At 40.9% G+C, this 144,179-nt stretch overlaps 1 protein-coding gene across 2 annotated transcripts; it reads left to right on the top strand.

The window, feature by feature from the left end:
* Positions 1 to 57,614: 57,614 nt before the first annotated feature.
* LHFPL1 (LHFPL tetraspan subfamily member 1) lies at positions 57,615 to 118,049 on the top strand. Of its 2 annotated transcripts, XM_019956477.2 has the most exons (4): positions 57,615 to 57,738; positions 66,511 to 67,149; positions 79,057 to 79,155; positions 116,856 to 118,049. In XM_019956477.2, the coding sequence occupies exons 2-4, from the start codon at positions 66,699 to 66,701 to the stop codon at positions 117,035 to 117,037; spliced, it is 732 nt and encodes a 243-aa protein (XP_019812036.2). In that variant the 5' UTR covers positions 57,615 to 57,738; positions 66,511 to 66,698; the 3' UTR covers positions 117,038 to 118,049. The 2 variants fall into 2 exon arrangements, with proteins under 2 accessions (XP_019812036.2, XP_070639552.1); XM_070783451.1 differs by lacking the exon at positions 79,057 to 79,155.
* The last annotated feature ends 26,130 nt before the right edge of the window (positions 118,050 to 144,179 follow it).

Genomic DNA, 144,179 nt, shown 5'->3' with positions numbered 1-144,179 from the left:
GGACTGTGATGTTTGTAGAATTTAGCTAGTGTGTATAGGTCCCGGATTGTGGCCCGGACCTATCAATCAGGATAACAACCTCTGTGGTGCACTTGCAGTTCTGTTTGTAATAATTGTAAAACTATACGCCATAAAACAGTTAACAACCATTGACTGAAATCGTTATTCAGTGTAGAACCCCATTCTATTCACCTGAAGTGCACACAGGGCTTCTCAGGTGGATCTGGAATGCATTAAAGGCTTGGAGGCAACCTGAAGGGGCAAAAAGGCAGCTGGAGACAGGCTTAGAAATGTAAAGCACGTTGTTGTTTAAGGTCAACATGGTGGCTGAATAGCAGGCGGCTGCTGATGGAGGCAAGGTAAACTGCTGGTTGCTTAAGCAGAGTTGAGGGCCTGAAACTGTGTCCCTCTCTCTCTGGAGTAGAACTAAGAAAGTTAGAAATTGTGAGTCTGTTTTTAGTTCCTGTCTTAAAGAGTTTATGTTTAGGGATGGGAAAAGTGTGCACAGGTGTATTGGGTTGGCCAAAACCTTCCTTCAGATTTTTCCATAACCTGTTACAGAAAAACCTAGTAACTTTTTGGCCAACCCAACATAATGGTGAAGAGGGGCTTCCCTGGTCGCTCAGTGGTAAAGAACCCGTCTGTCAGTGCTGGAGATGCAAGTGACTCTGGTCGATCCCTGGGTCAGGAAGATCTCCTGGAGGAAGAAATGGCAACCTCCTCCAGTATTCTTGTCTGGAGAATCCCATGGACAAAGGAAACTGGAGGGCCACAGTCCATGGGATCACAAAGGGTTGGACATGACTTAGTGACTAAACAACAACAATATAATGATTAAGAACATGGCTCTGGTGCCAGGTCATGTGAATTCAACAAGATCTTCCACTAATCACCTTGAGCCAGTCATTGTCTCCTCTGACTATTGTATCCTCATTTAGAATGTGGAGGCAATAGTTGTTATCTACCTCATGAGGACAGTGAGATGAGCCCATGCCTGTAAAGTACCTAGCACACAGTGAGAACTCTACTGATGGCATGTGTGTGCTCAGTCATGTCTGACTCTTTGCAACCCTATGGATTGTACCCCACCAGGCTTCTCTGTTCATGGGATTCTCCAGGCAAGAATAATGGAATGTGTTGTCATCTTCCACTCTAGGGGATCTTCCTGACCCAGGGATTGACCAGCATCTCTTGCATTTACTACCTTGACAGGTGGATGCTTTACCACTGCGCCACCTGATGGCAGCTACTATTTATTCAGTGCTTACTAAGTGCTACACTCTGCACTACATGCTTTCCTTGCATTGTCTCCTTTTAATTCTTATAACTATCCTATAATGCAGAAGTCATTATTATTCCCCAATGCCCAGATGAGGAAACTGAGGCTGAGAGAAGAGGATGATGGTAATTGAGTGTAGCAGGTGCTATAATATGCTATGCTCAGTTGCTCAGTTGTGTCCAACACTTTGCAACCCACCAGGGTGTAATCTGCCAGGCTCCTCTGTCCTTAGGATTTCCCAGGCAAGAATACTGGAGTGGGTTGCCATTTCCCTCTCCAAGGGATCTTCCCAACCCAGGGATTGAAATTGTGTTTCCTGCATTGGCAGGCAAATTCTTTCCCACTAAGCCACCTGGGAAGCAATAGGTAAGTGCGATAGGAATACAAAAATGGACCTGTCTAATCCCTCCTGGGCAAATCTGGGGAAAGCGTCACAGAAGAGTGCTTACATAAGATGGGCTCTGAAGACTAAACAAGGATTCACCCAGAGGCGCAGAGAGTATGCAAAGGCAAATGCACAGTAATTGAGCATAGTAGAAGTGCAGATGTGGGCAAGGTGGGTATCATCAGGAAACAGTCCTGAAGGTTGACTGAGGACCTTTTATGTCTGCCATGCTGAGGAATTTAGACCTCATCCTTGAGAGAATCATCAAAGACGTGGAAAGGCTGCATACAGGGAAGGAATCCAAGTTAGCGATAATGAGGGTCCGTACTGACATAGTAGCAGTGCAAACAGAGATAAACCCAAGTGCTATGAAGCCTCTATTTTCATCTCAAGGGCCTCACAATATAGTGCAGAAGACAGTTCTCAAATCAAAAGCAAATCAACCATTCCAATACAATGCAGTATGCTCAGCGGGAGCACCCCGCACGCAGGGCGCTGGGGAAGCACAGAGAAAGAACATTCTTCAGGTGTGGGGGGAGGTCAGAAAAAGCTACTCATAAAAGGAACCTCTGGAACTAAGTTTTGAAGGGTAGAAAGAATTATCCAAGCAAAGAAAAGATAAGAGGATTGTCATTCCAGTCATAGGAATAACACAGCAAAGGCACAGAGGGTTGTCATTCCAATCATAGGAATAACACAATAAAAGTACAAAGGATCATCATTCCAGTCATAGAAACAACACAGCAAAGGTGCAACAGCATGGAATGTGAGGGCCTGCATGAATTTCAGTATAGATGGAGCAGAAAGTGCATGAAGGCTAAGGGGCAAGAGGGGTAGGATATGGGATTAGGAAGACAGCAGAGGCCAAGTTTAGAAGACTTTATCTGTGCCATGTCAAGAAGTTTCAACTTAATCTAGTAGGTGAATGGGGAGTCATTAAAGTAATTGAAGTAATTTATTTTATTTATTCTTTTAAAATTTATTTTATTTAAGTATAGCTGATTTACAATGTTGTGTTAATTTCTGCTGAACAGCAAAGTGATTCAGTTATACATACATATATATATATATATTATTTTTCATATCTCTTTCCATTATGGTTTATTATAGGATATTGAATATAGTTCCCTGTGCTATACAGTAGGAGTTTGTTGTTTATCCATTGTATATATAATAGTGTGCATCTGCTAACCCCAAACTCTCAATTCATATCTCTTCCTCCCCTCTCCCTCTTGGCAACAAGTCTGTTCTCTATGTCTGTTAGTCTGTTTCTCTTTCACAGATAAGTTCATTTGTGTCATATTTTAGATTTCACATGTAAGTGATATCATATTGTTGAGGTCCTTTAATGGACTGGAACTTGGTGGTCTGGAGTCAATGATAAGAAAGTAAAGGAGAGGAAGAGGCTGATATTCCTTGGTTTACACAGAAAGCCAATAAAGTCCCTGCATGGGGCTTGCTCTGTTCACGAAGGCCTCAGGTGCCCTCTTGATGGGGTGAAGGCGCAGAGTACCTACTTGAGAGGGTCTTAGAAGCCCGGGCAAGAAAGTGAACTCAGAGAGCCTCTGCGCTCCAGGGCATCAGCCTGAAAAAGAGAGGGAGGGAGGGAGCGAGTGAGCAAGCAAGCAAGAGAGAGAGAGAGAGAGAGAAAGAAAGAAAGACACGGGGACCAGAGCTCTGATGGAGCAAAGGTGTTTTAATCAACATGGTGTGAGCATATATACTGTCTTACAAGGTAGTTATTCTTAGCAAAGATAAAGATTAAAATTCCAGACTTACTAAACATAGGGGATCCATATTAAAGAGAGAGAGAGTTGTAAACAATCACTTTTACTGTATGGTTCACAAGAAGGAAGAGGGTACTTATCACCATATAGAAACACTAATGAAGGATATGCCTGGATTCCTCAGCCCCCGGGAAAGTCTTGCCTCTCCTCTTAATTCCAGAATATTCAGGAATTAATAAGGAACAGAGAATTCCGGACAGATCCAAAACAGCACACAGGAAGCCAGCCTCCTGTTAAATGCTTCCTGACATCATATGGTATTTGTCTTTCTGACTTGTTCCACTTAAGTATGATAATCTCTAGGTCCATCCATGGTGTTGTAAATGACATTATTTCTTCCTTTATTATGACTGAGTAGTATTTCATTGCACATTTATACTACATATTTATCCATTCATTTGTTGATGGATATTTAGGTTGTTTCCATGTCTTGGCTATTGTAAATAGTGCTGCTATGAACATAGGGATGCATATATCTTTTCAAAGTTAAGAGTTTTGACCAGACATATACCTAGGAATGGGATTGCTGGATCATATGGTAGTTCTATTTTTAGTTTTTAAAGGACCATCCATACTGTTCTCCATAGTGGCTGTACCAATTTACATTCCCATCAACCGTATAGGAGTGTTCCATTTCACTGAATTCATTTAATTCAGGGCCAACCCGATGTACCGATACACCTATTAGACTAGTAGTAGTGTAGAGCGTGGGATTTGAGGTGGTGAAATTAGAAGAGGCAAGACCAGAAGCAGGAAAACCTGGTAGGAAATTACTGTAACAGTTCATGCTAGAGATGATGAATGGCTTAACAAAACCGAGGTAGGTGTGATAGGAGGGGAGTGATGGGGGAATTAAAAGTGGCAGGACTTGGTGACTGATTTGATATGGTGGTTGATAGAAAAGGAATTAAGGAGGACTCGGGTTTGGGACCTTAATGATGAATAAATTTTGGTTTTACCAACCAAGAAGAATAGAGAACAGAATCTGGAAAAAAATGATGAGTTCAGTTTTGGACATATTGAGTTCCAGATGGTTGTAGGGTATCCAAGTGGAGAGGAGATGTCCACTGGAAATGTTTTGATATATGAGTATAGAGCTCCAGGGACATGTCCCTGACAGAGATTTAGATTTGGAAAAACATCAGAATATGGATGATGGTAAAAATCATCGGAGGAGATGAGATCCCTAGAGAGAGGATGTATAGTGAGTATAGAGGAGGGCCAAAGAAAAAAACCTTTTGGACTATCAATATTCAGTAGGCAGACAGAGCAGAGGGTTCAGGAAGGTTGGTGCTTAGCCTGTACTCTATATTTTAGGAATTGTGGGGTTGAATGAGAAACCCTGACACAGTAACCCCAATCTTTCCTTCTTAGAACTTCTAAAACTTTTTGTGGCCTATATAATTGAGGATTTTAAATTTTAGGGCAGCATATTTTTCAATGTCTAATTTAGTAACTTTTTCTGAATATTGTTGAAAATTGCTTTGCAAAAAAACTTTCATTACAAAGTTTTCCAAGTTAACTAAAAATATCTCTAGGCAGAAAAATTGCATTTATTTTCTTTGTCTCATTTACCTAAAAGCTTTGAAGTATCACATCCCTTTGCCTCAGGAAGAGTTGCTTCCTCTCAGTTTAACCTAGGTCAAGCACCAAGCATTGTGCTTAGGAAAATTGTAGGTGGCCAAAACGGTTCAAGTGGCATTATCTGTTATTTTTACCTAAATATGCCTACACTATCCTGTAACTATACACAGACACACACACATAAGTTAGGTCTTTGTGAAATAGTGGTGGTTCAATTTCAATCTTGCCTTTCAGGTTTTTGTTTTATTTTTTTTTTTTTTGTACTGAAGGGCAAATCAGAAAAAAAAAAGAAGTATGTGGCTTCCAGGGGCTGTTTCCCTTTAGATTACTACAGCATGTTAAAAACTGATCACAGTTGATATACATCAGCTTGCCTGAGTTTCTGCAACATGCCTCAAATGCAAAAATCCTTCGTGATGGACGATTGTGGGTAAAAACATACATGAATCAGATTTCTCCTCTGATAGCTTCCAGACCTCATTTTAGTGGGTTTGGCTCTTAAGGCAAACTCCACTGGACAGCACAGGAGTAGCACTCAGTCATTTCTCCCACACTTGGCCTCCATTCAGTGGGCGGACCTGACTAGCTGCTTACATCCTCTCCCTCCTAAGGGAGAAGGGAAGTTAGAGATCTCCCTGGTGAGTGCTGAGTTGCCATCTGCGCATAAGGTTTTATAGTGGAGAAACAAACACTCTGCTTTCTCTCAACTTCATTGTAATAAATCTTGGCAGAGACTCTCTCAGAGAGAGAAGAGGAAAGAGGGAGTAGAGAGATAAAGAGACAGAAGAAAAAGAAAACAGAGGAAAAGGAAGAGAGGAAGAGAAAGGGAAGAGAAGGGATACATTGCCATTGCTATGCACTACTTTCCCCTGTGTGCTTTGTACTTGTAATACATGGATCCTAAATGCCACAAAGCTATTTCCTTCCCAGTGACTAGTAGTAACAATTTAATCCAAATGCAACCCTTGGTTTGTTTATGAGGGGAGAATAGGGTCTTTTGTTTCCTACCTACCTGGTTATATTTTTAAGTGAATTCTTGAGTTAAAAAAAAAAAAAAAAAACAGCAACCAAACTCTAGTCAATGTTCCAATAACCTACTCCTTTTTGCCACCCCCTGCCTTTTGCTGCTCCACAGGTAAGCTGTGCTCTCATCCACAGCAGGGGCTTCCCAAGGCAGGGTCTTCCCTGATGGCTCCAAGGTAAAGAATCCGTCTGCAATGCAGGAAACATGAATTCGACCCTTGGGTTGGGAAGATCCCCTGGACAAGTGAATGGCTACCCACTCCAGTATTCTTTCTGGAAAATTCCAAGGACAGAGGAGCCTCACAGGCTAAGTCCAAGGGATCGCATAGAGTCAGACACTACCGAGCACACACACGTACATGCACACATCCAAGGCAGAGCCTTCGTCATCATCTGAGGGTTGTTGTGCCCTGGCCAGGCTATAGCGACCACACAAACACGTCAGCCTTCACCACCAAGTCTCTCTTGCTATTGCCACTTTCTTGACCTCTGTCTCCAGCAGATGAAGGTAAGGGAATTTTTGTTTTTCAGCCTTTGGTACAGAAAAGGAAATATAAGTTAAAGAAAGAAAAGAACAGGAAAAGAGAAAAGGAATATGAAAGAAAAAATAAGAAAACCCCTGTAACAGTTGTCCCCAGGCTCCATTCCTAGCTCATGTGACCTTCTCTGCTTCTCTGCTCAGAAATTCATTAAACAAATGATGTTCTGGAGGGAAGATGGGGGTTGACATGTATATACTGCATCACTAAATGTGCACTAAGTCATTACAGACTTGTCCAACTCTGTGCAACCCTATGAACTGTAACCTGCCAGGCTCCTCTGTCCATGGCATTCTCCAGGCAAGAATACTGGAGTGGGTTGCCGTGCCCTCCTTCAGGGGATCTTCCCCACCCAAGGATCGAACCCACATCTCTTACATCTCCTGCATTGGCAGGCAGGTTCTTTACCACTAGCGCTACATGGGAAGCTCATGTATACACTACTATGTACAAAATTGATAACTAGTAAGAACCTGCTGTATACCACAGGGAACTTTCCTCAGTACTCTGGTGACCTAAATGGTAAGGAAATCCAAAAACGAGGAGATATATGGGCTTCCCAAGTGGTGCCAGTGGTAAAGAATCTGCCCGCAATGCAGGAGATGCAAGAGACACAGGTTTGTTCCCTGGGTTGGGAAGATCCCCTAGGAGGAAGGCATGGCAACCCATTCCAGTATTCTTGCCTGGAGAATCCCATGGACAGAGGAGCCTGGTGGGCTACAGTCCATGCAGTCACAAAGAGTCTGACACAACTGAGCATGAATGCATGTACATATATATGCATATAACTGATTCACTTTGTTGTAGAGGAGAAACTAACACAACATTGTAAAGCAACTGTACTTCAATTTTATATTATTATTTGTTCAGATGGTAATACTCTGGATACATTTGATTAAATATTAAATTTCAAAAAAATTAACTTTAAAAATGATGATTTTTGTTTTGAGGCATAGCCTTTTCATTCCCTACTGCGGGGTCAGGAAAGTATTGATATATGATATGATGTAGATTAGACAGGCAGTGGAATTCTCTGCCTGGGTTCTCATTCCAGGACCTAGCCCAGTGCCTGGCCCATAGTGCCAAATCACCTCCCTTTCTTAAAAAGTTTGAGTACCCTGTAGCAATGCCACCATTCCTGGACTGTTCAGAGTGTTCTAGCACTATGTGATATGCCAATAACATCTCATTGGGAATCCACTTTTCTCAAAGGTGTTTGGTTACGAGGGAAATAGATTCCTATTAACAGGCAAAATATGTTGCTTCACACACACATATGGACACACTTGTACACATTCATTGGGGTAAACAATCCACACCTAACGAAAGGTATTCTACTCCCTATTCTACAAGAAGCCTCAGTTCCTTGTCCAAAGGTAACTGCAGAGCCACTGTTAAGTGATCCTTGTCTCACAGGCAAGCTTTAGTGTGGAAAGGAGGTGGGCTTAAGTTGCTCCTGGTTTGCACAGGGTGCTGAGGTAGAGGGTTCCCAGTACTTCAGGGTGGGAGGCATCAGGCCTTGGGCTCTCATGGGGATGATAGTTCTGAAAACAGGTACGAGGAGAAGATGGGAAGCATCACCTGCTTTATTATAGTCTTAACTCCTTTGGGGTGTGACTCGGATCCTGGAATGGAATTGTCCAATGAAAGGAAAATTTGAGGTCCAGAAAGGAAGGGCTTTGTCTGAGGTCACACCCACCCCCCCCCACAACCACAGCACACACACACACACACACACACACACACACACACACACATATATCTTTAGAGGCAGAGCTGGAATGCTAGCCCCTAGGTCTCCAGCTTCCCAGGACAGTGTTCTGAATTCCCTAGCATCTCCACCAGTCAAATGAGCCAGGCTAGGACCTCTGCTCTTGGTACCTTCCACTACTACTCTATTCCCTGTGTCTGGACTATGAGCCTTATAAATGTCAAGGGTCCCTCAAAGAGAGGATTTTTCCTCTCCGTTTAGTCAAAAGATGATAGAGTTTGGGGGCCTGGAGAGAGAGTTTTCAAACTGTCAACTGCTCTGAAACACCTGAGGTGATAATCACATCAGTCTTTCCCAGCTGTTTGTTATTGACAAAGTCTACCCTTTTGTGAAAGGTCTACAACTCAGCAGAATTTTTTGTGTTTACATGATGGCTTTCCTTCCAATGCAGCCCTAAATCTGGATGGAAAGCACTCTCTTGTTTTTTTTTTTTTTATTATTATTATAATGTTTCTGTTTGATTATAACGTTCATATACATTCCCTGGCAAAAGTGAATATTGTGGAAGAATATTAGGGAAAATATAAGTAAACAGATGCTGTGCTTAAAATAAATATGTACATGTAACCGAATCACTTTGCTGCACACCTGACACTAACAGAACCTTGTAAGTTGACTATCCTTCAATTAAAGTGTTAGTCGCTCAATTGTGTGACTCTCTGCGACCCCATGGACTGTAGCCCGCCAGGCTGTTCTGTTCATGGGATTCTCCAGGCAAGATTTAGGTTGCCATTCCCATCTCCAGGGGATCTTCCCCAATCCAGGGATCGAACCCAGGTCTCCTGCATTGCAGGCAGACTCTTTACTGCCACCAGGGAGCCATACTTCATTTAAATAAAAAGTTAAAACAACAACAACAACAACAAACTTTTGCCAACTGTTAAGAAATCCCTTTTCTAGACACAAGAGGGAGCTTTTACCTAAAATGAAAATAAAGGCAGTTTAATGCACATTCTACCATCTTTATTTTCTTTTCATTGAAAAAATTAAATTTGTGATCTTTGAAAACACATTTGTTAAATGATTGTGAATACATATAACCCTAGAGATGACAGGCTCCTGAACTACTGTGACCTCTCGTCAGCAATTCATATGGTTGTCTATTCCTCTCCTTAAAGGTGTTCCTTCCTTGGCTCCTGAGACACAACTCTGGCCCTGGGTCTACTCATAACTTTTTTGATCATTTCTCTCTCTTCAGTGTGGGTGCTTTCCCGATTCCCCCAGCTCTCTTCCTTCTCATTCTGCAACATCTACACACTTTCCTTGACTGACCTCATGCATGCCTCGTGGTTTCAATCCCCATTATGTACTGACGAATAAGTCACCACATGTACCTCCTGCTATTAAGTCCATGCTGAGGTCAAGACATGCATATTCACTTACCTACTGAACATGTCCAAGAGCGCAGAAGCTGCCAGAGGAAAATAAATCGGTTGGCCTGATCCAAGACTACAGAACAGCTTGGTTAGGGAGTCTCTGAGTTTTCAATGTCCTGTATGAACAGTGATATTTTTGAAATGGAATAAACAGCAAAACAGCAGCAACAACAGCAACAACAAAAATCCTTTAAATACTAGAACACAACAAAAATGATGGTAGACAGCAAAAAGGATGATGTTTCCCATCTTATTTTTTACAAATACAAAATGTATCACTTAGAGCTGAGTTGTCCAACTTAGTAGTCACTAGTTCACAGGTGGCTATTGTGCACCCAAAATGTGGCTGGTTTGAATTGAGATGTAGAGTATATGTAAAATACATATAACATTTAAAAGAAAGCAGAGTATCTCGTTAATCTTTTTATTTTAATGTTGATTCTAGAACAGCTCCCGGCTCATATGAAGTGCTCAATAAATGTTAGCTGCTACTATTACTAGACATTAATTCTAATCATTCCAAATTTCTTGTTGTAACCAAAACCAACCAGGCACTTTGATGCTTCTCTGCCTTTGTGACTGCTGTTTCACCTGCCTGGAATCCCCTATCTTAAGTCTTTCCCTATTAAACTCTTACTCATCTTTCAAGACTTGGCTTCAATGTCTTCCACCCAGTGTTTGAAGCCTTCCTCATTACCAGGGGTCATTTTCTCCTCTGTGGCATAATTTACATGTTGCTATTATTGCACAGATTATTATAGTACAGTTACATTTGTAGTATAATTGTGTGTCTGTTTCCTCCATTAGACTCTTAAACTCAATAAGCACTGGGGCTTGTTTGCTTTCTCTTGATATCACCAGAGTCTAGGACATTTGCCACGTAATACGTGCTCAATGGGCTTCCCTGGTAGCTCAGCTGGTAAAGAATCTTCCAGCAATGCAGGAGACCCCAGTTCGATTCTTAGGTTGGGAAGATCCCTTGGAGAAGGGATAGGCTACCCACTCCAGTATTCTTGGGCTTCCCTGGTGGCTCAGATAGTAAAGAATCTGCCTCAGATGGTAAAGAATCGAGACCTGGGTTTGATCCCTGTGTTGGGAAGATACCCTGGAGGAGGGCATGGTAACCCACTCCAGTATTCTTGTCTGGAGAATCCCCATGGACAGAGGAGCCTGGTGGGCTACAATGCATGGGGTCTCAAAGGGTAGGACATGACTGAGTGACTAAGCATAGCACAGATACTCAATAAATGTTTTCCAAATTGAAAATTAAATTAGCTGATCAAACCATCTGTCTTTACACATGAAGAAACTGAAGTTCAAGGAGGTAATGCAACATTTTAGGTGGGGACGCTTTGGATTCCAATGGACCAGGGGACCTTTCCTCTTGCCTCTGAAAAGAATAGGCAAAAAGTGATCTCAGAATACAAGTGCAGCAAGTAGAACTTTAGATTAACCTAGATCCTTAAGTTTCTCTACTTTGTAAGAAAATATCATGAAAGAGAGAATCCAAAACCCTGATACTGAATTGAGCATTTTGTGCTAAGTCTCTTCAGTCACGTCCGACTCTGTGTGACCCTATGGACTATAGCAACCCCAGGCTCCTCTGTCCAAGGGGATTCTCCAGGCAACAATACTGGAGTGGTTGCCATGCCCTTTTCCAGGGAATCTTCCTGACCCAAGGATCGAACCCTCGTCTCTTATGTCTCCTGTGTTGGCAGGCAGTTCTTTACCACTAGTGCCACCTGGGAAGCCCCTGTATCAAAACTCCCACTAGTTTCAGATCTTAGAATATTGGTTAAGAATGTCATTTTCACTTATTACCCCAGTTTAGCTGGCTAGTCAGTGAGATATGCAAGTGACTGAAGAATGCAGGGTTCAATATTGCTGTACCCTTGATGGCAAGGATACCATAACCCAAATGGCCTGGATGCTAATTCTTACTGTGCTGCTAAACTACTTAAACTTTCAGTAACGTTTTTCACATCCATATAAGAGGGTGTTGGATCGGATGATCTCTAAAGTCTAACAAACTCCCCTGTGACTGTGACTATGACACGATCTTTCATAGACAATGAGACTTATTTTTAGAGCTTCCTAGAAAAAAAATGCATTTCCCTTAGGGATACCTTTAGTTTTCTTACATCTCTGAGGTTAGCAAATAATTATGGAAATACCTGATTGAAATGGCATTTGTAGATTTACTTTCACATGCAACATTTCAGTCTGTAAAACCCCTGTGAGGAAAATAAACTGGTTGTTATACCAATTCTGCAGATAGTGGTGGTGATGATGGTGAGGATGATGATGATAAGAGCTAATATTTTTTATTGAGTGTGCTTGTTGCTAAGTCACTTCAGTCGTGTCCGACTCTGTGTGACCACATAGACGGCAGCCCATGAGGCTCCCCTGTCCCTGGGATTCTCCAAGCAAGAACACTGGAGTGGGTTGCCATTTCCTTCTCCAATGCATGAAAGTGAAAAGTGAAAGTGAAGTCACTCAGGTTGTCTACTTGAAAGTCATGGATGGATATGGTGCCCTAGAAAGGCAGTGTGCTTAGTTGCTCAGTTGTGCCCAACTCTTAGCGACCCCATGGACTGCAGCCCACCAGGCTCATCCATCCATGGGATTTTCCAGGCAAGAGTACTGGAGTAGGGTGCCATTGCCTTCTCCTATTGAGTGTGCTAGTTGTTTTTAGAATTCAGCATGTATCAATGGTACCATCTTGTTACTCTAGATGAGGATTCTAAAGGGCCATAAGATTAAGTGATTAAAGTTGGTAGTGACAGAACCAGTACTTGAATCCAAATCAACTGTCATTTCTATATTCTTATATCAATTACTCATTTTCCTGCAGTATACAATTTCAATTTTTTTTGTATCATTGAAATTATCACTTTTCATGTTAGCCCTTCACAACCGGAGGCTACTGCTCTTTATCCTTTTAACTTTCTCTTCTTTCCTAAATGAATTACATTTCTGGTCACAGAGCTGGAGCTGGCTCACCTCGTCTCATGAAAGTTAATTCTGTGGACCTCTTTCTGACTCCCCATTCAGTGATATCACTTTGGTGGCTTGAAATAGCCCATAGTGGGAGATTTTAATGCCATGGAAATATACAGATGTTACAAATAGAAACCACTTCCCCCCCTGGAGAGCCAATTGTTAAAATTTACCAGCACATGCCTGGTTCTAAATGAAAGAGAGAAATGCTTCAACCTTGTTCTAGGTTCCACTGGACAAAGTGGTCATCTGTATTTGAATAAAGATAGCAGTGTAGTGCACAGCATCTGTCTTAGTCTGGAGAAAGAGAGGAGTTATTCTTCCTTTGAGATGCCTTTGCTATATTTCCAGATATATCTAGACTTGAAGAGAGCTAGTAGAGCTCGAGAAACAATTTACTGCTCTAAATTGTTACTATTCTCCTTTCTGTTGACTCCTAGAAACTGCCAAGGTGGAGGCTCTGATCCATTATTGTATTGGCAAAGATTTTTGGATAATCTGCTTTAAGCTACTTATATCAATTAGGGTGACATGGTCAGTAGATGGTAATGCCTGGGTTTCTTAATGGCCAGTGTACTTGTACAAGACATGATTTGAAAATATTTGCAATATGTATTGATAGTCAGTGGTATACGAATGAACAAAACTTACTTTGTATAAACAGTCACTCTAAAGATGTTTACTTAGTGTTCAGTCATCAGAGTCCCAGCATGTCCAACTGTTATACATACTCACATTTAAGGAGAAATCTATGCCCCTTGTCATATTTTGGAGATAGAACAATCTCTGTAATTCTCTTGAAGATAGGAGTAATGGAAGGTTTGATTTGATAGTGCACAGTACTGACCACAGAAGTACCTCATAACGTACAGCTGAATGAATTATGTTCACTTTCATAAACTGGACTTCAGATTCCTCCCCCAAACTAGTCTAGACCTACTCCCTGGAAAGCAAAAGCCCTGGATCCCCCGAGATAGCCTCAATTCAAAAATTTCTGTCTGGCTCTAAGTCCTTACACCAGAAAATAGGCCCTACTTTTTGGTTCATGCAAATACCATCATTGTATGCACTGGGAATGGGACTGTTTGGCTGGAAGAGGAGAAAATTGTTCATCATTATTCATATATTTAATTTGGGCATTATTTAGGGGAGTTGGTCTGGATGAGTAGGCAGAGCTCATGAGCTGGAGAGATAGAGACATGAGGGAAACCAGAAGAAAGTCACTTGAGCTCATGCCTTACGCAGGCCTCTTCTCGGCAACTCCTCCTCAGGAACTGGTCTGTGGCCTCCTCCCCAGGACCTGCATGTCTGGCCACATGTGTGCCCAAGGGGAGGTCCGCCTGTTAGACACAATGCAGGCAGTATCCATGAGGCCCCTCAATCCAAACCCAACTCTGTTGCTGTAGCCCCTTAGCCGGTTTCCCTTGGGGCCTCATCTGGGCCCAAGGCTCTGAAGAAGAAGCCAGATGACTTAACCTCTGGAACCATGAGAAGCTTAATCAGGAGTGCTTATGAAGACTTTGTTGTTTAATCACTCAGTTGTATTCAACTCTTTTGCGACCCCATGGACTGTAGCCTACCAGGCTCCTCTGTCCATGGGATTTTGTAGGCAAGAATACTGGAGTGGGTTGCCATTTCCTCCTCCAGGGAATATTTCTGATCCAGGGATCAAACCGGGGGTCTCCCACATTGCAGGAAGATTCTTTACCATCTGAGCCATCGAGGAAGCCCTTGTGAAGCCTAGTTACAGAAAATATCAGGGGAAGGCTCAGAATGTGATTGATGGAATGAGAACTGAGTAGAATTCCCCTCTCTGGGAATTTTTACAAGGCAGGGGCATGAAGACATTTAGGAAGAAGCAAACAGTGAGGTGGAAGGTCAGATGTGTTTGGATGAAGAATAGCTAAACCAAACCCCTTCTCCCTTGAGTGTTTCTCTGAAGGTGGAGGGATGAGGACAGAACTTTCTGGAAAAGAGATGTGTGATAAAAGGCAGAGCCTATCAGAGGGTTTCCTGATAGAGAGACTGATTATCAAATATGCTCATGACTCTCAAGATTATAAATAGAGAGTGGACGAAGTCCTTTTTTATTGAATTTTCTTTTCTACATCAAAGCTGGCATTCTTCAGCTCTTTCTAATTGTAAGCCACATTATAGGACCAGCTCATTTGTAACTCTCTTGATCTCCTACAGCTTGTCCTTTCTCTGTCTTCATATTTTTAAATATGGGCTTTATATATCCAATCCCAAGGCTCAAATGTGTCAGCCTCAAACAGTCCTTAAGCCAAGCAGTCAGGTGATTTATAGATGCCAAGTTGAAGAATGTTATATTCTTATGAGGTGGAGAGGTGTGACATAAAGTGCTAACTAGAGTGAAAAGAGCAAAAACAGCACAAGAAAAAGGCAAGGCTTGAGGTTGGGAATAGGCAAAGAAACAGACAAAACCCCAAAGCCCAGGGGAAAGCTTAGGCTGTAGGCAAACACTGAAATTAATTCCAGTGATATTTGAGGATGGATGAGATAGCTGTGGGGTCTGGTGAATATACTTAAATGCTTACCTAAAGGAACAGAGAATTAGGAAGCTGTTGCCAAAATTACACGCAGCAATGTTTGTTTCTCTACTTGTTTTCTGATTCATAGAAGTAAATGCTTGTTTGAAGGAGGAGGGGGGAAACCATCATCACCAGAATTAATCCAAGTGATACTGGATTCTGAATGAATTATAGACATGCTTTGTTTTATTGTGTTTCACAGATGCTGTACTTTTCACAATCTGAAGGTTCGTGGGAACCCTACATCAAATAAGTCTATAGGCACCATTTTTCCAATAGCATTTTCTCATTTTGTATCTCTATGTCACATTTTGGTAATTCTCAAATTTTGTTTCAATTTTTCATCATTATTATACTTGTTATGTTGACCTGTAATCAGTGATCTTTTATGTTACTATTGTAATCATTTTGGGGTGCCACAAACTACAGTCATATAAAATAGCAAACTTAATAAATATTGTGTGTGTTCTATTATCTGAGACTCTGAGTCTGAGACAAAACAATATTGAAAATTAGGCCAATTAATAACTCTAAGTGTTCAAATGAAAGGAAGAGTCACCTGTCTCAAACTTTAAACCACAAGCTAGAAAATTTGATTAAGCTTAGTGAGGAAGGCACATCAAAAGCCAAGATAGACCAAAAACTAGGGCTCTTGCACCAAACACTTAGCAAATTACTAATAACAAAGGAAAAATTCTTGAAGGAAATGGAAAGTGCTACACCAGTAAACACTTGAATGTTAAGAAAGAGAAATAACCTTCATTGCTGATATAGAGAAAGTTTTAGTGATCTGGGTGGAAGATCAAACCAGTCAGAATATTCCCTTAAGCCAAAGCCTAATCAAGAGCAAGGCCCTAACTCTCTTATTTCTGTGAAGGCTGAGAGAGGTAAGGAAGCTGCAGAATAAAAGTTTGTAGCTAGCAGAGGTTGGTTCATGATGTTTGAGAAAAGAAAGTGTTTCTCTAACATCAAAGTGCAAGGGAAAGCAGCAAGTGCTGATGTAGAAGCTGCAGCAAGTTATCCAGAAAACCTAACTAAGATAATTCATGAGGGTAGCTATGCTAAAAACCAGATTTTCAATGTAGATGAAATAGCCTTCTGTTGGAAGAAGATACCATCTAGGACTTAGAGCTAGAGAGGAGAAGTCAGTGCCTGATTTCAAAGGACAGGTTGACTCTCTTTTCTGGGGCCAGTGCAGCTGGGTACTTTAAATTGAAAAGCCAATGTTCATTTACCATTCTACAAATCCTATGCCTTCAGAATTATGCTAAATTGATTCTACCTGGAACCTATAAATGGAACAAAAAAGCCATAATGACAGCACATGTTCAGAGTATGGTTTCAGTTCAGTTCAGTTCAGTTCAGTTGCTCAGTCATGTCCAACTCTTTATGACCCCATGAATTGCAGCACGCCAGGCCTCCCTGTCCATCACCAACTCCCAGAGTTCACTCAAACTCACATCCATGGAGTAGGTGATGCCATCCAGCCATCTCATCCTCTGTTGTCCCCTTCTCCTCCTGCCCCCAATCCCTCCCAGCATCAGGGTCTATTCCAATGAGTCAACTCTGCATGAGGTGGCCAAAGTATTGGAGTTTCAGCTTCAGCATCAGTCCTTCCAATGAACACCCAGGACTGATCTCCTTTAGGATGGACTGGTTGGAGCTCCTTGCAGTGCAAGGGACTCTCAAGAGTCTTCTCCAACACCACAGTTCAAAAGCATCAATTCCTCAGCACTCAGCTTTCTTCCCAGTACAACTCTCACATCCATACATGACTACTGGAAAAACCGTAGCCTTGACTAGACAGACCTTTGGAGAAGAGCTAATGCCTATCCTAAAGCTCTTTCAAAAAAATTGAAGAGGAAGGAACACTTACAAATTCATTCTATGAGGCCACCATCACCCTGATACCAAAACCAAAGACAACACAAAGAAAGAAAACTACAGGCCAATATCACTGATGAACATAGATGCAAAGGTCCTCAACAAAATTTTAGCAAACAGAATTCAGCAACACATCAAAAAGCTCATATACCATGATCAAATTGGGTTTATTCCAGAGATGCAACAACTCTTCAATATTCACAAATGAATCAATGTGATACACCATATTAACAAATTGAAAGATAAAAACCATATGATAGTCTCAATAGATGCAGAAAAGCTTTTAACAAAATTAAGCACCTATTTATGGTTAAAACTCTTTAAAAATGGGCTTAGAAGGAATCTAGCTCAACACAGTAAAGGCCATATATGATAAGCTTACAGTAAACATTATTCTCAATGGTAAAAAACTGAAAGCATTCCCCATTAGATCAGGAACACGACAAGGGTGTCCACTTTTGCCATTATTATTCAATATAGTTCTGGAAGTCCTAGCTACAGCAATCAGAGAAGAAAAAGAAATAAAAGGAATCCAGACTGGAAAAGAAGTAAAGCTCTCACTGTTTGCAGATGACATGATACTGTACATAGAAAACCCTAAAGATAGTATCAGAAAATTACTAGAGCTAATCAGTGAATTCAGTAAAGTTGCAGGATACAAAATCAGTATAGAAATCACTTGCATTTCTATATACTAACAATGAAAAAAAGAGCAATTAAGAAAACAATCCCATTCACCATTGCAACAAAAAGAATAAAATATCTAGGAATAAACCTACCTAAGGAGACAAAAGAACTGTATATGGAAAATTATAAACACTCATGAAAGAAATCAAAGATGACATAAACAGATGGAGAGATATTCCATATTCCTGGGTAGGAAGAATGAATATTGTGAAAATGACTATCCTACAAAATGCAATCTACAGATTCAATGCAATCCCTATCAAATTACCAATGGCATTTTTCACAGAACCAGAACAAAAATTTTCACAATTCATATGGAAACACAGAAGAGCCCGAATAGCCAAAGCAGTCTTGAGAAAGAAGAATGGAGCTGAAGAAATCAAGCTTCCTGACTTCATGTTGTATTACAAAGCTATAGTCATCAAGACAGTATGGTACTGGCACAAAAACAGAAATACAGACCAATGAAACAATACAGCCTAGAAATAAACACATGCACCTATGGGTACATTATTTTTTAAAAAGGAGGCAAGAATATACAATGGGGCAAAATAGCCTCTTCAATAAATGGTGCTGGGAGAACTGAACAGCTCCATGTAAAAGAATGAAATTAGAAGACTTCCTAACACCATACACAAAGATAAACTCAAAATGGACTAAAGACCTAAATGTAAGACCAGAAACTATAAAACCCTTAGAGAAAAATATAGGCAGAACATTCGATGAGATAAATCAAAGCAAGATTCTCTATGGCCCACCTTCTAGAGTAACAGAAATAAAAACAAAATAAATAACTGGAACCTAATTAAACTTAAAAGCTTTTGCACAGCAAAGGAAACTATAAGCAAGGTGAAAAGAAAACCCTCAGAATGGGAGAAAATAATACAAATGAAACAACTGACAAAGGATTAATTTCTAAAATATACAAGCAGCTCATACAACAACAATACCAGAAAAACAAACAACCCAACCAAAAAGTGGGAAGAAGACCTAAACAGACATTTCTCCAAAGAAGACATACAGATGGCTAACTAACACATGAAAAGATGCTCAATATTGCTCATTATTAGAGAAATGCAAATCAAAACTTCAATGAGATATCACCTCACACCGGTCAGAAAGGCCTTCATCAAAAAGTCTACAAACAATAAATGCTGGAGAAGGTGTGGAGAAAAGGGAACACTCTTGCACTGTTGGTGGAAATTTAAATTGATATAGCCACTATGGAAGACGGTGGAGATTCGTTTAAAAACTATGATTAAAACCACCATATGACCCAGCGATCCCACTCCTAGGCATATACCCAGAGGAAACCAAAATTGAAAGAGACACATGTATCCCATTGTTCATTGCAGCACTATTTACAATAGCTAGAACATGGAAGCAACCTAGATGTCCATTGACAGGTGAATGGATAAAGAAGTTGTGGTACATATACCCAATGAAATATTACTCAGCCATAAAAAGGAACACATTTGTGTCAGTTCTGATGAGGTGGATGAACCTAGAACCTATTTTACAGAGTGAAATGAGTCAGAAAGAGAAAGATAAATACTGTATTCTAACACATATATATGGAATCTAGAAAAATGGTTATGAAGAATTTATTTACAGGGTAACAGTGGAGAAACAGACATAGAGAATAGACTTATGGACATGGGGAGAGGTGAGGAGAGGGTGAGATGTATGGAAAGAGTAACATGGAAACTTACATTACCATATGTAAAATAGATAGCCAAAGGGAATTCGCTGTATGGCTCAGGAAACTCAAAGAGCGGCTCTGTATCAACCTAGAGGGGTGGGGTGGGGAGGGAGATGGGAGGGAGTTTCAAAATGGAGGGGATATACGTATACCTATGGCTGATTTATGTTGAGGTTTGACAGAAAGCAGCAAAATTCTGTAAAGCAATTATCCTTCAATAAAAATAAATTAATTAAAAAATTTATTTAAAAAATGCTAAATTTTAAAAATAAAGTGTAGTTGGGCTACTCCGAATCTTGCTTCCAGGTAAATTCTCCTTCTATTATTCATATGAATATTAAAATACAGTTATAGCATTGTAGGGTGACTGCAGCCATGAAATTAAAAGACGCTTACTCCTTGGAAGGAAAGTTATGACCAACCTAGATAGCATATTCAAAAGCAGAGACATTACTTTGCCAACAAAGGTTCGTCTAGTCAAGGCTATGGTTTTTCCTGTGGTCATGTATGGATGTGAGAGTTGGACTGTGAAGAAGGCTGAGCGCCGAAGAATTGATGCTATTGAACTATGGTGTTGGAGAAGACACTTGAGAGTCCCTTGGACTGCAAGGAGATCCAACCAGTCCATTCTGAAGGAGATCAGCCCTGGGATTTCTTTCGAAGGAATGATGTTAAAGCTGAAACTCCAGTACTTTGGCCACCTCATGTGAAGAGTTGACTCATTGGAAAAGACTCTGATGCTGGGAGGGATTAGGGGCAGGAGGAGAAGGGGACGACAGAGGATGAGATGGCTGGATGGCATCACTGACTCGATGGACGTGAGTCTGAGTGAACTCCAGGAGTTGGTGATGGACAGGGAGGCCTGGCGTGCTGTGATTCATGGGGTGGCAAAGAGTCGGACATGACTAAGCGACTGAACTGAACTGATAGCACTGTAAACATAAAATTTCATAAGATATAACTTCCAGACACAGTTGTTGGTTTTGTTAGCTTTGGTCTTCTATAGGCAACTGTGTTAAGTAGCAGTATTTGCCTAAGTCTTTGTGCACACTGATTTCTTAAACAGTTCTCTGTTGCTTATTTGTTGTAAATATGAAGAAACTCCACTTACAACAGAAATAATGGAAGTGATGAGACTTCTTATAGATAAGAGCAGGAGAATGTGTTTTATGGTGTCCTTTTCCCTTTCCCTATCTCTCCTCCTCTCCTTTTGCCTTTCCCTACTTCCCTCCCTCCCCTCTCCCCTCCCTACCATCCCCTCCTCTTGTTCCTCTTTCTCTTTTTTTGCTGCAGGAGTCCTCATAAACCCTAAGTTGTTCATTATCTTCTAAACAACTAGACCTTTCTAAACCTGCCCTGCTGTGTAAAATTCTGTGTATTTGTACTGGCTATTAATGCATCAATGCTCTAACATAAAAGTATAATCTATATGAAGGAATATATAGTTATTTTTAAAATAGATTTTTGAGTATAATATCTAACAGATATAAGAAATTCCATAGAACAAATGTATAAGTCAACCAGTTTTTATGAGGCAGACAACTTTAAAACCACCACCTAGGTTAAAAAATAGAATTTTGCCATGTATCTACCCTACCCACAACCCCTTTCCTCTTCTCAAAAGTAATCACAATTCTGACCGTCATAGCATTACTTCTTTCTTTATAAGTTTATCACCCAAATGTTATTCCTGGATTGCGAAGATCCCCTGGAGGAGGAAATGGCAACCCACTCCAGTAATCTTGCTGGGAAATACCATGGACAGAGGAGCCTGGCAGACTACAGTCCTTGGGGTCGCGGAGTCGGACACACAACTAAGTGACAAAGACTTAACTTAAGCACTAGTCTAGTTATACTTCCCTCTCTGCCAGAAGTCTCTCTCTCTGTCTTTTAAAATCTTTATTGAATTTCTTACAATATTGCTGCTGTTTTATGTTTTGGTTTTTTGGCCATGAGGCATATGGAATCTTAGCTCCTCAGAACAGATCAGATGAGATCAGTCGCTCAGTTGTGTCCGACTCTTTGCGACCCCATGAATCACAGCACGCCAGGCCTCCCTGTCCATCACCAACTCCCGGAGTTCACTCAGACTCACGTCCATCGAGTCAGTGATGCCATCCAGCCATCTCATCCTCTGTCGTTCTCTTCTCCTCTTGCCCCCAATCCCTCCCAGCATCAGAGTCTTTTCCAATGAGTCAACTCTTCACATGAGGTGGCCAAAGTACTGGAGTTTCAGCTTTAGCATCATTCCTTCGAAAGAAATCCCAGGGCTGATCTACTTCAGAATGGACTGGTTGGATCTCCTTGCAGTCCAAGGGACTCTCAAGAGTCTTCTCCAACACCACAGTTCAAAAGCATCAATTCTTCGGCGCTCAGCCTTCTTCACAGTCCAACTCTCACATCCATACATGACCACAGGAAAAACCATAGCCTTGACCAGACGAACCTTTGTTGGCAGAGTAATGTCTCTGCTTTTAAATATGCTATCTAGGTTGGTCATAACTTCCCTCCAAGGAGTAAGAGTCTTTTAATTTGATGGCTGCAGCCACAATCTGCAGTGATTTTGGAGCCCAGAAAAATAAAGTCTGACACTGTTTCCCCATCTATTTCCCATGAAGGGATGGGACTGGATGCCATGATCTTCGTTTTCTGAATGTTGAGCTTTAAGCCAACTTTTTCACTCTCCACTTTCACTTTCATCAAGAGGCTTTTTAGTTCCTCTTCATTTTCTGCCATAAGGGTGGTGTCATCCGCATAACTGAGGTTATTGATATTTTTCCCGGCAATCTTGATTCCAGCTTGTGTTTCTTCCAGTCCAGCGTTTCTCATGATGTACTCTGCATATAAGTTAAATAAACAGGGTGACAATATACAGCCTTGATGAACTCCTTTTCCTATTTGGAACCAGTCTGTTGTTCCATGTCCAGTTCTAACTCTTGCTTCCTGACCTGCATACAAATTTCTCAAGAGGCAGATCAGGTGGTCTGGTATTCCCATCTCTTTCAGAATTTTCCACAGTTTATTGGGATCCACACAGTCAAAGGCTTTGGCATAGTCAATAAAGCAGAAATAGATGTTTTTCTGGAACTCTCTTGCTTTTTCCATGATCCAGCGGATGTTGGCAATTTGATCTCTGGTTCCTCTGCCTTTTCTAAAACCAGCTTGAACATCAGGAAATTCACGGTTCACACATTGCTGAAGCCTGGCTTGGAGAATTTTGAGCATTACTTTACTAGCGTGTGAGATGAGTGCAATTGTGCGGTAGTTTGAGCATTCTTTGGCATTGCCTTTCTTTGGGATTGGAATGAAAACTGACCTTTTCCAGTTCTGTGGCTACTGCTGAGTTTTCCAAATTTGCTGGCATATTGAGTGCAGCACTTTCACAGCATCATCTTTCAGGATTTGGAATAGCTCAACTGGAATTCTATCACCTCCACTAGCTTTGTTCGTAGTGATGCTTTCTAAGGCCCACTTGACTTCACATTCCAGGATGTCTGGCTCTAGGTGAGTGAGTACATGCTTGTGATTATCTGGGTCGTGAAGATCTTTTTTGTACAGTTCTTCTGATTATTCTTGCCAGCTCCCCAACCAGTGATCAAACCCAGGCCTCCTGCAGTGGAAGGCTAAATCTTAAACATTGGACCACCAGGAAATTCACGATATGCCTCTTTTTATTTCAGGGACTATCCTTCTATTATTGCAATTTATTTGTTGAATAAATGGTGTCCTTTGTCTCTAGAGTTTCCCACAGTCTTGATTTCACTTGATAACATTCTCTGTTGCAGTTTAATATGCTTCTCAGTCCTGAGTTTCCTGTAGATTAGTAGTTAGGTCTACAGGATTAATCAGATTTGGGTTTATTTTTGTTTGTCTTTTGGCTTCTTAGGCAGTGGTGTGTTCTATTTGGAGGTACACAATGTGGGTTTCCTCTCTTTTCTGTCATTTTAGCTGCCATTAATGATCAATGTCATCAGGCTTTAGGTTGATAATATTTCTGGATGTTTTGATTGTTAGAAGATAGTTCTCTAAAATAAGGAGAGAACTGTGGGAACAAGATTCCCTGATTTCTCACATGTTGGTAAATTTGTTGCCTTTCTATTTGAAAATCAGACTGGGTATAAAATCTTTGGCTCAGCTTTTCTTTCCTTGAGTATATTAAACATGCTATTCCATTTCCTGCTGGCATAATGATTGTTGTCAAAGTCTGACAACAATCTGGCTTTCTCTCCTTTATGAGCAATTTTGTCCTTTCACTGACTTTTTTCCCCTTAGACTCTAGTAGTTTTACTTGAATATGTCTCATTGCTTTGACTGGGTCAATTTCCTTTTATAATATGCAGTCTCAAATTCTATTTCAGATATATTTTCATGAACTATACTTTTTTGAAATTGTTCTGTTTCCTTCCTTTGATTGTCTTCTTTGAAGATTGAGAGCCTATGAAGAGTGAAACAATTTTGAACAGCTGCTTGAGGGACATCAACATAGGGGTGAAGAAATAAAGAATTGCCAATCAGTATTTAAAGCTGAACTGAGATTAAATGGCATTCACTTGTAGTGGAGCCAAGTTTGTATTGCAGAACTCAGCAGATATAAATAAAACAGATGTTTGGGTATGGTGACAAAGCAGATAGCATGGAACAGTAAGGGATTGAGGGATTCTAGGATGCTACTTATGGAGAAGGCAATGGCACCCCACTCCAGTACTCTTGCCTAGAAAATCCCATGGACGGAGGAGCCTGGTGGGCTGCACTCCATGGGGTCGCTAAGAGTCGGACACGACTGAACGACTTCACTCTCACTTTTCACTTTCCTGCATTGGAGAAGGAAATGGCAACCCATTCCAGTGTTCTTTCCTGGAGAATCCCAGGGATGGGGGAGCCTGGTGGGCTGCCGTCTATGGGGTTGCACAGAGTTGGACACGACTGAAGCAACTTAGCAGCAGCAGCAGCAGCAGGATTCTACTTAAAGTATAGCTGGAATAATTATCAACATATTCATTGCACAAATAAATGAAAAAAAATACATCTAGGTATTTCTGGGAGAGTTTCAATTTATTACTATTTTACTTAATTTTTTGTTTTCTTGAAATGATTTTCTATGTATTATGATTCTGAAGTATTTACTTATTTATGGCTACACTGGGTCTTGATTGCGCTGTGTGGGCTTTTCTCTTGTTGTGGAGAGTAGGGGCTACTCTCTAGCTGTGGTGTGCAGGCTTCTCATTGGGGTGGCTCCTCTTGTTGTGGAGCACAGGCTCTAGGCATGCAGACTTCAGTAGTTGTTGTGCATGGGCATTGTTGCCCAGCAGCATGTGGGATCTTCCTAGACCAGGGATCAAATCCTGTGTCCCCTGCATTGGCAGGTGGATTCTTTACCACTGGACCACCAGGGAAGTCCACTGCTTTATTTCAACTGAAGGGAACATAAATGTGTAAGTCAGTGGGGGTTAATTCTTATTCATTTGTAAGAATGTTCATAATATATCAACAAATCAGAAAAGATAACCTTGATAAACAATCTGTCTGGATTTTTTGTTTCAAACAAAAATATTCTGTGTGTGTATGTTATATCAGCTAGGTCACAAAAATAGTCACACATGGATTTTTGTTACACAGTAATAATGGCAATGAAAACAGTGCCTAGGAGTCAGGACTTTTTAGTTGGAAATTAGTTCTTATAAGTCACATTGGCAGATGTCTCAACAACATTATTTCTACTAAATTTTAGGTCTGTGGCACTGAAACTATCACTCAGAAAGTGAGCAAAGTTGATCTTTGTTCATAGGCTCTATTTCTGAAGTAGGAATTCTTCAGTTTCTGGTTATTTTCTACATTTACACTTACCTTGAAGTAATACTAGACATAATTGTAATGTTAGAAAAGTGTATTACTTTTTGGCCTCTTTTCCTCATAGTAGTGGTAAAAGGGCTCCTTGGTCAAATACTTTTTCACTCTCCTGTAAGATTCCCCGTGTTCCTCTTGTCATATCTGTACCTCTTGTCACATCTGCACAATAAGCACCATTGATGTTTATTGGTTGGTTTTCTTTGCCACTTTCCCCTAGGTGTCTGTTAAACAAGAGTTAAGATACTGATGTCATCTCAGATAAAAATGTTTATGTCCACATGGTCTTGCCCTGCATGGCAGAGGAGGGAGGAGCAAGCTAGATATACATCAAATATATATCCAAAGGAATTCTGCAAGCAACTTTAGAATCTCACATGAAGTTTTATTATTTCCAACCACAAACTCTTGTTCTTTCCATACCTACAAAGTCCATTCTTTCTTGATGCCCTCCCTTGTAGTTGTCCAGGCAGTAGCCATTTCTTGCTTGCTTTGACAAGAATGGTGAAATGCAGTTGGGATGCTTCACAGTGAGCTGAATAGGATCTTAAAGTGAGCTTCTTGACTAATTTGTTCAGCCTGCAACAATCTCCTTCTAAAGGATCTCAACCCATTTCTGTCCCTATCTATTGTTAAGATGCATTTTGGGGCTACTCTCCACAGATGGCTCCAGGATGCTGATGCTTTCACCAGGAACACCAGTGCCTAAACTCTTTGTTGGACCAAGGTGACATTGTAGATGCTGAATTCTTTGTTGTAACAACACTGCAGGTACTTGCACTTAGAGTACTGACACTGTATTAGAGGCCGTGCATCATGTTGCTGCCAAAGCTGTTGGCACCCATGCTACTGATTCTTTTGTTTTCAATGTCCTATGGAGATTTACTGCAGTAAAGCAGCCTCTTTGCTAAAGGGTTCAGACTCCAGTCTCCAAGGCCTGGCCTAAAATACAATCTGATATACACCATGCTATTGTTAAAGTCTACCTCTCCTCATCCTCAGATACTAATTTATTTCTGTTGAATCAGATTTGTTTACTTTCCCATACAACTGTTTCCCAGAAGAATCCTTAGGTCCTAGAACAATATCTTTTCTAGCCTCACCAATGATCCTGATAACGCTCAGATTGTATCTGGAGCCCCTGTTAACATTCTTCCCCTTCCCATTAACCCTAGTAAAAAGTTTGCTGTCTTTATTTAGAGTCTAACCCCACCCAATAACCAGCCTGAGCAACTGACAGTCCTTCCAGTGAGAGCTTACGCAACACTAAGTCATTGAGAAGAGACAAAAGTGGAGCCATCTGGTCTTGTTTATTAGCTCACACAAGTTGCCACAGCCCTGTTGATACTGACCCTGTCTGATGACTCATGGGACCCAGCAGGAAGCTGCTATTCAGTGCCTGCTTGGGACATGGTAATCTTTCTGTTGGGACATTGGTATATTTTATGAGATGTCTAATGGTCCTATCTTAGACGCACATCCCATAGCCATTTCCTTTTCAGAATCAGGAGACCTCACTATCCACACTGCCAAGAATCGGGATGCAGGCCTTTGTTTTTGTTATCCACATACCTCTTGCTTTCTATTTCCATTGTCTCGTAGCTCAAGGAACTATCCAGACTATAGGAAAAACCCCAGTGGCCCCACCATTCACAACCCTTACAAATTAATTTAACATACTTCTCCCATGTAGTTTAGCCAGAGTCAGGGTAGGGTGAGGTTCACAGGAACATTTTAAATATCTGTTAGAAAGAACTAAAGAGCCTCTTGATGAAAGTGAAAGAGGAGAGTGAAAAAGTTGGTTTAAAACTCAACATTTAGAAAACTAAGATCATGGCATCTAATCCCATCACTTCATGGCAAATAGATGGGGAAACAGTGGAAACAATGACAGGGCTTTATTTTGGGGGGCTCCAAAATCACTGCAGATGGTGACTGCAGCTATGAAATTAAAAGACACTTGCTCCTTGGAAGATAAGTTATGACCAACCTGCTACTGCTGCTAAGTCGCTTCAGTAATGTCTGACTCTGTGTGACCCCATAGACAGCAGCCCACCAAGCTCCCCCATCCCTGGGATTCTCCAGGCCAGAACACTGGAGTGGGTTGCCATTTCCTTCTCCAATATATGAAAGTGAAAAGTGAAAGTGAAGTCGCTTAGTCGTGTCTGACCCTCAGTGACCCCATGGACTGCAGCCTTCCAGGCTCCTCCATCCATGGGATTTTCCAGGCAGGGGTACTGCAGAGGGGTGCCATTGCCTTCTCCAATGACCAACCTGCTAAGTCGATTCAGTCATGTCTGACTCTGTGTGACCCCAGAGACGGCAGCCCACCAGGCTCCGCCATCCCTGGGATTCTCCAGGCAAGAACACTGGAGTGGGTTGCCATTTCCTTCTCTGGTGCATGAAAGTGAAAAGTGAAAGTGAAGTCGCTCAGTCGTCTCCAACTCTTCTCGACCCCATGGACTGCAGCCTACCAGGCTCTTCCGTCCATGGGATTTTCCAGGCAAGAGTACTGGAGTGGGGTGCCATTGCCTTCTTCATGACCAACCTAGACAGCATATTAAAAAGCACAGACATTACTTTGCCAACAAAGGTCCATCTAGTCAAAGTTATGGTTTTTCCAGTAGTCATGTATGGATGTGAGAATTGGACTATAAAGAAAGCTGAGTGGCAAAGAATTGATGCTTTTGAACTGTGGTGTTGGAGAAGACTCTTGAGAGTCCCTTGGACAGCAAGGAAATCCAACTAGTCCATCCTAAAGGAAATCAGTCCTGAGTGTTCATTGGAAGGACTGATGCTGAAGCAGAAACTCCAATACTTTGGCCACCTGATTCGAAGAACTGACTCATCTGAAAAGACCCTGATGCTGGGAAAGACTGAAGGTGGGAGAAGAAGGGGACTACAGAAGATGAGATGGTTAGATGGCATCACTGACTCAATGGACATGGGATTGAATAAGATCCAGAAGTTGGTGATGGACAGGAAGCCTGGCATGCTGCAGTCCATGGGGTCGCAAAGAGTTGGACATGACTGAGTGACTGAACTGAACTGAGAAAGCCTTGGAATAGGTATCTAGCATCTGCTTGAAACTTTTTTTTTCTTTTCCTTTTTGTAGATAGGTAGCTCCCCTGGTGGCTCAGACTGTAGAGTCTGCCTGCAATGCAGGAGGACCCATGGTCGACCCCTGGGTTGCAAAGATCTCCTGAAGAAGGAAATGGCTACCCACTCCAGTGTTCTTGCTGGAGAATTCCATGGACAGAGGAGCCTGGTGGGCTACGGGGCCGCAAATAGTTGGACATGACTGCGCGACTAACACTTTCACTTTCAGTTCACTCTTACTATCTTCAGCTTTGAGATTTTTAATTGAAATTGTGACCAAAAAGTCCCATTTGTAAGTCTGTAAATTTTCCCTCAATAAATGTCAATCTTCCCCCTGAGTATAGCAAAGTGCATGTACTTCCCTAACTCTTACCTGTTCTCTTAGTAATAGTTCTCTTCCAAGGCTGGAGAGGGCCCTTTCTAGCATCCTGAAATGCAGGCACACTTAGTGTGCTGGGGATGGATAGCATTGTGGGACTACCTCAAGGGGAGTGCTGGTCAGAGATAATGAGAAAAATAAAATAAGGAAGCATTTTATTTATTGTATTGTAGGGCAAACCAAGGAGAAGGCAATGGCAACCCACTCCAGTACTCTTGCCTGGAATAATCCCATGGGCAGAGGACCCTGGTAGGCTGCAGTCCATGGGGTCACTAGTAGTTGGACACGACCGAGCAACTTCACTTTCACTTTTCACTTTCATGCCTTGGAGAAGGAAATGGCAACCTACTCCAGTGTTCTTGCCCGGAGAATCCCAGGGATGGGGGAGCCTGGTGGGCTGCCATCTCTGGGGTCGCACAGAGTCAGACACGACTGAAGTGACTTAGCAGCAGTAGCAGCAGCAGCAGCAGCAGCAGCACAAACCAAGGATATGTACTTTAATTGCTTTCATTTACATAGTCACTAGTTAGTATAAATAAGTCAATTGTTAACATAGAATTCCAGGGCAGATAGTAAGCTCCTATATCCCAGGGATGCAAACACCTTATTTAATATATTGTGAGGGATAGGTAAAGAAGGGCATGAGACTGGCACTATGGAAAATACAGGTTATAGAGTGCTTTGTAAATAGCAAGTTACTGCAGCAGGCTACCTTGCTCATTAGGGGACTATATTACTAGATATAGACCATGCTCAGTTCAACTTTGGGATGCTATCAAGCACAAAGTTCATAGAAATTATGGGAATTAAAAGATTTGAAATGTGTATAACAGACCTTATGGGTAAGATCCAATGACTGGGGTGTACATGTGTATGTGGCAGTATTGCAAATTTTTGAAATTTTACAAGAAGACAAGGGTGTCTGATAAACACTCAGAGGAGATAGTGTGAAGAAGTGTACTTTCTCAAATATAAGGTGACCATCTTATTATCGATTGATTGATCAATTGGCAGACTTTCCTTTTATCCAGCATCACCTAATAATGTGTGGTAACCCAGGGTGGAGACTCCCTGACTGATATCTAACTGTGCTGCAATCTTTTAGTGACAGTGCCCTGCAGCCCTTCAGCCCAGATGACTGTCTCCTTTGAACAGTCTCCTCAGTTTTTGGAACAAAGCCAAAGGAAGCAAACCCCAGGGTTTTCAGGGAACTCTTTGGTTCATTCAACCAGGAAGCCCCACACCAGGACAGTCTCCAGGTGTCACACATGTGGTATGGTCACAGCATTCAGGGCAAAGCCAAGAACACATTTAATCGAAGGACAAATGAAACATGGGTTCAGTGGAAGGAGTAAGCCAAGACATTGAAACAAGGCTGCAGGGTGCACATCTATCAGTGAGGAAACCTTTAAACCTTCCAATGATGCATGATGGGAGTTTGGTCTAATGAACTATGAGACATTATTCTCTGTTAAATAGTAGGAATTCTTTCCACTTATAAATAAAAAGAGGAAAATAAAAACAAGTTTCCACATGGATCACTCCCAGCTGTATATGGTGCCTTGTAAATGTCTAGTTAGGTAGTTTCCTGAGGATTCATGGGGATTTTTCCTCTCAAGGTGAGATCTTCTTAATTAGGTGGCCTAAGAGTGTGAAGGCTGCCAGGAGGAGAGTCAGTCGTCTTGACCGAGGGAGTAATAAGACAGATAATGGAAAAGAAGTTTCTGACTTTTCAGGATCCACAGGGGATTGATCACCTTGGCTGAACTCATGATGTGCTGTTGTCCAAACTGAAGGAACAACAAAGCAAAAAATAACTGTGAAAACTAACTAACAGGCTAATGGTGTCAAAAATGGCAAAAGACATTTGAAAATTCTCTCCTCCACAAAAGCAATGAAAAAACAGGTAAAATGTGTCAGAATCAACTTTTTCAGAGCTCTGGAAATTAACAAAAAGTTTATGGCAACTTTGGAAATGTTTATTTAAGAAAAGTGGCTAAATCTGGAAACAGTGAACTTGTGGTTTTAACACCTCTTATTTACACTGCATTCTTTCCAGCTCAGTGGTAGTCTTGAAAACCAGTAGTTCATAATCACAATAAAAACCAACATAATGGGAGCACTAGAGGGAGCAGGACAGTTTTGGAGCTCCTTCAAAGTCTCACTCCAAGAGAACTGCTATTATTTGACTGATCCTGGAATGCTCCTACTTGCAAGGATATAGTCAGAGCTTACATAGTCCTAAAAGCCTTTTTTTGAGGGTATTTGTCAAAAATATATACAGGCATTATTTAACTTCAGTATTGCCTTAAGTGGTGGATAATAGGGCAAAAAACAAAAAACAGGCTAACCGAAATCTTAAAATGAAAAGCTGGAGAATGAGAAGTCCAATGGACTTTCATGTTGATATATGGCAAAACCAATACAATATTGTAAAGTTAAAAAAAAAAAAAGAAACAGTTGATCAGCAACATAAAGTTTAAAAAAAAAAGTTCTTATGTATTCCTGAAAATCTAGATGGCCAAACACATTCCTAGACTGTGAGCAGCTCATCAAAAGACTGAGAAAGCCCTAAGTACTGAAAAAGGTAACTATATAGGTAAATATAACAGATAATTAAATATATTTTTGTTTATAATTTTTCTATATAATTTGAGACATTTATCAATCAGTTATTATAAATCTGTGTTGATGGGCATACCATCAGTTCAGTTCAATTGCTCAGTTGTGTCCAACTCTTTGCGACCCCATGGACTGCAGCACACCAGGCTTCCCTGTCCATCACCAACTCCCCAGGCTTGCTCAAACTTATGTCCATCAAATTGGTGATGCCATCCAACTATCTCATCCTCTGTCATCCTCTTTTCTTCCTTCAATCTTTCCTGGCATCAGGGTTTTTTCCAATAAGTCAGTTCTTCACATCAGGTGGCCAAAGTATTGGAGTTTCAGCTTCAGCATCAGTCCTTCCAATGAATATTCAGGACTGATCTCCTTTAGGATGGGCTGGTTGGATCTCCTTGGAGTCCAAGGGACTCTCAAGAATCTTCTCCAATACCACAGTTCAAAAGCATCAGTTCTTCAGTGCTCAGCTTTCTTTATGGTCCAACTCTCACATCCATACATGACTACTGGAAAAACCATAGCTTTGACTAGATGGACCTTTGTTGGCAAAGTAATGTCTGTGCTTTTTAATATGCTGTCTAGGTTTGTCATAGATACCCAGGACAAATGAGAACATATGTCCATACAAGAACGTGTACACGAATGTTCATTACAGCATTATTCAATAGCCAAAGAATGGAAGCAACTCAAAAGTCTATTAGCTAATATATGGATACAACAAAATGTGATATATCCATACAATGGAATATTTTTCATCCACAAAAAGGAATGAGTTTCTGAGACAAGCTAAAATATGGATAAACATTGAAAACATTATGCTAAATGACAGAAGCCAGACAATTGTATTGCATTTACCTGAAATGTCCAGAATGCAAATCCATAGAGAGACAAAGTAGATTAGTGGTAGCCAGGGGCTTGGACAGGACAGAGAAGTGTGCATGCTAATGGGTGAAAGATTTTTTTTTTTTGCATAAATGAAAATGCTCTGATATTAGTCACTCTTTCATAACTGTAAATGGAATATAACCTTAAAAATTGTGAATCATTGTATTGTATACCTTTAAATTATATAATGTGGTGGTGGTTTAGTCGCTAAGTCGGGTCCAACTCTTGCAATACCATGGACTATAGCTTTCCAGGCTCTTCTGTCCATGGGATTCTCCAGGTAAGAGTACTGGAGTGGGTTGCCATTTCCTTCTCCAGGGGATCTTCCCAACCCAGGAATCAAACTTGGTCTCCTGCATTGCAGGCAAATTCTTTACTGACAGAGCTATGAGGGAAGCCCAAATTATATAATATTGTACATCAACTATATATCACTTTAAAAAATAAAAACAAATCAAACAAAAGTAAAGGTGATAGAATAGGTAGGTAGACATTGATGAGGATGCATCTTTTAGGACAAATGATTTCACCTTGGCCAACCACATGACTGAGGTTCTGATATTTAAAAAGTATAACATTTGAAAAATATAGTAACTATTAGTATCCTTTCGTGGGATAACACCTGAAGGGCACCATTCCTGTGTGGTGCCAGTACACTTAGAATAAGATTTTATGGCTTAAGTGAATATGGAGTGATAATCTTGATTTTTGTGGGGGTACAAGGAAGAGGTTTACCAAAATTCTGGCTTCCAGTCAAAAAAAAAAAGCCAGAATGCAGAGAGCCTCCTGGAAAGGCAAACTCCTTGTTTAGAGGTACCATTGGCTAGACTTGAAGTTAGGGTTCAAGAGGAAGCAGAATGCTCAGATTTTGGGACTCCAGAGTATATAATCATATGAGGAAATCTCTATGTCTTCATGAGAAAATCTCTCTAATGCATAGTGCAAATTTCCTTTAGCTAACTACGTGGTACTATTCTCTGTCTTAAAGATAAGAAAATTCATCCATTTGCCAAAAGGGGGAAGAATTAAGACAGAGGAATCTACCACATTGAGGTCCCCAGTTGTTCATAATCTAAATTGCGAAGCCCAAATGCCAAGGCTGCTCCTAAGGGAATCACTTGGTCTGACCTAGAGGGTACAGTATGCTATTGAGTGATAGTTGCTCAGTCATGCCTGACTCTTTGCAACCCCATGGACTGTAGCCTGCCAGGCTCCTCTGTCCATGGAATTCTCCAGGCAGGATTACTGGAGTGGGTTGCCATTTCCTTCTCCAGGGGATCTTCCTGACCCAGGGATTCTGCATTTCTTAAACATTAAAGAATAGGTAGACACTGGTGAGAAAGTCTTTTAAGTTTTTAGGACCCACGTTGGCTGATGAAACAAATAATTTTTTGAAATAAAAGAAAACAAACATTTCAAAACTGAAAAATAGCAACAAAAGTATTGATTGCAGGGAACACAAGAGAAGGCCACCACTCCTTTGTGTGATGCCAGGACCTATTAGAGAAAACTTTATGGTTTGCATGTTTTACATAGTGAGGTCTGAGGAGTATTGATTTTTGTGTGTATGCAGGAGGGAAGGGGGTTGATGAAATGAAAATTAGCTAAGAAGCTAGCAAAACTCAAGACACAGAAGGCCTCCTTCTGGGAAGGCCAACTCCCTATTAGAGGATCCATTGGCTAGACCCAAGGACAAGGTGAGCAGAGGGCCTGGAATAGGTAGTCACTAGTGAGAAAGTTTTTTCATCTTTCTGATCTGTCCTGAATATTTGCTTTAGCAAAGCTGAAGTGGTCATCTTTTATTAAAAGATAATAATATCTTCCTCTCACTAAAAAAGAAAAATAAAAATGTAATTGAGCAACAAAACAAAAAATACATGCACAAACACTGCAAACTACTATAACTCACTAAAATGGGGGCTTCCACATTGAAACCTACCAAAGATGTTTTTATCTCCTTAAGATGTGGTTTGTTTGTTTGTCTCCTGTGGAAAGCCTACCAAAACTTAGTTTTCAGTGATAGTGTTTTTATTGAAGGCTCCCTTTATTCCCAAGGGGAAACATTGGGAAACATTCCTTACCCCTGCCTCCCTGGTGGTCCAGAGGCTAAAGCGCCATGCTCCCAATGCAGGGGGCCCAGGTTCAATTCCTGGTCAGGGAACTAGATCCCATAAACTGAAACTAAGAGTTTGCATGCTAAACTAAAAATATCCTGTGTGCTGCAACTAAGACCCAGCATAGCCAAATAAATAAATAAATAATAAATATAAAAAGTAAAAGACAGTAAGAAGAGCTAGGGGGAAAACCAGGAGCTTATACACAAATGGCTCAATAAACTATAATTTGTATGTACTCTACACTTTTTATACCTTCATGTATATATTGAAAAGTCAATTTTTATAGAAATTACATATAATAAGACAAAAAACACCTGGAACCTCCATATATGGTAATTTCACAAAAGGAAAATCATGTTAAATGCATCAAATATCAGTTGCCTTCTTAGGAATAATGAAGAAAAACTGATGCAAGCTTCAGTTAAAGGTACAATCTATGTGTGATTCAAAAATTTGATTGTCATCTCTTATTCTGGGCTAAAATGGAAGCTCTGAAGAGGCAGCTGTTGCTTTGTGTAACAATCCACATTTTAATAATTTCTAGCCAAGCTTGGACCAGATGACCTTCAGGACAATTGGCCCATTAATCAGCAGGATGCCTCATGATTATTTGATGTCATTCAGCTCTCTATTTTCACACAAAACTCTATTATTAGCCTAATTTCTATCAAAGAGCCACAGGCACAAAGCCAGCCATGGTCAACCTGAATATTTGCATTTACAGGAAGATGTTGTTCTGCAAAGGATGGAAGTCATTGAGAACTGAAGCTGGCTGTGGTATGAGAGATAAAAGTGGAAGTGCATGTCATTGGTAGACTTATTGCTGCAATATCTAGTTTTCTTGCCATTGCATTAGCTTATAAGTGGTCTTCCCTTTAGGTAGCCCTCTCAGAGATTACTTTGAAGGGTTCCACTCAATAAAAGGGTTCAGGAGTAGTCTTAAAAACTAAGTACTCAGATGTGGACAACAATATTCACTCTGAAAGCAGAGTTATGTTAGTTCAGAGGGCCTGACTTCCAAAAAAGTTAATTGCAGACATAACAAGAATTCTCATTTTTGTACTTTTCATTTTCCCTCACAGAAAAGACTTTGAAGACCTCCATAAGCCTTGAAAACAGCCAACTCTGGATTTTAAGGTCACAGAACACTCTTGGCAAAAATGAGATGAAGGAGGCTCAAAGGGTTGAAGTTCCTTTATGCTCCATTCTATTTCAATGGTAAGCAATATCACAGAGACTCCCCTGTTCCAAGTCTGCATAGACCCCTAGATCGATTTCAGAAATGGAGAGAAACCCTGAGGTTTCTCTTACAAAAGGACTTAAGTTGTTGAAGTATCATCTCATTGGTCAGAGGTGATTACATAGGAGCAGTGGGAGATTTTAGAGAAATGGCCTCATGAATGTATAGGCAAGACTCTCTGGTACTCTACCAACCTCCTCTGAGGGGGGCTAGTCAGACCCATGGGCGATTATAGAACTTGCTCTTTAGTCCACTCATTTATGGGAAAAATAACAGAATAGCTTAGTAGCACACACCTAACTTCTAGAAGGAACTCAGGTCATCCTCTCTCACTCTACAAGAGGATACCTGAAGGGAGACAATGGATTGCAGGGTAGGGTGGATTGGAGTGTGGCCAAAAGAAAGGGCTATGATGCAAATGGTAAGCTAAAGACAGCAGGGATGGCAATACTAATATCAGACAAAATAGACTTTAAGTCAAAAGCTGTTACAAGAGACAAAGAAGGACATTTATAATGATAAATGGGTCAATTCACCAAGAAGATATAGAAATTATAAATATTTATGCACCAACCTCAAAGCTTCTAAATATATGAAGTAAATTTTGACAGAATTGAAGATAGAAATAGATAATATGACAAGAATAGATTTGAATACCCCACTTTCAATAACGTAAAGTACAATCAGGAGATGAGTAAGGAAACAGAGGACTTGACTAACACCGAAGACCAACTAATTGATCTAACAGAAATGAACAGAACATTTCATCCAACTTAGCAGAATATACATTCTTTTCAAGTACAGAGGAACATACTCTGTGATAAATCATAACTTAGGCCACAAAACAAGTCTTAACAATCAGAAAGATTGAAATCATACGAAGTATCTTTTCTGATCATGATGAAATGAAAATAGAAGCCAAGAGCGTAAGGAGAACTGGGAAATCCACAAATATGTGGACATTAAGCAGCACATTCTTAAACAACCAATAGGTCAAAGAAGGAGTCACAAGGGAAGTTAGAAAATACCTTGAGACAAATGAAATGAAAACACAACATACCAAAATTCATATGACACACCAAAAGTAATAACAGAAGTTTTATAGTTGTAATGTGTACATGAAAAAGAAAGAACTCAAAATAACAATCTAACTTTACATATTGAGAAATTAGAAAAACAAGAGCAAACTAAACCCAAAGCTAGCAGAAGGAAGAAAATAATAAAGATTAGAGACAAAATAGAGAACAAAACATAATAGAAAAAACAATGAAATGAAGTTTGTTTTTTGAAAAGATCAACAAAATTGACTAACCCTTACCTGATTTAACTTAGAAACAAAGAGAGACGATTCAACTAAAATCAGAAATGAGAGAGGAGATATTAGAGATGATGGCAGAGACATAAAGAAAAGGTTATAAAAGGATACTCTGAAAATTATGTACCAAAAGGTTGGATAACTTAGAAAAAAATGAATAAATTCCTAGAAGCACTCAACCTACCAAGACTGAATCATTAAAAAATAGCAAATCTGAACTCACTGACAACAAGTTAGAATATAGAATCACTAATCAAAACTTCCTAACCAAAAAAGTCCAAGACCAGATGGCTTCACTGCAAATTTTTACTGAATATTTAAAGAAGAATTAATACCAATCTTCCTAAAACTATTCTGAAAAACAGAAGCAAAGGGAACACTTCTAAGCTCATTCTATGAGGTCAGCATTACCTTTATACCAAAGCCAAAGACAATACAAGAAAGAAAACAGATCAACATTTCTGATGAATTTTGATGCAAGAATTCTCAACAAAATACTAGCAAACCAAATTCCACAGCACATTAAAACAATTATACATCATAATAAGGTGAAATTTATTCTTTGAATACAAGGATGGCTCAACATACAAAAATCAATAAATGTAATAAAACACGTTAGCGTTATGAGTGACAACTACATGATCATCTGAATTAAGGCAGAAAAAAAACACTAGACAAGAACCAGCATCCTTTTATGATAAAAGAAAACACTCAGCAAACCAGGAATAGAAGTAAATTACCTCAGCATAATAAAGACTATATATGAAAAACTCTTAGCTAACATTATACTTAATTGTGAAAAACAGAAAGGTTTCCCTCTAAGATCAGGAACAAGGCACAAATGTTCACTCTCACCACTTCTATCCAACATAGTACTGGAAGTTATAGCCAGAGCAATTAAGCAATAAAAATAAATAAAATTCATCCAAATTAGAAGAGAGAAGTAAAATAATCCCTGTTTGTAGATGACATTTTAAATGTAGAAAATCCTAAAGATTATACACAAAGACACACACACACAAACTGTTAGAGCTAAAAAACTATTTCAGCAAAGTCGTTGGATACAAACTCAACATTCAAAAATATGTTTCATTTCTGTACATTAACAAACAATCCAAAAAGGTAATTAAGGAAACAATTCCATTTAGAAATAGTAAAAAATTTAAGAATAAACCTAACCATGGAGTTGAAAGACTTATATACTGGAAACTACAAAACCATGATGAAAGAAATTTTAAAAGGCACAAATAAATGGAAAGTCAGCCATGTTCATGGATTATAAGACTTAATGTTGTTAAGATGTCCATACTACCCAAAGCAATCTACAGATTCAATGCAATTGTTATCAAAATCCCCATAGCAAATTTCCATAAAAGGAGTCAAAGAAGTTCATTACATATTATAGTTATTAACTGTTTATCACATATATGATTTGCAAATATTTCTCCATTCTAGAGGCTGCCTTTTCACCCTGTTGTTTTACAAAAGTTGCTAAGTTTGATGTCCCATTTGTCTATTTTTGTAGAAAAAGTTATCCTAAAATTCATGTGGAATTTCAAGGGATCCCAAACAGCAAAACAATTTGAAAAGAAGAAAGTTGGAGACCTCACACTTTCTGATTTTAAAACACATTACAAAACCACAACAATCAAAAGTGTTACTGACATAAAGATAAGCATATAGATAAATGGAATAAAATATAGAGTCTAGAAATAAATTCTCATGTATATGGTGAAATAACCTTTGACAAGGGTGCCAAGACCATTCAATGGGGAAAGGATAGTCTCCAAAATGCATTTGGAAAACTGAGTATCCACATGAAAAAGAAGGAGGTTGTACACTTATCTTACACTATATACAAAAATTAATTCAAAAATGGATTAAAGATGTAAACATAAAATCCAAAACTATAAAACTTCTAGAATAAAACATAGGGGGAAATCTTCATGACATTGGATTTGGCAATGATTTATTATATAGGATACTAACATCAAAATAGTCAAATAGGACTATACCAAACTTAACGTTTATACATCAAAGCACACAATCAAAACAGAGTGAAAAATCAACCTATGGAATGGCAGAAAATATTTGAAAATTATATGTCTGCTAAGGGGTTAATATCTGTAATATATAATTAACTACTGCAATTCAAAAATATCAAATAACCTAATTTTAAAAATGGGCAAAGTACTTGAATAGACATTCTTCCAGTGATGATGCACAAATATCCAACAAGCATACAAAAAGATGGTCAACATTTCTAATTATCAGAGAAATGCAATGCAAATCAAAACCACAATGACATTGCAATCATTAGGATGGTCACTATTAAGAAAACAAAACCACTTTTCCAAAGAAAAATACAGATAGCCAATAAACACATGAAAAGATGCTTCGTATCACTAATTAGTAGAGAAATGCAAATCAAAACTACATTGAGCACCAAGCATCCTGTATCCTGCATCGAACCTGGACTGGCAATTCATTTCTTATATGATATTATACATGGTTTCAATGCCATTCTCCCAAATCATCCCACCCTCTCCCTCTCCCACAGAGTCCAAAAGACTGTTCTATATATCTGTGTCTCTTTTGCTGTCTTGCATACAGGGTGGGATGATCCAGAGGGATGGTATGGGGAGGGAGGTGGGAGAGGGGTTCAGAATGGGGAACATGTGTACACTCGTGGTGGATTCATGTTGATGCATGGCAAAACCAATACAATATTGTAAAGTAATTAGCCTTCAATTAAAATAAATAAATTTAAATTAAAAAAAAAAAACTACATTGAGGTATCACCTCACACCAGTCGGTATGGCCATCATCAAAAAATCTACAAACAATGAATGCTGGAGAGAATGTGGAGAAAAGGGACCCCTCTTGCAGTGTTGGTGGGAATTTATTTTTATTTGTGCATCATTTATTTTTTTAATTAATCTATTTTTTATTGAAGGATAATTACTTTACAGAATTTTGATGTTTTCTGATATAGCCACTATGGAGAACACTATGGAGATTCCTTAACAAAAAAACTAGGAATAAAACTACCATATGACTCAACAATCTCACTACTGGGTATATATACCCTGAGAAAACCATAACTGAAAAGACACATGTATGTACCCGAGTTTTCCTGGCAGCACTATTTACAATAACTAGGACATGGAAGCAACCTAGACATCCATCAACAGATGAATAGATAAAGAAGATGTGGTACATATATACAATGGAATATTACTCAGCCATAAAAAGAATGAATTTGAATCAGTTCTAGTGAGGTAGATGAACCTGTTATTCAGAGTGAAGTAAGTCAGAGAAAAACAAATATATTAATACATATAAAATATGGAATCTAGAAATATGGTATTGATGAAACTATTTGCAGGGAAGAAATAGAGACTCAGATACAGAGAATGGATTTGTGGACACAATGGGGTAAGGAAAGAGTGGGATGAACAGAGAAAGTAGCATTGACATATATATGCTATGTGTAAAATAGATAGCTGGTGATAGGTTGCTATATAACACAGGAAGCCCTGTGTAGTGCTCTATGATGACCTAGAGGAGTGGGATGTGGAGAAATCTGGACCTTTGTGCACTGTTGTTGGGACTGTATAATGTTGAAACCATTATGAAAAAACATTATGGAGTTATAGAATTTCAATTCTGCAAAATGAAAATGTTCTGGAGATCTTTTGTACAGCAATGTGAAAATATTTAACACTGTTAGTATGAGTCACACATTCATGTCTTTTTGTGATGCCGTGGACTGTAGCCTGCCAGACTCCTCTGTCCATGGAATTTTCCAGGCAAGAATAGTGGAGTGGGTTACCATTTCCTTCTCCAGGGGATCTTCCCAACCCAGGGATCAAACCCAGTCTCCCTCATTGCAGGCATATTCTTTACCATATGAGCCACCAGGGAAGCCCCTTTTAACACTGTTAAGAAGTGAAGTCGCTCAGTTGTGTCTGACTCTTTGCGACCCCATGAACTGTAGCCTGCCAGGCTCCTCTGTCCATTGAATTCTCCAGGCAAGAATACAGGAATGGGTTGCCATTTCCCTCTCCAAACACTGTTAAGATGTAAACTTAAAAATGGTTAAGATGGAAAATTTTATTTACGTGTTTCTTACCAAAATTTCTTTAAAAAATCAAGGGCTCTGAGATCTGACTGACTGAAAACTGGTCATTGGTTTGAGTATGTTCATGAGCTGAGAGATCTATGACAAGTATGTTATAGTGGTGTTTCAGTATTTCCAATTATTAAAAAAGAAAATAACATAGTACCTCTCACACAAGTTTGCTGTCAGAAGCAAATGAGATAAACTATGTCAAAGCACTTAACCACAGTACTTACTAGATAGTATTTGTTAGCAATGATTGCTAGTTCAGGACACCTTTAGGCTACAGTTCCAGAGTAAGGGTTTTTATGTGATGAGGAAAGCAAAGCCTGAACTCTGATGACCAACATACTCTTTTCTCACAGGCCTTAGGTGAGTCAGAGAAGCAGGGTCATGAAGGTGTACAGATAGGATATTTCTGATACTCTGCCTATCTCCTTTAAGGCAGCCAGCTACATCTCTGGTTGGCCAAAACTTTATCTATTTAATCCTCTGAATTTACCAGAGAAAGAATTAAAGGTGTTAGGAGCATACCCCTAACTTTTAGAAGGATCACAATGCTCCCTCTTCTACCTGCAATGAGGGAGACCCAGGTTCTATTCCTGGGTCAGGAAGATCCCCTGGAGAAGGAAAGAGCAACTCACTCCAGTATTTTAGCCTGGAGAATCCCATGGACAAAGGAGCCTGGTGGGCTACAGTCCATGGGGTTGCAAAGAGTCAGACATGACTGAGCAGCTTTCACTTCACTTCTAACTCCACAAAGAGGAGCATTCCTGAGGGTCAGAGGAGACAGGGTAGTATGGTGTGGAGCTTAAGAACAAGTTTAGATTGACAGAACTTGGGAACTGCCCCTTATCTATGAGATCTTAGGCAAGATTTTAACCCAGCTATGGCTCAATTTCCTCACTTGTTGAACTCGTGTTACAAATGTGTAAAATCCTCACTAGATTGTTGTGTGGCTCAAATGAGATAACCTATGCAACACCTAGCATGCCTGGCACAGATAAGCATTCAATAAAATGTAGCTGTTAATGTTAGCAAGGTGATCCTTGGGCCACAGTTCTGGATAGTAGAGCTTTTGATGTTATGCACTTGGAACCATTGAACTTTCATATCCTTGGAACAAGCATATCATATCCTCACTCCATTGCGTCCTTGGTTGTATTCATGTCTCTGGAGCATTTAGTGAGAATTGGATGGAAGCTCATACCCTGAACAGGACTAGAGAGGATAGTTGGACTACCTCTGCTCTAGATGCAAAGAAAAGTACTCTCTTTCCCTGAGTTAGAGGGTTCCCTGATCTTTGATTTTAGAGGCCCTGGGCCTAGCACAATGAGGCCAAGAAAGCTGCTTAGCATATGTTTAGCATTATAAGCCTTAGACCTACGAGGAGCCTTAGGAAGATGGTATCCTTAGGTAATTTCCATCTTTGCCCCTTCTATCACTATTTTCCTATAACATTAGTCTGCTTTTTTTGTGATTATAACTTTGGTTGGTTGGTTGGCTGCTAAGTCGTGTCTGACTCTGCAACCCCCATGAACTGTAGCCCACCAGGTTTCTCTGTCCATGGGATTTCCCAGGCAAGAATACCGGAGTAGGTTGACATTTCCTTCTCCCAGGGGACCTTCCCGAACTAGGTTTTGAACCCAGGTCTCCTGTATTGGCAGGTGGATTCTTTACCACTGAGCCTTATTGACAAATAATTCACATATCATTCAGTTTACCCATTTATTTTTTTTTCAATCAGTAGAATCCTTCCCCTCTCAGCTTTATTGAGATATATAAATTCACCCATTGAAAATGGTTTTCAGTATAATCACAAAGTTGTGAAACATCACCATCATCTAGTTTTGTAATATTTTCATCATTCCTAAAGAAAACACTGCACCTATTGAGCAACCCTCTGTCCCTTCCCCCAGCCCCTAGCGAACAATAATCTTTCTGTCTCTGTAAATTTGCCTATTCTAGATATTTCATGTAAATTAAATTATATGATATATGGCCTTTTGTGTCTGGCTTATTTTATTTACCATGTTTTCAAGGTTCATCCATGTATCAGAATTTCATTCCTTTTATATGGCTATACTATAATTTGTTTATCTGTTCATCAATTGATGGATATTTGGGTTGTTTAAACCTTTTGGCAATTATGAAAAGTGCTTCTGTGAATTTTCATGCACAATTCTTTAATACTTGTTTTTATTTTTGGGGGGAGGGCGTATGGGTAGGAGTAGACTTGCTGGATCATATGGTAACTATATGTTTAACTTTTGGGGGGAATTGCCAAGCTGTTTCCCACAGTAGCTGTATGATTTTATATTCACACCAGCTTATTGATCATTTACATATCTTCTTTGGAGAAATATTCACTTAAATCCTTTGCCCATTTTAAAACTGGGTCATGTGTCTTTTTTGCCCTTGAGTTGTAAATGTTCTTTATATAGTCTGGATATTAGGCCCTTACCAGATATATAATCTGTAAACGTTTCCTTCCATTCTATGGGTTGTCTTCTCACTAACTTGATAGTATCTTTTGATGCACACAAGGTTTTAATTATGAAGTCCAGTTTGTATATTTTTTCTTTTGTTGCTTGCTTGTGCTTTTGTTGTCATGTCTAAAACACACTGCATAATCCAAGGTCATGAAGATGTATCTTTAAGTATTCTTCTATGAACTTTATGTTCTTTAGCTCTTATATTTAGATATTTAATGCATTTTGGGTTCATTTTTGAACATGGTATGGAGTGAAGTAGGGGTTCAACTTCTCTCTTCTACACGTGGACATTCAGTTGTTCTTAACCCACATTTAATTCCTTAAACATTCTGAACATTTTTATGCCTCTTAATTTTCTATGTCTTCTGCCTCTGCTTTCCCTCTGGGGAAGTTTCTTACCTTGGCTCTTTGCATGCCTTGCTCCTTCTGATCTTTTAGGTCTCATGTCAAATATCACCTCAGAGCCTTTCTGAACTACTTCACCTAAAGTTGTCCTTATTCATACCTCAACACCTTATCTTATGATCAAATTTTATTTTTGTTTTAGACATTATCATTTTATTTTATTAGCTCACTTGTTTGTTTGTTTTCTAAATTTCTTCTTCACTAGAATGTGAGCTTGGTGAGAGCAAGGATCTTGTATTTCTGATACACAACACATGGTCAACACTTCATTGTAGAATGAACAGAGTGGTCCCATCAGTAGTATAATACTGACAACTATGTCCTCTAAGTCATTTTGGAACTTAATAAATGATCTGTTCCCGCTGTGCATGAGGCTGGTTTTTAATTTTCTAAAATCTTTCCCTAGATAGGAAAATTAAATTCTGGGAAGGATATAAGTGACTCCCCAAGGTCAAACAGAGAATCTTTCACTTGTGGAGTGATTCCCACAGCATTAATTTAGCTTGTGGTATCCCACAAGAGTAGAGGAGGAAGGCACAGGAGAGACTGTTCAAGGCCAAATCCAAGGTGCTTGAGCCTGCTTTTAGCCTCCCTGCTGTTTCTCGATATGTCTCTAAACTCAAGGAAGAAAACTGGGTGGTACTGGAGTTGATGGCTCTTTGCCAAGCACAGCAAGCATCAGTTACTGAGTGGCTCATTAAAACTCATTAAAAATAAAAGAGACTTGTTAAACAACCTGGAAATACTGTAGTGAGATTGGTTTCTCACAGCTCATCCCTGGTTACCCTAGGACAGAGGTTGATCAATAAAGCACTTAACACTGAAAGATTTTTAACCACTCTGCTGCCTCAGCCTCCATATCCCCACATCCTTCCTGAGCCTGTTCTTCCTGAGCCAGCTCTGTTCTTGAGAGGTTGTGGTGTGTGGGAAGCAGGATGATAAGGGGAGGACTGAGCAATTTGTGTCTCCTTCATAGGTCCTTGTCTCTTTGCGTGAGTTCTCAGTCACTCAGTCCTGTTTGACTCTTGTGACCCCATGGACTGTAACCTGCCAGGCTTCTTTGTCTATGGATTTCTCCTGGCAAGAATACTGGGGTGGATTGCCATGTGCTTCTCCATGGGATCATTCCTGACTGAGGGATCAAACCTGTGTCTCCTGCATTGCAGGCAGATTCTTCTTTACCACTGAGCTACCTGGGAAGCGCTCCCCGCCATCTTGTCTCTTTGTGAAAGTTTCTCAGTTGTGTCCAAATGTTTACAACCCCATGGACTGTATTGTTTCTTTACCCATCCTGTTAATGTGGAGATAAACTTTATCAGGGTTATTCATGTCCTCAGCCCTCCTATTTGACAAACACCTTGGTCTTATAATCTACTCTTGAGGCTTCTGTCTTCCACATCTGAACTTTCAGTATAGACTTCCCTCTGAGCTTCAGGCTCATATAAACTATCTATTTACTATGTACTAGTATATTCCAGAGATGCTTCTAACAGCCAAGATGAACTCAGTTATTTCCAGTTCTTCGCTATCCATCACCAAAGAGAAAGGATGTAGGGAGGTCACAGTGCAATCTGCCTTTATTCTTATTTTAATGAAGGATGTCTCCATGCACCTGGTTTCTCAAAGCAGAAATGTAGGGTTCATGCCATGTTTCTCCCTTTCTCTCATACTCCTTTTGACCCATCCCCTCTGTTCCCAGGCAACCTGTCTTCTGTCTCCAAGTCTTTTTCTGAATATATTACTTAAGAGCTCCCTGGCTTTAGGAAAGTCATTTAACTTTTATTTATTTATTTTTAATATTTCATTTATATCTTTGGCTGGGCTGGGTCTTAGTTGCAGCACATGGAATCTTTGATCCTCATTGTGGGATCTTTAGTTGCCGCATGTGAAATCGTTTTAGTTGTGGCATGTAAACTCTCAATTGCGGCCTGTGGGATCTAGCTGCCTGACAAGGGATCAAACCCAGGCCCCCTGCATTGGGAGCATGGAGCCTTAGACACTGTATCACCAGGAAAATCTCCCCATTTAACTTTTCTAAGCTCCAGTTTTCTGCCCTGAAAATGGAGGTAATGTCTACTTTATAAGGCTGCTGTGAGGAACAACTTTACTATTCAAATTTAAGGGTCAATTAGTAAGTAAAAGGCAAGTTCTGCTTGTGAAGATGAGGCAATGTCTGCCCCTAATTCCCAGCAAATATCCATGATGACAGCCTTGGAGGCAGGTCTTCTAGATAGAAGGCATTTTACTTTTAATTAATTAATTTTTTTGGTAGTTCTTCTTTACCTGGTGGCTCAGTGTAAAGAATCTACCTGCGATGCAGAAGATGCAGGAGACCCAGATTCGATCTCTGGGTGGGAAAGATCCCCTGGAGAAAAGCATGGCAACCCACTCCAGTATTCTTGCCTGGAGAATCCCATGAACAGAGGAGCCTGGCAATCTATAGTCCATGCGGTTGCAAAGAGTCAGACATGACTGAAGTGATTGAGTACCCACATGTGGATAAAATTTTATTTTCATCTTTAAAATATATTATTTTATCCTTAATAATAATGCTCTTTTTTCTGATTTTATTTATTTTTTTTAATTGAAGGATAATTGCTTTACAGAATTTTGTTGTTTTCTGCCAAATAGATGAGCTTATGATGTCCCCAGAAAGCAGGTACATTCCAGGAAGAGAATGAGCAAAGTTTTTTGGCTGCCAATTGTGTTTTACCCACAACTGCCAGGAAAACATGGTATATGCTGCAAGTCTCTAGGCAAATGCCCTCGGGTGGTCTTACCCCAGCACCCAAACACTCACCCAGAGAACAAAGCCAAGGTTCATAAAGCAGGGCCTTTCTTATTGTGTGGTCCTTCCTTCCTGCAGCTGTTGCTTCATGGGATTTTGTGGGCAAGTAGACTGGCTCATAGTACTGTCTCTGCTGGCCAGCCACTAGCCCTATCAGATAACCTCTATGGAAAATGCTGTCATATATTTCCTGAGCTCTACATCTCATTTCCTGAGCATTTGGGGGTTATCCTGTAACCCTCACTTTCCCTGCAGCCTTTAAGACTGTACTGAACTGGCAGGAGGCACATTCATCGTTTCAGTTCTTTTCATGTCCTTCTGGAGTATGATAGCCCAGGCGTTTTGGAGTAGCCCAGCTGGCTACACCAGTCAGCAAAGCCAGGGAAATGTAGTAATGCTGCAATAACCAATGGGATGTCCAGAAACCAATCTTTGGGAGTGAGGTCCCCAAATTGCCAAAGCTCCATGACTTGCTTCAGGGATCAAAGACAAGGATAATAAGGATTTCTTGGTTCTGGAATGCTGCTTCTCTTGTTTCATCAAAACTCTTATACCTCAGATTATCCCCTGGGAAATGAATCAGGGTGGTTTAGAAAATCAGTTATCCTATCAGAAGACACTCCCCACATGGTTTGGCTGGCTGTGAAGACAGGGGTTTACGCTGATGGCTTTGCAGTGAGAGGTGAGATAGAGAAGGACAGAGGAAATACTGTTGACAGACTTGGGAGAAGACTGTTTTTTTTTTTTTTTTTTTTTTTTTTAACTATGTGGACCATCATTTAGAACACTGGCCTAGGAATAGAATTCTAGTCACTTTTTTATTGACTGATGCATGAGAGTAGACCTTCTGTTCCTAGGCAAGACAATTTCATATTTAGTCAGCATTGGGATACCTTGAATGCAGAGGCTCAAAGGAAAAGAAAAGTGAAGTTTGGTGATTGTAAATGTAAGATGATTACCTAGAACAGATGAAAGCTTTGAGGAAGACCTGGACTGCAAGGAGATCCAACCAGTCCATCCTAAAGGAAATCAGTCCTGAATGTTCATTGGAAGGACTGATGTTGAAGCTGAAACTCCAATACTTTGGCCACCTGATGCGAAGAGCCGACTCATTTGAAAAGACTGATGTTGGGAAAGATTGAAGGCAAGAGAAGGGGACGACAGAGGATGAGATGGTTGGATGGCATCACCGACTCAATGGACATGAGTTTGAGTAAACTCCAGGAGCTGGTGATAGACAGGGAAGCCTGGCATGCTGCAGTCCTTGGGGTCGCAAAGAGTAGGACACGACTGAGTGACTGAACTCAACTGGAAATGCTAATATTGCATTTTTTTAAAGAGAAGACCATTTTCAAATATAAATCAGATAATACCAATGTATTCTCATTGGTCTGATCTGGCCAGACCAGAAAATCAGGTCAAAGGTCAAAGACTGGTGAAGATAATGACTTAGATTAGGTCAAGGCAGACTAAGTGATAAAGTACTAAACCTCAGTTTACTGCTAATAATCTGTGAATAGTAGTACCTCAGAAGCCCTGAGATAAAAATAAAATGATGGTTACTGTTTCCTTGTAGCTGCTCCTGTTTTCACAGCAGTACATATGAAGTTGTGTGGTCTTAGAGACCTAGTGGGCTTCCCTGGTGGCTCAGCTGGTAAAGAATCCGCCTGTGATGCGGGAGACCTGGGTTTGATCTCTGGGTTGGAAAGATCCCCTGGAGAAGGGAATGGCTACCCACTCCATTATTCTGGCCTGGAGAATTCCATGGACTGTAAAGTCCATGTGGTCACAAAGAGTCAGACACTACTGAGAAACTTTCACCTTCACTTTAGGCTTCCTTGGTGGCTCAGATGGTAAAGAAACTGCTTGCAATGTAGGAGACCTGAGTTTGATCCCTGAGTCAGGAAGATCCTCTGGAGTAGGAAATGACAACCCACTCCGTTATTCTTGCCTGGAGAATTCCATGGACAGAGGAGCCTGGTGGGCTACAGCTCATGGGATAGCAAAGAGTCAGACACAATTGAGTGACTAACACTTTCACACTTTCATTAAAGTCCTTGCAGCATCTGCCGTCTGCTCACCTCTCTACCCTTACCTGATACCACTCCTGCTGGGTTCACTATGTTCCAGTGCCATTGGCCTTTCTGTTCCTTAGCATCCCAAGATCCTTCTGCAGAGCCTTTCCATTTACAATCTTCACTCAATTTCTTCCACCTCTTCTCTTACTTTTCATTCTTAAGCTTGTACACTCCAAGCCACATGAGAGAAGCTTTCCATGATTCCTCTATTTAAAGTAGGTCTCTCTCATTTATTCTTTGTCAATTTTTTGATGATGGCCATTCTGACCTGTCTGAGATGATATCTCATTGTAGTTTTGATTTGCATCTCTCTAATAATTAGGGATGTTGAGCATCTTTTCATGTGTCTCTTGGTTATCTATATGTCTTCTATGGAGAAATGTCTATTTAGGTCTTCTGATCATTTTTTGGATTGGTTTGTTTGCTTTGGTGATGTTAAGCCTCATGAGCTGTTTGTAGATTTTGGAGACTAATCCCTTGTCAGTCACATCATTTGCATATATTTTCTCCCAATGGTTGAGTCCCTTTGCTGTCTACCTGAAACTATCACAACATTGTTAATCAGCTATTCTGCAATTCAAAAAGTTTTAAAAAAAGTAGATCTCCCTCAACCTCATTACTCTTTCAGTATAACTATTTTTTAAATTAGTCAGTATTCATCACTGTTTATTATTATCATGTTTTTTTCCACTTGAAACTATCACAACATTGTTAGTCAGCTATACTCCAAAACAAAATAAAAAGTTAAAAACCAAAAATAAAGTAGGTCTTCCTCAACCTCACTCTATCAGTATCACTATTTTTAAATTACTCAGTATTCAGCACTGTCCATTATTATCATGTTTGTTTGCTTGTTTAATCTTTTGCATCTCTTTGAGTCGAATGTAAACATCACAAGGGACCCTGTCTATCTTTAACTCTTGTGTTTCCAGCACCTAACACAGAGTCTGGCACACATTAGTGATTAGGAAGTAATTGTCAGGTAGCCTTTCTCCAAGAGGGAAACAACAGCATGAGTGATGGATCTCCCCACCTAATATATAGGACTTTTTAAGAATCTTGTTTGCTGACAAACTTTTTCCATATTTTTTTCTTTTTAAAAGTTAATTTCCATATAAACATGCTTAAAGAAAGATACTCATAGTAGTTAATATAATACAATTTAGTTTAGTTTATACTGCACAAGATGGACTAAAAACATTGTACATTATTTAAGTTTTTTTAAAAAAGGATTGCAATCTGTTTTTTTAAAATTTATTATAAATATAATAAAGATTCTCTCTCAGAAGTTGTTAAAGCAGTCAGTAATATCCATAAACAATTTATCTTTGGTTTACTTCTTAATAATACACCCATTGGACTCTAAAGACTCTAAGTTGGTGCAGTAAAAATTTTTGATATGTTTCAGTGTTGGCTGAATAGTGTGTTGAGAGTGGGGAGACGTCTGTGTGCAACACATAAGCAACTATGGTAGCTATTGTATTTTGGTTAATATCGTATACAACTTATAAATCTACACAAACCAAGACTGAAGTAATTCCCTGAATCTGAGTTCCAGTAATGTGTGGGAATTGGATTGTACCAGCTCGTGAGAGTAGACTGTGTATGTATCTTTCCAACTCCACTTTCATTGACTTTAAGTTGGTAGCTTGAAATTGGCCATGATGAGAGTATTTACACCATGGAGATCAGCAAATGTCACCAATCAGGGCTCTCTTGCTCCCATGATGCCAAAAACCAGTTATTAAATAAAGTATTTGCCTGCCCAACACACCACTAGTTAACACTAATAAGGTCATCGTCTGAGGGTAATAAGAAAACTCAACAAAGAGTTGTTAGTTCTAATTTTTATACAAAAAAAGAAATGTAAGTTTCATCCACACTGTGAAAACTCCATTAATAGCTGAGTGGATAAAGAAGATGTACGTATCTATATACAAAGGAATATTATTCAGCCATTTAAAAAATGAAAGCTTGCCATTTGGGACATCTTGAACAGATCAAAACAGTGTTATGCTAAGTGAAATAAGTCATATAGAGACAGACTAATACTATATGATTTTAAGTGTGGAATCTAAAAACTAAATCAAATAAGCATACAAAACAAAACAGAAACATACTCATAGAGAACAAGCTGGTGGTTGCTAGGAGGGTGGGAGAAGGGGCAAGTGTTGGATGAAATAGGTGAAGAGAATTAAGTGTACAAGGGTAGGTAATATGCAACATAAGGAACATATAAATAATACTATAACAACTTTGTATAGTGATAAATGTTTGCAAGATTTATGGTGATCATTTTGTATTAGATTTAATACACCTGAACCTAATATAACACTGTATATAAACTATACTTCAATAAATTTTTAATCTCTTGGTAATGTAAAAAAAAAAGAAATATAAATTTCATTTCTAGGTTTTCAGTCTGGAACTGAAAATATAGTATAAGCAAAGTGGAGCTACTGTATCCAACCTGCATGAGTGACAGGTCATAGGGTCTACGTGCTTTTAAATTTGTATGCAAAGACCATCCCCATGGAAAAGAAATGCAAAAAAGCAAAATGGCTGTCTGGGGAGGTCTTACAAATAGCTGTGAAAAGAAGAGAAGCGAAAAGCAAAGGAGAAAAGGAAAGATATAAGCATCTAAATGCAGAGTTCCAAAGAATAGCAAGAAGAGATAAGAGAGCCTTCCTCAGCGATCAATGCAAAGAAATAGAGGAAAACAACAGAATGGGAAAGACTAGAGATCTCTTTAAGAAAATTAGAGATACCAAGGGAACATTTCATGCAAAGATGGGCTCGATAAAGGACAGAAATGGTATGGACCTAATAGAAGCAGAAGATATTAAGAAGAGATGGCAAGAATACACAGAAGAACTGTACAAAAAAGATCTTCACGACCCAGATAATCACGATGGTGTGATCACTGACCTAGAGTCCACATCCTGGAATGTGAAGTCAAGTGGGCCTTGGAAAGCATCACTACGAACAAATCTAGTGGAGGTGATGGAATTCTAGTTGAGCTATTTCAAATCCTGAAAGATGATGCTGTGAAAGTGCTGCACTCAATATGCCAGCAAATTTGGAAAACTCAGCAGTGGCCACAGGACTAGAAAAGGTCAGTTTTCATTCCAATCCCAAAGAAAGGCAATGCCAAAGAATGCTCAACCTACCGCACAATTGCACTCATCTCACACGCTAGTAAAGTAATGCTCAAAATTCGCCAAGCCAGGCTTCAGCAATATGTGAACTGTGAACTTCCAGATGTTCAAGCTGTCTTTAGAAAAGGCAGAGGAAAGTGAAAGTGAAAGTGAAGTAGCTCAGTTGTGTCCGACTTTTTGCGACCCCGTTGACTGTATAGCCCACCAGGCTCCTCCATCCATGGGATTCTCCAGGCAAGAGTACTGGAGTGGGTTGCCATTTCCTTCTCCAGAGTATCTTCCCGACCCAGGGATTGAACCCAGGTCTCCCACATTGCAGGCAAACACTTTAACCTCTGACCCACCAGGGAAGCCCAAAAACCAGAGATTAAATTGCCAACATCTGCTGGATCATCGAAAAATCAAGAGAGTTCCAGAAAAACATCTATTTCTGCTTTATTGACTATGCCAAAGCCTTTGACTGTGTGGATCACAATAATTTAAGCTATATGCTAGTAATTATATGGTTTGTTTTTGGGGTGGTTAAAATGTTCTGGAATTATATTACAGTGATGGAGTGTACAACTTTGTGAATATACTAAGAAAACCATGTTGATGTATGGCAAAACCAATATAATATTGTAAAGTAATTAGCCTCTAATTAAAATACATAAATTTAAATTAAAAAAATAAACATACCACATTTTCTGTTAAAAAAAAAAAGAAAACTATATTCTATACTTTTAAAGGGTGAACCTCATGGTATGTGACATAGGTCTATAAAATTGTCAGTTAAAAACTTAAGGCATATTGGAGACGCACATAAACGCAGGTTCAAAGAATAGCCAGTTAACAGAGAAACACATTTTTGTAGACCTAGTGAAAATTTGGCTTATACTGATCTCTAGTGCATTCTTAACTTCACAGATTGATTCTAAAGAACTGGCAAGGGTTGACTGGCACCTTCACAAAGCTGAAAGCAAGCAGCACTTCTCTTTATTTCACTTTCCCTCCCTCTTTTTTCAACACCTTTCTTATAACAATTAACATAATGTCTCTGCTGTGGTGTGGATCTAAACCAGTAGTCAGAATTTTTTTTAAATAGCCAGAGTGTAAATATTTTAGGCTTTGTGGACCATGAAATCTTTGTCACAACTACGCAACTCTTCAGCTGTAACATGAAAACAGCCATAGATGATACATACATGAATAAGTTATGTCTGTGTGTCAATAAAACTACAAAAACAGGCAGCCTATTGAATTTGGTGCATGGCACAGGCTCCAGCTTGCTGACCCCTTGTCTAGACTGCAAATGTTGTTGGAGTGTTGATTCTGCTTGGGAAATTCTATTGTACAGAGCAGTGTTTCGCAAACTAAGAATGAGGATGAGGTGGGGCAATGTATCAGAATCACCTGTCACCATATCTTATCTTCACAGGATCTCTTGTTTCATACTGATCAAAGGCAAAATGTAGGTATTCCCCAGGTCCCTGACCAATACCCATTTTAGTATTATTAAAATATTATATATCACCCTGTCCCTTAAATGACTAATAAGATGTGTTCCCTTCTCAATCCTTCCCATATGATATTATGGAAGCAGGGTTGAAAAGCCTTTTCAGATGTAAATTTACCAAGAGCTGCAAGATGCCAGCAAATTTTTTTCCCCAAGGTCACTATCAGTTGTTAAATTAAGAACAGGAAACAAAACTTTACCCAATAAATTTGATTGTTATTTAGCATACATTTAAGTTTACATGGTATTCCACTCAAAGGAACTGGAGGCACAGGAAAAAGAGGATAAAAAAGGTAAGTAAAAATTAGCTCTTCTTAGAATTGCAGATAGTGATGTTACCCAAATGTCAGGTGTAGCCACTAAGCAAAAGGCAATCTTTATCAATGCATAGCACAGAATCACTATCTTTCTGATGTCAAAATTTTTAGCCATATCTCACACACAGTGTCTGTTAATATTGACTTATTTTTAATGAGAAAGGGTCAGCATTTCTCTTTATATAGTAACCAGTCCGTTCTGAAGGAGATCAGCCCTGGGATTTCTTTGGAAGGAATGATGCTAAAGCTGAAACTCCGGTACTTTGGCCACCTCATGCGAAGAGTTGACTCATTGGAAAAGACTCTGATGCTGGGAGGGATTGGGGGCAGGAGGAGAAGGGGACAACAGAGGATGAGATGGCTGGATGGCATCACTGACTCGATGGACGTAAGTCTGAGTGAACTCTGGGAGTTGGTGATGGACAGGGAGGCCTGGCTTGCTGCAATTCATGGGATTGCAAAGAGTCGGACGCGACTGAGCGACTGATCTGATGTGATCTGATATCTGAAGCAGTACTACTCAAGAGGACATGAACAGGAAGATTATAAAACTTATCTTGGGAGTTTATACTACTGAAAGTTTGACATTCAACCTATGGGGTCACCTCTTCCTCCCCCAGAAACTGCCTTAGTAAGCCATCATTACAGATGGAAATGTGGTTTATCAGTGTGCTGGAGCAGGAAAAAAATGGTTAGAAAGTGCTGGTGGAAAGTAGCAAGACAGACAAATGCATACATTCATGAATATAAGGCTATATCACTGATGAAAGACAGAAATGCCCGTGGGAAAATTTTCAACAACTTCATTAAATACTCAGGCTACAATGAATGTGCTAAACTGCTAGTTCATTTGCTCTCATATTCTGAATTATAACAGGTCTGATAACCTCCATAGCATTCTGAGAAGGTAAGTGGGCCATTATGGAAGGAAAGTTTCTTTGGATCAGTCTAGTATGCTCTATTGGGTACTCTTTCTGCCCCCTTCTGATGCCTATGTCAGAAGCTTTCTCTGTCTCCTTTATACTTTGATAAAACTTTATTACACAAAAGCTCTGAGTGATCAAGCCTTGTCTCTGGCCCTGGATTGAATTCTTCTCCTCCGGGGGCCAAGAATCCTGGTGTCTTCGCGTGATTCAACAACAACCTTTCATCTTGGGGGCTCGTCCGGGATCCTTCAGGATAAGGTAAGGATGTTTGGAGCTCTAGTTCTTTGTTCTCTTAGCAAACACATTTTCTGCTATGCTTTACTAACTCTACGGTGTGCTTGTGTAAATGAATGACATGCCCTGCATGAAGCAAGTAAGGAGCCCTGCTCTGCGGTTCCACAGTGATCTCATACGGCTTATGGCAGAAACCTTTCTGGGGGTTATACCGACCTGCCAATGCCAAGAGGCACCCAATGTCTCCTTTGGGAACCGACCAGAAATGGGCAAAGCATGTGGACCGAACTCTCCTTTCTCGGTCAAACTTTTTGGTCTCTTTGACCATTTCATAACTCCTTGGGAATTAGAAGTACTAACCTAATCTATTGGATCATAGACTTTCAAGGGACTTGTGATCTATACTGTTACTGTGTACTGTGGTTTAGGTCCCCAACTTGGATTGGTAGTCAAGAAAGCGCCTAGCCTCGCTAGGAATTGAAAATTCGGAAGCTAGATGGAGCTCTAGCTCCAAGAACATCTCTGAGGTTAAAGGTTACTCAGATTGGGACTGCAATGGGTTTACAGGCACTCAGGTGACAAATGTTTTCCCCAGTGGTCTTAGCTTGGGAGGCATTCCAGAAGTTTACTCTGATTGCACCCTGGGTGGCTTCAGAGGCAAGCAAAGTTAAGGGTGAAGAGCTGGACGTCAAGTAGGGATGCTATCAAGTCTACCCCTGGTACATCCCCACCCCATCTTGGTGGTAGAACTGAGAGGGACTCGGACGGTGCCTGCGTGGGTAAGGGACAGACTAAATCCGACCGGGAAGGAAAATCTTTTGGTGTAACGTCTGTCTACACCCCCATCTAGAGCAGGGAGGGATGCCTCCGCTAGAAAAATGGCGCTGGTCACTTTTTTTCTCTCTTACAGATGGGAGCTAACAATTCCAGCCTCACTCCTTTGAACTGTATCCTGAAAAACAGATAGATTTGATCCCCAGGGCTTAGAGGAGACACACCTGGTCTTCCTATGTGATGCTGCATGGCCACAGTATCCATTGGAGGACGGCGAACAGTGGCCAAAGGGTCTCTTAAGTATAATACTGTTCTACAATTAGACCAGTTCTGTAAGGAACAAGGGAAATGGGTAGAAGCAATGGCACCCCACTCCAGTACTCTTGCCTGGAAAATCCCATGGACTGAGGAGCCTGGTAGGCTGCAGTCCATGGGGTCGTTAAGAGTCAGACACGACTGAGCGACTTCACTTTCACTTTTCACTTTCATGCACTGGAGAGGGAAATGGCAACTCACTCCGTAATTCTTGCCTGGAGAATCCCAGGGACAGAGGAGCCTACTGGGCTGCTGTCTATGGGGTCGCACAGAGTCGGACGCGACTGAAGCGACTTAGCAGCAGCAGCAGTATGCTCTATTAGGGCTTCCCTGGTAGCTCAGATGGTAAAGAACCCACCTTCAATGCAGGAAACCCCAGTTTGACCCCTTGTTCAAGAAGATCCCCTGGAGAAGTGAATGGCTACCCACTCCAATATTCTTGCCTGGAAAATTCCTTGGACAGAGGAGCCTGGTGGGCTACAGTCTATGGGTTCGCAAAGAGTCAGATACGACCGGGCAACTAACACACAACAACACAACAGTATGCTCTATTAAGTTTAGCTAGTTACCATTCCTTCTTCTAACTCATTTTGTTCAGCCAAGTTCCCTGTTCACAAGGCAACTCAGAGGTGAAAGGATACATACATGCAAAAAGTTGATACAAGGTAGAAGGTAATAAATTTCCTGAAATAAATATATAGTGCCAGGGACATTAGAGGTGGGAGAAATGACATCAGCTTGGAGCAGAGTGTCAGGCAAAGCTTCATGAATCTCCAGACTTCTCAATTCTTCTCTCAAATATAAAAACAGTTATTGGTGCTTTGGGATATTAAACATTGACTTTTGGTAGTGCTGCTATTATTTTTTGATAGTACTGTTATTTTTTTTTAAAAAGTATTATTTAGCCTTTTCAATGTGTGATTTTAACTTTTTCAGTGTAAACTTGGGAGACCTTAGAGTCATGGATGGCCCTGTTGGAGCACCTTCCCCGTCATATAGTGGAAATTAGTTTGGGGAAAAGAGTTTATTCTGTCCTACTCCCTTCATGCATGTGTCTACTGAGTCATTTCCAGCCATGTAAATCTGCTATGTAATATACATGGTGAGATTATTTAGGGTTTGGGAAGTTAGGGAGAACCTCTATTCCTCAGCAGGCATTTGGGCAGCAGATGAGGAAGTGAGACAGCTATGCAGTTCAAGTGTGGACATGCCTGCACACACTCATACACACACACATATACACACGCATGCACACTCTCACTTACTCACGCACAGCTGACTTGGCATCTGTGAGGATGGAGGTGGGGGACGCTGTGCCTGCTGAGCTACAAGTGCCTGCATGTCTGAGGCTGACTTTGAAGACTCCAGCATGTTTGGAGTTAATTCCCATTAGGTTAGACTCCGCCTCTCTCTCCCAAAGGTAAAGCAAGTTTTTTTTCAGGCATCACTGCAAAGAGCAGCTGGAATTCCCATCCCCTCTGACAAGCTGTGAGGAGAAGTTGTTTCTCAGATGTGAGTCCGAAGACAGGGAATAAGTCAATCAGCCTTCGTGGTCAGAAGGTAAATTTGCAACTTGGGCCAAATACAATTGAAACAGCTGGATAAGAAACTGTTTGCTCTCCCCTTGCTCAGCCCCCCTTCTCCCCTTCCTTTCTCAGGCTTCCTGCCCTTTCATCTGACAGCTCAGAGAAGCTGTTTTCTTCCCAAAGGCAAACTGGTTCATTTTTACTTCCTCAAGTCTGTTGTTTGCACAGAGGCTAAGAGGAATCGGGGCTGGATTCCCGTTTCGTGTTGACACGGTGTGAAGACCTAAGAGTTAAATGCTGGTTGGTTTCCCCAGGAGAGTTGGTAACTTGAGGAGAGGAAGTCCGTGTCTCTGGGAGTGGAGAGAAGGATTTTGTTCTGACCTGTCTATAGAAATAAAAGTGGATCGGGTTTGCTGATGTGCTGGGTTGACTTCTTAGACTTGCCAAAATTGGGGTTACAGTACTGAAATGGGGTGCTTGGGTTAAACTGAAATGCAGATGTTGAAGTGAGTTGGACTGGAAGTAAAAGATTGCATTTGCTCAGTAAATATTTGAGTTCCTACTGTGTGCCAAAGCATGATGATTTCCAGAAAAACCTGAAATAGTTTAGCTATAAATCCATTCTTGAAAGGAACACTGGGCCAAATAATTCTGTTTCGTGGTAGGAAACAAAGCAGAAATAAGTCTCATGGTGAGGAGACATCACTGAGATACTGGTTAGGGGAGAAAGGGAAGAGGAATAATGTTCTCCTTCTTGAGTGACTCTGAGTCTTCTCTATTACTTAATGGGACGATATTGTCTTCTCTAGTAGATGGGAGAATTACCTATCCTGGTGTTAGGATAACAGCACAGATGATACTTCACTTGAACTCGGTGTTCCATCATCTTCATTTTATAGAGGAAACTCGAACTCATAGGTTTTAAGTGAGCCTTTCAAGTTCATCTAACTTGTAAGGGGCAGACCCTATCCCAGATCTGGATTCCAAAATCTGGACTCTTGTCCATGAAGATGCTATTTCTCAATCATTAGTTTCCATCAGAATCAACTGAGGATTTTTGAAAAATGCAAATTCCATAGATTCTAATTCAGTGAATCCTAAAAGGAGGTTGTAGTCTACATTTTGGACAAGTACTGATGGTGATTCTGATGCAGAGGTGTTAGGGGACCCCATTTGAAAAACACTCTTCACATGCCAGGCTGCCTCTCATGTCTGCCGAAGTAGGAGAAGCATTCAGTGCACCTTCTTCCTACACTGGCTAGATTCATTGAATGGAGGAGGTCAGCTGTGGTGGCATTTTATTCATTACTGGAGGTCATGGGTAGAGGGAGTACTGGGCAACAATAGTAGGGCTGGGGCTGTTAACTTAAGGTTGTAGGGAAATGCTTTACCAGCTAATCCATTGATAGAACTTAACGGTGTCTTGCCAGAGCAGGCTGGTTGGAGTAGTTCCTAACCCATGGAGGGTGAGAGATAGGTCTCCTAGCCGACCAATTGAACACTAAATGTGGTGGCACTGGTCCAGGCAAAATAAGACCTGGGGTGAAGATCTCTGATTGATACCCCACTTTCCAAAGCAAAAGAGACAGGGAGCTCAATGAGCAGTATTTTATTTTATTTTTACAAAGAAGGGAGAAGCTCATATAAAATTTAGGGAAATCATTCCAATTTCCACCTTTCTAATCTCAGACTCAGGAGAAAGGGAATAGCCCAGGACATAACATGGAGGTTCTTTTTATGGGCTTTCCCTGTCTCTCCATGGCCAACGTGATTATTTAGAATTGACCTTCTAGGTTATTGATGACTCGGTTGGTCCTCTCTTGGCACTAACTCCCTGGCTTCCTGCCTCCCAATATCTTACCTCCTGGTGAACATCTTCACCTCAGGATGGAGAAATGCAAATAAATGAACAAACAAACCCAACACAGCTACTTTTGCTAGTCTTTCTACCCCAGATTAAAAGAGGATGGGAGGAGGGAGAAGACTTAGAAAGACAATCCACAAGCAAGAAATCTGAGGATTTGAAAGACAAGATTTAGACCTAAAGTGAGGTCTTTATAAGCATAGAGTAGAATGGTGGTTGCCAGGGGCTGGAGGAAGGGGGAATGTGGAGCTGTTTCTCAGTAGGCATAAAGTTTCAGTTACACAAGGTGAAAAACTTCTAGAGATATTCTGTACAGCTTTGTGCCTGTGGTTAACAGTATGGTGTTGTGCACTTCAAAAATACATTGCAAGGACAGACCTTAGGTTAAGTTTTCTTCACACACACAAACTCACAAAACAATACAAGGAACTTGTTTTTTCAATTCGTTTCTTTATTTTTAATTGGAGGATAATTGCTTTACAATGTTGTGTTGGTTTCTGCTGTACAACAACATGAATCAGCTATAAGTATACATGTCTCCTCCCTCTCCAGACTCCCTCCTACCGCCACCCCATACCACCCCTTTATGTTGTCACAGAGCACTGGGTTGAGCTCCCTGTGTTATACAGCAGCTTCCCATTAGCTATCTGTTTTACATATGGTAGTTTATATGTTTCAGTGCTACTCTCTCAATTCGTTCCACCCTCTCCTTACCCTCTATGTCCACAAGTCCATTCTCTAGGTCTGCATCTCTACTCCTGCCCTGCAAATAGGTTCATCAGTACAGTTTTTCTATATTTCATATATATGGGTTAATACATGATATTTTTCTCTTTCTGACTTACTTCACCCTGTATAACAGGCTCTAGGTTCATCCACCTCACTAGAACTGACCCACATTCATTACAAGGAACTTTTTGAAGATTATGAATATATTCAGTGCCTTGGCTGTGGTGATGGTGTTACAGATGTAGGCATGTGTCCAAACTCATCGAGATATATACATTGAATATGCGCAGATTTTCATATATCAAGTGTACCTCAATAAACCTTACAAAAAGTGAGGTCTTCTTCAAGTCACCACAATACAAATGGGAAACAAACACAATTCTGCAGGTAGATAAGTCATGAGATGATTTCAGGCATAGGAGAATCTGGAGAGATGCCCATTGGGGAGATGTATAGAGGAGAAAATTCTGGGTGAACTCAGGTGGCAGAAAATAAGGCAAGAAATACTTGGAAAGTGGTTATAGATTCTTTTTGAGGCTGTGTCTGAAGCAGGTCGCACTTGTGGTAAAGAATCCATCTGCAGTGCAGGAGACCAAGGTTCCATCCCGGGTCGGGAAGATCCCTTGGAAAAGGAAATGGCTACCTATTCCAGTATTCTAGCTTGGAGAATCCCATGGACAGAGGAGCCTGGCAGGCTATAGTCCATAGGGTCACACAGAGTTGGACACAACTGAAGTGACTTAGCACGCACTGAAGCAGAAAGATCTAGAATGGTCATGTTGCTTATATACCCAATTCGATACAAGAGCAAGAAACTCTTCTGGAGTAGGACTCTATTTACCTACTGAAACCATATGCCTATGCTTATTAATTATTTCTTAAAGTCTCAACACTGAGTATGATGAATAGGGTTGGCCAAAAAGTTCTTTCAGGTTTTTCTGTAAGCTGTTATGGAAAAACTTTTTGGCAAACCCACTATTTGTTAAAGGGTTGGCTAGTAGGCGATGCACATTGTTTGGGGGTGTGAGGAGAAATGCCCATTCATATTCCCTTGCCAATAACAGTGCCAACAAAGCTGCTTCTCACAAACCAGTCCAAAACAGGTAGTGTTTTGAGTCCTTTTCCATGGAGACTGGGGAGGAGATAAGGTGTTGGAAGAATTTGCTTTATTTTTCTCCACCAAGAAAAATACAAGAGCAATGTTTTCAGTTTCATTGATACTAAGTAAGTGCACACATATAAGTAGGAATACACAGGAGTGAAAAGTTGAGAAATGATGACAGGCTTGGGAAGGAGACACCACAGGGAGAGGTAGAGTGCTCATTTGGGGAGGAAAAGCCCAAAGGTAAGGTACCAGCAGGGCTTCCCTTGTGGTTCAGATGGTAAAGAATCCTCCTGCCAATGCAGGAGATGCAAGAGACACAGGCTCAATCCCTGGGTTGGGAAGATTCCCTGGAGGAGGGCATGGCAACCCACTCTGGTATTCTTGCCTGGAGAATCCCATGCACAGCAAAGCCTGGTGGGCTATGATCCATGGGGTCGCAAGAGTTTGACACAACCGAGCAACTGAGCACAAGATACCAGCAATCTGAGTTAATCTGTGTTGATGAAGGGCTCTTCTCTGGATGACAGTGGCCAATCTGTCCTCCATTTCCTCTGAGGACCTGACCAAAGGAATTGGTCTTAAGTTGGGAGTTGGTGATGGACAGGGAGGCCTGGAGTGCTGAGGTTCATGGAGTTGTAAAGAGTCAGACACGACTGAGCAACTGAACTGAACTGAACTGAACTGTATCAGAAAAAGGTTTAAAATGAGACATAAATTATTTATTGACAGTGAGAGTCATCAAGCTACTGAGAAAAACTGTTGAGTCCTCTTTTCTCTAGAGTTCTTTAAAAGCAGTATAGATAATCATTTGGTATGTATGGCTTAGGAGTGTTTCCTACATCTTATAGGTTGAAATGACCTCTATGCATGAGTCTATTTTAAAATGACCACTGTATCCTTACTACTAGTCTCTAATAAGGACAATAAATTTAGAACAGCCTTCATGCTTCCACCCTGGTCATTATAACTTTCTAGCCACACTCATTGCATCTCATACAGCCACTCTCAGAAACAGGCATGTGATCCATTGAGGAGCTAGAGCAACCAAGGCGGAGAGACCGTGTGATAAACAAAGAGAGAGGGACAGTAGCCAACTTAGCAATACCTGGTTACTGGACCATTTAGCAGGAGCACCAGGCTGAGTTCTTGGTTTCTGAAATCCAGTGTGGCTGGGTGGTGAGGCCTTCCAGGACAGGGAAACAAAGTGATTGCTACATGAAATACACAAGAGAAGTAAAGTGAAGTATAGCACTGTGTGTGACTTTTATTTATGTGAATGTAAAAGAGACTTGTCTAGCTCCTGGGAATGAACTTGATTGCTTTGGAGGGCTGTCATGAAGGGAGGTTACTCCATGACAGGTGGTGCAGTAACTCAAAGCATTTGGTTGAATGCATTTCTCTGTGTGAACATATAACAGTGTACATGCAGACCCCACGTGGCCCATTGCCGTAGGAGAAGCTGGGCTGGGACTTATTTTGTGCTCAGAAAATATTGAGCAATGGGATCTCTGACCTCCCTTTCTTTACTGCATGAGGTCAAGCCTATGATTCAGAAAGATTTTACCTTCAGGATATAAAGATTTCATCTCTCCATTATTTAATTCCATGGTAACTTTTCACTTTATATTGTTTGAGTCCTGGAGAGAGAGCAAGAGAAAATTATCTGTGGCAGTGATTCTCAACCTGCTGTCCATGGATTATGCTGGCTCACCACACTTCTAGTCCTAGATAGAATGACTAACTCATCCATTTGGGGACTTTCCTATTAATAGTTTCATCCCTGACAATCCCACATCCCTTAGTCCCAAGTTAACTAGCATGGTTGGACATCCTAGTTCTAAATGAGATAAGGAGAATGAGTTTTTCCTGAAGTTGAAAGTATTTAATTTAAATTCTGAAAGCCAATGAGTTTTTCTAAAGCTAAACATATTTAATTTAAACTGAATTTTGTAATTCCACCTTCCTATCTCTTGGCTTCAAAATGGCATATTTAAAATGAAATGATGGCAACAGTGGTTGGTAGTCTTATAGGTTTTTAAACAGCCTGTCTTGGCACAGATGGTGATTACCTTATATCAGAAGCCCTCCTCCTATTTTAGTATAGCCTAGGTACCACTCACCGATTTAGTCCCTTTCTCCGCCTTATACTCTCTTCCCTTCTATTGGCTTTTGTCCTGGGACTTGATCTCAAGATGATAAACATTCATGGTGGACATACGGGGTTAGTTCTGACTACAAACTTGAAATATCTAATGCCCTGGTCCTGGTGGTGACATGCTGGGTACAGAAAGTCGCCTTCCTCCTGCCTTGCCTGTCCTTCCTGTCTGATTTTTTTCATCATCCTTAAACAGATTTGCCATTGTGGGTGGGAAACCATGGAGGCTTTTCGTTGAAACACTTTTGGGGTGATGAGGAAGAATATGGGGAGGGTGAAGTGAGAGGTGAGAAATGATGGTGTTGCCATTTGAGTCACTGTGTAAATTTGGGCAAGTTCCTTAGCTTTATTTTTTAAATTTATTTTTAATTGGAGAAAAATTGCTTTACAATGTTGGTTTCTGCCATACAAAATGCAAAACAGCAGGAATTATACATATATCCCCTCCCTCTGGAGCCTCCCTCCCCTCCCCACATCCCACCCTTCTGGGTAATCACAGAGGACCAGGCTGGGCTACAATAGCTTCCCACTAGTTATCTACTTTACACATGATAGTGTATATATGTCAGTGCTACTTTCTCCATTCATCCTGCTCTCCTTCCCCCGCTGTGTCCACAAGTCCACTCTCTACGTCTGCATCTCCATTCTTTCCCTGCAAATAGGTTCATCAGTACCATTTTTTTAGATTCCATATTTGCTCATTTGTAAACCAGGGGTACTACCTTTCTTACCAGCCTGAGGAGATTGTTTGCCAGAGCACATGAAACAATGGTCTTGGAAGGGAATATGATGGTGCACCCAGCAGCTGTTTATCAGCTTGTTTCCTCTCATCCTCTGGCCTGGGCTTCTTCACCAGGAAGTGAGCTCATAAAAGAGAGCTGCTTGCATTTTCCATAATCTTACATGCTCTAATATAGCAAGCAGAGGCATTACCTCATTGCGGCCAAGCATACCTGCTTTCTAACAGCAATTACTCAAGACTAGTTTCACTTCTCCTGTTGGCTTTCAACCCTGCATCACATCTTTCTTTCATTCCCCCAACTCTCAGGCACAAAGCCTCATTCCCTGGGGCCCAGCTCAGGGCACTTTCTTCCCAAGCCCTAACATTCCAAAGTAAACACCTGCAATTTATAGTCTCTGCTCCCTTCCTGTGCAAAACACACAGCACACAATATATCTGTATTGGGAGGGGAATTGTGGTGAAGCAAGAAAAGAGCATTATACTAAGAATCGAATAACTGGACTCTGATCCAGCCAGGGTACTCCACTAATTCTTTACCCTTGAGGAAATCATTTCCTCTCTGTATTTCTATATGTAAAGTGATAGAGGAGGAAGGTGGTTTGCACTGTGGAGTACAACAGTACTGGCCTAGGCATCTGTAGATTGGGTTTCTTATTCCAGTCTGGCTGCTTGCTAAATTCTCTGTGATTTGGGGGAAATCACTACCCACTTACAAGGCCACACCTCCCCATATGTAAAAAAAAAAAAGGTTGAATTAGGTGATTCATCAAGATTTCTGCCAGCCTAGAAATTGGATACTTCTCTAGAATGGGTTTCATTAAATATACATGGATGGCAGTGCCTGCTTCATGCCAGACATTGTTTGATGATAGTTGTGACATGGCTGGGAAAGGTCCCTGAGACTCTGAATACAACTGCTACTTGTTTCTGGCCATGTCTCAACTGGCAAGGTGGTGACCCCATGGACAGTTCCTATAATTCCCCTGCCTTTAGTCCCCTACCCCTTCTCCCCTTTCCCACCACCTGTAACTTTAAGCAGTGGTGATGAATCATGAAGTTTCTGAAACAGATTCCACCACCTGTTTGCTGGAGATGTTCACAGTGCTGTCAGCAGGCTGCAGTGTGGTCTCTGGCTGCCTTCATTGAGAAACAGGCCAGAATGCAATGGCAGATTAATGTAGTTGGGAAGGAAGCAGTTGATTTTTGACAGTGGGGTCTGTGAAAGCCATTTGTGAGCTGGGCTGAGGAGATTAAATCTAAAAAGGCACTCAGCGTCTTGAATCTGAGATGACTTGTTCCAAAAGGCATCTTGAAAGGCCCTTACAGCTCGAGATCTATGTTCCTGCAGCCAGGCAGGGGGAACCAGATCTGTTTCAGAGAGAGAAGTTTTGATGATTATATTCAGCAAAGGACTGGGCAGCTTTTCTTAGTAGACAGTTTAGTGTTAAACAACTCTCATTGTTTGGGATGGTGCCTCCTTTTTTGTTCTTGGGGAAAAGTGACTAAACAGAGCTCGCTCAGTGATGAACATAAGGATTGAGACTAGGTGCCCCTTATTTTATTTACCCATTTAAACCTAACTGATGCAATATTGGGAAAGCCCAAGTTAATGCTCTCTTGGATATCCTACTAAGGTCAAATGGGCACATCCTTTAACTCCATGGTGAGCGCTCCTTCCCTCTTCTCCCTTGGAGTATGGGCAGGCCCTGTGAGTGATCTTCCTTTTTCCTTCATTCTCTGAAAGCACCTTGGTTCCTGGCCCTCTTGAGGCAGTACCTCCTTCCAGGCCTCAGGTAAACAAGGTCATTCCATCAGAAATTGGGGGCTCTTTGGAGAGCCTAGGTTTGATTCAGGCCTCCCTCTTACCCCTTGTTCCAAATTAGATGTCAAGAACTGAAAGCTCTCTGTTTGGGTTGCACTGGGCTTCCCAGGTGATGCTAGTGGTAAAGAACCTGCTTGCCAATGCAGGAGATGTAAGAGATGTGGGTTAGGTCCCTGGATTGGGAAGATCCCCCGGAGGAGGGCATGGCAACCCACTCCAGTATTCTTGCCTGGAGAATCACATGGACAGAGGAGCCTGGCGGGCTATAATCCATAGTGTCACAAAGGGTTGGTCACAACTGAAATGACTTAGCATTCACACACTCAGGCAGGCTGCATTGGAGTAGACGAAACAGTCACTAATTCACTTCTGTGGTTCTTCCATTGCAGCCTAGAGATCATAGAAGTCTGAACCAGGTGGAAGGAAGGGAAGATGAGAAAAGTGGTGGAGAGCAGAATCCCATAGGGACCCAAATGGTCCTCAAGACAATAACCTTATCCAGAAGTAAGGGCCAAGAAGCACATGACTGAGCCCTGGGGCTGGCCAGGCAGATGAAAACTAGGCTGGTGGAGCCTACATGACAACTTTCTGCATTTGGCGCTGTGAACCGACTCATCTCCCCATCCCCACCGAGAAACCTGGGACTATGAGGAGCAGCCTGACCCTGGTGGGGACCCTCTGGGCCTTCCTGTCCCTTGTTACCGCCGTGGCCAGTTCTACCAGTTACTTCCTGCCTTATTGGCTCTTTGGATCTCAGCTGGGGAAGCCAGTGTCATTCAGCACATTCCGGAGGTGCAATTACCCTGTGAGGGGAGAGGGGCAGAGTCTGATCATGGTTGAAGAGTGTGGGCGCTATGCCAGCTTCAGTGCCATCCCCAGCCTGGCCTGGCAGATGTGCACAGTGGTGACAGGTGCTGGCTGTGCTCTGCTGCTCCTGGTGGCACTGGCTGCTGTCCTGGGCTGCTGCATGGAAGAACTCATCTCCAGAATGATGGGACGTTGCATGGGAGCTGCACAGTTCGTGGGAGGTAAGACTGTGTGGCTGAGATTGGAGAGGTTGGGGAGCTTTGCAGGGGTGGGCATAGTGGGCGTGTTGCCTTACAGGGAAATCCACTTTCAGCTTCTCCTCTTTGTCCAACTCTAAGGCTGTGAATGGACTAAGGCTGTGAATGGGCTAAGGCTGTGAATGGGCTTCCCTCGTGACTCAGATGGTAAAGAATCTGCCTACCAATGCAGGAGACACAGGTTCAATCCCTGAGTTGGAAAGATCCCCTGGGGAAGGAAATGGCAGTCCACTCCAGTATTCTTGCCTGGGGAATCCCATGGACAGAGGAGCCTGGGGTGCTATAGTACGGGGGGTTCACAAAGAATCAGACATGACTTGGCAACTGGATAACAACAACAAGACTCTGAATGGGGGCTCCTTTGAAATACCTGGTCTGGGACTCCCCAAAGCGCAATCTACATCAGGGTTTTATTCACAGCAAGATTGTCTAGTAGGCAGAATTGATATCTGTTTTTTTGGCCCTGATTTTCATCACATTCTTTTGCCTGCAGAGTGCCCATTTAACAATATTATCCAGGTCTGATTTGCAGAGGACGCAACTCTAGTATACTACTAGTATGGTATACAACTATATACTCTAGTATTACAGTTCCCAAATAAACTTGACCTCTAAGATCCCTGGTCGCTGGTAGTTATCTGAGGACCATGATCTCATTAACACGTACACAAAGGTGCTAATTACTGAATGAGTTCAATATGCAGTCCTCACCAAAAAAATATATCTCTAATAGTGAAATGCTAGCTACCAGGCAGACTGCAGTTGACCGCTTATCTGGCAATATCTAAGGCTAGCCCTGAATGGTAGCCATCAACAGTCTATCCAGGTTTCCTCTGGCCCCGACTCACTCTACTTATCTTTTCCCTCATTCAGTCTGCCTCTAAATTTAGTGCGGGAGACCTGGGATGCTGCAGTGTGTGGATGGGCTAAGAAAGAACAAAATGCAAAAATGGCAGACAGTAGGAAAGCAATGGGAGTGGTTTCATTTGAACTGAGAAGAAAAAGGCAAGTTTAGACACACAGGCAAATACGTGTGTGAATATATGAGCTATTTTTCACACCTGGATGGGGAAATGGAAAAAAGTGCTGGTAGAATCTATGGCTGAAGATTGTTGTTGTTCCTGAAGTTTTAGAATTCCTATTCATTATAACTGTCATCTCCATTAGCAGCACAGTGTGGGTGACTGGAGCCAGGAAACTTCGATCCCACTTCTGGCTCTTTCACTAAGTTGCCCTGTGGTTGTAAGCAAATGACTGACCTCTCTCATGTTCACTTCCCTTCTTTCCTTGAATTGGTTCATTGGCAAGATAGCCCAGATCCTAATTTTCTTCTTCTCTCCGATGACTGCATTCAAGTAGCCTTGAGGTGCAATGGCAGTGATGAGCTAAGACAGTGCTTCTCATCAGGGACTGACTTTTTACACCCTTCACCCCCCCCCACCCCAACCAGAAGACATTTAGTAATGTCTTTGAGACATTTATGGTTATCACATATTCGGGAGAGTGTTACTGACAATCAGTGGATAAAGGTGAGGGATGCTGTTAAATATACCACAATGCATAAGAATAAAACAGTTGCCTACTCCCCAAAACAAAGAAATATCTGGTCCCAAATGTCAATAGTGCCAAGGTTGAGAAACCCTAAGCTAACGTATTATGATTTCCTTGCCTTCTTATGAAAAGTACCGGATTCTCTTTTGTGCCAGTTAAGATGATGTTTTCTGTTTCCCTCTTTCCTCTAAGGAAAAGGGACCAGATATTTCTTTGTTTTGGGACCAGATATTTCTTTCTTTTGGGGAGTAGGCAATTATTTTATTCTTATGCATTGTGGTATATTTAACTGCATCCCTCACCTTTATCCACTGATTGTCAGTAACACCCTCCCGAATATGTGATAACCATAAATGTCTCAAAGACATTATTAAATGTCTTCTGTTTGGGGTGTGGGGGGGTGAAGGGTGTAAAAAGTCAGTCCCTGATGAGAAGCACTGTCTTAGCTCATCACTGCCATTGCACCTCAAGGCTACTTGAATGCAGTCATCAGAGAGCTCATTGTAAAAAAAAATGGAGCCTGTAAAAAAAAAGCTCATTGTAAAAATTTTAAATTTGAATTAACATTCTAATCTAATGAACTAATCCATGAACTGAGTGGCAGATGTCATGCAGAGGCAACAGAAACATCAGTATCATTTTCATCTCATATGATTCTGCCATTTTATATTCCCCATTGGCTATTGCTCATAGGAACATAGTCACAGTATTTATGCTTAGATGAAGGTCTTTAAAACTCAAGAATAAAATGCCACTTGACAGTAGTCATGGAAAGAGTTAAGACCCAAGGTGTGCTACAAGGTTTCTCTCTGGACAAGGGAATAATATTGGACAGATGGCTGAATTTCCACAACTTCCCCATCTGTAATACCAGCCAACTAAGAGTCATTTTCATTTCCGTTTTAGAAGCTGGAGCCTGTCAAGGTTATATCAGATGTGAAGGAATGGTAAAGCCTGGTTGAATGTATCATATTTTCTAGGCACTCCTTGGCATACAAACATTATCCAAGGTTCTGCAGGATCTTGTGCCTCACTCCTCAGAGATGGGCACTGTTAGTGGCAGAAAGCCAAACCTGAAGAGTGTTTTGAGCTACACGGATAAAAGACATAAGAGAAAGAGCTGTGGGGGTTAAGTTGAAGCCTGTTGTTCAACCGAGGGAAATTGATTTCATTGCTCCAGGCCGGACTGCTTCTCAGCAGCTGGTGCATTAACCAAAATATATCAGGGGGAGGAGCCCATTTGTTTCAGGTTTGGTTTATCTCTGCCAGACCCCAAACCACTGAAGAGATGGAGTATCCATTAAGAACTACTCCCTCCCCTCTGCCTGATTTTTGTTCCCCAGTTTGGCGGCTGTCCACAGAGATGAGCGGTGGGAAGTGGGAGAGACAGGAAGAAATAAAGTACTGCTGGCCTGAGTCAGATTCAGCAAGGTGACCTGATGGGGCCCTTGGGTCCTATTTGCTCCACCTGCAGCCAATCCAGCTGGACAAGTGTAGGATCCAGAGAGCCTTCCACTGGGACCTTCATGCCCTCCTCTAACCAGGGAAGGAAACATCTGGTCAGGAGATTATTTCAACCCCTGGGATGCTGAGGTTTCCAACCAGCTGGCCCCTGATCCCAGAGAATAAGGTCATTATTTACATTCCCCTGTGTATACACATGCAAGATGCTTGTGAATTATCCTCTAACTTCAGTGAGAGCTAACTGAAGAAGAAATAGGTGAGAAGTAAATATAAAGAACTCTTGGCAGGAAAAAGTGTAAGATCTTGGATCAGGTTACTTGAGGGAGGCCAAGAATCTTTCTAGAGCAGGGAATGTATCAGAATCACCTGGAGGGCTTAAAAAAATGGTCTCTCTCACTCTTTCCCATACTGATATACATAGCAACAGGTGGAAGGCTACATGTTTTTAAAAATCTCCCCAGTGACTCTGATGTGTATTCTGTGTTCCCTTTCCCCAACCCAAGTGAGAACTACCACTCTGGACTTTTTTATTTTGGTTTAGTTAAGCAGATAGAATTCAACAAACCCAGACAGGCACTAATGTTTTGCTTCATATAAGGTCCTAATACTACATGCTTCAAGCTGAATGAAATTGCCATTGGAGACAGATCACTGAGAATGTAATTCAAGGAAAGGGTGGTGTTTTCTAAAAACCATTATCTTCTCTGCAAACCAAGCATTTCCTGAAAAGTCTTGCAAACTGTCATCAGTCATCATTTAACTTAAATGTACCATGTTGAGCAAGGATTATAAAAGTGGCTTTCTGTTTGGGAAATGGTATTTAAAGGAGTTAATCTATTAACAAAGACTCATGTAGAAGATTTGAAGCAGAGCAGAGAATGTGGTCCAGGCCTTCTGACTCTCAGCCCTGGGCTTTATGCATTGGTGTCATTGATTTTTCTTTATCTCTTTAGAGAGGAAGTTCTATCACAGTGTTTTTCAGAGTGGTCCTTGAAGCACTTGTATAAGAATTTCCTGGTGTGCTTATTAAATGCAGATTCCTTAGGGCCTTCCTAAACTTCTGAAAGAGATGGGAATACCAGACCACCTGACCTGCCTCTTGAGAAACCTGTATGCAGGTCAGGAAGCAACAGTTAGAACTGGACATGGAACAACAGACTGGTTCCAAATAAGAAAAGGAGTACGTCAAGCTGTATATTGTCATCCTGCTTATTTAACTTATATGCAGAGTACATCATGAGAAACGCTGGGCTGGAAGAAGCCACAAGCTGGAATCAAGATTGTTGGGAGAAATATCAATAACCTCAGATATGCAGATGACACTACCCTTATGGCAGAAAGTGAAGAGGAACTAAAAAGCCTATTGATGAAAGTGAAAGAGGAGAATGAAAAAGTTGGCTTTAAGCTCAACATTCAGAAAACAAAGATCATGGCATCTGGTCCCTTCACTTCATGGGAAATAGATGGGGAAACAGTGGAAACTGTCAGACTATTTTTTTGGGCTCCAAAATCACTGCAGATGGTGATTGCAGCCATGAAATTAAAAGACGCTTACTCCTTGAAAGGAAAGTTATGACCAACCTAGACAGTGTATTAAAAAGCAGAGATATTCCTTTGCCAACAAAGATCCATCTAGTCAAGACTATGGTTTTTCCAGTGGTCATGTATGGATATGAGAGTTGGACTGTGAAGAAAGCCGAGCGCTGAAGAATTGATGCTTTTGAACTGTGGTGTTGGAGAAGGCTCTTGTGAGTCCCTTGGACTGTAAGGAGATCCAACTAGTCCATCCTAAAGGAGACAAGTCCTGGGTGTTCATTGGAAGGACATGCTGAGGCTAAAACTCCAATACTTTGGCCACCTCATGTGAAGAGTTGACTCATTGGAAAAGACCTTGATGCTGGGAGGGATTGGGGGCAGGAGGAGAAGGGGACAACAGAGGATGAGATGGCTGGATGGCATCACTGACTCGATGGACATGAGTCTGAGTGAACTCCGGGAGTTGGTGATGGACAGGGAGGCCTGGCGTGCTGCGATTCATGGGGTAGCAAAGAGTCAGACATGATTGACTGACTGAACTGAACTGAAACCTCCCGAATAAGAGCTGATGCCTGGCACTCTGGATTCTACATAGCCTCTCAGGCTGACTTATTTATTTTTGAAAATATAATATGAAATATTTCAGATATATGCATCATAAGGCTTAAGGAATAGACTATTACTGATGTTGTTTAAGTCTTCATACCCTGATCGTACTCCACTGTCTCCACAGCAAAGGTAACTACTCACATCCATATATGACTACAGGAAAAACCATAGCTTTGACTAGATGGACCTTTGTTGGCAAAGTAATGTCTCTGCTTTTTAATATGCTGTATAGGTTGGTCATAGCTATTCTTCCAAGGAGCAAGCATCTTTTAATTTCATGTCTTCAGTCACCATCAGCAGTGATTTTGGAGCCCCCCAAAATAAAGTCCCTCACTGTCTCCATTGTTTCTGCATCTATTTGCTATGAAATGATGGGACTGGTGGAGAAGGAAATGGCAACCCACTGCAGTATTCTTGCCTGGAGAATCCTGTGGACGGAGGAGCCTTGTGGGCTGCTGTCCATAGGGTCACAAAGGGTCGAACACTACTGAAGTGACTTGGCATGTATGCATGCATAGTGGGGCTGGATGCCATGATCTTAGTTTTCTGAATGTTGAATATTAAACCAGCTTTTTCACTCTCCTCTTTCACTTTCATCAAGAGGCTCTTGAATTCTTCTTCACTTTCTGCCATAATGGTGGTGTCATCTGCATATCCGAGGTTATTGAGATTTCTCCCAGCAATCTTAATTCCAGCTTGTGCTTCATCTAGCCCAGCATTTCACATGATGTACTCTGCATATAAGTTAAATAAGCAGGGTGACAATATACAGCCTTGACATACTCCTTTCCCTATTTGGAACCAGTCTGTTGTTCCATGTCCAGTTCTAACTGTTACTTCTTGATCTACATACAGATTTCTCAAGAGGCAGGTCAGGTGGTCTGGTATTCCCATCTCTTTAAGAATTTTCCAGTTTGTTGTGATTCACATAATCAAAGGCTTTGGTGTAGTCAGTAAAGCAGAAATAGATGCTTTTCTGGAACTCTCTTGCTTTTTTGATGATCCAATGGAAGCTAGCAATTTGATCTCTGGTTCCTCTGCTTTCTCTAAATCCAGCTTGAACATCTGGAAGTTCACGGTTCACGTATTGCTGAAGCCTGGCTTGGAGAATTTTGAGCATTACTTTGCTAGCGTGTGAGATGAGTGCAATTGTGTGATAGTTTGAACATTCTTTGGCATTGCCTTTCTTTGGGATTGGAATGAAAACTGACCTTTTCCAGTCCTGTGGCCACTGCTGAGTTTTCCAAATTGCTGGTATATTGAGTGCAGCACTTTCACAGCATCATCTTTTAGGATTTGAAATAGCTCAACTGGAATTCCATCACCTCCACTAGCTTTGCTCATAGTGATGCTTTCTAAGGCCCACTTGACTTCACATTCCAGGATGTGTGGCTCTAGGTGAGTGATCACACCATCGTGGTTATCTGAGTCATGAAGATCTTTTTTGTACAGTTCTTCTGTGTATTCTTGCCACCTCTTCTTAATATCTTCTGCTTTTGTTAGGTCCATACCATTTCTGTCCTTTACTGTGCCCATCTTTGCATGAAATGTTCCCTTGGTATCTTTAATTTTCTTGAAGTGATCTCTAGTCTTTCCCATTCTATTGTTTTCCTCTATTTCTTTACATTGATCACTGAAGAAGGCTTTCTTATCTCTCCTTGCTATTCTTAGGAACTCTGCATTTAGATGGGTATATCTTTCCTTTTGTCCTTTGCCTTTCACTTCTCTTCTTTGCTCAGCTATTTGTAAGGCCTCCTCAGACAACCATTTTGCCTCTTTGCATTTCTTTTTCTTGGGGATGGTTTTGATCCCTGCCTCCTGTACAATGTCATGAACCTCCGTCCATAGGTTCATGGTCAGAGTTCATAGGCACTCTGTCTATCAGATCTAATCTCTTGAATCTATATGTCACTTCCACTATATAATCATAAGGGCTTTGATTTAGGTCATACCTGAGTGGCTTATTGGTTTTCCCTACTTTCTTCAATATAAGTCTGAATTTGGCAATAAGGAGTTCATCATCAGAACCACAGTCAGCTCCCAGTCTTGTTTTTGCTGACTGTATAGAGCTTCTCCATCTTTGGCTGCAAGGAATATAATCAATCTGATTTCGATATTGACCATCTGGTGATGTCTATGTGTAGAGTCTTCTCTTGTGTTGTTGGAAGAGGGTGTTTGCTGTGACCAGTGCATTCTCTTGGCAAAACTCTGTTAGCCTTTGACCTGCTTCATTCCGTATTCCAAGGCCAAATTTGCCTGTTATTCCAGGTGTTTCTTGACTTCCTACTTTTGCGTTCCAGTCTCCTATAATGAAAAGGACATCTTTTTTGGGTGTTAGTTCTAGAAGATCCTGTGGGTCTTCACAGAACCATTCAACAATGAGGATAAATGACCCTGTGACTTTGTTTTTAAAATAATATGTCTCCTTGGACATCTTTATTCATCTGTGATCAAATGTATTATAATCCTCTGTTACAAGTGCAATGAAGTATGCACTTGTATGTTACAAGTCCATGAAGTATGTTTACAACCTATTGTGCTCACCTGTCTGAAAGGCAGGAGGGAGACTGGGGGATGGGAGGGGTGGTAGGGCAGGTTGAGAAGAGCATGTGGCCACCTGCACTGGGGCAGAACACATACCTGGCAGATTCCTACTTTCTGGCTTGGTGCCTGAGAAAAATTGCAAGAAAACAACACCAAGCAGGTGACTTTTGAATCAAGCCTTGTTCAGCTTTTGACTTTTCATCTGTTATGAGGACAAAAATGTGAGGAAGAAATTAGCATGGCGAATATAAGTAGAAAGTTAGGGAAGAGCGAGAGAGAGAGAGGCTGCTGTTTAATAATAGTAATAAATCTTTATTGAGCACATTCTATGTGCCTGGCAGCTTTATGAGTACTACTTTTTGAAACAGCCCTGTAAGTTAGAGTACTATTATTTCCATTTTAAAGATGAGGTAATTTAGGCACAGAGAGATTAAGTAACTTGCCAAAGTCACACAGCCTCTAGGGGGCAGAGCTGGAATTAGAAATTAGTTCTAGGGACTGCTGCTGCTGCTGCTAAGTCACTTCAGTCGTATCCGACTCTGTGTGACCCCATAGATGGCAGCCCACCAGGCTCCCTCGTCCCTGGGATTCTCCAGGCAAAAACACTGGAGTGGGTTGCCATGGACTACAGAACCCAATCTCTTTCTCTCTCTCTTTTTCCCCAGCTTCATTGAAATACAATTAACATAACATTGTGTAAGTGTTAGGTGTACAATACACTGATTTGATGCACGTATGCATTGTGAAAGGATTATCACAATAATGTTAGAGAACACATAAATCACCTCACATAATTGTTTTGTGGTGAGATCATTAAAGATCTACTCTCTTAGCAACTTTCAAGTATATAATATTGTATTGTTCTCTTGCTGTGTCTCTGAATCTTAATGCCTATAAGATTCCTAGTGCCTACTATAGATACTGTTGCCAAAAAGTGATCATTTCTGGACACCTGTCTCTAGAAGAACAGCACTTCTAAGGATCTCTCTTATTAGTAAGAAAAGCATTGCCAGCAACTGGCTCTGCGACCTTGAGTAAATTGCTTTCCCTCTCTGGGTCTAAGCACCCACATCTGTAATGGAGAGGGATTGGAGCAGATGCTCTCCAAAGGCCTTTCCTTCTCTAAAATTCTGTAGCTGTATTGAATGTCTAGGATGACCTCTCATCTCTACTATGGAGATCCTTTCAGAAGGCTCCCCCCTTGGGAAGTGGGAGCAAAGGAAGCTATCTGTTAGATAGGCAGAGCATACTCTGACACAGGTACATTTATTGAGCACTTATTACATACCAGGTAATAAGTAGGTAACAAGGATACATAGTTGAAGAGAAATATGGTACCTGCCTTCAAGGAATGCACAGTCCAGTAATGAAAGCAGGTGGCAGTTTTAAGGGCTTATATCACAGAATATTCTTATCACAGAAGTAAGCACAGGGTATTTCTGGAGCAGAGGTAAGGAATATGTAACTTTGCTTGGGGTAGGCACTGGGGATGGTGAGGAAAGGTTTCTGGAAAAGGTAATCTGTGACTTGAACTTCTCAGCATGATAAGGTCTAAGGAGCAGGAGGGCTGAAGAAGGTGGAAGGTTTCTCCTGCCATGTCGGGAAAGGCATTTAGCTAACACAGGCCCCTGCTTGAAAAGTCAGAGCTCATGCCCATCCCAGAGATCTGAGTATGGAGGCTGGAATACAGAACTGCTGTTTTTTTTTATAAACATGTGTTTTTTTCTTCCTACTCTGTGTGGGAAAGCTCATTTTTTATTAACTCTTCTCTCAAAGGGTAGACACTGAAAGCAGGAAAAGGCTGAGGTTTCATTTCCAGTTCTGTCCTTAACCCATTGTATATACTCTGGGATCACATACTTTGGTGCATACCTCTTCATATCATATGATTTCAGTTTATCTGTAGTAAGAAAAAAATGAGTGCTGTTCCATTGCCACTGGACAAATTCCAGAGCCTAGAAAAGTCTTTTGAGTGACCAGTTTCATTTCCTTTAAGACTATCAGACAGATAAGAATGTCTTCTAATTTTAAGCATTCCACTGAAGGGAATTTCTAACCTTACTTGGTCACTCTTTTTAGTTTCTAAACGCTCTCTCACCATCAGAAAGCTCCTTCTGTTTTCCTATTTAAACTCTTCTTGTTTTTTCTTTAGGTCCATATCTTTTTCTCTGGCCTCACTGAATATTGAGAACAGCTCATGTTGCCATTGGAGAAGGCAATGGCACCCCACTCCAGTACTCTTGCCTGGAAAATCCCATGGACGGAGGAGCCTGGTAGGCTGCAGTCCATGGAGTCGCGAAGAGTCGGACACGACTGAGCGACTTCACTTTCACTTTTCACTTTCATGCATTGGAGAAGGAAATGGCAACCCACTGCCGTGTTCTTGGCTGGAGAATCCCAGGGACATGGGAGCCTGGTAGGCTGCCGTCTCTGGGGTTGCACAGAGTCGGACACGACTGAAGTGACTTAGCAGCAGCAGCATGTTGCCATGTTGCTGACAAGCTTAGCGAGTATGTTAAGATCTTCTTCAAAAAGGCTTCAGCTGAAGGCAAAGTGGGCTTATTAGCTTCTCAGAGTGTATACAGAGAATCTTCCTCATTGAGGAAAGAGAAACAAAGGTGAGGCCAGCAGTTCCTGGAGCAGCCTGCCTTTCACTGTCTGGAACCTTTCTGGAACCTCTGAATATGCCAGTCAGTCACCATTAATCAACCTGTCTATGGGGTTGCACAGAGTCGGACACGACTGAAGTGACTTAGCAGCAGCAGCAGCAGCATACTATGTTAGGTTCTGCATCGACACTCGTAGTAGGTGACCATCCCATGACCTGTGGTGTAGCACTCAAGTATAGTGTTCTTGTAGTTAGACTCTCTTGGTTGTAAGTAGCAGAGACTCGAGTTCTCCAATGAAAAAGGGGATTTATTATAACATAAGAAAAGTGGAACTGGAAAGCCATTGACAAGAACTGAATTCCCTAACTCTTTCAGGAACAGTACGGAGTTTCCCTTCATGGTGTATCTGATTTCTGCCACTGTGTTCTCTTCTTTTACCAATCAGTTTGCTCAGCTTACCCAGAACTGATGTCTATTCATAACTTTGGATTGAACTTGGCTTCAGCTTGACACAGACTTGATTTTACCTCCTGGTGTTTTTTTCCTATCTTCTGCTCCATCTGCTAACTAGCACAACGTTTCTGTGTTCCTTGATTAACATTTCCAGAAACAAGAATCTGGCCCAGCTACTCTCTTCAGAGCATGATATATGACCCATTACTGGCCAGCCAATTAATTTGGTTGCTCTTGTGTCAGATGCCAATGCTTAGTCCAATTCACGATCACCAAAGGCAAGGGAGAGTAGGTCACAGGTTACAAAATGTAAGCCTAGGCAGCAAACAAGAGCTGTAGTTGATGCAAATGTCCTTAAAAGGCAATGCCAACAAGTAGACCCAGATTTATATCTCTGGTCAGAAAAGTAATGTTATCACTAAGATTGCACAGAGTTGCCCTCTAATAATTAAATGACCTCAACAAAATGAGATGAAGGCAAGGGACACAATGGAAGGTTTTGAAAGCTAAAGAAAGTAGGAATGCTTAGCATGAATCTGGAATGGTCTCTCGAAGTGTTTCTGGAGGAGGGGATGTGGTCCCCTGCTCACCAGTAGAAGCCTACATAATGTGTATACTTTGTGTAGATCTCAGTCTGGCAACTGATTTCAAGTTACAGAAATCATGACCTATCTTCAACTAGTAGGGACTGACCTGACTCTTAGAAAAGGCTGAATTGTAGGGACAAGTAGCTGTCTCTACCTTGCTGTTCTTTGTAAATCAGACCAACATAGAAAAGGACTCTGGTTGGAGAAGCCAACTCAGCCATGTGAATCACTGGCAAAAACATTTTGGCTGTTAAAAGTACATTGGTTGGTCTCAATCCCCAGTACTGTCCTTTTTTATGATTTGGCCCCTTTACTATCTGTTGCAGCTCACCACCTCTGACACAGTAAAGACATCCTGTTGAGTTGATAGTGTCATAGAAATCTAGGTTAAAAGAGGAAAGGTAAACTCTGAGTGAAAGAGGCAGAATTTGAGCTGAGCTAATCCAGAGGGGATTTTGGGATGACAGAGGCCTGTTGTATTTTTTTCTGCCTGTGTGTATTTTTTTTTTTTTTTCTAGGACTGCTGATAAGTTCAGGCTGTGCATTATACCCTTTAGGATGGAATAGCCCGGAAATAATGCAAACGTGTGGGAATGTCTCCAATCAATTTCAGTTAGGTAAGATGATTTGTGCAAGATGGCAGTGACGGGGAATCAGTTTCTCAAAGTGCTCTTAGAGGGGCCTGTACTTGCTAGTGGTGCTTGCCTGAGTCTCTCATTGTGTTAGCTTGTGGGAAGTGCTATCTTGGTCAGTCTCATGTGGCCTTGATAATTTACAAGGATTGAACATAAATTCTGCTTCTTTAACGATGTCTTACCACACCCTTATGTACTTTTACCCAGAGTTCTGTGACCGATTTAGGGCAACCCTGTCTACAGAGAGCTTCCCTCGTGACTCAGATGGTAAAGAATCTGCCTGCAATGCAGGAGACCTGGGTTCGATCCCTGGGTCCAGAGCATCCCCTAGAGAAGGAAATGGCAGCCTACTCCAGTATTCTTGTCTGGAGAATCCCATGGACAGAGGAGCTTAGTGGGCCACAGTCCATGGGTTCTCAAGGAGTTAGACATGACTAAGTGATTAACAGTTTCAGTTTTATCTACAGAGGGATTCTAAATGCTTAGAGACTGCAGATCTGTTATCCTTTGAATAAGTCCTAGACTCTATTAGTATTTCTTTCTAGGCAACTATTTTCCAAATACAAATCAATAGTATCTCTTCTCACTCTCCACTGAGCATATAACAAGAGGTAATTTGTTTTATATCATGCATTAGGAACCTAAGTTAAACATTGGGAATTGTTACTGGCATTTTTACATTGTTACTGGCATGTTAATGACAAGAGGTGTTAAATATTAAAATGGGTGACAGAAATAACTTTGGACTCTTCTATGGTTGCCAACTTCTCTGAGAATGGCTTGAGTTCATTATTGTGAATTGGGAATAGATTAGACTCTACCTGGAAGATTTCAAAATACTTGTCCAAACTACCAGGATGGAATGTCTAGGTTTCCTTGATTATTTTCAATTGTAGTAGAGGATTTTGGAACAACGAGGCCACCCATTCGCAGTAGCTTATGCTCCCATACTTCCCTTTTCTCTCTGTTGCCTCAGACTGTTTTTTGAGCCTTACCTGACTCATTTTTGGAGGGAGTTGTTTACTGTACAAACATAATATAAGGAAAGGGCTGTAGAGAATATGTGACAAAATGAAGACCCTAGAATGCATGTCCAGTGTTCCTGGCTCAGGGTGGGGCTGACTGGTAAACACAATGATTCTGCCATAGGTGAAGGAAGGAGTAAAGAAATTCAAAAAGAAACTTTGGGGGCAGGGACTGAAGAAAAAAGAAGCAAGACACTGATGCTGCTAACCAGGGTAGAGAAAGCTGAAGATTTAGCACACATCTCCTACTGGGTTCTTACTCCTATAATTCTACTTTTTTTGTTTTTTGTTTTTTGTTTTTGTTGTTGTTGTTTTTTAAAACAAATAATGGCTTTAACAGAGCATTTTTAGGGCAGTGAAACTATTCTGTCAGACTGAGTATCTACTATAATGGTGGACACACCCAGGTGGCTCAATGGTAAAGAATCCATCTGCCAATGCAGGAACACAGGTTCAATCCCTAGGTCAGGAAGATCCCCTGGAGAAGGAAATGGCAACCCACTCCAGGATTCTTTCCTGGAGAATCTCATGGACAGAGGAGCCTGGTAGGCTAAAGTCCATAGGATTGCAAAGACTTGGATACAACTGAGTGACTAAGTACCTTTGTCCAAGCATATTGCATGTATGATACCATGAGTGATTTGTAATATACACTGTGGACTTTGGGTGGTTATGATTTGTCAATTTTGATTCATCAATTACAAAAAATTTTCCACTCCATTGTGGGATGTTGACAATGAGGGTGGTTGCGGGTGTGTGGGACAAGGTGCAGAGGAGAAATCTCTGTAACTGTCTGCTCAACTTTGATGTGAACCTAAGACTGCTCTAAAAAGTAAAGTTTATTTTTTTAACTTAAAAAAGTAACAGTTTTATTGATATAAAATTTGCCCTTTTAAAGTGTACAATTAGTGGGTTTTACTATATTCACATGGTTGTGCAATCATCACTACTATCCAATTTCAGAATATTTTCACAATCCCCAAAAGAAACTCCTTACCCATTAGCAGCCACTTCGCATTCCTCCCTGTGCCCAGCCCCTGGCAACCACTGTCAATTTAGATTTGCCTGTTCTGGACATTTCAGATAAATGGAATCATATAACATGTGGCTTTGTAGGTCTGACTCCTTTTACTTAGCATAATGTTTTCAAGGTTCATCCATGTTGTAACTTGTATCAGTACTTCTGCCTTTCATGGATGAATAATATTCAATTGTGTAGCTATATTTTATTTATCCACTTATCAGTTGATGTATGGAGAAGGAAATGGCAACCCACTCCAGTATTCTTGCCTAGAGAATTCCGTGGATAGAAGAGCCTGGTGGGCTGCTGTCCATAGGGTTGCACAGAGTCAGACACGACTGAAGCGACTTAGCATGCATGCATGCATTGGAGAAGGAAATGGCAACCCCCTCCAATATTCTTGCCTGGAGAATTCCAGGAACAGAGGAGCCTGGTGGGCTGCCATCTATGGGGTCACACAGAGTCGGACATGACTGAAGTGACTTAGCAGCAGCAGCAACAGCAGCAGCAGCAGCAGTTGATGTATACTTTGGCCTTTCTACTTTGGGGCTATAATGAATAATACTGCCATAACAATTTGTGTACACATTTTTGTATGGAAATCTATTTTTATTTCTCTTGGGTGTAGGCACAGAATTACTGTGTCAAATGATAATTCTATATTTAAGCCTTCTGAGGACCTTGCAAGTTGTTTTCCAAAGTGGCTGCATCATTTTACATTTCCACCAGCAATGTACAAGGGTTCCAATTTTCTAGCATCTTCACCAATACTTATTTTACATTTTTGAAATTATAGCCATCCTAATGTGTATGAAATGATATCTCATTGTGACTTTAATTTTCATTTCCCTCATGACTGATGTTAAGCATTTTTTCATTTACTTATTGGCCATTTCTATATCTTTGGAGAAATGCCTATTCAAATCCTTTGCCGATTTTTTTAACTGGGTTATTTGCCCTTTTTTGTTGAATTGTAAGAATTCTTAATGTATTCTGGACACTAGACCCCTTTCAGATATATGATTTACAAGTACTTTTTCTCATTTTGTAGGTTGTATTTTCACTTTCTTGATGACATCCTTTGAAATACAAATTTATTTAATTTTAATGAAATCTGCTTTTATCTAATTTTTCTCTTGTGGCTTGTATTTTTGGTGTCATATCTAAGAATACAATTAGTAGTGCCAAATCTAAAGTTATGAAGATTGTTTTGGCTACTCTGGCCTCCTTGTGTTTCCCTGTGAATTTTAGGTTCAGCTTGTCAATTTCTGCAAAAAAGTGAGCTGAGATTTTGATGAAGATTGGATTGAATCTATACATCAGTTTGGAGTATATAACCTCTTTAGCCATATTAAGTTTCCCAACCCATGAACACAAGATGATGTTCCAGTGAATCAGGTTATCTTGAATCTCTTTTTATGATATTTTTTAGTTTTCAGTATACAGTATACACGACTGAGCGACTTCACTTCACTTCACTTCTTCATACAGGTCTTACAATTTGTTTGCTGACATATATCCCTAGGTATTCTGTTGTTTTTGATGATATTGTAAATGGAATTGTTTTCTTAATTTTATTTTTGGATTGTTCATTGTTAGTGTATGTGTGTGTGCTAAGTCGCTTCAGTCGTATCTGACTCTGTGCCATCCTATGGACTGTAGTCAGGCTCCTCTGTCCATGGGATTCTCCAGGCAAGAATACTGGAGTGGGTTGCCATACCCTTCTCCAAGGGATCTTCCCAATCCAAGGATCGAGCCTGGGTCTCTTTCATCTCCTGCATTGGCAGGTGGGTTTTTCACCACTAGTGCCACCTGGGAAGCCCATGTTAGTGTATAGAAATATAAATGACTTTTCTGGATTGACCTTGTATCCCACAACCTTGCAGAACACCTTTGCTAATTCTAATGATTTTTAGTGGATTGTTTAGGATTTATTATATACCTGATCATGTCATCTGAGAAAAGAGAAGTTTTACATCTTTCTTTCCAATCTTTTCCTTGTGTAATTGCCCTGGCTTGAACCTCCAGGACAATGTTGAATAGAACTTGTGAGAGTGCACATCCTTGTCTTATCTGTGATCTTAGGGGTAAATCATCCAGTTTTTCACCACTAAGTACTGATGTTGGCTAGGCTATTTTTGGACTTTCCCAGTGTCTCAGCAGTAAAGAATCTGTCTACAATGCAGGAGACACAGAAGACATGGGTTTGATCCCTGTGTCAGGAAGATCCCCTGGAGGGGGGTAGGGCAAACCACTCCAGTATTCTTGCCTGGAGAATCCGATGGAATGAGGAGCCTGATGGGCTACTGTCCATAGGGTTGCAAAGAGTTGGCCATGACTGAAGTGACTGAACATACATGCATAGGCTATTTTCACAGATGGCTTTCATTGGGTTGAAAAAGTTCCCTTTTATCTATTCCTAGTGTTGTGTTTTCATTATGAAAAGGTGCTGAATTTTGTCAAGTGATTTTTCTATACCTACTGAGATAATCATATGTATTTATTGATTGACTTTCATATATTAAACCAACCTTGAATTGCTGGGACAAATCCTAATTGATCATGGTATGTAATCCATTTTATATGTTGCTGGATTTGGTTTGCTCATATTTTGCTAAGGATTTTTACATCTGTATTTGTTAACCTGTAGATTTCTTGAGATGTTGGCTGGATTTTGGTATGGGCATAATATTATTCTAATAGAATCAGTTGCTGCTTTGATTAATGTAGCAATAAAATACCAGAGTGAAAACCTGGAGATGTGAGTTGCATGTAATCATTTGGCAATTTTCTGCACCAATCACCACCGCTAAGGACTTAGTTCCCAAAAGGGAAATTTTGTTTATGGCTGTCTCTGTCCCAGGTTGATGGCCTTCGATTGTGTTTACCACAGGATCATTACTTTTCTCATCTCCTTTATTTAACCTTCTCTCCTGCACCATATATTTGCCTAAGGACAACAGCGCCCCTCTCCTTAGTGCACTAAACACTGTGCTCTGTGAATCCATAGGGATGAAGGAATTGCAGAATTTTGCTTGAATCAAGTCCTCCTAGTTCCTTGTTTGATTCACTGTTGCATTCTTCCAACTGCTCATGTCTCTTATTCTTCTGAGGCTCGCATTTGCTGCCCATATTTTCCAATAACATGCCCCTATATTAGGACCTTCCTTTAGTTCAGTTCAGTTCAGTCACTCAGTTGTGTCCGACTCTTTGAGACCCCATGGACCGCAGCACGCCAGGCCTCCCTGTCCGTAACCAACTCCCGGAGTTTACCCAAACTCATGTCCATTGAGTCGGTGATGCCATCCAACCATCTCATCCTCTATCGTTCCCTTCTCCTCCTGCCCCCAATCTTTCCCAGCATCAGGGTCTTTTCAAATGAGTCAGCTCTTCGCATCAGGTGGCCAAAGTATTGGAGTTTCAGCTTCAACATCAGTCCTTCCAATGAATACTCAGGACTGATCTCCTTTAGGATGGACTGGTTGGATCTCCTGTCAGTTGAAGGGACTTTCAAGAGTCTTCTCCAACACCACAGTTCAAAAGCATAAATTATTCAGCACTCAGCTTTCTTTATAGTCCAACTCTCACATCTATACGTGACTACTGGAAAAACCATAGCCTCGACTAGATGGACCTTTGTTGGCAAAGTAGTGCTTTTTAATATGCTGTCTGGGTTGGTCATAACTTTCCTTCCAAGGAGTAAGCGTCTTTTAATTTCATGCTTGCAGTCACCACCTGCAGTGATTTTGGAACCCCCCAAAATAAAGTCAGCCACTGTTTCCACTGTTTCCCCATCTATTTGCCATGAAGTGATGGGACCGGATGCCATGATCTTAGTTTTCTGAATGTTGAGCTTTAAGCCAACTTTTTTACTCTCCTCTTTCACTTTCATCAAGAGGCTCTTTAGTTCTTCACTTTCTGCCATTTGTCATCTGCATATCTGAGGTTATTGATCCCGACAATCTTGATTCCAGCTTGTGCTTCATCCGGCCCAGTGTTTCTCATGATGTACTTTGCATATAAGTTAAATAAGCAGGGTGACAATATACAGCTTCCTGGTTAATACTAAAAACATGAGATAACCTGTGCCATTCTTGACCCATTTCTAGTCAACTGGCAAAGCATACATGACAATGACAATTCTATTAGCAGTTGTTCCCTTGTAATACAGAGGTGCCAGGAGCAATGGTAAAACATGTAATAGAATTTAAAATAAATATTTTATGATGTGACAGGAATACCAAGCTTGTGAATACCAAGATTTGGGAATGCCAATGCTAGAAGTACAGCCTTTCTTCTTAGACCTTTCTTTAATACTCTAGAAATTCAGGTAGTGTGGAAGCATCCTCACATACCTTAGATATTGTGAGGGTGGATGATAAACTAGGAGAAAAGTACCCTGAGTGTCCAGTGTCCAGGCTTTTGTTCTCTTTTCCTTGAGAGGCAGCATGGTATACCGGAAGATCATAGCGTTTGGAGTCAAACGACTTGGTTGGTATCCAGGCTCTGCCACCTATGGGGTAAAGTCAGTTGATGTTTGTGTCTCAGTTTTCTTCTCTGTGAAATGGGGGATACTAATGATACCATGGGGTTTTCCAGGTGGCTCAGTGGTAAGGAATCTGCCTGCCAATGCAGGAGATGCAGGAGATGTGGGTTTGAGCCCTGGGTCAGGAAGATCCCCTGGAGAATGAAATGGCAACCCACTCCAATATTCTTGCCTGGAAAATTCCATGGACAGAGGAGCCTGGTGGGCTAATCATGGAGTGTTGTAGTAGCAATGAAATAAGAAAAAGTGTATTGAAGGACCTAGCACAGTATTTGACTTACAATAGGTGGTGGGCTTCCTAACAAAGTAGAATGTCCTGGGGAGTAGAGTCAAATGATGGCATTACTTTGATTCTGCTCTAGGCTCTGTACCCTACTATGTGCTCTGTAGTTTGGGAAGGGAGAGACTCAGAGCCAAGAAATACATGGAACCTACCCAAGGAACAAAGCTTCTTACCCTGACTGGTCTGAGAGAGATGAAGGGGATAGGAAGGACAATAGAAGCAGAGATTTCAGTTGTTTTCAACTGATGTCCTAATACACATACTTCAGCTTTGCTGTGATATTCAAATCCTCTTAGAGCTACAGAACTATTATGGGATTCCTTCATACCCAATGGCCTATAAGTGTTGCATATACAAATGATCCCCATTGAGAATTTAGAGAAGCTAAATACTTCTAATGTCAGATTGCTGTTTTCAAGCAAGTTTATAAAACCATTGTGTTATCTTTAGCATGTGATTCTAAGGTAAGGTCTCTTTGTACTTTATGAATGGATCACATTTGCGATGTTTTCTCATGAATATGAGCTAATCTGATCCTGAAAATTGCATGCACAGAAGATGGCAATATGCCTATTTTATAATGAAGAAATCCTGAGATATAGAGAGGTATGGCAATTTGAATAAGGTCACACAGCAAGTTGAAGTCAGAACTATGAGTGGAGCCTGTGTCCTGATTCACTGTCCTGTGTGTACTACATTGACTCTCCCCCTCTCTATTGGTGAGTGTGCGTCTTGAATCATTTGAGATTTTTTTCCCCTTAAAATACACTTAAGCTCTATTGTTTTTGGAAACAAATGTCAGAAACACCATGGAAAATACCCAGTATTGCATCCTTTCTCCCCTACCCCCACCACCTGGACTCAGCCTGAGTTCCCTATCAATCTTTTAGTGTAATCAGAGTACAAATAAATAAGGCAGTGGCTGGACCTGATGGAATTCTCAAAGACTTTCAGTGGAATGAATATTCATGGGAAATTTTAAAGTGCCTTTGGGTTTGAATTGCATCATAAAGGCACCTAAATGGTCCTTTAAAACTTGATCATAGAAGAAAGATATAAAGATATATAGAAGAGTTTTTGTGTTCCAAATTCTAAGATCATATGCAGTCTACCTAAGGTCTCTCTCTGGTCTTCTGGGATATCTACTCCTTATGTGTATTTTATCTTCCTGAGAGAAAGAGATTGTATGTGTGTGTATGTGTTTGGGTGTGTGTGGGTGTGTGTGTGTCAGATAAACAATCTGAGGCAGAGAGGGAAGATACAGATCTCAAAATAAAAACTTACAGTTGCAAAATATATCTCAACCCCCTTGCCTTCCAGAAGTTTGAACTCTTTCTTTCCAACCTTCTCCTGTTTCTAGGATCTGCTCTCCTATTTCTCAGTCCATCTTCCAGGTGCCCTGGGGTCCCAGTCCTCCCCTAGTGACTGCTCTACCCTGCTGGAAAATCACTTACCTGGCTCTTACCCACCAGTCAAGTTTAGGGAATTGACTTTCTTCTTTTTCTTCATTTAAAGAAAAAATTAACTTTTATGGAACCACACAACACCCTGAATAACCAAAGCAATCTTGAGAAAGAAGAACAAAGCTAGAGGCACCATACTTCCTGATTTCAAACTATATTACAAAGTTACAGTAGTCAAAAGCAGTATACTGTTGGGGTAAAAACAGACACATAGATCAATGGAAGAGAATACAGAGCTCAGAAATAAGCTCACACATGGGTCAGTTAATCTGTGATAATGGAAACAAGAATATACAATGGGAAAAGGGTAGTCTCTTCAATAAATGGTATCAGGAAAACTTGATGTCCACATGCAAAAGAATGAAACTGGACCACATCTTGCACCATACATAAAAGGTAACTCAAATTGGGTTAAAGACTTTAACATAAGACCTGAAACCATAAAATTCCTAGCAGAAAAACATAGGCAGTAGACTCCCTGACATGGATCTTGACAATGATATTTTTTTTTTTTTAATTTTACCCCGAACACAAAGGCAACAAAAGCAAAATTAAACAAGTGGAACTACATCAGACTAAACAACTTCTGTACAGCAAAGGAAACCATCAACAAAATGAAAAGGTAACCTACCAAATGGAAGAAAATATATGCAAATCATATATCTGATAAGCTGCTGCTGCTGCTAAGTCACTTCAGTCATGTCCGACTCTGTGCGACCCCATAGACGGCAGCCCACCAGGCTTCCCCATCCCTGGGATTCTCCAGGCAAGAACACTGGAGTAGGTTGCCATTTCCTTCTCCAGTGCATGAAAGTGAAAAGTGAAAGTGAAGTCGCTCAGTCGTGTCCAACTCTAGCGACCCCATGGACTGCAGCCTACCGGGCTCCTCCGTCCATGGGATTTTCTAGGCAAAAGTACAGGAGTGGGGTGCCATAGCCTTCTTCATGATAAGCTGCTAGTATCCTATATATATATATACATATATATATGTGTGTGTGTGTGTGTGTGTATATATATATATGTAGAGAGAGAGAAGTCATATAAATCAATAATTTAAAAAATCTAATTTAAATATGGTCAGAGGGTATGAATAGACATTTTTCAAAAAAAAAAAAAAGACGTGCAGATGACAGTTGTCCAACAGGTACGCGGAAAGGTGCTCAACATCACGAATCATCAAGGAAATGCAAATAAAATCCACAGTAAGATATCACCTCACACCTGTCAGGATGGCTATCATCAAAAAATACAGGAAATAGCAAGTGTTGGTAAGGATGTGGAGAAAAGGGAACATTTGTGCACTGTTGGTGGGAATGTAAATTGGTATAGCCACTATGGAGAACAGTATGGAGGTTCCTCAAAAAATTAAAAATAGAACTACCATATGATCTAACAATTCCACTTCTGGGTATTTATTCAAAGGAAACAAAGGTACTTACTTGAAAAGATATATGTACCCCAATGTTCATTGCAGAATTATTCATAGTAGACATGACATAGAAACAACCTTACCATGTCCACCAATGAATGAATGTATAAAGAAAATGTATACAAAGGAATATTATTCAGCCTTAGAAAGCAAGGAAATCTTGACATTTGCAAAAACATGGATCGGCCTTGAGGGCATTATGCTAAGTGAAATATCAATCAGTCAGACAGACAAATACAAGTACTGTATGATCTGAAAAAAACAACCAACGACAAAAGATAAAAATAAATTCTTAGATACCGAAAATAGGTTGGTCGTTGCCAGAGGCCAGGAGTGGGCACTGGGTGAAATGGGTAAATGGAGTCAAAAGGTACAAACTTCTGTTTATAAAATGTATAAGTACTAGCGATGTGATGTATAGCATGATTACTATAGTTAATGATGTCTGCTTAGTCACATCTGACTCTATGACCCCATGGACTGTAGCCCACCAGGCTCCTCTCTCCATGGGATTTTCCAGGCAAGAATCCTGGAGTGGGTAGCCATCCCCTTCTCCAGGGGATCTTCCTGACCAGGGGCCAAACCTGGGTTTCCTGCACTGCAGGCAGATTCTTTACCATCTGAGCCATCAGGGAAGTCATATTTTATGATACTATATTGTATATTTGAAAGTTGCTAAAAGAGTAGATCTTAAAATTTTTCATCATAAGAAAAAAATGGGTGGTGATGGATGTTAACTAGACTTACTCTGGTGATCATTTCATAATATATGCATATAGTGAATCATTATGTTGTACATCTGAAACTAACATAATTTTATATGTCAATTGTATCTCAATAAAAATAAGAAATTAATGAATCATATTTTAAATAGAAAAAAAGAATCATGAGCTTGAACTGAAACCTACAAGGCGAGGGACCATGCAGATCAACCAGTGGTCTCATTTATAGCTAATAAGATCCAACAAGCACAGTGACTTTCTCAAGTCCCCACTAGGGATTTGAGACTAGCCCACTGATCCTCATATATACTACTAAGATATTGCTCAATGGCAATCCAATATCTGTTCGTTAAATGTATCACCTATCAGTAAGAAGGGAAGAGTCAGACAACAGCTGCCAGCAATAGCCAAGTGCAAATTTCCTCACACTTAAATTTGACTAAGTAAATGAAAGATGTAAGCTGAGAAAGGTGTTTTGATGGTTGTTAATTGAACTCTAGATATCAAATAAAGATTTCATGGACTTGATCCATACAAATGAATCTATCTTGGTTCAACTTTAGCTTTGATGCATTTAATGCCACCTTCACCAAGCCTTTAATTGGCTTCACCAAGAGTAGGAGCCAGAGAAGAACCCATGAAAGGATTGCCTAGTGGTAAGAGTGGGCTTTATCATCACTACACCCTTAGTTCTGTGACCTTGGGCAAATCTTCAGCATTTGGGAGCTTATTGCTACTTCCTGGGGTTGTTGTGAGGATCAAATGATATCAGACATGCAAAACACCTAGTACAGGGTTTGGAATATAGTACCCTGTCAGTAGTTTTTGTCTGGTATTATCATCATCATCATCATTATAATGATACCAGTTGTTGAAATGAAAATGTTCTCAGTACTTTAGTTTTCAGAAAAAGCCTCTATTACAGTAAGGAGCCACTTGTACAAAGCATGATGAATAACAACACAGGCTATTAGTAGAAAGATCTGGGTTCAAATGTGAGCCCTGCCACTTAAATAGTTGTGCATCTCTGGGTGCACTACTCAACCTCTCTGCATTTCCATTAATGGGGATGGATAAAAATATGTTTTTTCCTAAGGTTATTTAGAAGGCTAAGTGAAGTAAAACATGCATAAAAACATTTAGCACACTCAGTCAGTCAGTTCAGTCACTCACTCAGTCATGTCTGACTCTTTGCGACCCCATGGACTGCAGCACACCAGGCTTCCCTGTCCTTCACGAACTCCCAGAGCTTGTTCAAACTCATGTCCATCGAGTTGGTGATGCCATCCAATCTCTGTTTTCCCCTTCTCCTCCTGCCTTTAATCTTTCCCAGCATCAGGATCTTTTCCAATGGGTCAGTTGTTTGCATCAAGTGGCCAAAGTATTGAAGTTTCAGCTTCAGCATCAGTCCTTCCAATGAATATTCAGGACTGATTTCCTTTAGGATGGACTGGTTTGATCTCCTTGCAGTCCAAGGGACTCTCAAGAGTCTTCTCCAACATCACAGTTCAAAAGCATCAGTTATCAGCACTCAGCTTTCTTTACAGTCCAACTCTCACATCCATACATGACTACTGGAAAATCCATAGCTTTGACTGGACAAACCTTTGTTGGCAAAGTAGTGTCTCTGCTTTTTAATATGCTGCAGAGGTTGGTCATAGCTTTTCTTCCAAGGAGTAAGCGTCTTTTAATTTCATGCTTGCAGTCACCACCTGCAGTGATTTTGGAGCCCCCCCCAAATAAAGTCTGTCACTTTTTACATTGTTCCCCCATCTATTGGCCATGAAGTGATGGGACCGGATGCCATGATCTTAGTTTTCTGAATGTTGAGGTTTAAGTCAACTTTTTCACTCTCCTCTTTCACTTTCATCAAGAGTCTCTTTAGTTCTTTTCTTAGGTTGCACTAAATATAACCTGCTGTTAGTAGGTAATCAGCCCATTTCTCAAGAGCCTCTTTGGAGAGGATGTCCCAGGCTTGACTTCTGGGAGGGAGGGTGGGAGGGACCCAGTCAGCTTGATAATGGCCCACAACAGAGTCTACCTAAAGGCCTTGTGTGCGCTCCCTGTTTCCTCTCTCAGAGGCCCATTTCCTCTATTTTCCCATCATTTCCTGTCATTCTTGCCAGTTCAAAGCCTTTTACGGTGACTTGGAGTTTAGCTTTTATGGTTTCACTTTACAGGGATTTCCTGTTACCTTTCCTCTCTGCCAGTTTCCTTCTTTAGGGACGGAGTGTTCTTATGCTCATCAGAGCACAATAGAACAGCTTAATACATGCTCATGTCCACAGAGGGGCAGCAGAGTGTGGTAGAAATAGCCCTTGCCTGGGTTTCAGAACAGTTGGGTTTTAATTTTCCTGAGCTTACTTGGGCATGTCACTTTCCCATTCTGAGCCTTGGTTTCCCTGTTTTGACATAGAGAGCCTTGGACTAGCTGATGAACAACCAGAGGCCCCAAATACCTACTGAGCTCCCTGTCATGACCCACCTACCTTTTTTTAAAAAAATCTTCTATTTTATGTGTTTCCTAAAAATGTTACGCAACATTATTACATGCTTTTATAAAAAAAAACCCACAAATCTACATTTAGCTGTTGATGTAAAGAACCAATTATCTTTCTTCACACATGCTTCATGTGGGATGAATTTGATGAGTTAAATAATATGTTTTTATTTTTTTATTTAAACCTTCCTGCCAGCCAGATACACTCCCTGTTTTTCTAAACAGTTTCTCACTTCCACATGAGCATTAGCACAATCCAAAAACCTTAACGGCATATGGGTGCAATTATCTTTTCTCCTGAGGAGATAAGTCAACCGATTTAGAGAAGTGTTTCTCTAGGCCTCCAATGGTGTCAGCCATGGGAATGGTGTCTTAGGGTTTCAGTCATGCAGTGCTGGCTCTCCCACCTCCTTTGTGGGGAGACATTTGATCCAATTTCATATTTACTTTGTTCTTAAAAACCAGAAATAGTGACAAAATAAGCCAATCTACTTAAGGCAACCCTCCTAGAAGAAAGGAGCCTTTTAGTATCGGTCATCCATGGCATCACCAATATTTGAGCAAACTCTGGGAGATAGTGGAGGAAAGGGAAGCCTTGTGTGCTACAGTCCATGCGGTGACAGAGTCAGACTTGACTTAGCAACTAAACAACAACATGGGGGTGGAGTCCAAGGATTGGCCAAAGGCATTGCCAAAAGCATCTCATTGATGGGCAGCATCAACTAGAATGCCCTGGGCAGCCAGTCCTTCCAGAAAACTTGTGGTTCAGGTGTTGCCTAAGGTTTTTCAGTTGCCCTCTTAGTTCACTCAGAGAGGAGTCTCCACCCAGAGAGGAGTCTCCACCCTGAGAGGAAGCTGGGCTAAGCTGGAGGAGGAAGGAGGGAATCAGTGGATGAAGGAGAAACTTAATTCAACTGTGGATCCCTGGTACCTGGCATGCTCTTGGCATTCTCTAAATGTTGCATTGAGTAGAATGAACAAATTGTAGAGTGGTTATGTTGCCATCTTACTGTGATGGCATAGCCAAGTGATTTAGTTCTTTATTTTTTGTGTGTTTTAATTGAAATACATTTGGTATATAACATTGTATAAATATAAGCTGTACAATATGTTAGTTTAATACATTTATATATTATAATATGATTGCCATTGTAGTGATCACTAGCACCTATATTACACTGTGTAATTATAATTTCTTTGTAATGATTGGAATAATTATGTTCTAGTCTCTTAGCAAGTTTGGTGACTATAATACAGTATTGTTTTCTATATTCACTGTACTATGTATTAGATCTCGAGGTCTTATTTAATATTTGTTGCAAGTTTGTATCCTTAACATCTGTCCTATTCCCTCACCCCCAGCCCCTGGTAACCATTTTATTCTTTTTTTTTTAATGATTTTGGCTTTTATAGATTTCACATGCAGAGTTCAGTTCTTTACACCTATTTCCCTATGGCTAAAGTGGGGATAATTTTATCTACTTTCAGAGATGGTTTCGTTCATGAAATGACAAAGTCTACTTGAACCTGATTTATGAGAACAATGCCCAACAAGTGTAAGTGATAAAACATGAGAAAGCTGCTTTGTTAACTTCCTCCTCCCTCTCATTTCAGTAGCTAAAATTCAGGGCAAGTTTTTTCACTGACCATCTTCTATTAAAAATAGAGACAAACTTAATGAGATTCTACACATCTCATGGAATGCTAAGCTATTTTCATTTTGAATGCAATACAAAAAATGGTGGTTCTTATAGACATTTCTGTCTTTCCTGAAATTCCCCATATGAAAGGAGGGTGCTTACCCCTAGAGTAGTTAATCTCTAGGGTGGTGTCTAGCCTGGTGACTCCAGAGTGAGTGTCATGTGTGCTAAGTCACTTCAGTCGTGTCCCACTCTTTGCAACCCCATTGACTGTAGCCCTCTAGGCTCCTCTGTGCATGGGATTCTCCAGGCAAGAATACTGGAGTGGGTTGTCATGTCCTCCTCCAGGGGATCTTCCCGACCCAGGGATCAAACCGGTGTCTCTTAAGTCTCATGCATTGGCACGTGGGTTCTTTACCACTAGCGCCACCTGGAGGGAGACAAGCTCTAAAAAGTCCCCAAGGGCAGGTCCTCAGCTTCACTTGGCTTTATTTCCTTATCCAGTGTCCTGGAAAGGGTTTCAGATCAGATCAGATCAGATCAGTCGTTCCGTCGTGTCCGACTCTTTGCGACCCCAGGAATCGCAGCCCGCCAGGCCTCCCTGTCCATCACCAACTCCCGGAGTTCACTGAGACTCACGTCCATCCAGTCAGTGATGGAGAGGGTTTAGTAGGCTCATAGAAACAAGGCTGAATTGTGAACCAGTTGTCTATACATCAGACCACCATGAGGTGGCAGTAAAGTCAGGCGGATTTCTTCTTTTCTCTGCCGCTTTCCCAGTCCTGCCTCTGGTCCTCCGGTCAAAGAACATTATTCACGCTTCATTTCTTTGTTTCCGTTTTCCTCCACTCGATTTCCCTCTGTAAACCTCTACATTGGCTTTCTTTGTTCTCCTCACCTTTAATGAGTGTTTGTCTTTCCCTGCTACTCTAAGGATTATACTGTATCCTAAACCTTTGTTTAAAAATCAGAAACCATTTTTTAATTCAGTTCAGTTCAGTCACTTAGTCGTGTCCAGCTCCTTGCGACCCCTTGGACTGCAGCACGCCAGGCCTACCTATCCATCGCCAACTCTCGGAGTTTACTCAAACTCATGTCCATTGAGTCGGTGATGCCATCCAACCATCTCGTGCTCTGTCGTCCCCTTCTCCTCCTGCCTTCAATCTTTCCCAGTATCAGGGTTTTTTGTTTTTTATTTTTTTTTCAAATGAGTCAGTTCTTCACATCGTGGTCAAAGTATTGAAGTTTCAGCTTCAGCATTAGTCCTTCCAATGAATATTCAGGACTTATTTCCTTTAGGATGGACTGGTTGGATCTCCTTGTAGTCCAAGGGACTCTCAAGAGTCTTCTCCAACACCGCAGTTCAGAAGCATCAATGCTTCGGCACTCAGCTTTCTTTATAGTCCAACTCTCACATCCATACATGACGGTTAGAAAAACCATAGCTTTGACTAGACAGACCTTTTTTGGCAAAGTAATGTCTCTGCTTTTTAATATGCTGTATGGGTTGGTCCTAATTTTTCTTCCAAGGAGCAAGCGTCTTTTAATTTCATGGCTGCAGTCACCATCTGCAGTGATTTGGAGCCCCCGAAAATAAAGTATCTCACTGTCTCCATTGTTTCCCCATCTATTTGCCATGAAGTGATGGGACCAGATGCCATGATCTTAGTTTTCTGAATGTTTAGTTTTAAGCCAATTTTTTCACTCTCCTCTCTCACTTTCAACAAGAGGCTCTTTAGTTCTTCTTAGCTTTCTGCCATAAGGGTGCTGTCATCTGCATATCTAAGGTTATTGCTATTCCTCCCGGCAATCTTGATTCCAGCTTGTGCTTCCTCCAGTCCAGCGTTTCTTATGATGTACTCTGCATATAAATTAAATAAGCAGGGTGACTATATACAGCCTTGATGTACTCCTTTCCTGATTTGGAACCAGTCTGTTGTTCCATGTCCAGTTCTAACTGTTGCTTCCTGACCTGCATGTAGATTTCTCAAGAGGCAGGTTAGGTGGTAAGGTGGGTATAATTTTTTAATTAGTGGTGTTAATACTGCAGCAACCATTTCACTGGGTTCTTGTGATAAAATGAAATTATATACCTAAAACATTTAGTACAGTGTCTCCACTCAGTAAATGTTAACGATAACTGCTATTATTATACATTAGGCTAAGCCAGAAGGAATTTTTTTAAAGTAAAATGAAATGTGTTTCAAAGGCGGGAACCAGAAAGAAAACCGGGGACAACTTCTACACATGCTAAAATCAATTCTCTGGCTAAGTTAATGATACAGGGGTGAAAATATATGTCTGTCTATTGTGTCATATGACTTTTCCAAACCATCTTCTCCAAGCCCCATCCAGGTGAACTGGAAAGAATTGTGTACAAATGTATCTTTCAAATGAAAGCCCCTACCACTGCACTGAGCATACTGTAGAGTCTCAATAAATGTTGATTCCCTCCTACTTTTTACCTAAAAGCTCTGAATATGATCTGGTTCAGGTGATTCCCCAGTGCACTGTACATCAGAATCATTTGGGCCCTCCCCTGAAAGATAACAATTCTGTACATCTGGAGTAGAGCCTAGGAATCTGTGTTGTAAAGCTCTTTTGTAAAGCTCTTCCTAGACACTTTTGGGAACTAGTGCATTAATTGAAAAGTGTTTAGTTGAGAGAAAACAGAGCTGAGAAATATTGATCATTCTAGGTGCCATGCTAAGTGCTTTATATGTGTCATCTCATTTGATCTTCACAGCTGCTCTGAGAGGTAGGTGGTGTCACTTCTATTTTCCCCATGGGGGACCTGAAACTCAGAAAGGTTAAATGCCTTGCCTAGAGATTCAGTAAATGACAGGGCATGGTTTCAAACACAGTTCCTTGTAATCCTCGTCCCAGGCCCTTCTCCCTGTATTGCAGACTTGCCAAGCACACATGGGCCTGGTCCTGTCTCTACCCTCTGACCAAGTGAAAATCTTGGTCAAACACTTCATCTGGCTGCTCATTTCCTTCCTTGATAACAGTATTCCTGCCTCTGACTTAGACTTGATGAATGAATAAAACAAACAAAAGAGAATTAAGCGAGATAATGAATGGAAAAACTAGCTTGTAAAGTGCTATATACATATTGTATTATTTGTGGCATTGGTTATTGTTTAGTCTCTAAGTCCTGTCCAACGCTTTTGTGACTCCATGGACTGTAGTTTACCAGGCTCTGCTGTCCATGGAATTTCCCAGGCAAGAATACTGGACTGGGTTGCCATTTCTTCCTTCAGGGGATCTTCTCAAACCAGGGATCGAACCTGTGTCTCCAGATTCTTTACCAATGAGCCACCTGGGAGACAAGGCATTGGTTATTGCTCAGGGATCCTGGATCTCAGGAAAGTGTGTATGGCCTATATCTATTGACCAATGGAACCTGGAAGGAAATAGATTATACACAAAGCTGGCATTGCTGATATGGCATGAAGTCAATAGCTGGAATGAGGGTGCATTCACTCCAGAGTTCTGAGGTAGGTCAGCTTGCCAGGTCTGGCTTTTTAGCACTTTTAAGTATTTGAATATTATGTCAAAAATAGATAACAGTCACTCAATAAGCATATTCTGGACACTTACTGTATACAAGACGGTGAATGGAGCACTGTACATAATTCACAGAACTCAAGATTACAGTCTTCAAGGAGCTTGTAGTTTATTTGAGGATACATTATATATATATATATATATATTTTTTTTTTTAAACAATGGCTATCTAATGAATTCAACCATAGTAATGTCAACCCCAAACTATAAGAATGCTGGTCATCAGAAGGGATAAATACTGCTAGCAAAGGTATACAGTGAGACCCCCATAATCTATCTTCTTTCCCTTAGTATCAGTTCTTATCTGGATTATAGAAAACAGCCCCTGACTTTCTCTCTCTCTCTATTCCTTAAGATACTGCACACGACTGCCCTAATCTGTCTCCTGTTCTGTGTCCAAAAGTGATGTTTCAAAACTGCAAATCTGATGTCATTCTCACTATTTGGCAATGGTTTCCCCACTGCCTTAAGGATAAACCCCAGATTCCTTTACATGGTCCATAGGGACCCCGACCATCATTTCCATCACCACCCAAGTTTCTCTTGCCCAGCCACCCTGAAAATACCATGTTCTTTCAAACTTTGGCAACCTTGCATGTGTTCTGCCCTTTGATCAAAAGTACCCTTCTCAGCTTCCTCACCTTGTTGTTGTTGTTGTTCAGTCGCTCAGTCTTTTCATTCTTTGTGACCCCATGGACTGCAGCATGCTAGGCTTCCCTGTCCTTCACAATCTTCCAGACTTGCTTAAACTTATGTCCACTGAGTTGATGATGCCATACAACCATCTCATCCTCTGTCGTCTCCTTCTCCTCCTGCCTTCTATCTTTCCCAGCATCAGGTGAGTTGGCTCTTTGCATCAGGTGGCTAAAGTGTTGGAGCTTCAGTTCAGCATTAGTCCTTCCAATTAATATTCAGGATTGATTTCCTTTAGGATTTACTAGTTTGATTTTCTTGCAATCCAAGGGACTCTCAAGAGTCTTCTCCAACACCACAGTTTGAAAGCATCAATTCTTCAGTGCTCAGCCTCCTTTATGGTCCAACTCTCACATCCATACCTGACTACTGGAAAAACCATAGCTTTGACTATACAGACCTTTGTTGGCAAAGTAATATCTCTGCTTTTTAATATGTTGTATAGGTTGGTCATAGCTTTTCTTCCAAGGAGCAAGCGTCTTCTAATTTCATGGCTGTAGTCACCATCTGCAGTGATTTTGGAGCCCCCCAAAATAAAGTCTCTCACTGTCTCCATTGTTTTCCCATCTATTTGCCATAAAGTGATGGGACCAGATGCCATTATCTTTGTTTTTTGAATGTTGAGTTTTAAGTCAGCCTTTTCACTCTTGACTTGTTCACCTTCATCAAGAGGCTCTTTAGTTCCTCTTTGCTTTCTACCTAAGGGTGGTATCATCTGCATATCTGAGGTTATTGATATTTCTCCCAACAATTTTGATTCCAGCTTGTGCTTCATCTAGCCTGGCATTTTGTATGATATATTCTGCATAAAAGTTAAATAAGCGGGGTGACAGTATACAGGCTTGATGTACTCCTTTCCCAGTTTGGAATCAGTCTGTTGTTCCATGTCTGGTTCTAACTATTGCTTCTTGACCTGCACACAGATTTCCCAGGAGGCAGGTAAGGTGATCTGGTATTCCCATCTCTTTATGAATTTTCCACAGTTTTTTGTGATCCACACAGTCAAAGGCTTTAGTGTAGTCAATGAAGCAGAAGTAGATGTTTTTCTGGAATTCTCTTGCTTATTTTATGATCCAACGGATGTTGGCAATTTGATCTCTGGTTCCTCTGCCTTTTGTAAATCCAGCTTGAACATCCAGAAGTTCCCAGTTCATATACTGTTGAAGCCTAGCTTGGAGGATTTTTAGCATGACCTTGCTAGCATGTATTTCACAATTGTGTGGTAGTTTAAACATTCTTTGGCATTGCCTTTCTTTGCCTTTCTTTGGGATTGGAATGAAAACTGACCTTTTCCAGTCCTGTAACCACTGCTGAGTTTTCCAAATTTGCTGGCATATTGAGTGCAGCACTTTCACACAGTATCATCTTTTAGGATTTGAAATAGCTCAGCCATAATTCCATAACCCCCACTAGCTTTGTTTGTAGTGATGCTTATTAAGGCCCACTTGACTTCACAGTCCAGGATTTCTGGCTCTAGGTGAATGATCATATCATTGTGGTTATCCAGGTCATTAAGATCTTTTTTGTACAGCTCTTCTGTGTATTCTTGCCCCCTCTTCTTAATCTCTTCTGCTTCTGTTAGGTCCACAGCATCTCTGTTGTTTATTATGCCCATCTTTACATGAAATGTTCCCTTGATATCTCTAATTTTCTTGAAGAAACCTCTAGTCTTTCCCATTCTCTATTTCTTTGCATAGTTCACTTAGGAAGGCTTTCTTATTTCTCATTGCTATTCTTTGGAACTCTGTATTCAATGGGTATATCTTTCCTTTCTCCTTTGCCTTTCATTTCTCTTCTTTTCTCAGCTATTTGTAAGGCCTCCTCAGTCAACCATTTGTCTTTTAAATTTCTTTTTGGGGATGATTTTCATCACTGCCTCCTGAACAATGTTATGAACTTCTGTCCACAGTTCTTCAGGCACTCTGTCAGATCTAATCTCTTGAATCTATTTGTCACTTCCAGTTATAATCATAAGGGATTTGATATAGGTCATACGTGAATGGCCTAGTGGTTTTCCCTACTTTTTTCAATTTGAATCCGGATTTTGCAATAAGGAGTTCATGATCTGAGCCACTGTCAGCTCCTGGTCTTCCTCACCTACCTTTTTATTTTTCTTGAAAACACCCTGCCCCCTTCAAACTGGATTTGACCCCCCTCATCTGTACCCTTTTGTCACTCTATGTCATAACACTCATCACATTAATACTGTATTTCCTTGTTCTACATCTGTCTCTGGTACCCTTTTACTCATCTGATTTGTTGATCTTGCATATGTGAGAACAACACGTTTAAAGAGCTTAACACAGCACCTGGTACATGGAGGCATTTGACCAATATTAGCTATTTCTATTCCAGTTGCAGACATAATTAGCTGAGAAAATTCTGGATGTAGCTTGATGCAAGAAGAGGTCTATTGAGCAGATGTTAGAGAGGTCCAACACTTCCTTAGCTGTTTTTTTTTTTTTTTTTTTAATTAAAAAAAATGAAACCTGTCTCTTGCGGAGAGTACGTGTCTTAGTCTATTTGGGCTGCTATGAGGGATACCAAAGACTGGGTAGCTTATAAACAACAGAATGTTTTTCTCTCAGTTCTGGAGGTTGGCCAGTCCAGGATCAATGTGACATCAGATTCAGTGGCTGATAAGGAAATGCTTCCTTATTTGGTACATGACCATCCTCTTACTGTATTTTACATGGCAGAAGAGGGCAAAGGAGCTCTCCTCCTTTATTAGAAAACTAATTCCATTCATTAAGGGTCTGTCCTCATGACTTGATCACCTCCCAAAGGCTCCAACTCCAAAGGCCGTCACACTGAGCATTAGCATTTAACATAGGAATTTGGGGGACACAGACTTTTAGTCTCTAGTAATCCCCAAAGTTCTTGTGAGAAGCTGCTCCAAGTGTGCGGTGTGTGCTCGATTGTTTCAGTCATGTCCAACTCTTTGCAGCCCCATGGACTGTAACCTGCCAGGCTACTTTGTCCGTGAGATTTCCCAGGCAAGAATACTGGCATGGGTTGCTATGTCCATCTCCAGGGGATCTTCCCAACCCAGGGATCAAACCCGAGCCTCCTGCAGTTCCTGCATTGGCAGGGAATATTTTTTTACCACTGAGCCTCCAGTGAACCCTAAGTGTAGTTGATGGAGTATACAAAGGACAACACAGAGTGACATGGAGGTCTTTTTAGGGGCAAGTAGGGGGTCAATCTTGGTAAAGACCCAGTAGCATAATTTATATTGGTCTGAGACATAATTCCTTCTCCTCACCCCCAGTGGAATAAAAAACATGAGCAGAGTAGCTGGACCTCAGGCTAGTGATGCAAGAAATAATATAAATAGGAAAAGCAGGCTGGCAAAGTATGAGGATAGATGAGAATCAAATGCTCAGTAGTGGTGGGGAAGATTTCAATAGGACTCAATTTGTTTAGCAGAAGTTTGTGTAAAAACATGAAAAGAATCAACCAAGTCAGGACATCTCTGTCACTGTGAGGACTTGATTCTACAGAGTGCTACCCTGACTTTCTAGAAAGTGCCCTGGTCTTCCCTTGCTTTTTAGAACATCAGGTTGGACCAAGATGGAGTTGGCAACTCAGAAAGTCCTACCTCCCTGGCAGACCTGACTGAGCCAGCCAAATAGTGGCTACTAGAAATAATATGGTTACCTGAACTACTGAAGTTTTCAGAAGTTTTCTTGTTTATTTGTTTGATTCGCCTTCCTCCCTAACAAGGGAGCCTGAGAGGCTCCTGGAATCTTCCATAGGTTCTTGGCTTCCAATCTAAGCTCCTACTAATACTCATATTCAGTGAAGCAAGTGAGAAGAGAGCTATTCTCATGGCTTGGGTATCTTTTCACTGGGGGCTGTGGTGGGTGTGGGTACCTTTGAATTCACTGGCTTTGCTTTATCTTTGACAATTATGCATCTGTACTGAATCTAGCATAGAAGCTTCTCTACTCATTTAACTTGGTCTTGCCTGCATTAAAAATGTTTTTATACTGCTACCTATGGCCTTCCCTGGTGGTTCAGATGGTAAAGAATCTGCCTGCAATGCAGGAGACCTGTGTTCAATCCCTGGGTCAGGAAATCCCCTGCGTAAGGAATGGGTATCCACTGCGGTATTCTTGCCCAGGGAATTCCATGGACAGAGGAGCCTGGAGGGCTACAGTCCATGGGATCATAAAGAGTCAGGCATGACTGAGCGACTAACACTTTCACTTTCATGGAGACCCTGAAGTCAGCAGTATGCTTAGCACTAAATTCAGGTCCCAGTGGAAAAAATACGTTGAGTTAAGCAAGTAACAACCTGCCCTCTTCCTCACTGCCTTTCTAGTCCACCAACTACACACATCAAGCAGCAACTGGGGCAGTGGGTTGGAAATTTGGTCTCATAAGCTTAGAGGGTGCTGCAGTGATGGAGGGAGTACCTGTTTTTCCTGAGCTGAGTCTGCTTGGGAAAAAATAAGACCCTCATGAGGAAGAGGTCTGTTGAAAATCTCAACTCAGTGTGCATTGTGTTCTCAAGGGTTCTGATCTTCTCCTAATGTTCTCTCAACAAACTCCCCCTGCCTTTCTTCTCATATTCTTCCACCTTCCCCTTTAGTCTTTGTCTTATTTAGTCTCACTGCCTCCTTTGATCTTTCTCTAGTCCTTCCCCTCTCAATCTACTCCTTGGAATTCCAAAGGAAACTTAGGTATCTCTCTGTAGCTGAGGGTCTTTCCCTCAGGGCCAGTGTAGGCAGCCTGATTTGATATGATGAAGGCTATGAAAGCCCCAGACATCCTGCATAGCTCATATCTATGCCATCCCTCTGTTCTGGGTACTGAGGTTGAGAGCACTATGCTGGTTCCCACTGCAGGTCCTTCTACATCCTGCAATCACTCCTTCCCTTATTTTGCCTACCTAAGTCTTTAGCAGTATTTTTCACATTTCCTGGTTATTGGAATAAATTAGACAAAAAAAAAAACAAACAAACAAAAAACACAACAAACAACAGCTGTTAATATGGTTCTCTTGGCATTCTTCATCAACCACTTCCCAACATTCTGACTCCATGAGTTGCTGGAATTTGTATTTTCTCTTTGTACAGGATTTCAGTCCTCTCTACACCCTGGAGCTGCTTATATTCTCAAAGCAAATTTATTACTTCTTGTCCTACCTTAAGGCTTGCCTCCATCAGCCTCTCCTCTACCACACTAACATCTAGGTGTTTTTTCCACTGATCTCAAGTCACAAGCAAGTCTTTTCCTGAAGTATTAGCTCTCAGAACTTGACTTTTTGCCAACTCTTGTGTCAAATCAAGGGCTTCCCAGGTGGCGCTAGTCATAAAGAACCAGACCTGCCAATGCAGGAGACATGAGACATGGGTTCAATCCCTGAGTTGGGAAGATCCCCTGGAGTAGGAAATGGCACCCCACTTCAGTATTGTTGCCTGGAAAATTCCATAGGCAGAGGAGCCTCGTGAGCTACAGTCTATGGGGCTGTAAAGAGTTGGACACGATTGAGCACATATGCACGTGTAAACAGAGAAGGCAATGGCACCCCACTCCAGTACTCTTGCCTGGAAAATCCCATGGACAGAGGAGCCTGGTAGGCTGCAGTCCATGGGGTCGCTAAGAGTCAGACACGACTGGGCTACTTCACTTTCACTTTTCACTTTCATGCATTGGAGAAGGAAATGGCAACCCACTCCAGTACTCTTGCCTGGAGAATCCCAGGGACAGGGGAGCCTGGTGGGCTGCCGTCTATGGGGTCACACAGAGTCGGACACGACTGAAGTGACTTAGCAGCAGCAGCAGCAGCACGTGTGAAATCAAAACTTAGTGTATCTATAAATTCCATTCCATTTCATTTAGCCCTCATCAGTTTTCAGGTGTTAGTGGTTGCTATATTCTTTCTATATCTCTGCTTCTCTGTCTCCTCCTCCAGCCTTTCAGGAACGTAGCATCTCATCAAATGATTCTCAAAGGGAAGACTTGAGAAACTGAAAAGACAGACTTCCCTCAGTCTTTCTCTCTCATTTTATTAAGACTTTAATAAATAAGTTTTAGTTCACAGCAACATTGGGGGGAAGGTACAGAGATTTTCTATATACTATCTGCTCCCACACATGCATAGTTTCCCCCATTATCAACACCCTTACCAGAGTGGTACATTTGTTACAACTGATGAAGCTACATTGACACAACATAATCACCCAGAGCCCATGTTTGAACACTATGGTTCATTCCTAGTGTTGTACATTCTATGAGTTTGGGCAAATGTATAATGATGTACATCCGTCATTATTTTGGGTTGGCCCAAAAGTTCATTTGGGAAAACATCTTCCAGCAAAAAACTCAAATGAACATTTTGGCCAACCCAGTAGTATCCTACAGAGTATTTCACTGCTCTATCTTCTGTTATTAAAAAAAGCAGAGGCATTACTTTACCAACAAAGGCCTGTCTATTCAAAGCTATGGTTTTTCCAGTAGTCATGTATGGATGTGAGAGTTGGACTATAAAGAAAGCTGAGTGCCAAAGAATTGATGCTTTTGAACTGCGGTGTTGGAGAAGACTCTTGAGAGTCCCTTGGAATGCAAGGAGATGCAACCAGTCTGTCCTAAAGGAAATTAGTCCTGAATATTCATTGGAAGGACTGATGTTGAAGCTGAAACTCCAATACTTTGGCCACCTGATGTGAAGAACTGACTCATTTGAAAAGACCCTGATGCTGGGAAAGATTGAAGGCAGGAGGAGAAGTGGATGACAGAGGATGAGTTGGTTGGATGGCATCACTGACTCAATCGACATGAGTTTGAGTAAACTCTGGGAGTTGGTGATGGACAGAAAGGCCTGGCGTGCTGCAGTCCATGGGGTTGCAAAGGGTCAGACATGGCTGAGAGATTGAACTGAACTGAACTAAGCAATCCTCTGTGCTCTGCCTAGTCATTCCCATACTCTTGCAACTCATGGCAACCACTGATCCTTTTACTGTCTCCATCTTTTTTCCTTTTCCAGAAGATCATATAGTTGGAATTTTACACTATATAGTCTTTGGGGAATGGCTTCTTTCAACTTAGTGATATGCATTTAAGGTTTTCCCACGTCTTTTCATGGCTTGAAAGCTCATTTCTTTTCAGCACTGAATAATAGTCCGTTGTTGGGATGTACCACAGTTTACTTATCCGTGTACCTAATGAAGGACATCTTGGTTGCTTCCAAGTTTTGGCAATTATGGATAAAGTTGCTGTAAACATCTGTGTGCAGGTTCTTCTGTGGCTGTAAGTTTTCAACTCCTTTGGGTAAATACCAAGTAGTATGATTGCTGGATCATATGGTATGAATATGTTTAGTTTTGTAAGAAACTATCTTCCAAAGTGGGCACACTCTCTTTTTATGCCTTTCTTCTCTTCCTCCAAGGAGGACTCTTTTCTTTGGATTACTTCACTGGAATTGTTGGCTTTCAAGCTGGAACTACAACCATGCCCCCTGCAAAGAAATATTCTCCATCAGACTCATTCCTACTCTTATTCCCAACTCTGACACCCACACCACTGTTGGGCCCCATGAAAAGCATTAGCTTGTGGCTAACCCTTCCCACTTACTCATCATGAACCATTGACATTTGGCCAGATACCAAGTCCCTGAAGAGCATAGGACTAGATCTCTAGGGAGGAGGGTCAGTTTAAGTAGCAGACAATGATAATTTGTTCTCTAAACAGTGTAGATGTAATAACATAACTTAATGCTGAATCAAAGGAAATAGTCAAACTCCAAACCAATTTGATTTGCAGCTTGGAATAAAAGGCAACATGTCTTGATTTAAATGTCAGGCCCACTGCTGAGTGATGATTTAATAACTCTTATGAGGGATCTTGTCACAGCAAATTCAACACTGGAATAGAATGACTCACAGAGAGGGTGTTAGAAATGATACAGAAGAGCACAAAAAGAAACAGGATTATCTCAAGGCTTATCTAGAAGCTTTGCATAAAGCTAATTTGCAGTTAGGACCTCTTCTCTCACCCTATCCTGCCACCCAGTCTTTCTTGTCACAGATAACTATGCATGTATGTAGATACAATCCCCAGGTGTGATGTCAGCTCACTGCAGTATTTTCTGGGGACACAGGTCCAGCATGCAGGCTCAGTCCATGCATTCAGGCTGAAAGGCTAAGCACCTGTGAGCCTGGCTATTTTTGAAGGTGATCTCAAAAATTCATCCCATCCTATTGCTGTATCTTTACAAAGGTACTTAATTATTTTCTCCCATTTTAAGAGTGAGAGAGCTGAGATCCTATAGAGTTAAGAGATTTCTTCAAAGACTCCAGTTTCTTGACTCTCAGGGAATCAGTAGTTCCTTCTCAGTACATTATGAGATCTCTCTCCTTGACCTGTCCCAGCTTCCCTGGGCTAGCACACTAGAATGCTCAAGGCTGACCAGGCCCCAGTTTCAGCCAGCTTGCCAGGTCACTGAGGAACCATGCATAGCTGTTCTTAAGGAAGAAGAATCCATTCTTCTGGGGTAATCTTTCAGTCATCAAGATTCATTTTGGAGGTAATGCAAAGTATAAAATTGTGATGTTTGCCTCGATGACAGTTGCTCAATCTTGAAAATATGAACATTTTTGTCCAGATCATTTTTTGTGGTGGGAGGCTGCTTTGCATATTGTTGGATGTGTTGCAGCGTCTGTGGCCTCTGGTTAACTGGTCTCTGCCTATAGCAAAGGATTACTTCCAATCCCTTTTACACAGAGCTTTTAGGTTAATCTCCCAAACTGTACTTCTAACTCAGTGATTCTTAATACCTCCACCCTGGGGACATGGCCAAGTCTGTCAATATTTTTGGTTTTCACAGTTCAGTGGAGCAGGGATAAGTTGAAGACATCTAGTAGGTAGAGCCAGGGTGTTACAATTCACAGAACAACACTACCCACCCCCATTACGACAAAGAATTCTTTGGCCTAAAATGTCAATAGTAACAAGGATGAGAAACTTTATCATATCATTAGATAATTAGATAATTATTTCTGATGATTAGATAATCATCAGAAATTACCATTGTTCTCCACTCCTGGTGGTAAAGATGACAGAGTCATGATCCTTCCTTGTCTAGATTCAGCTCATTATTTGCCATCTACAGCTTCTTTTCTGAAATGACTCTGAATGGAGTGCTGTTTCTGAACCATGTGGTCTGCATTCTCACTTGTATAACTTTGCTCACACCAACCTCTCCCCCTGCCCAGAATGCCCACTTCTCATGACTAAAGTCTTGTTGAAATGCTAGCTACTCTATAAAACCCTACCTGAACCTAAATCCTCTCAGCTACAAGTAATTCTTTCCCTGGATATTATGTACATTTTTTACTTGTATGTCTCTCAAAACATTTATCATATTCATAATAGAATGGAAAATTTGAATTGGAAGCTGCCTTTAGAAATGTCTCCAGTAAAATTCCCTTTACTTTAGAAAAAGGAAATTGAGACCAAGAACAGTGAATTAATTAGGTGAAGGTATCATGAGTGTGTGTGTGTGCTAAGTTGCTTCAGTTGTGTCCAACTCTTTGCAACCCTATGGACTACAGCCCGCCAGGCCCCTCTCTCCATGGGATTCTACAGGAAAGAGTACTGGAGTGGGTTGCCATGTCCTACTCCAGGGGATCTTCCTGACTCAGGGATTGAACCCGAGTCTCCTACATCTCTTCCATTGGCAGGTGGGTTCTTTACCACTAGCGCCACCTGGGAAGCCCAAAGTTATCATACTTTCTCATAACACTTGGGCCATAATAACGTGTATTGTTGATTCCACTCTCCTGGCATGGTTGAAATGGATAACCATGGGCTTAGTCCTGGCATTCAAATTTCAACTCTGACACTTGTAAGTTGATAAAGTAATTAAGTTTCTGAGATTACTAAATCTTCAGCTCTAAATGGAAATAACCATGGCTGTTGTGAGAATCAAATGAGATGATGTATTCAAAATGTATGGCACATAGTAGATACTTAATAAATAATTGTCAGATGAATAGAAGGATCAATTGTATTTCAAGAAATAGAATTTAGGGATTGGTGATGTTCCATGGGGCTTCACTAAAAGTTGATTGGAGGTAAAGTGTGGTAGCTTATTCCCATGGCTTCCTACTTTTACCTCCTTCCACAGAAAACACGAGTTCCTCTGTAGGCCATGAGACCAGTGTCCAAGCTTTCTGTGGAGTATGTGAATAATGACAGCATCTCTCAACTTGGGAATGTAGTTCTTAAAAGGTTTGCTCTTTCCCCTCGTTTGCAATGCTAATGTTGTAACCTCTCTGTTCCCTCAGGTAAATAACAGGTAGGGTTGTCCAGAGAGGATTGGATAGGAGATATATTTCCTCTATTTCTCTTTGATTTCCTGTGTGATAGCAGCCTTGGGCTTAGATGCTTTTCAGTGGCTTAACTGGCATCTCTGTGAGAGGAAATTCTGCACTTCGAATGGCAATGGGGGCACTTTGGTGTTGGCTTTTAGCCCAGGGATACCTGGTTCTGACTTGGCTTCAATAAGGTTTATTAAGACCTTTCTAGCTAGCTCTTCACTCTGGAGCTGCCCACTGTGTCAGCTTTCTTCCTGCTTAGGGCTTTGGAGTAATGGCATGCTATGCATTTATTCCTTTCATTTACAGAAACAAGTCTTTCCCTGGCCCCAGGGTGCATGGACCTAATAGAAAAAGCTCTGCCCCTCCAATGGGGGTGGGGGTGACCAGACAGGAAACTGAAGCAGCAGCTTGAGGCTTCTGATACCTGCCTAGACTAGATTGGAAGCATTGCAGAGAGGAGGAAACTCTCCAACAGTGGCCCTTCCACAAAGCTGGCTTCTGCCTACTCTGTCATGTGAGCACAGGAGCTTTTCATTTGAGGGGTTAGGAAAGAAGCTCTGGTGAGTGAGTCTACTGCAAATTGACACAGGATCCCCCTCTGTACGGTTTACAGATTAAGGGTCCTGTAAGAGGCAAATGGCTTTTGGGAGGATGAGAAAAACAGTAGAGGGCAGAGAACCAGATTGAAAGTAAAGATACTTGATCTGGATCCCTGCCTGTACCTGCTATTTCTGAGAGAGTTTCTAAAGGCTTTAAATTGAGCCTCACATTCCTGTCTGTGAAGCAGGTACAAATAGCCTGTAGCCTTCCTTGTAAGGATGGCAAAACTGGAAGGTTTGCCCTTCTCTAGAGTTTTCACTCTGTGAAATCCTAAGTATATAAAACCTCCTACTTTTACTGAGTGACTGAGTGAATGAAAAAGTGAGTGTCTAAAGGAAGGTGTGACAAGGTTGGAATAGGGGATCCAGCTCTCTTGTCTGCTTGCCTCAAGATGGTATTTTTCACTTTACTCTTCCCAGAGTTCTACTGTCATTGTTCACATTGCAGTTACTCAGAAAGTTGGATTCCTTTCTTCTCTATCATATTCAGAGTTGAGCTCTGAAGAATGATTGAACATTGACTACTCAGAGTGGTGAGAAGTGTATATGTATGTATGCACATTCAATAAGCATTTTAGGCAAAAGAAACAGAATACACTTATGCCTTATAGCACATTCCAGAAACAAATAAAATAGCTGGTTTTGTCATTTTAATTCAAATTTTAAGTCATAGTTTTGTGTGTTGAGGTTTGAAAATGCAAATATTTCTATCTTTGAAGTATTGTTAGGCTAAATCATACTGAGCATCCACTGTTGACAGAGCATGGGGGGCATTATCAAAAAAGAAACAAATACATTTACTCTATTGAGCCAACAATCTGGAAGGAGGTAAAAAGTAAATGAAAAATACATGATATGAAAATCTTCATTCCAACATTTTGTCTAACAGGTATACTTATGTAAGTGGTATATAGATAAATTCCTGGAGGGCTACCTGGTTGAGGTGACTTGCGCTCACTGGGGTTAGCCAGGGAAGATTCCCTGGAGGTGCTGAATACTGAAGAGTATTCTTAGGAAGATATGAATTGGTGAACAAAAGGAAAGAAACTGTTTATAGCAAGAGAGACAGCATGAGTGATGCCTTGGTGCTCGAAAGATTATTTCTAAGGTGGGAAATTAGGGATAAATTAGCCTGGCCCTAACGGAAAAGCAAAGCAGCCTAACTTGGGGGTATTTTAGACTCATTAAATAACATGCCAACCAGACAATAAAAACAAGGAAAATTAAGGGTCAGTGGGAACCATGTGAAAAGAAATAATTGTTTATTGAAAAATAAATTGTCATGAGGGGAGATCAATCAAGATGGTGAAGTGAGAGGACTTGGGGACCACATTCCCCCCATACAAACATCAAAAATGTATTATGTGTGGAACAAGTCTCTCTGAAAATCATCTGGAAACTGGCAGAAGGACTCCTGCACAAGCAAGTCTATATGAAAGATACATACGTAATTTGATAGGAAGGAAGAAAAGGACCTGAGTCTCTGGGAAGGGAGAATGCAAGGATGGAGACAGTGAGAGTTACAAATTGGGTCCCCAGTCCTGGGGTCCTATGTGTAGGAGACAAGCCATTTTGGCTGGTTGGAAAACCACAGGGATTATTGAGGGGTGGTGGAGTAGGGTTGCAGGAAACCTGAACTCTGCTCATGTGCTTGTGTACACATGCTTGCTTGTTCCCTAGGCAGGGCATAGAGAGCTCTTCTCTGGTGACTGCCCAGTTTCCCATGAATGCCTTGCTGTGCCTCAGCCTAAACCAAGCAAATGCTCCAGCCCTACTCACTCCACATCACAATGCAGCACTGAATCTGGGGCAGCCACAACCAAGGAGAAGACTCAACCATGGGATACAGAGGTGATCAGGTCCTAGGGCAAAGTCTCCGTAGAATAGCAGTGGCTATCATGGGTGCTTATTCAAGCAGTATATCAGAAGCAGCCTAGACCTCTGAGGAGTCCACTATAGCTCAATCCCCAATTTACACTGAGAGTTCACATGGACCCTGCCTGCCTTGTGATATGGCATGGTAGCATGGGTGGCAGAGGCTGGAACAGTAGTCAGCTATGAGGAACAAAGGGAACTTGTATCTAAGGCTTTGTTTGAGCAGAGAGGAAACAGTTTCAGGTGCCCGTATAGGCAGCTTATTGGAGACAGTTTGGATCACTATCTGCAGCTGACTTGAGCAGAGAGCCTGCATGAGGCCCCCTTACTTTAGCACTCCCCATCTCTGGGACAAGGGTCCTGGTTTAGGGAGAGGGGAAAATACATGCATAAAGGCAACAGAGCCAGCTTGAACTCAGACTTCAGAGCTTTTCCTCCAGCAACATGGGATTAGATCCAATCCTTGATAGGGTGGTAATAGCCACTGAGCAGAAGTCCCACCTCACACTGGCTCCAGCTCTAGCCCCTCCATTTCAAGCCCAAACACATGGAACTGAAATAACATGCTACTGAAAAATCAATGAGTCAATGAAGAAACCAAAGAGGAAATCAGAAAATACTTGAGACAAATGAAAATTGAAACACAACACATCAAAATCTATGAGATTCAGCAAAAGCAGTTCTAAGATGGAAGTTTATAACAATGAAGGCCTTGCTTAAGAAAAAAAAAATATTGAATAAACAACCTAACCTAAGGAATTAGAAAACAAAGAACAACAACAACAACCAAAAAAAAAAAAAAAAAAACAAAGTCAGTAGAAGAAAGAAAATAAAGATCAGAGGGAAAATAAAGATAAAAAAATAGAAAAAAATCAATGAAACCAAGATCTGTTTTTTAAAAAGGTAAACAAAATTGATAAACTTTCACCCAGCATCACCAATAAGAAAAGAGAGAAGGCCCAAGTAAACAAAATAAGAAATGGAAGAGGATAAAGCACAACTGCTACCACAGAGATACAAAAAATAATGAGAATACTAGGAATAGTTATATGCCAACAAATTAGGCAGACTAGAAGAAAGAAAATTTCTAGAAACATACACTCTGCCAAGATTCGATCAAGGAGAAATAGATAATTTGAACCAACTGATCACTAGTAGTCAAACTGAATTTGTAATTTCAAAAATACTCCCTGTAAACAAAAATCCAGAATTAGATGGCTTCACATGGGAATTCTACCAACCATATGAAGAAAAGATGATACTTACCCTTCTGAAACTATTCAAAAAAAAAAAAAATTAAAGAGGAGGGAACACTCCCAGATTTATTCTATGAGGCCACCATTACTCTTCCCTGGTGGCTCAGATGGTAAAGAATCCGCCTGCAATGCAAGAGATCAGGGTTTGATCCCTGGGTCAAGAAGATCCCCTGGAGAAGGGAATGGCTACCTACTCCAGTATTCTTGCTTGGAGCATTCCATGGATAGAGGAGCCTGGCGGGCTACAGTCTATGGGGTTGCAGAGTCAGATGCAACTGAACAACTAACACTTTCATTTTACCATTACTCTTATACCAAAAGCAAACAAAGATACTGCAAAAACAGAAAATTACAGGCTAATATGTTTGATGAACATAGATGAAAATATCCTCAACAAAATATTAGCATATGGGATTGTTACCATCTAAATTCCGTATATATGAATAGCATTGAAACATGTATAATATCATATAAGAAATGAATCGCCAGTCCAGGTTTGATGCAGGATACAGGAAGCTTGGGGCTGGTGCACTGGGATGACCCAGAGGGATGGTATGGGGAGGGAGGTGGGAGGGGGGTTCAGGATTGGGAACACGTGTACACCCGTGGCAGATTCATGTTGATGTATGGCAAAACTAATACAATATTGTAAAGTAATTAGCCTCTAGTTAAAATAAATAAATTTAAATTTAAAAAGATAAAAAAATTAGCAAACCAAATTCAACAAAATATAAAAAGTATCATATACCATGATCAAGTGGGATTTATTCCAGGGAAGCAAGAATGCTTCAGTATTTACAAATCAATCAATGTGATACCCAGATTAATAAAATTAAAAAATCACATGATTATTACATGATTAATAGATGCAGGAAAAAATTTTTGACAAAATTCAATATCCATTTGTGATAAAAACCCTCATCACAGTGGGTATAGAGTGAATGTATCTGAGTATAATAAATACCAGTTATAGCAAACCCACAGCTAACTTATGCTCACTCAGTGGTGAAAAGCTGAAATCCTTTCCTCTAAATTCAGGAAGATGACAGTGATGCCCAATCTTGCCCTTTCTATTTAACATAGTATTGGAAGTGCTAGCCATAGTAACCAGACAAGAAAAAGAAAAAGCATCCAAATTGAAATGAAGAAGTAAAACTGTCACTTTTTACAGATGACACAATACAACATATAAATAAACCTAAAGTATTCACCAAAAAACTATTAGAACTAATAAATAAATTCTGTAACATTGCAGGATATAAGATTAATATACAGAAGTCTGCTGCTTTCCTATACATTTTTAATGATCAGAAAAATAAAGTTAAAAAATCTATTTTAAAACTGCATCAAAAAGAATAAAATTCTTAGGAACAGACTTAACCAAAGAGGTGAAAAACCTATACCCTGAAAGCTGTAAAACATTGATGAAGGAAACTGAAGATGACACAAAGAAATGGAAAACCTAGCTCATGCTCTTGGATTAGGAGACTTAATATTGCTAAAATGGCTATACAACAGAAAGAAAGAAATCTACAGATTTAATGCAATCCCTATTAAAATACTAAATATTAAAACCCTAAACCTAATAAAATACTCGTAATATTTGTCACCAAGCTAGAACACATAATCCTAAAATTCATGTAGAACCACAAAACACTCAAAATTGCCAAAGCAATCTTGAAAAAAAAGAACAACTGGAGGTATAACCCTTCCAGATTTCAGACTATACTACAAAGCTACAATAATCAAAATAGCATAGTACAGGCACAAAAACAGACAGATAGATTAATAGAACAGAATAGAGTGCCCAGAAATAAACCTACACACTTGCTTGCTTGCTTGCTAAGTCACTTCAGTTATGTCCAACTCTGTACGACCCCATAGATGGCAGCCCACCAGGCTCCCCCGTCCCTGGGATTCTCCAGGGAAGAACACTGGAGTGGGCTGCCATTTCCTTCTCCAAAACCTACACACTATGGTCAATTAATTCATGACAAAGGAGGCAAAAATATACAACAGAGAAAAAACAGTCTTTCCAATAAGTGGTGCTTGAAAAATTGGACAGCTATATATAAAACCATAATATTTCCTCATACCACATACAAAAATAAACCCAAAATCGATTAAGAATCTAAATGTAAGACCTGAAACCACAAAATTCCTAGGAAAGAACATAGGCAGAACAGTCTTTGACATAAATTGTAGCATTGCCTTTTTTTGGTATCTGTCTTCCAAGGAAAAGAAATAAAAGCAGAAATAAGCAAATGGGACCTAATTAAACTTAAAAGCTTTTGCACAGCAAAGGAAACTATCAACAAAATAAAAAGAGAACCTGTGAAATGGAGGAAAATGCTTACAAATAACATGATCTACTGTGATTAATACCCAAAATAGAAAAAAATAGCTCATACAACTTAATATTGTAAAAACAAACAACCAATTTAAAATTGGACAGAAAATATGAATAGAGATTTTCCCAAAGAATATATACAGATGGCCAACAGGTACACGAAAAGGTACTCAATATTACTAATTATCATAAATTCAAGTCAAACCAATGAGACATCACCTCACACATGTCAGAATGGTTATCATCAAAAAGTCTACAAGTAACAAATGTTGGTGAAGACGTGGAGAAAAAGGAACACTGTACATTGTTGGTGGGGATATCAATTGCTGTAGACATTATGGAAAACTGTTTGGAGAGTCCTTAAAAAATGACTGTATGATCTAACAATTCCACTCCTGTGTATATATCAGGAAAACATGAAAACACTAATTCAAAAAGCTACATGCACCCCAATGTTCATAACAGCATTATTTACAATAAACAGCATATGAAAGCAACCCAAATGTCCATCAACAGATGAAAGGATAAAGAAGATGTGGTATATATATATATATATATATATATATATATATATATATATATATATATTTGGGGAGGGGGGTGGTTTGCCAAAATGTTTGTTCAGGTTTTTCCATATGATGTTATGGAAAAACTAAACATTTTGGCCAACCCAATGCAATGGACTATTACTCTGTCATAAAAATATTGATAATGTAATTCTGCCATTTGAAGCTATATGAATGGATCTAGAGAATATTATGCTTAGTGATTTGTCAAACAGAGAAAGACAAGTACTGTATGATATCACTTATATGTGGAATTTAAAAATATAATATAAATGAATGTATATGGCAAAATAGAAACAGATTCGCAGATATGGAATAGAAACTTCATTACCAGTGGGACTAGGAAAGGGGGGAGTGACAAGATAGGGGTATGGGATTAAGAGATACATACTACTGTGTATAAAATAGAGAAGTAACAAGGATATATTGTATAGCACAGTGAATTATAGCCATTGCCTTATAATAAATTTTAAATGAAAGTATAATCTGTGAGAGCTTCCTTGGCTCAGGTGGTAAAGAATCTGCCTGCAATGCGGGAGAGCTGGGCCCAATTCCTGGGTTTGGGTTTGATCCCTGAGTTGAGAAGATCCCCTGGAGAAAGGAATGGCAACCCACTCCAATATTCTTGCCTGGAGAATCCCAAGGACAGAGAAGCCTGTTGGGCTACAGTCCATGGGGTCTCAAAGAGTCGGACATGACTGAGTGACTAACACTATAATTTGTAAAAGTACTGAACCACAATGCTGCACATGTAAAACTAATATAATCTTGTAAATCAACTACACTTCAATTAATAAATGTAAATTGCCCTGAAAATCAGTCTTGACATCACCACTGACTGACTATTGTCAGGACTTGCTTTCTATAGGACTGTGATATAGGTGAAAGCCACTTTTTATTCTCAGGATTCCTCTGCCATTTTGTATCACTGGGCATCTACTCCAATTTCTGGAGTCCTATTCTCTTAAGCACTTGATTTCAGCAGTTACTTATTACTCTGATCCCTTGTGATATAATAGCTTTCTTTCTTTGGGGATTGACTTTTTCTGATGGATCTCTGAAAAAACTCAAATACTTCAAAGGAAAGAATCTACCTGTGGTAGAATAAATGATGGGTGGAGTGGATGTTTGTGAACAGGTGACTTTTCCCATTAACCTTCAGACTGAAACTACCCCTTAGAAGATTGGCCTTGATTCCAGTGCATATTTCTTCCCTGAATGTTGAAAGATTAGGTTAGAATAGAGACACATGGCATGGAGCAAGTAATTTGATTTTGCCTGCATATTTCCCATGATACAGGATATAGTTCTTTGAAAACAGTTCATGCAGTGTAGTATATCAGTGTGGTTAAAAGTGCAGAGCTGCAGAGTTAGGATGAGCAAGTGTTTATATTCTGATTCTACCACTTCCTATCTGTGTGATTTTCCTCAAACCTGTGCCTAGGTTGCCTCATCTTGTATAAAATAGGTAGGGATAATAAGAGTACCTAACTCCTATAGTTACTATAATGTTCAATGAGATATATGTCTAAAGAATTTAACATAGTTCTTAACACTTGATCCAGTTGTTCTTCTCATCACTGTCATTAGCATCACCACCACTGCCATTACCCACACCACTTCCATTCTGTTACAGATGTGTAACAAAATAACATTTTATAACCTCTTGCTAAAGCTAATATCAGCCATCAGCAAAGGAAGAAAGAGTGAGCCTAGTCTCATTCACTGTTTCCTACTCTCACTTTAACCCTAACATCTCCAAGAGAATGTATGAGAAGACAATCTAACACTTATGTCTCTATCCCTGTTTCCACAGGTACCTGTCGGCTTGGCTGGGCCTATTACTGTGCTGGAGGTGGCGCAGCTGCAGCCATGTTGATTTGCACCTGGCTCTCTTGCTTTGCTGGAAGAAACCCCAAGCCTGTCATGTTGGTGGAGAGCATCATGAGGAACACCAATTCTTATACCATGGAGCTTGACCATTGCCTCAAACCTTGAGATTTGGCAGAATTGGAGAGGGTGGGAAAGAGGAAGGAAGGGAGCCTTGAAAAGAAGTACTAAGACTAGGCCAGTTGCTACCCACTTGCCAGTCATGTAACACAGTGTTTGTATGCTTTTTAACTCATCATTCATTTTCACTTTGCCTTAAATCAATGGGTCAGTGGCTATTTACAAAATTCACCAAGGACAATAATTCTCTCAAATGTTTATCTAGCTGGTGAGTACCCACTGGCTTTCAAGTCCCAAAGTGCCCTTTCATACAAAATAATAAGAAAGATCCTCAGTTGAAAGCTGTACAATCAAGCAGTTCTTCAGAATTCTGCATCTTCTGTGACTTACCCCAAAGCTTAAACGTTGGGTAAAAACACTTATGGGCTTTCCAGGTGGCTCAGCAGTAAAGAATCTGCCTGCAATGCAGGAGACATGGGTTCAATCATCCCTGAATTGGGAAGATTCCCCTGGAGAACGGCATGGCAACCAACTCCAGTATTCTTGCCTGGGAAATCCCATGGACAGAGGAGGCTTGCAGGCTGCAGTCCATAGGGTCACAAAAGAGTCAGACTCAACTTAGTTACCAAACAACAGCATCAGCAGCAACAACAAAAACACTAGTGCAGGGAGGAGCCATGAGATGAACAGGGCTGGTTCCTACTGCTCCATTCCTTTGGTCCTCCCTTGATATTTGTTGCCATCTGTAAACATCTATGAAGTGCCCCTGCCCAATTTTTTATGCCTCTCTCATGATTGTGCTTTGACTCTTCTTCTTTTTTCCTGCTTCTCTTCCTTTCTGGTTGTGACGAAGCTTGTGGGGAGAGCGACTGCCAGTGGAAAAAACAGTAATCAAGGATGCTTGCATGTAGTCTAAGATTCCTTCCTCATTATGCTTTAGAAAATATTCATAAGAGTTCATTTTGTGTTCTGGCCGGGTGACTGGCATTAAAATAGTAGCAAGTATTCCCTCTTCCCTTATAGATACAGGAATGGTTTTCATCAGATGTTCTGAGCAGAGACTAGCATTTGTTGTGTGCTCAATAAATACTAATTCAAAATGATGATGACAAGGATGTTTCTGCTGGTTCTTTATTGAAATTTTTCAATAGACAAGAGTTCATTTTCACTGACAAGGAAATCCACAGTGGCCTTTTGCCCCCATAGTCATTCCCAGCATGATACATGTTTCTCTGCCTGTTTCAAAGACTTTCAAGTGCTTTCCCTTCCATATGGGGTGAATTAGACATAAAAGAACACAATCCTGATGTCACCTAGGGCTGATGTATTTTTAGGCCTGGCCTCTATCCCATCTGTGCTCAAGGCTGATGGATGGTGAAGAACTTGGTGTTTCTCAGGAAGAGAATTTATCTCCCCTACTCTTCCTTAATTAATTCAGGCTAGCTCTATTGTTCCATAAGTACAGTTTTAGGGACTAGGGACGGCCTGTGACTCAAAATGCCAGTTCATCTTTTTCTATTCTTAATCACTCCAGTGTGGTTTTTATACAGCCCAGGACAGCCCTACCTGGAAGGAGAGAAATGGCAAAAAGTGTTCTCATTAGTTACAGGCCACCCTAAGAAGGGCCACTCAGGGTCCATATATCGGCCTTATGGAGGTAAGTGAATTCAAGTGTATACTCTATTCATGAGCTCATTCATTCATTTAATCCCTCATTCAGGACACACTTTTTGAATATCTATCTATATGCCACTTTCTATGCTAAGTACTGGGGGGAAAAAAGATAAAGATAGTTACCCTAAAAGTGATAGGATATTGACAGACATGTAAATAAGTAATTGTCAAACAGTGTGTTAAGTGCTAATAAGTGAAGGGGTGGGGGTTAAAGGTTCACATAGAGGGGCTGTTAAACCAATTTGGGGATGAAGGAGTTCATGGGAAAGATTTCTAGAAAAGATGATGTCTAAGATGAGTCTGAGAGATGAATAGGGAGAGTTAGCAAAGGCTAAGTGTGTACCTTTGAACTGTGGTGTTGGAGAAGACTCTTGAGAGTCCCTTGGACTGCAAGGAGATCCAACCAGTCCATTCTGAAGGAGATCAGCCCAGGATTTCTTTGGAGGGAATGATGCTAAAGCTGAAACTCCAGTACTTTGGCCACCTCATGCGAAGAGTTGACTCATTGGAAAAGACTCTGATGCTGGGAGGGATTGGGGGCAGGAGGAGAGGGGGACAACAGAGGATGAGATGGCTGGATGGCATCACTGACTCGATGGACGTGAGTCTGAGTGAACTCCAGGAGTTGGTGATGGACAGGGAGGCCTGGCGTGCTGCGATTCATGGGGTCGCAAAGAGTTGGACACGACTGAGCGACTGAACTGAACTGAACTGAACTGAAGTGTGTACCATACAAGGGAACATGGAAAGCAGGGCATGGAGACTTGACAAGACATGGCTCCATCACAAGAACGACGAATAAAGGTGTGAAAAGAAAGGTAGCAAAAGCTGAGGCTACAACGGGAAATACTAACAGGATCTTTAAAACCAGGATAAGGAGCTTGGATTTTATCTTAAAGGAGGGCCATTGAAAGGGAAGTGAAGTGAACGTATTTGTGTTTTTCAAAGATCAGTTTGACTAATGTGCAGAGAATGGAAGAAAATAGGGAGAGACTATAGATATTTCAATAATCTAGGTGTAAGATGATCAGGTCCTGAACTAAGGCAATGACTATGGAGCTAGAGCAGATGGACTAATCTGAATGAAGGTATTTAGAATATTTTGTTACATACCAGAATTAAAATACCTTATTAATAATTTTATAGTGATAAGAACATACTACATTTGATTTTAGCCAAAAGGCCAAGTAATGTTGAAATGATAATATTTGGTGTATACTGGGTTAAATAGAACATATTAAAATTTTATAAAGGTATCTAGGAAATAGATCCCATAACACTTGATGTCTAGGGGTTTTGTGATGGTGAGGACAAGTGAAAATTTTGGTATGATCACTTTGGGATGTCCGCTTTCATCAAGATGGGGAATAACATAGGAATACCAGATAGTAGGGAACTGATATTTGAATTAATAGCAAGTATTTTCCCCATGAAACTGGATTAAGTATTTAAGGTAAAGAAAGTTGAGCATACCTCACTGGGAGGAAAACAATGTAATTAGGTTTGTAGCACTCCCTTTCCCCGAGAAAGATGACAAAGAACAGGTGAAACAAAAATGGAACTGGCTCAAAGTTCATTTCTATTGTGTAAGCACAATAATGCAACCTTAATTTAGGAGAGCTTGGTATATGGAGAATATGTCTGTCATTTGAGAGAATGCAGATCAGTCTCTTTAGAAAAGGCAGTTGGATGAGGTCATCTTTCTTCTCAGAAGTCTAGGGAACCTTTTGGAATTCTGCAGGATAAAATTTGTGAAAGTGATGTAAGTGTTAAGTTAGGGTATTGGCAGGAAACAGATGGTACACTCAAGGAGTTTTCCTAGCTGAGCTTAATGAAGGGGCTATTTATGGTGGTACGGGTAGAATTCAGGGAATCTACCATGATGGTGGGGCATGCAGAGACGATGAATGGTAGAGAGGTGATATCACCCCAAAGACTGAAGGGGCAAAGGGAAGAAACTGTGTTATTAGAACCCAGCCAGAACTCTAGTAGTGCAAGAAGGGCTACCTGATAGGAGCTGTGTCTTTAGGTAGAAGAGTTGAGTGAAAAAAAGTGTCAGTCGTGTCCGACTCTGTGACTCCAGGGACTGTACCCCACCAGCCTCCTCTGTCCATGGGATTCTCCAGACAAGAATACTGGGTTGCCATGCCCTTCTCCAGGGGATCTTCCCCACCCAGGGACTGGATCTGGGACTCCTGCATTGGCAGGCAGATTCTTTACTGTCTGAGCCACAGGGAAGCCCACTGCCTAAATGTAACACACCTGGGAGGGAGGCAGGGGCACAAAATCTTTATTTCCCTCTCTTTCTGCTCTCTGATCTCCTACTGTTGCCCACCATTAGCCAGCCCCAGCCAGATGCCAGCTGACAAAAAAGCCTGTTGCTATAGTCCATTGAGGTCAGCCTCCTTTGGCACAGAGCATGGCAGAGAAGGGCAGAGCATGGACCTTGGGGATTTCAGAGGCAAAAGGAAAATAACAGCTCAGTGAGTGTTCTCAGTTCCCGATTTCCTTCCACATTGCTTCCCCAATGCCTCGCTGCCCTCCCTGGCTCAGATACCTGAACACATTGTGAAGTAGCTATACCCTAGAGAGGAGACTGAGCAGAAAGGGATTAATTCAAAATAACCATTTAAAATGACTGTCATCTTGTATAAGGTAGTTCATTGGTCAGTTTCCTCTCCTTTTCCAGGGAAAGGGGATAGGACTTAAAAGGGATTTATTTTTTTTTCCCCTGTGAAGAAACCAGGCCCATGGGGGCTTATATTCAAAGAGGGATACAGCCCCTTGTTCAATTTGAATTTAAATTTCTCACTGCCGTGTCTGGTTTCTTTCCTGCCAAGTCTTGTTTTTGCATAGAATAGACATCTGACTAGCCTGCTTGTTTTTTTCCCCCTGTGGCCTAGAGCAGACTCTGGATGCTAAGCCAGCCTTGTCTGTCCCTGTTAAGTAGAGAGGAAGGAGAGCCCATGGATTAGGGGAGGGTTGAAAGAGCAAAGGGAGGATCTGAGAGACAGGGATCTGTCCCAGGCCTGGCTGGCTAACATGCTCCCCGCCTGTGCACACAAATCGAGTGCCTAACCATGGATCCTCTCTGTCTCTCAGAACCACTTAGATCTTGTGTGTAGAGGGGTGACGGGTGGCAGGCTAGCTCAAAACCAACTGAGCATTTCTGAAGAGTCTACTTAGCAGGATATTCCTTCAAGAAGGAATGTCAGATTGACAGCACCTACCCAATTGACATGTCTGTTCAGTTCAGCTCAGTCATGCCAGACTCTTTGCAACTCCATGGACTGCAGCACACCAGGCTTCCCTGTCCATCACCAACTCTAGGAGCTTAGTCAAACTCATGTCATCGAGTCAGTGATGCCATCCAACCATTGCATCCTCTGTCCCCTTCTCCTCCCGCCTTCAATATTTCCCAGCAGGAGGGTCTTTTCCAATGAGTCAGTTCTTCGCATCAGGTAGCCAAAGTATTGGAGTTTCAGCTTCAGCATCAGTCCTTCTAATGAATATTCAGGACTGATTTCCTTTAGGATGGACTGGTTGCATCTCCTTGCCGTCCAAGGGACTCTCAGTCTTCAACCACATCACAGTTCAAAAGCATCAATTCTTTGGCGCTCAGTTTTCTTTACAGTCCAACTCTCACATCCATACATGAATACTGGAAAAACCATGCTGCTGCTGCTGCTGCTGCTAAGTCGCTTCAGTTGTGTCCAACTCTGTGCAACCCCACAGACGGCAGCCCATCAGGCTTCCCCGTCCCTGGGATTCTCCAGGCAAGAACACTGGAGTAGGTTGCCATTTTCTTCTCCTATACATGAAAGTGAAAAGTCAAAGTGAAGTCGCTCAGTCGTGCCGGACTCTTAGCGACCCCATGGACTGCAGCCTACCAGGCTCCTCCATCCATGGGATTTTCCAGGCAAGAGTACTGGAGTGGGGTGCCATTGCCTTCTCCGGAAAAACCATAGCTTTGACTAGATGGAACTTTGTTGGCAAAGCTTTTTAATATGCTGTCTAGGTTGGTCATAGTCTTTTTATTTCATGTCTATAGTCACCATCTTCAGTGATTTTGGAGTCCAAGAAAATAAAGTCTGTCACTGTTTCCATTGTTTCCTCATCCATTTGCCATGAAGTGATGGGACCGGATGCCATGAGCTTAGTTTTCTGAATGTTGAGTTTTAAGCCAACTTTTTCACTCTCCTCTTTCACTTTCTGTAGGGTTATAATTTCTCCACGTTGGGTGTCCCTCAGTATACTGCAAGTATCAAGTCACTCAGGCCTGTCTTGAATGATCCTTCTCCCTAATGTCACCTCTCATTATGCCAGTCCTAGGGGAGTAGCTGCCTCCATTGATTTTCAGATGCTGGTGACTTCCAGGCAGTGGGTCCCTGCCTTACAGGAGCATGTGCCCTGAACCAAAATGGACCAGCTCTGGTTTCTGAGTTTCTGCAAGAGCAGGTGGTAATATGAGGTTTGGGTTGGATGAGGAGAAAACCTGGGAGGATGAAGGCATGAGGAAGCTGCTGGCAAGCCGAGATTTTATAAACTGTCCAACAGTTTGCACTAAGACAGAGGTCTGGCCCCTTCAAAATGTGATAAGGACACTTTCTTCAATCAGGTATTCACTCTTGGTAGAAATACTAATGTGGAGAAGCTTCTGGATGGTATTTAGTCCCAGGAAGTCTGTTGGTGAGAAAAAAATGGAAGTTTCCAGAAAACTAATAGTGCATGCATTTTGTAAAAGATGGAAGGTAGCACACTCAGTGGCCTGAGAGGAAAGTTGTATGGTTTCTAGAACTCACAATCAATCTCCAACCAGACCTAGTAAAGCTTTTTTAGCAACCAGACAGAAGGAGTCATCTCCTTACAAGGAGTCATCTCTGCTCTGTGTCACTGATTTAAAAGCATTTTTCTGAGCCGGAGGGGGGCTGAAGTTGAAGGATATTTATTACCGGCCTCTCTTTCAGATATGGAGGGATGCATTTTTGGCTTTGTTTTTCATTTTGTCTACTTATGAGATTAGACTCTCCCAGTGTTGATCTCTTTTCTAAATGTATCGAACCCCTACTGTGTCCTCAAAGCTAACAGCAAATAAACAGTTGCTATGTGTGCACACAAATGATTTAGATTTTCATTACACAGAGCTGCTGCTATGTCAGGAGGCAGAAGTAGTAGGAAACAGAATGCTTGGTTTTGACTGCAGCACTGTATCCTGCTTCTTCCTCTCTCTCCAGAAATGAGGCTCCAGGGCACAGTACTTGGGGAAGGAGGACATCAAAGCTGGCTGGCCTCCGTGAGGGCAGCCTGCAATGCTGGCTCCTTTTCATGTAGTGCCTCCACTTCTGAAAGAGGTGGTGGCAACTACAGAAAGGAAACAAAGCTACTGGAAAGATCAAAGGGAAGAAAGAGGGGTAGATGAAGAGGTAGACGTGGGGATCATTCCAGAGACACAGTGCCTTTTGCCAGTGTGGCCTATTAAAATCTCATTTGGGGAAACATTGCATTTTCCCCCCTGAGATATCTCTTTGTACAGTTCAGGTTTTGGAGTCAGATAATGGTTGGGTTTTTTCCCCTATCTTTTTTTTACTTTTTTGGCCACACTGTGCAGCATGTGGAATCTTAGTCACCTGACCAGGAATTGAAACTGCATCCCTTGCATTGGAAGCATGGAGTCTTAACTGCTGGACCACCAGGAAAGTTCCCAGACAGATCAAGGTTTGAATCCCAGCCCAGATATTTGTGAGTTGTGTGTTCTTGGGCAAGTTACTTATTTGAGTTTACAAAGCTTTCTGAGACAGCCTCTCCTGTCTGCTTCTCAGTGTCCAGAAGCTATAGGATGCACTTATCATCCAGTGGCCCCATACTTTTCAGTTTGCACTGATTAACAGTAATTTTGAATTCTGGTTCACATTAGAATTGGGCTTCTCTAGTAGCTCAGATGGTAAAGAGTCTCCCTGCAATGCAGGAGACCCAGGTTCAGTCCCTAAGTTGGGAAGATCCACTGGAGAAGGGAATGGCTACCCACTCCAGCATTCTTGCTTGGAGAAATCCATGGACAGAGGAGCCTTGTGGGCTATAGTCCATGGGGTTGCAAAGAGCCGGACACAGCTGAGTGACTAACACTTTGTTTCATACTCTTGCTACTCAATGTGTAAGCTTTAATCCAAAAGCTTGGGATGGCATTCGAGATTTAGAATCTTGGGCCCCACCCCAGGCCTACTGAATCATCATCTACATTTTAGTAAAGTCCTCTGGTGATTCTTATTCATTAAAGTTTGAGAAGCACTGTTCTATGCCAATTGGTCTCAGCTTTGATTGCAAATTGGAATCAGCTGAAGAGTTTAAACCCTGCAAATGCCTATGCCCACTTTCAGAGGTTCTAATTTAATTGGTCTAAGGTAGGGCCCAGAGAAGGCAATGGCACCCCACTCCAGTACTCTTGCCTGGAAAATCCCATGGATGGAGGAGCCTGGTGGGCTGCAGTCCATGGGGTTGCTAAGAGTCGGACACGACTGAAGGACTTCACTTTCACTTTTCACTTTCATGCATTGGAGAAGGAAATGGCAACCCACTCCAGTGTTCTTGCCTGGAGAATCCCAGGGACGGGGGAGCCTGGTGGGCTGCCGTCTATGGGGTCCCACAGAGTCGGACACGACTGAAGCGACTTAGCAGCAGCAGCAGCCCCAAGGTAGGGCCTTGATATATGCAAGTTTTGTAAGTCACTGTGTGATTTTACTTTGCATCTATGATGGAGAACCATTGATTTAAATATTGATGACTCCCAGAGTAGTATCTCTAGGCTAGTGCTGGCTCACTAGTGGGTGGAGCCCATGTCCAGAAGAGTTTGGGGCTGTTCCCCACCCATTGGTGGATGAAGCCAGGTCCTGTGGTTAGTGCTGGACTACTGGCAAGCAGAACTGGGTCCCACTGTCTGGTTGCAGGACCCAGGGTAACCAGAGTAGGTGTCAGATTGCTGGTGGTGGGGAATGGGCAGTTCTTGACACAGCTGGGTTTGGGACCTGGAGTGTCCCAAAGCTTTTACTGGCTTGCTAGTGAGCAGGGACAGGACCCAGCTGGTCTAAGGGAAGGGTCTGGCCTACTGATAAGCATGCTGGGTCCACAGGATCCAGGACTGTGGTTTTCTTGGCATCTGGTATGTGCCCCCTGGTGGGTGCAGCTGGTTTAGAGGCTAAAGCAAGCTTCTTGGAAGGCAGGGCTGGGGCCCAGGGCATTCTGGGGCTGGTGGGTGGAGCTGGGACCTCTGGTGTGCAGGGCCTTGTCCAGAGGCGGCTGTGGGCTCAGAGGGTCTAGGCAACTTTTGTGCTGCCTAGTGGGGCTGTGTCCCTGCCCAGCTAGTTGGTTGGCCTGAGGTGCCTCAAGAGTGGCAACTGCAGGCTCTTAGGCCAGGGCAGGACTGGGTCCTGGGGCTAATAAGCTAGAGGGAGGAGCAGCAGTATCCCTGTGGTAGAAGGAGCTCCCCAAAATGGCTGCCACCAGTGTCCATGTTTTCAGAGTGAGCTGCACTTGCCTCCTGCCTCTTGGGGAGACCCTCCAAGACCAGCAGGTGGGTCTTACCCAAGCTCCTACTCAATTATGGCTTTTGCCCTGGGTTCCAGAGCTTGTGAGATTCTGTGTGAGCTCTTTTGTGAAGTCTCTATTTTCCCCAATCTAATGTCATGTTTCTGTCTCAGCTTCCTTGCCCCCTGCCCCCAAATGTAAAGCCCCTTTTGGCTGAACTCTATATGCTTCATCTCTCTTTTCTAGGTCAGACTTGCTTTCATTATTTATACAAAATTCTGACTCAGTAGTAGCATTCCAGGATCCTGAACCAAACTCTAAACTCTCTGGAATATAACCTAGGAAAAAGAATCTATTTCATTATTATGTGAGCTTTAAGCTCTTGCACACTTTTGCTTTCTCAGCCAGGACTAGCTCATCTCCACACCATCCTTTTAAGTCTGAGTCAGCAGTAGTGTAGAACATTAACTCATTAACAATGAAATCCTCTTTCCTAACTCTTGCCAGGCTAAGGTTGTTTTCAATTAGCAAATTTGGAGAGAGAGGTTTTTTCCCCCCCTTTATTGCACAGCCCTTCCTTTTACAGGGTAACTGGGATCTCTGAACTCTGCCACAACCACACAAGCACGGAAGAGAGTCCTGGGCTTCCACACGAAAATGCAGCTCAGCTGACAGCTTAGAAGACCCTGAGCAGAGGTTCCTATTACACCATGATACACTTGTGACCTACAGAACTGTGAATGAATAAATGGGTATTATTTTAAGTCATGAAGCTGATGGTAATTTGTTAGACAGCCAGAAAAACGAATACATTACTGAATTCTGTCCCAGGATCGTGAAGCTCCTGAAAGCATAGATCATGTCATCTTCATGGAAAAGGCCCACAGTCCCTAATGCAAAGTCTTGTGTCCAGTAAGTATTCCAGAACTGCTCACTGATGATAGATCAGCTCACTAGTCCAGGTGCAATTGCTCAATCTGCTCACAAGCTTAGAGTATCATTGAGCTGCTTCTCTGATTTCCTGCCACTATTAAAATACTGGCTGGAAGACAAGGGCCAGAGAGCTAAGTTGCTCAGCTTCGGTTCTTTCTTCCCCTGAAACAGATAGGAAGTGTCCCTCAGGCACACACGAGTTTAATAACAATATTGTGTGGTCTTAAATACGACAGGCTGGGCCCCTCTGGGATCTGGGAGGTGATGGGAGTGGTTTATAAAAATAAACCACGAGGCACTTTCTGCCCTCATTCTTGGGCTGATGAGCCTGATGATGAACTTACACTTTAAACACGATCATGAGAATGGACCACTCATCTTTCAGTTCCCATTAGGGTCTTTGTCCAGAAAAAGTTTGTCTATGTAGAGATGCTTTGCAAAATGTGAGAAGGGTATAGCAACCCACTCCAGTATTCTTGCCTGGAGAATCTCATGGACAGAGGAGCCTGGTGGGCTACAATCCATAGGATTGCAAAGAGACAAACACTACTGAAGTGATTCATTAGGCATGCATGCATGCAAAATGCAGCTCTCTTCCTATTCTTGGCAGGAAGGGCAGCACGGTGCTGGAAATGGCTTGGCTTTCCCTTCCACCTTCATTGCTTTCTTTGCTTCCTTCTTCCCTGCCCCCTATACCTAATTTCACTTTTTGCTATTGAGCTGCTTTTTGGGGACAGTGAGAGCCCCAGAGCTGCAGCAGGCAAAAACAAACAAACAAAACCACAAAAAAACCTCAGCCTCTCAGAGTAAGATAAATACCCTTCAATTCTTATTTGAGTTTCTCACTGCCTAGAGTGTAAGGATAGAAAATAGAACTGTCTAAGAGAAGCAGAGAGCAAGACCTTTTCCATTGTGTTTGGAAAATACTGAAAAAGGGAGCAGAAAGGGGGATGAGGTGACCCTGTTTCTGTCCCTCAGCAGTCAGTCAACATTTCTGGACTGCTGTGACATTTACTGTCATTTCATGTAATGTCATTAAATAGGGCATAAGGTGGTTTTAGTACATGTGTCCCCTGTGTGCCCAGACGTTTGCTACCTGTTCTGGTGCTCCAAAAGAAAAAGATGATTTGGGCTATGCCCTTGAGGAGCTAATAGGGTTTCTTGGGAGCATAGAACCCATGTATGAAAAACACATGCAGAAGATAAAGACAGCCCCAGGACCAGGCCACAAAACTGGGGACAGGGTGTTTGGGGGCTGGAGTAGAAGGGATGTGACTTGAGGAAGCACCAATGATGGTTATAGAGATGTGTGTGAAGGATCTTTGTGGAATGGGGTTGGGAAAGAAGTTGGAAATGCAGTTGCATAGATGCAGGGAGCGACTTAGCAGCAGCAGGGTGAATGAGGATAAACATTCTTTGTACCCAGTTGTCACAGTTTTCATATTCTTTTGGACTGATCTTGTTGTTGTTCAGTTGTGTCCAACTCTGCGACCCCATGGACTACAGCACACCAGGCTTCCCTGTCCATCACCAACTCCTGGAGCTTGCTCAAATTCATGTCCATTGAGTCGGTGATGCCGTCCAATCATCTCATCCTCTGTTGTCCCCTTCTCCTCCTGCCTTAAATCTTTACTAGGATCAGGGTCTTTTCCATGAGTCGGCTCTTCACATCAGGTGGCTGAAGTATTGGAGCTTCAACGCTAATACTTTGGACTGATCTCTGTTCCCTCAAATGTATATGTTGAAGCCCTAACTCCCAATGTGACACTCTCTGGAGATAGGGCATTTACAGAGGTGTGTGGCTGTTAAGTCATTTCAGTTGTGTCCAACTCTTTGTGACCCTATGGACTTTAGCCTGCCAGGCCTCTCTATCAGTGGGATTTCCCAGGCAAGAATTCTGGAGTGGGCTGCCATTTCCTTGTCCAGGAGATCTTCCCAACCCAGGGATCAAACCTGTATCTCCCGTGTCTCCTGCATTTACCACTAGCACCACCTGGGAAGCCCTCTAGAGAGGTAACTAAATAAATAAAGTCATGAGGTGGGACCTGAATCCAATAGTATTAGTGTGTGTACAACAAATAAACAAACAAACAAACAACAGACACAAGGAGGCATGTGCATAAAATGTGCTGTGTAAGAACAGAGCAAAACATGTTCATCTGCAAGCTAAGGAGAGGGGCCTCAGGAGATCAATACCACTGATGCCTTCATTTTGGGCTTCTAGCCCTCCATAATTGATAAAATAAATTTCTATTGTTCAAGCCACCCAGTCAGTGGTATTTTGTTTTGGGAGCCCAAACAGACTCATACATATGTGAAGGAAGATTGTTTGCAAGCCCCAGTTCTCAGGGCTGGATGCCAGTTGCTGTAAGTCACTTATTCTCATGGTCAAACATTTAAGAGGACCAACAGTGATGGCTATGTAAGCACTTGAAGAGACAGGCAGCTTCTGCATGGTTCTCAGCTAGGTGATGTTTTGTAGGTCATGTTACTTATCTGGGCCATTTTTGTCTCTTCAGTGAATTAGGAAATTAATAAGAGTAACTTGCTAATGCATGGATATAAAGTTAAAGGTAAGGATCATAATAACCTTGGCATATCTTTCATAATAGTCATGCTCTATTGCTTGGCTCCCTGTTCCTACTGAGAATCCTACTGCTTTTGATATTACAGGTCAGTAAACTCTGCAGTCTTACCCACACCTCCCTACTTCTTGTAATTGATAAGTTCTTCGAATCCTAAGAGAACCAGTATCATCTGCCTTTTCGCTGGGTAGAGTCAAGAACTTAATCCATCCTATGGTAGCACCATTAGGTGCTGAGAGGAAAATGCCTCTTCTGATGTGAAGGTTGAGGGGAACCTGAGAGTGGTGAATCAGGGTTTGGTAACTCTCAGATGGTCAAATAAGTGTGACTCAGGTTAGGAAACACCAAAGCCTTCACTTCCTGTTTTATGTTCACTCTTAGAAAACGTGCCCCTAGCTCTGGAGGAGGTGGCATGGAGTAGTATGACTTCTCATGGGCAGAGGGGAGCATCCCCATCCTTAGCAACCTTTGCTTCCCACTTACCAGGCATGTCTTAGCTGTAGTTCTCATTCAAACAACCTGAATATACGTCTGTTCACAGAGACTAGGGGCCTAGGTACAAGAATGAAGCTTTGAACTCATAGGCACAGATCACCTGGTTCTACCCTGCCACTAAAACTAATGACCTCTCCCACCGTGTTTGAACCTCCACTTTCCGTATACATCTGCCACCCTTCTGAACGGGGGAGGATCAAAGTCTCCTGAAGCCCATGCTAGAAATCCTGAGTGCAGCTGATTTAGTGCCAGAATGATTGAACATCTTTTCCTTCAGCTTTGATGAGCCTCTAACCCAGGCAGGAGATTTATTTCTGTTGTCAATGTTATTTCAAGGCTCAGGAACTAGTTGTCTACCTGGCTCCTCAGCCAGTCACAGGCAGTGGTAAAGAGAAGCCTGGCAGGCAGCAAGGTCCGCTGGGGATAGTGCAGGTTATTTTAAGCTTATCTTATTCTTAGCCAGCAGCCTGGGGTATTGGTGTCTGCACATGATTCAGTTTTGCCTGGTGGCGGTGGCAGCAGGACACTTTGCTTCAGGTGACTGGTGTGCAGGATTACAGAGATGAATTATGGGTAAAGCAGTTTCCTGATGCCAACTCAGTCTCCCGGTAGACCTAGAGGGTCAGGGGGAAGATTTCAGGCAGGCAGCCTTCTATGTGAGCAGATGCAGAAATGCCAGTGCCCAAAGGGGAGCCTGGTCCTTAAAACAGAAAACAACCAACTTGGCACCACAATCTATCTGGCCTGATTCCGAGATGCAAGAAACCAAGGCCCCCATCATTCTGATGTGGCAAGACTGGCAAGGGACTGGGCAATAGGAGAGGGGCTGGTAAAATGCACATGGAAAGGGATGCTTTATTCTTTGTGTTGCTCCCTCTTTGGGAACAGGATGGACAATTAATACCCACGCCTTCTCAATACATAAAATACTAGGTGATGAGTTACTCTGGTTCCCAGAAAGTCGCTCCCCATGGCCTTAGATTTCCAAATCCTTGGTGTGTAGAAGCCATTAATAACTCCCAACTCTTTCCTAATTGCACATAGGAATGCTTAGCACAGTGCTGGGCACATTTGCATTAATTCAACACATTCAATAAATGCTCTCTATTGGTGGTTTTCATACATAAAAAGTTGACAGAACCCTGTTTTCCAAATATAATCTTACTCTGAAACTGAATACACAGAATGGATAAAGAAGAACCACACTATTATACTGGTACTGGGGGAAGGGGAGGGGAAGAACTATGCCTCTGTCTTCCCTTCACTGTTTTCTATGGAACAGAGTCAAGAATGCCAAGATTCCCTCAATGAGGATTCATTAAGTATCTATGGCTTTCTCAGTCTCATATGCATTCTGGAAAACTTAAAATGAGTAGAAAACTTTATTATGGATAGGACACAGTTTAAGATGAATGATAAGCAGATGTTAGATGCTGTTATTAGCAAGCCTCATTTTACAGCAGCACTGGGCACTGAAAGTAGTAGAAGAAATGAGAGACATTAGGGTAGATGTGTTGAGAGGATGTAGAAAGGGCCCCTATAAGAAATAATAAAAGTGTTAATAAAATGGAAAAAATTACAATAAAATGTATACATGAAAGATATATGGGGGAACCAGAGAAACATGAGGAAAGAAATTCATGGGCTGGATTTCACAGAAAAGCTTGTCTTTAACCTAGGCCTTAAAACAAATGAAAGATTTCAGTTTATACCAACAGGGGTAAGTGCTGCAGATTGAGGCTACAGGGTAAGCAAAGGCATAGCAGTGGGAATGAGCATAACAATGGCACCAGGATGGAAGAAAGGGACTGATAGTGGAGCAGCCTAACTATGTAAGTGGAAGAGGTGTGTGTGTTGTGGGTGTGATGTTGTGTTCAGAGGGATAGGATTTACTAGGCATCAAAGTGGAGTCAGATGATGGTGGTCTTTTAAAAACATTTTGTTTTATTATTTTTTTAAATATTTATTTTAATTGGAGGATAGTTACAATATCATGGTGGTTTTTGCCTACATCAACATGAATCTGGCACACATATACATGTGTCCCCTCCATCCTGAACCTCCCTCCCACCTCCCTCCCCACCCTATCCCTCCAGGTTGTCCCAGAGCACCAGCTTTTGGTGCCCTGCTTTAAGCATTGGACTTGCATTTTATTTTTTAAATTTATTTTCAATTGGAGGAAAATTGTTTTACAATGTTGTGATGTTTTCTGCTGTACAACAAAGCAAGTCAATCATAATTATACATATATTCTCTCCCTCTCAAGTCTCCTTCCCCTCCCGTCATCCACCCCTCTACATCATCACAGAGTGCCAGGCTGAGCTCCCTGTGTTACATGGCAACTTCTCACCAGCTATCTATTTTACACATGGTGGTGTATATATGTCTATTCTGCTTTCTCCAGTCATCCCATTCTCTCCTTTCCCCACTGTGTCTGGAATATTACTCAGCCATGAAAAGAATGCTTTTGAGTCAGTTGTAATGAGGTGGATGGACCTAGAACCTGTTATACAGAGTGAAATAAGTCAGAAAAACAAATATCATATATTAACATATATATATGGGATTTAGAAAAATGGTATTGATGAACCTATTTGCAGAGAAAGAATGGAGATGCATATATATATATATATATATATATATTTATTTTTGGCTGTGCTAGGTCTTCATTGCTGTGTGGATTTTTCTCTAGTTGTGGAGAGTGGGAGCAGGAGCTACTGTCCAGTTGCAGTGCAAGGGCTTCTCACTGCAGTGGCTTCTCTTGTGGAGCATGGGCTTCAGAAGTTATGGCTCCTGGACTTTAGATCACAGGCTCAATAGTGTGGTGCATGGACTCAGTTGCTCCTCAGCATTTGGGATCTTCCTGGATCAGGGATGGAACCCGTGTCTCCTGCCTTGGCACATGAATTCTTTACCACTGAGCTACCAGGGAAGCCCGATGGTGGTCTTGAAAGGCTGCCAGAGAAACTTAAGAGTTGGTAGGCTGTGAGGAAGCTATGGGAGGTATTTAAGCATGTGAATAGCTCAGTGAGAAATTTCTCTGACAGTAATCTAGAGAACACATGCATGGAAGAGATGAAAGTCCGCAAGTCCATTTACGAAGTTACTGCATTAACCCAGGTCAGAGGCATGTCCCTTTCTTTTTCTGTTTAATATGACTTAGTCCCTGTTGAGTTGGGTCAGACCAACTGATCTAGAAAATGATTATTTGCATCCCACTGCAGGCTATATGGCCTGCTAAAGTGTTATCCATTTTTAAAGCAAATAATGCCCTTAGTCTATAGCAAACCGGCTATGAATGTTTCAGATTGTTCAGTGAGTTTCAGATCAAGAGAAATAACCCAGGGAAGGTAGCTTCTAACGACATTGTCACTAAGTACTGTCTTGAACCAACACAGGTCTGCTTTGAAGCATTAAATTAATGTCACATCATGTTGGGTGGCACTCAGGTTGGACATGCAATGAGGATTTGTTTTTAAAGTATCTGGAGAAAATTACCCAGTACAATTGGATTACAAGCATCCTGGGAATATTTATGGAGTTACAAGTTCTAGATAATACGTTTAAGCATCCCAGTCTATGCACAAGCAGTGAGCTGGATTTGCCTAGAGCAGTGTGATAAAATCAGGCATTAGTGCATTTATCCCCTTTTGCCTCTCCAGGCAGACTTTGCCAATTCTCAACCCAACCTCAAGTCAGATACTCCCATGAGAATTTCAATTTTACAAGTCCTCTCTAAGTTTGGGTAATAAGGCAAAGAAGTGGGAACGGTGGTAAGTAAAAAAGTCACAAGACCTAGGCAAAAGAAACCCATAGAGATGGAAATATCAAGAGAGGCAGATGTGACTAAATAATAACTTTCCCTGGAGCTTGGAGATGTGATGGCAGTTGTTATGAGTGACTATGATTCCTCATAAGAGAACAAAGAATAAAAAAAAATACTGAATGGGAGATGGTATTTCCAAATCATATATTTGATAAGGGGTTAATATCCAAAATATGTAAATAACTCATATAACTTAACAATGAAAAAAATCAAATGACCTGATTAAAAAATGGGCAGAGGACCTGAATGGTAATTTTCCCAAAGAAGACATACAGATAGCCAATCGGTACATGAAAAGAAGCTCAACATCACTAATTATCAGGGAAATGCAAATCAATACCACAAAGAGATATCACCTCACCCCTATCAGAATGGCTATTGTAAAAATACACAAGAAATAACAAATGTTGGATGTGCTAAAAAGAAAACCCTAAGCGCTTTTTGTGGGAATGTAAATTACTGTGGCCACTATGGAAACAGTATGGATATTCCTCAAAAAATTAAGAATAAAACTACCACATGACCCAATTATTCTACTTCTGGATATTTATCCAAAGAATACAAAAACACTAATTCGAAAAGATATGTACCCCTATATTCACTGCAGCATTATTTGCAATAGCCAAAATATGGAGACAACCTAAGTGTCCATTGATGAATGAATGGATAAAGAAGACACAATATATGTACACAGTGAAATGCTACTTGATCATAAAAAAGAATGAATTCCACCATTTGTGACAACATGAGTGGACTTTGAAAATATTATGCTAAGTGAAATAAGTCAAAAAAGAAACACAAATACTGTATAATTTCATGCATATGTGGAATCTAAACAAAGCAAATGAACAAGTAAACTCAAAACAGATTAGCACTAACCAGAGGGGAAGGGAGTTGGAGATAAGGGAAATAAATGGGTGATGGATGATAACTAGACTTGTGGTGGTGATCCCTTTGTAGTGTATACAGATGTCAAATTATAATGCTGTTACCTGAAACTTATATAGTAAAAAAAAAAAAAAAAAAAGAAAGAAACAAGGAATAGGAGGCTAGAATAGGCCCAAGTGCCATCTATTGAGAGATATTTAATGAAAAACATAAAATCATTCATTTTGCATGTTCAATGAATTTTTAATAAGTGAACAAATTTAGGCACTAAAGAATCACCAGTAAATAGAAATACCTGCTTGCACGGAGCTTACATTCTAATGTGGGACTGGAGCAGGCAAGAGACAAAATAAACAGACTGCCTAAATGATTTCATCCAGATTCATGGTTTTATTTACCATCTATATTTTGACTCCTAAATGTACATATCTAGCCCTGATGTCTCCCTGGGACTCCAGATTTATTTACTTGATTGCCAATTCAGTGTCTTCATTTAGGTCTTATAGACCTATCAAGTAGAACATGACCAAAACAGAATTCTTATATCCAGCCCCCCAGATCTGTTTCTCCTATCGCATACTCTATCTTGATAAATGATGTCCTTCAGTTGCTCAGATCAAGACCTGAGAGTCATTCTTGATTGTTAACTTTTCTTCACCTTCCAGTCTATCAGCAAATCTTGTAAGTTCTGCCATTTCTCGCCACCTCCATGACTATCATCCTATCAAGCTGTTATCTCTCACCTGAAAAACTGCAAGCCTAAAAAACTTACTACTTGGTCACTCTTCCTCCACTTTTTTCTTCTTATAATTTATTTTCCACACAATAGTCAAAATGATCTTATATACTAAGAATTACATCACATCACTCTTGCACTTAGAAACTAAAGTCTTCCCATGAGTTTAAGAAGTAAACAAAAACTCCAACAGAGTCTGGTCAAAATCTGGCCCCAGCATCTTTCTACATACTCCTCTCCTATAGTCTCTTACTCTCTTGATCAGTAAGCTCCAAGTACTCTGGTCACCTTTCTTCTTTTTTTCTTTAATTGAAGTATAGTTGATTTGTAATATTGTGTTAGTTTCAGGTATACAGCAAAATGATTCAGTTTATACATACACATATTTACATATATGTATTTCATATCATTTTCCTTTATAGGTTATTATAAGATGTTGGGTATAATTCTCTGTTGTCGTCGTGAAGTCGGGAAGTCGCTCAGTCGTGTCCGACTCTTTGTGACCCCATGGACTGTAGCCCACCAGGCTCCTCCATCCATGGAATTTTCTAGGCAAGAGTACTGGAGTGGGTTTCCATTTCCTTCTCCAGATAATTCTCTGTACTATACAGTAATTCCTCCATGCTTGGCTATTTTATGTATAGTAGTTTGTATCTGTTAACCTCATATCCATAATTTATCCCTTACCCCTGCTCCCTTTCCCCTTTGATAACTATAAGTTTGTTTTCTGTATCTGAAGTCTGTGTTTTGTATATAGATTCATTTGTATTATTTTTTTAGATTTCCAAATATAACTGATATCATATAATTGACTTTTTCTGTCTGACTTACTCAGTATGATCTTCTCTATGTCCATCCATGTTACTGAATAAAATATTTTATTCTTTTTGTTTTTATGGCTGAGTAATATTCCTTTGTATGTATATACCACATCTTCATAAGCCAATCATCTATTGGTGGGCAGTGGGGTTTCCATGTCTTGGCTATCATAAATAATACTGCTATGAGAATTGGGTTGTGTGTATCTTGCCAAGTTAGATTTTTCATCTTTCTTGGATATATGCTCAGGAGTGGGATTGCTGGATCATATGGTAGCTCGAATTTTAGTTTTTTTAAACAATCACCAGGTTGTTTTCCATAATGGCTACATCAATTTACTTTCCGATCATCAGTGGGGGAGGGGTCACTTTTTCCATACCCTGTTCAGAATTTATTATCTAAAGACATTTTGATGATGGCCATTCTGATCAGTGTGAGGTGATACCTCATTGTAGTTTTGATTTGTATTTCTCTAATAATTAGCAGTGTTGAACAACTTTTTATGTGCCTGTATGCCTTCTTTGGAGAAATGTCTATTTCAATCTTCTGTGCATATTTTGATTGGGTTATTTGGGGATTTCTTGATATTGAGTTGTATGAGCTGTTTGTATATTTTTGAAATTAAACCCTTGTCAGTTGCATTGTTTCCAAATATTTTCTTCCATGCTGTAGGTTGTCTTTTTGTTTTGTTGTAGCTTCCTTTGCTCTGCAAAAGCTTATATATTTTATTAGGTCACATTTGTTTATTTTTGATTTAATTTCTTTTGCCATGGAAGATTGATGTAAGAAAGTATCACCATGATTTACACACAAGAATATTTTACCTATGTTCTTTTCTAGGGGTTTTTTAGTGTCATGTCTTATATTTAGGTCTTGAACCATTTTGAACCATTTACTTTTGTATTTGGTGTGAAGATGTGTTCTGATTTCATTGATTTACATGTAACTGTCCAGCTTCCCCTACACTGCTTTTTGAAAAGACTGTCTTTTCTCCATTATATACTCTGCCTCCTTTGTTGTAGATTAATTGACCTTTTAGGTGTGGGGTTTATTTCTGGGTTCTCTACTCTGCTCCATTGATCTATATATCTATTTTTGTGCCAGTATCATGCTATTCTGATTTCTATAGCTTTGTAGTATAGTCTGAAGTCTGCAAGATTTACCCTTCCAGTTTTGTTCTTTTTTCCTCAGAATTGCCTTGAAAGTTCTGGGTTTTTTATGGTTCCATACACATTTTAGGATTATTTGTTATAATTCTGATTAAAATGTCATGGGTGTTTTGATAGGGATGACATTAACTCTGTAGATTCCTTCAGGTAGCATGGCCATTTTAACATTAATTCTTCCAGATCAAGAGCATGAGATGTCTTTCCATTTCTTTGAATCATCTCCAGTTTTATCAGTATCTTATACATTTCAGCATATAGGTCTTTCACTTCCTTAGTTTATTCCTAGGGTTTTTTTTAAACTCAATTTTAAATGATACTTTTCTTTAATTTTATGATATTTCATTGTTAGTATAAATAAATGCAATAGATTTCTATATATTAATCTTATATCCTACTACCTTACTAAATTAATTTATTCTAATAATTTTGTGCAGAGACTTTAGAGTCTTCTGAAAATAGTGACAGTTTAACCTCTTCCTTTCCAATTTGGATGACTTTCTTTTTCTTGTCTGATTGCTATGGTTAGGACTTCCAATACCATGTTGAATAGAAATTATGAGAATGGGCATCCTTGTCATGTTCCTGAATTTAACAGGAAGGCTTTCAGCTTTTCACTGTTGAGTATTATGTTGAGTATGGGTTTATTACAAATGGCTTTTATTATGTTGAGATATATTCCCTATATACCCACTTTGGTGAGAGTTTTTATCATGAATGAATATTGAATTTTGTCAAATACTTCTTCTGCATCTTTTGAGATGACCATGGTTTTTGTCTTTCCTTTTGTTCTCATGGTGTATGACATTGATTTTCTGCATGTTAAACTATACTTGCAACCCTGGAATGGCTCCAGAGTTTCTTGGTGTATGATCCTTTTCATATATTGTTGGATTTGGCTTGCTAATATTTTGTTGAGGGTTTTTATATCTATATTCATCAAAGATATTGCCCCATAATTTTCTTTTTGTATTGTATTGTCTGGTTTAGGTATCAAGGTGATGGTGACTTTATAGCATGAATTTGTCAGTGTTTCCTCATCTTCAGTCTTTTGGAATATTTTGAGAAGGATAAATATAAGTTCTTTGTCTGTTGGATGGAATTCCCCAGTAAATCTCTCTGGTCCTGGACTTTTGTTTGCAGGGAGTCTTTTTTTTTTTTTTTGGACAGAGTCTATTTCACTTTTGGTGCTCTGTCTGTTCAAAGTATCTGTTTCTTTTTGGCTCAGTTTTGGTCATCTGTATGTTTCGAGAAACTTGTTCATTTCTTTAGGTTGTCCAATTTAGCTGTTCACACTATTGTTTTTTTATTTTTTAAAATTTCTGTCTTATCAGTTATTTCTTCTGTTTCGTTTCTTATCTTGTTTATTTTGCTCCTCTCTCTTTTCTTCTTCATGAACCTGGCTAGAGCTTTGCCAATTTTGTTTATCTTAACAAAAAACAAGATCTTGGCTTCATTGATTATTTTTTCTATTTTTAAATTTCCATTTTATTTATTTCTTCTCAATTTACTTTCTTCCTTTTTCTGAGTTTGGGTTTTGTTTTTTTCTAACTTTTTTAGCTGGTAGATTAGGTTGTTCATTTGAGGGATTGTGTGTGTGTGTGTGTGTGTGAATGTGTGTGTGTGAGTGTGTAAAGAAAGCCTTTACTGCTGTGGACTTCCCTCTTAGAACTGCTTTTAATGCATCCAGTAGATTTTGTAAGGTTGTATTTTCATTGCCATTTTTCATGAGGTATTTTCTGATTTCTTCTTTGATTTCATTATTTTCCTATTGGCTTTTTAAATAGGATATTTTTCAGTTTCCATTTGCTTGTTCTTTTCCCATTTTTATTCCTGTGTTTAATTTCTAGTTTCATACCATTGTGGTCAGAAAATATGCTTGAAATAGTTTCTATATTCTTAAATATATTGAGGCTTGTTTTGTGACTTATTGTGTCATTTAGGACCTCTGCTGCCTTGTTGATTTTCTGTTTGTAAGACCCATCCATTGATCTCAGTGGAGTATTAAAGCCTCTTACTATTAATAGTTTTGTATTTCTGTCAGTTTCATCCTTTATGTCTGTTCATATTTATTTATATGTTTAGGTGCTCCTGTGTTGGTTACAGGAAAAGGCAATGGCACCCCACTCCAGCACTCTTGCCTGGAAAATCCTATGGATGGAGGAGCCTGGTAGGCTGCGGTCCATGAGGTCGCTAAGAGTCAGACACGACTGAACGACTTCACTTTCAATTTTACTTTCATGCATTGGAGAAGGAAATGGCAACCCACTCCAGTGTTCTTGCCTGGAGAATCCCAGGGATGGGGGAGCCTAGTGGGCTGCCGTCTATGGGGTCGCACAGAGTTGGACACGACTAAAGCGACTTAGCAGCAGCAGCAGCAGCAACATGTTTGTTACATATATGTTAACAAGTGTAATATCCTCTTCTTGAATTGATCCTTTTATCATTATATAATGTTCTTCTTTGTCTTTCTTTATGGACTTTGTTTTAAAGTCTATTTTGTCTGATATGACTATTTCTATCCCTGCTTTCTTGCCATTTTCATTTACATAAAATATCTGTTTCCAAATTCTCACTTTCAGTCTATCTGTGTCTTTGACACTGAAGTGAATCTCTTGTAGGCAGCATACTGCAGGTTCTTTTTCTTTTTTAAAATCCAATCTGCCTATGTATTTTGATCAGAGCCGTCTAGTCCCTTGTAATAAACTGAGTTCCTTTCTTTTTGGTTTTTGTGAATGTATTGTGTGTTTTTGAATTTCAGCTACCATGGAGTTTAAGTATGTTGACCCATAATTATATCTACTCCCTTAATTGATAGTCTTTCAAATTCGAACACATTAAAAAGATTTTTAAATTCCCCTCTCCCATATTTTGTGATTTTGATGTTCTATTTTATATCTTCACACTTTTATTTTCACTGTTTATTGTGTTAATAGTTAAAATAGTATTTACAATATTTTATTCTTTTTTTAATCTATGTACTGGATTTGTATTTAAGTGATCTTCGGTTCTTTTATACATTTGCCTTTCCTATCATGATTTTCTTTTTTCTAAAGGTTGTAGCTTCTTTTCTATTTATAGAATACCCTTTAATATTTGAGTGTAAGTATAGTATTGCTTAATTTTTTTAGTTTTTGCTGTCTGAGAAATTCTTTACCTTTCCTTGTATTCTAAATTATAATTTTGCGGGATTGAATATCCTAGGTTGCATGTTTTTCCCTTTCAGGACTTAGAATATATTTTGCCACTCCCTTTTGGCCTGCAAAGTTTCTGTAGAGGAATCAGTTTATGGGGTTTCCCTTGCAACTGACTCTTTGTTTTTCTCTTGCTGTCTTTAGAATTCTCTGTTTATCTTTAACTTTTGCCATTTTAATTATGATATGTCTTGGTGTGGGTCTATTTGTGTTCATCTTGTTTGGGACCCTCTGTGCTTCCTGTACCCGGATATTTGCTTCCTTTAGTTTTGTAAAGTTTTCAGTTGTAACTTCTTCAGATACATTTTCAATCCCCTTTTCTCTCTTTTCTTTCTAGGACCCCTATTATGTGTAGGTTGGAATACTTTATATTATCCCATAAATTTCGTATGTTGATTTCTTTATTATTATTTTTTTCTATTTGTTTTTTGTCTGCTGTTTTGATTGGGTGGTTTCCATTATTCTATCATCCAGGTCACTTATTCATTCTTCTGTATTATTTAATCTGTTATTCATTGCTTCTAGATTGGTTTTTATCTCAGCAATTGAGTTGGCTAATTTTTATTGGTTCCTGTTTATAGTTTCTAGTTCTTTGTTACAGTGATCTGCATTTCTATTGAGAATCTTTCTTAATTCCTTTCACATTTTTATTACCTCCTTTTTGAATTTGGGGTCTGTTTCATTATTTGTTCTTTCATGGGATTTCTCATATTCTTTTAATTAGGAGTAGTTCCTCTGCTTTTTAATATTACTTAAATCTATCTCTGTGAATTTAGGAGAATCAGTTATCTACTGTGGTTTTGAAGGGGTATTTTTATGTGGGAATGTCCCTGTGTAAATTGTGTGAGTCCAATATTATTGGTGCTGCTTTCTGTATGGATGCCATCCATGTCTTTCCTCAGAGTCTGATGGCAATTTAACCTTGATAGGGGATGTGATTGATGTTGTGGTGTCCAGAGCCTACACTGGATGTTGACCAGGGCTTCCTCGTTGCCTCATGGCTGCCACAGCCTTGTCAGGGACAGGGTCTACTCCCCAGTTATTGGAGTAGAAGCACTGATGTTCAGTTTTGATCAGCCTACATTGCCCTCTCATGCACGCCCTGCCTCAACAGAGGTGATTGCTGAAGCAAGTGAATCCCACCCATATGGTCAGAGCCAACCTATTCACTGCCTGTGCAGACATCCACAGGTCTGCCCATAAGCAGCCCAAGGTCATGTCCCTTTCTCTGTTATGCTCATCCCGGACCTAGCACTAGGCTATGGTGTGGAATGGGCTGATATTGGGGGCCCGGGTGCTGGCTTCAGGAGCCTAAGTACTTGTGCTGCTGCCTGGGACCTGGGTTGCTCTGGAGCAGACCTCTCTCAGAATCTGTCCACCCCAGATCCAGCTCTAAGCTTCCATGTAGTCGGGGAAGAGCCAGAGTGCTCCTGCCAGGAAATGAACCACTGTCTATTTTCCCCAAGGGCTGTCCACCTGAAAGTTGTGTTTCTGTGATGCCACTTGTGTGCACACCAACCAGTACCCACCATGAGTTGGTTAATAGTGGACTCCATAGCCAGACCCACCCCTACCGTGTACACACTGACAAAGGGCTCCATGGTTCTGGCTGGGCCAAACCCCAGGTCCTCCATGCTGTCCTTATGTAGCTAGATGAGTCCTTTCCTAGGGCCTGTCAGTCTGAGATTCAGTACTTAGCAGCTCTGCATAGTTGTGGCCCCAACTAGTGTGCACTTCAGATTAGGAAGTGGGGGAAAGTGGTAGCCAGTGCTGGTCTCTTTCTGCCCTGATTGTTAGTAACCCAGCATGTGCACACTCACAAATAGATTTTGGGCTACTCCAGCCCCTCTATTTGGCCCAGTGGATTTCTTAGGAGGCAAGGAATCTCCCAAGGGTGAGGGTATGCCCCTATAGATTTTCTGCTCTTTACAGATACTTCCCAGGGCCACTGATCCTGTCCTGATGACTTTTTTCCTCTGTCCTACCTGGTTATGGGAAGATGTTTCTTGCAGATTGGTTGTTTAGGAGATCATGTGCCAGTTTCCAGTTGGTTTTCTGTGACATTCCACATGTAGATGTATTTTTGGTGTGTTTGTTGCAGAAGGTGAGCTCTGTATTCTTCTACCCCTCCATCTCAATCCCCCTCCTGCCTCACTCCACATTGGTCTCCTTTCTGTTGCTGAACTATCCAAACCCTTTCCTCCTGCCCTTTGCTATTTCTCTTCCCTGTGTCTGCTGTGCTCTTTCTCTGGCTCTTCACATGACTAGCTCCTTTCTCTTTCCAGCTTACTACCTCAGAGGGACCTTCCCTGACAATCTAAAATAGACCCACTTCTGTTTTATTTTTTTGGCAATAGCTCCCTATTTGTTTCCTTTATCATACTTATCACTTGTATGAGTGCATGTGCACATGTGGGTGTTGTCTGCTTCTCCCACTAGGTTGCAAGCTTCATTAATGTCAGGGTAATGGCCATCTAGTGCCCAGATCAATAAAATGTTTTGAATAAATGGGTGGAGAAGGGTTTTTGGATATAAGCATCATGAAGGTCCGGAGAAACTAAAACTATGAATGTTCTGGGCTCTAGATCTTCATACCAAAGACTCTTGGGATTAGGCACAAACTTTCAGGATAGGGTCAAAGCCAGAGATTATCATGGCCAACGTGCATGATGTGGAGGTCGGAACAGTGATTGAATCTATACTAGGTCAAGAATACTGAAGTAACGAATTCATGTGTAGTGTGAATCTTCCCTGATAACTTATGTCCCAGGGACACAGAATTTTCTTTCATCAGAGGCAGAATATTACTTAGAAGGAATAAATACTTTGGCATCAGACAGACCTGGGATTAAATATCTTCTCAGTCATTGACAAGCTGGGTGACTTTGGGCAATTTATTTAACCCATCTAAACATAAATTACAGAGAAGGCAATGGCAAGCCATTCCAGTACTCTTGCCTAGAAAATCCCATGGATGGAGGAGCCTGGTGGGCTACAGTCCATGGGGTCACTACGAGTCGGACACGACTTAGCGACTTCATTTTCACTTTTCACTTTCACGCAATGGAGAAGGAAATGGCAACCCACTCCAGTGTTCTTGCCTGGAGAATCCCAGGGATGGCAGAGCCTGGTGGGCTGCCGTCTATGGGGTCGCACAGAGTTGGACACGACTGAAGCGACTTAGCAGCAGCAGCAGCAAGCATAAGTTATCTCATTTTCAAAATGGATATGATAACACAGTTACTGCATAGGATTATTGTAAGGACTAATGAGAAGGCAATGGCATCCTACTCCAGTACTTTTGCCTGGAAAATCCCATGGATGGAGGAGCCTGGTAGGCTGCAGTCCATGGGGTC

Source organism: Bos indicus, chromosome X (assembly GCF_029378745.1).
Source record: "Bos indicus isolate NIAB-ARS_2022 breed Sahiwal x Tharparkar chromosome X, NIAB-ARS_B.indTharparkar_mat_pri_1.0, whole genome shotgun sequence".
Classification (NCBI taxonomy): Eukaryota; Metazoa; Chordata; class Mammalia; order Artiodactyla; family Bovidae; genus Bos; species Bos indicus.
Note: the sequence above shows the minus strand (reverse complement) of the source record. Positions and strands in the feature narration are given on the sequence as shown.

Excerpts from the sequence above, each read along its gene's own strand:
- LHFPL1 (XM_019956477.2), top strand. The coding sequence starts at position 66,699 with ATGACAACTTTCTGCATTTGGCGCTGTGAACCGACTCATCTCCCCATC. Across the intron at positions 67,150-79,056 it reads AGCTGCACAGTTCGTGGGAG|GACTGCTGATAAGTTCAGGC; the intron begins GTAAGACTGTGT and ends TTTTTTTTCTAG. Across the intron at positions 79,156-116,855 it reads CTCCAATCAATTTCAGTTAG|GTACCTGTCGGCTTGGCTGG; the intron begins GTAAGATGATTT and ends CTGTTTCCACAG.